Source organism: Gymnodraco acuticeps, unplaced genomic scaffold, assembly GCF_902827175.1.
Source record: "Gymnodraco acuticeps unplaced genomic scaffold, fGymAcu1.1, whole genome shotgun sequence".
NCBI lineage: Eukaryota > Metazoa > Chordata > Actinopteri > Perciformes > Bathydraconidae > Gymnodraco > Gymnodraco acuticeps.
The window spans coordinates 72,756-214,809 of NW_022990908.1; the positions used below are offsets into that span (position 1 = coordinate 72,756).

Below are 142,054 nucleotides of genomic sequence, written 5' to 3' on the forward strand. Positions count from 1 at the left end.
GGAGTCCATCTGCTGAGAGAGGAGCACAGAGAGAGCCACGGTCTGTTTCCCACACCCCGCATCATCCTCACATGTTCATCTAATCCCATTACAGATGACAGCTGATAGCATTTATGAGACAACTATTTGCCTGTAATTTATTTTGTGTAGTAGTGCTTGATTTGTGCCTAAAGGTTTGATTTTTGCAATATCTCATAAGTAAACCTAAAAATCAGGAGTGTTTGATATACAAACAAAACTATGACTCTAATATTTCAACAAAATGTAACAAGATATTTTAACCTATTCAGATTTCTGTTTAGTAAATGTATGCAAATCAGCACAACATTAACATAATGACTCTTTTGCATATTTAATTTAAACATAACATTTCAGGTAACTTGTAATACAAAACATTTATACTCATCTTAATTTACTATGTCAACCAGGGAAGTTTAATTGTGACATCTTTATATTGTAATTGTTGTTGTTGTTGTTATCCTTTTCAATCGTTTATTACACACTATGTATTCAGGTATTGTTTATATTGGTTATCATAAGTCAAATCAACGTTTTTTTAAATAGCAAAATAGGAAAAGTTTAAAGCTTAAAACTCCATAGCCTACTTCGCCTATATTCTTTGTTTTGTTTGTCTGCCAACACAATTGATAATGAATCAAAAACATGCTTAAAATAAAGATCCCAGACCAATACAAAAAAAACAACTAATTTAATTTAAATAATAAACGTATATTTATTGAGTTTGCTGTTCAGCCAGTTGTAAACATAGCAGGGTTATGCTGAACCTGTAGTTAGTGATGTTACGTATTGCGCCGAGGCTTCGGAGCGTGTGTCGAGTAATCCCCGAAGCTTTTTGTGAAGCATGTATCGAGGCTTGTATCGTTTTGGGCCAGTGACGTCATCGATGACAAACGAAGCCTCGCTGCCTGTCGATACCACGTGACTGCTTCACGAAGCGATTCAGATCGGTTGAACCCGGTTGAACCCGGTTGAACCACAGCGCTCATATTCCCCATGCCATGGATGCAGGGCCGCCCCTCCCTACAGGCCAATCACGCAGGCTGCATGGGGCCCCGCCTTGCGCAGGGGGCCCCGCCTTGCGCAGGGGGCCCCGCCCAGAGGGCCTCAGCTGCTGTGCGCAGTTCTCAGCTCAGTTCTCCGCACACCCCCCGCGAGAGAGAGGTGAAAAGGGGAGCACGTCTGTAACCCGACACCGTTGCAATGAATCGACATCTGACCAATCACGGCTTTGATACGGCCACTAGTGCAGGTGAAGAGATGTCGGGGAAAAGACAGTTTCAGTCTGGCGCAAGCAAGAGGGAAAAAAACTAAACATGAAGAAACTAGAGCACCACTCGAAGGTGGGTTATTGTATGAGTCAAATGTACAACTTGCGAATGTTGTATAAGTCAAATTGCCATATTAAAACATCAGCTGCAATTCACGGCATGAAGAAGGCAGTCTCTGCAGAGCATATAGGCTAATGGAGATGCAGTTATTTCCAGCATTCTTTATTTAACATTAATTCAAGTATGTTATGCCTTTTATCTGCTAATGTACAGGAGGAAGAGTGATACACTGTCTGTCTAGTTGGCTTACATAACAGTTAAAGTTTGCAGCCTAAAAAACATGGAGAATTTGTTCCCCTTTTATGTCAATTTGCACATTTCGTGGTGAAGCTCAGCCTCTCCCCTTAAGGCAAGGCAAGTTTATTTATATAGCACCTTTCAACACAAGGCAATTCAAGGTGCTTTACAAAAATGAAAGACATTCAGACAAAGGCATTTAAAAACAGTAAAAGATAATAAAAGAAACATTAAAAGAAAAAATACATGAATAAAAAGTAAACTTTTACTCCTAACAGTCATCATCATGTCAACCACAACACAGAGAAATACTGATAGAAATGTGTGTGTAGTTGTTGATACATTGCTGACAGAGGGAACTACGTTTGAATACAGATTTAAGTTTTTGAGCATGTCATAAGCATGTTTTTTCTTGACTATACTACAACTATATTATAATAAAAATAATATAGTATTTATATTATTGAATTGATTATGATTATTATTATTAGTAGAAGTAGTTTATTTGCATTCATTATATTTTAATCTTTTTGAGGCTAGTATTTGGCAGGAAATGCAGACGTATTCACCTGTAAACGCATACTGAACGACATACATGCACAACCATTTACCTCACTGTATACACAAGTAACTGTGTTGATAATAATAATAATAAACAGGAATTATATTTGCAAAGTAGCCTACTTTGTTTCCAAAAACAACTGTCCGTTGGGGGGGGGGGGCCTCATCTCACAATGTCGCTTGGGGCCCCAAGTTAGCCAGGGGCGGCCCTGCATGGATGTATAATAAGAACCATATTACCCCTCCTGTACCCGGGCCCGGTGACACGATGGAATTAAGAGAGCTCAGACCCTCACTTATATAGAGGTCAGAACATGTCATAAGTATAAATAGATACAAGCATAAATAAATGTAGGAATAAAAACATGAATAAATACAGGAATACATATGGTCCAGTGTTGTCAGGGAGATTCAGCGTGTGTGCTGTGGCTCAGCTGGAAAGCAGTTGACTCATGACGCAGGGTCCCTGGTTCAACGACTGAACAATACGTATTTTTTGTTGTTTATAAAAGCTACAGCGAAATGAGATAATGTAGTTAATAAATGTATTCTTTGGTTGTATTCCTTAGGCTTTTCAATCACAATCATTCAACTGGAATAAAAACAATATTGTTAACATGAAAATATGATATGATAATATTAATGTTGGTTGTTTAGAGTTATTCTAAGGCGTTACTCATTGGGAACTCGGTATGAGAAAGAGCACACTGTTGAGATGTCCAATCTGCCTGTTATACACACTTTGACCAACAGGGGGTTTATGTTCAAATGAAGCCCATGATGAAGCCTCATGATCACTACCTGTAGTCACGTTATCTCTCGCGATGATTCACACTGTTCTCGCAGTGTACTGTACTGCTCTGTTTGTTAATCCGTTAACGTAGCAACTGCCTGTTGTTGAACTGGACCGATATAAGCAGAAACAAGGTCAGCATACTGTCTGTCAACATATTACATATATTTTAAGATTTAAGTCAATGCCCACCTCCTCGTGCTGCAGCTATGGTTTTACTGCACGTTGTTTTTGGTTGATTTTAGCGAGTTACACTTGCACCCGTTAGTCGTAAAGGCAGGCTGCCAACACTCATGCATTGAGCATGAGAGTCACGCAATTAACCCATATCTCACGCACTCACGCCACACTTGCCTTTCCTCACGCTAAGTTTTCGTCCAAAATAAATGTATATACAAATAAAGTGAAGGAACAGCAAACCGAGCGGTCAACGAAATGATACGGTCTTCTGGCTTAGTTCAGTAAAGTTGGAACGATATTGGGAGATTCTGATTTCACGGATCAATAACTCATGAACAAAACGTTATTCAGACACAAATAACGTCTCCTAAGTACCGTGGTAAGGTTGACAACGAACTACAATCACATTTCGATATAAAAAAAAGCCAATACGCGCCGTCCTCCGAGCTGGACACATTACATTGGTCTCTATTTGCAGCCGGAGAAGAAACGAGTGCTCAGGGACCGTCTGCAAAGTGCAACTCAGAAAAAAGAGAATATAATAATATTCAATCACTATTATACAGCTTATTACTACCAAACTCACTACACACATCAATAGTCTCCTGTGTGTCATACTACAGCAAGGAGTTTGGAAGAATATGCTTTTGAATAATTTTGGGGAATATTTATAATGTAAATCTTCAATCTTATCATCTTAAATAACTTTACTATTATACAGTATATTTCTACCAAACTCACTATTTGCATTGTTGTTGTTAGCATCTGGTTAGCTTAACGGATATTAAAAGCTGTTTCTAAAACAAGGAAAGGGAGAACTCTGTCCTGTCAGACTGAGAGATATACAGCTCAGTGAGGTAAGGGACTCTCTGTTTAGATATATAACTTGTACACAGTTTGTACATGTTCAATACATTTGTAACACTGTACACAAAAAAATCTCACTCCAAGCTGAACTCAAATGTTGGCAGCCCTGGTAAAGGAGCGACTATTGAAGTGATTATGCTACTAATGATTTTCAAATCCAACACATCCTCACTCCCAGGTCGGCCTATGTTGACGTTATGTCAAGTCCCCTGTCGGCTTTTTCCAACGCAAGGGGGGGGGCCTTAGCGTCCATTTTCAACGCATGGGGGGGGGGCCCTTAGCGTCCATTTTCAGCTTTCCGGGATGTCCATATGCTTCTATGGACGCTCATGGAAGCACGGCGTTCGTTTGTGTCGACTGCCCTTAAAGGCAATGTGAGCGTCCATTCTCATTGGATAACGGAGAATTGTACACCCGGAAGTCCAAACGATAGCTGGGGATTCTGGGTAGTGTAGTGTCTTCTGCCATCCTTTACTCCGAAAAAATATTTGTTTCTCCGAATCGAAGGGGAAAAATACAAAAGCATTGCACACAATTTAAACCAATCAATGTTGTGTAATTAACAAGGATAATCTGGTGTTTTTTAGTCGATGAGTAGTGCAGATATCACTGTAAAATCAATCGACAGTAAGGGGAATACTTACTTCCGGGTGTACAATTCTCCGTTATCCAATGAGATTGGACGCTCACATTGCCTTTAAGGGCAGCCGACACAAACGAACGCCGTGCTTCCATGAGCGTCCATAGAAGCATATGGACATCTCGGAAAGCTGAAAATGGACGCTAAGGGCCCCCCCCTTGCGTTGAAAATGAACGCTAAGGCCCCCCCCCTTGCGTTGGAAAAAGCCGACAGGGGACTTGACATAACGTCAACATAGGCCGACCTAGGAGTGAGGATGTGTTGGCAAATCAAGCATGTAGCTTGAAGGGAAGATATAAATGCAACTCCTAGGGGTAGGCAACAGGCGGACCGCGGTCCGGATCCGGACCCAGACGCCGACCTATACGGACCCGGACCTATAATCAATACATTAATATGGGATTTTTCGGTGCCTCCCGCTTTTTTAACGCTGATATGGGTGACTTGTACCGAACCGAAGAGTTTTCATTTTGATGGGGGGGTCCGTCCGTCAGTCCGACTGACGGACAGCTTCTCACTTTAAAAAATAAGAAGAAATCTAGACCGCAAAAATAATTAAACAAGCGAGTAACTGTTTTTCCTGGCCAAGGACAGGTTCCTTGAACACAACACGAGCGTAACGTGTCTTCACGTGGTATATGTCTGGTCTGAAAGGAGTGCTGACAGAGAGCACCGGAAGCGTCTATCGTTATTCCAACCCAGTTTAGATTTTGCTTCCGTATTACGCAAGAACGTAGCTCTACGCGATAGCGTCATAGCCTTCTTCTTCGGCTGTTATTCTTCGGCTGTTATAGCGGTCGCAGCAGGATGAATAGTTGTTTTTTGTCTTTCCAAAGGATTTGTTGACTGAAAGTAAACGATCCTGTAATCAAAGCCATATCGAAGATTCCTGAGATTGTATTACTGGTGTTTTATCATCTATAAATAGCCTGTGTGTATTCTCAAATGTCGTTTTCAGGACAAACAAACGACGTTTTAAATATCTTATCTTATCAGCAGAATATTGAATATAACCTTGACTATTACTGTGCACTTCATTTATTTGACAGCATTATTTAATGATACTATTTTATATATATATATTTAATGATACTATTTTATATATACATTTATTCATATACACACACACTTATATGTACTCACACATGTATTTATTCATAAATATACACAGATGTATTCATTCATTTATACACACACAGCATTATTTAATGATACTGTTTTATATATATATATATACACACATTTATTCATTTATAAACATATAAACACACACTTATATGTACTCACACATGTATACACACAGATGTATTTCTACACTCTGGTACTTGTACCTTTACTCAAGTACAGTACAAGATCTTATCACTTCTTACACCTCTGGAAAGCACTTTTATGTAAAGGAATAAATTTTTATAAATGTCCCAACATTTCATTTTTATATTTTACAAACGTTTATATGTTATTAATGTCAAATGTTATATGTTGTATTATATAACAAAATAGACATTAAATAAAATATTAAATAGATACCTTTACATCCTAAACAGAAGGTCAAAACGTTAATATGTTACATGACAAACAAAAAAACGAAACATTATATAGGCTATATATACAGATGTTTGCTAATGTATCCCTCTTATACAGTGGCGTTTCTAGGTGTACAAAACTGGGGGGGCAGAAAGAGGTCGGGGGAGAGAGAGAGAGAGAGAGGGGGGGGACAGAGAGAGGGGGGGAGGAGAGAGAGAGGGGGGACAGAGAGAGGGGGGGGGGAGAGATTGAGGGGGGAGTGTCAAATTACATACTGAAGACCACAGGAGCAACACTGTGAGCGCATACATTTACGTACACAGCGTGGGGATGTCATAGTAATGCACCTTCATACATGGAGTAAAGGTCACCATCACAAAGTAATTCTTAACAATAACAACAACCGTAATGCTTTAGCATTAAAACACCATAGACTGTAAATATAAGGAAAACACAGACACTCATCATCGAGGTCACAATATCAATCGATCCAGCAGAGGCAAAACACAGAAGATCAACAAAATATATGACATAAATGAACTTACCAAAGCTGAAGGCTCACTTGAAAAGAAAAGCGGCACGGCGGTCCTTCCTCTGACAGAATGTGTCTATCACTTTGGGGATGAAGTCCTGTAGTTGCTGGATCAACTGGCTTTCAATTGAAAGCATGGCCAATGCGTTAAGTCGCGGCTGTCCCATGGTGTTGCGAGTGAAAGTCTTTATCCTTTTGAGGGTGGAAAAGTTCCTCTCTGACTCGGATGTCGTCATCGGAGTTGTCACTATTATTTTGACCAAAATAACAGTCTCAGCAAACGTTTCCTCCAAGTTGTTCTCGTGAATGGATTTCAACAGAGACAGGGCAGTGTTTCCAGTGTGAAGCTCACTGTGGCGGTAGAGCGTGGTCAGCTCAGACTTCAACTTCTCCTTGTTTCCCAACGCAGGCCACAGTTTCACGGCGCAGTCAAGCTCAGGTGTAGGAAATGACAGGACATGCTGTGGGAAGAATGATCTGTCAACAAGCTTTGCAGCGATCAAATGGTCACTCTGTGAGAACCTCTGTTCCACCTGTGAGATGACTGTGTCACAAGCCTTCTTCATCACCGGCGCTGTGCTGCTGACTCGTCGGCCTGGCTCGTCTGTTCCATCATGAGCAGTGGCATCAGTTTTCTGCCTCATTTTCTGAACATTTTCCTTGAAACGGCAGAGCGCGCTGTTGATCCCAGGTGCATCGATGCTTCGTTTTTGCAGAGTGTTGTATAGAACATCCACTTCTGGCATAAGCAACGAAAAAAACTCCAGGAGCTGCATAAATGCTCGGTCCCGCAGTTTCTTTGACAGGCCGTATGCCTCACTTATGGTGACCGCATCCCATCCTGGTTGTGCGCGTATATGCTTCATACACTGAAGTAGTGCATCTCGGGTCTCCCAAACCGCATTCACAGTTCTGCTTTTAAAGTTCCATCTCACAGCCGGTGGCCGTGGGATGCGTCTCTGTGTTGCCTCTGCAAGAGCTGCAACACGTTTTGGAGCACCGGAGAAAAAAGTGGAAAAAGCAGTTAGATCTGCAAAAAAACACCTTCAGGATGCTCATCCTTGCTGAACACAGTTGCTGCAGGGTCAGGTTCAGTTGGTGGGCGTAGCAGTGAACAAACTGAGCGTTTGGGTACGTCTCCTTCATCACCGTCTGTACCCCGCGCACGTTACCGCTCATGACGGCCGCCCCATCATAGGTCTGAGCGATTAGCTTTTCTTTCAGCTTCAGGGGTTCCAGAACAGCCTTGATGCTGTTAGAGAGACCTACACCAGTTTTGTCCTTTACTTCCACAAACTCCAAAAAACGCTCTGTAACTGTGAGGTCAGGCATAATGTATCGCAGCACAATCACCATTTGCGATTTACAGGAGACATCGGTTGTCTCGTCGGCCTGAACGGCAACAAATGATGTGTTGTCCACTTGCTTGGCTATTTCCTCCCTGTACACATCATACATGCAGTCCAAGAGTTCATTCTGTATGGTGCTTGATGTCCCTTTGAAAACAAGCTGAGCTTCGTAGTGCCGTTGAAGCCTGGAATCGCCCTCACACATTGTCTCGAAAATTGACCTGAATATCCCTGGATTCAGAGAGTCCGCCGACTCGTTGTGGCCCCCGCAGTGCTGTCTCACATTTCCCACACAGTTTAATACAGGTGATGATCCGACCAAGCACGTACCTGTTTTCTTCCACCTTCCTATTATGAGAATCAATGCCGCGTCTGTAGGCGCTGTCAATCTGAGCTGCAACATTCACCCTTCCAAGTAATCCCAATTTTACGGCATTTTCCAAATGACTGTTGCTGCTCTCATGCTTCATTGTCCTCTCCGAAAGATGCTTTAAGTCCTTGTAACCTGTCCTCGACCAAGTACCTTGATCTTCACCAAAAAGCAGGCAAGGAAAGCAAAAGAGGGAATTCTTCTGGATGCTCGCCGTTAGCCATTTCTTTTTAGCAAACCACTCAGCGTTAAACCCACGTTTAACTTTGCCCGCAGTCTGGACCATTTGGAAATCCGGTGGATGGTGGGCACCGAGGCGCTTTACCTCCAGTTTCTCTCCGAGACTAAGTGTCTCAAATGTGTGCTCCAGTAAATGGTCAACTTCATTCATTTTCTTTCAGTTTTTTACTTCTTTTAATCGCTGGTGATGTTAGCTATATGCTGCTCTCTCGTCTCCTCTTCAAACTACACGTGACGTTTCGCAGCACTGCACACGTGAGTACTTACAGCCAATCAATTCTGAATTATGTGAGATGACGTATGGTGGGGATGGGAGCACTATGCCCCTACGGTCATTATTTTTTTTGCCACACACATTAAATAGAAAAATACTCTGAGCATGCGCAGTGTAGTTTTTACAATCACCGTTCACTTAGACTGTGAGAGGGAGGGGCAGGATCGGGTTTTGTCCCACATGGCTCTAAACAGCTCAAAACGGCACTCTAGACACTAATTAGAAGAACACAGACTAAAACAGAAATGTACAGACGAATCAGATTATTAAACATGACCTTAAAATATATTTTATATGTTTTTTTATTTATTTTTTAGTATTTTTTTGTAATCATTATTTGTAATACTTTCTTCTGACACTAGGTGGGGCTGTCCCACTGCTCTTATATCCATCAGGAATTAATATTAAATGATGAATTAACATTACCTCAGCACTGCATAAGTGTGGTCGTTAGTCATATTGACAAAGAAGCACTATTATATTATTATAATTATAATTATAATTATGGGCGTTTAAAAGGACGGTATTTCGCTTGTCAGATTCATATTTGCCGCCCATAGAGATGTAACGCCAGGTTGCTATAACAGCCGAAGAAGAAGGCTATGACGCTATCGCGTAGAGCTACGTTCTTGCGTAATGCGGAAGCAAAATCTAAACTGGGTTGGAATAACGATAGACGCGCACCGGAACGCCGCTCCAGCCCTTCAAATATTGCAGTACCCATAAGGAGCCGTACACATGCCACAGTGTTTGCGTGGCTGTGTCTTTAGTTGTAAGCACAGTGGCGATCTGTTGTTGTTAGCATCTAGTTAGCTAGCTATGCTAACGAATTTAAAGAGCTTTTCTACAACCAGGTGGAAGAGAGCTCTCTCCTGAGAGGCTCAAATAACCTCAGCTCAGTGAGGTTAAGGCACACCTTGATATGATCATTATAGTTATTAATGAGACTAAATGAAAAACAGGTATAAAATACTATATGACAGTAGTAAAAAAGTTGTTAAAAATAACAAGAATACAGTTTAAAAGGGGAGTGATTTCTAAAATATCCCAAAAGAAAAATCTGCTTACAGTTCTGTTTCATAATGGGTGTTGAAAGATGTATCCATAGATCCATAATTTTACTCTCAAAGTGCACCAGATTGATGCTTTTAACTTCAATATTAAAAAAAAACATCTTCCCGGGGGGCATGCCCCCGGACCCCCCTAGAGGAGGTTAGCCCCCCCCCCCCCACTTAATCATGTTCACATGGATAGGAGACTAAATACATTTGCACACATCTTGTGTCCATATCTTTCTGTTTTGGTGGTCATGCCACAACCGTGCACGTATATGCATGCGCGAGTCATGGTAAGATATCTGGATTAAGAGGTTGCTTTTTCTTTGCACAGCATGAAAGAAAGGCCAAATGAATGGGCTGTGATTTTAGTTTTTTTTTAAAGCAGAGGTTGAGTTCAATAATTTGTACGACCCTCGGAGGATGTTGTAAAGATTGAAAGGAAAAAGGTTCCCCACACCTGCTGTAAATAATAATAAAAACTCTTGATTTATAACTTAACATCTCTGTCTCCTATTGATCTGAGTATATTATAAAGAATAGCCAGTTAATTGAAGCATTATAGCACAGGCCTTTGTCAGATGGTATATTACGCTGTTTTTTTTCTGCTTCGAATAGTTCTCTCTTTTTTCACCATACTGTACCTGTGTTTGCATCACTGTAACCAATGAGCACCTGCATGTGTATGAGAATGGCCCTGACACAATTTCAGCCCAGATTTACAAACTCCTGGCAGGACAACAAGCTCGAGCTCAATTCTCACACTGAATTTAAAAAAAGTGAGTGAGGAACTGCAATATAAGAGGGAAAGAAAGAGAAACTTTAAAACTGTTCAATTGTTATGATGTGTAAAGACTGATATTGTTCTATAATCGTCTGAAACTGTTAAGTCATGATGTGAAACGGTTAACAAAGAAAAAGACAAACTCAAGCTGCTGCTACACTTTATTTTATTTATCTAAAATTAAGCACTTTTAAGATGCACATATTTTCAAAAGCTATTTTATTTATTTTCTCTATTTTATTTTGAAATGCAGCCCGAGAGGAACATTACACATATCCACAGTATTTACTGTATATCTGTATAGTTCAATGTTAATTGACAATAAATATTGTTGTTTTTGAATTGTACTTTCTTTATTTGATTGGCAGTCAGTTGTTGATTACATGCAGACGTTGATAAAGCTACAGGCTACTTCAATATATCACACTAATTCATAAAGCAACTTAGACATTTTGAAGTTCCGGACCTTTGCATGGGGAGATTTTCTCTAACTGGACCTCGTTGAATTTTTGTTGAATACCCCTGTCCTAGACGGACTACATGGTTAGTTCTACTACTAAAGCTAATAACTTTTACTTTACTTACCTCTTTGAAGTTAGTTTTAGGTTGGATATTCGACAGACTGTCACTCCTCTTTTCCTACGACCACAGCCCTCACTTGTAACGATTTAGGGATCGTCAATAAATTACCACTCAAATAAAACAAAAACTAGAATAAATGTGGTACACCTTTCTGATTACTTATGTGACATGAGTTGATTTGACAACATATTTTTGAAAGAAGACCTTTTTTTCCATTTTATGTTACCCATTAAGTAATTTTACTACTAAACTGAACACGTTTTTTCTATTTTATTTATTATTTTCACTACAATGAAAAAAAGAGGCATGTCTTATTAGTTCAGTGCAGTAATAGTATGGTATCTTTACTGGTTTTTGTTTTCACTGTAGTGGGCAAGCGAGCATGGAGATACTAAAAATAACATTGCTTTACTCTAGCAGTAATTTATGATGGCCCCTAAATAAAACCCCAGTGTTAAGATATAGGGCTCAGTTACCCAGAGCCCTAGAGAGATAAGAGTTACGACACTCCCATAGACCTCCGTTGTAAAAAATGGCGGCGCCTACTTCCGGGGTATGGACATCGAAATAGTTCAAAAATATTGTCATTTGGGCGTTGGACCTCATTCACTTACATTACGGCGCGTCGATTAGTTCCAGAGGTAAGTTGCTGAAATATCGAACTCTTTTGAATTGTCAACTGTCTATATTGTATCAGAGGCCCTTTATGATGCTTATACTGGTCTTCATTTGTATATGCACAGCGTAATTATCTATATTTTATCTTGGTTGTTACAACCAATTTAGCTAGCATTGCCTGCTAGTTAGCTAGCGCGACTTCGTCAGCTTTGAAGGTAATATTTCAGTAATGAATCGCTAGCAGCTTATATATCAATGATGCTGGGTAACTAACAAGCAGGATTTAGATTGATTATGTGTTTTTATTGTTATTTTGGTTTTTATCCGCTGAACCTGACCGTGTCAGCCATCCTTAGTCGGCTTTTTTCTGTATGATATGACTTAACTGCTAGCACTAGTAGAAATGAGGTGGCGTTTGTGATAAATATTTCATTTAATATTTCATTGAATTTTGGGATATACTAACATTTCATTATCTGACATGTTGACTGTACTTTGTTTTTTTTGGTACTGTTCCGTGTTAACTCATCTGTACTGTACAACTAGCCTAGCGCTACTCATGCTTGATGGCATGCTAGGATAGATTCCTTTGTATTGTAATATACACACTAGTTCAGGGGTGGCCAACCAGTCAGAGGTTAAGAGCCACATGTTTTCTATGTTACTGCAAAGAGCCACATCAAACACACAGTCACTGATATTGTTTCAGTTTTTAGTTTTCTGGAGACAAGATTTCAACCACGTCACTGATGCATTTTTGTGGCATTGGGATATATATTTTTTAAATCCTCTGGAGCAGAGAGAGGAGCTGTGGATTATTGTTATTGATTAATCCATCAGTGTTTCTTAGGGTCAAAAACACTAAACCCAAAATTTAAGATGAAAGCGTTTAGTTTATTTAATAAAAGAGCACATGTTCAATGTGAAAAGTGACAGTAGTTATAGATTATTTGCAATTTGGTGCTATATATATATATTATTTTTTTTAAATTATATATATATATAACACCTTGAATTTCATGGGGGGCGCGGGGCTCCGTTGGCGGTATTATTGTGATTGGCTCTTGGGCCACATCAAAATTAGATGCCTGTCATCCTCTCATACTGACACCTGACACCACACATACACACGTAGGGAGAGCCGGAGCAATTTTATCCGAGCCCAAACAACTTTGAGCGGCCAAATTACGTCAGAATGATCAGCATTCAATACTTAACAGACCTACTAAATATCAGGTTTAACTGTCAGGAGTAGTGTTGTCACGATACCAACATTTTGGTTTCGATACCAAGTCAAGAATTGCGATTCCGATTCTTTTTCTTAAAAAAAGGGAAACAGTCTTAAATGTAATTGTGCTTTATTTCACACCAGAACCATAACCATAACACAAACTTTTAAACAATGAGAACAATAAATACAATAAAGGACAAGAATTCGTATTAAATCAAATTAATACATTTCTGACAGACAGGCCTCGTGGTGTCCGTAGGCTTGCCCTCACTGTCAGAGACATATCTAAAATACATCAAAATGTCGCTTCTGGCGTCTTTTTTGTCAACAAGCCGAGGCGCAGCAGCAGCTGCACTCCCACTTGCAGCCATGCTTCTCGTTTTCTCACATGCTCTGGCAGCTAGCGCGTGGCCGCGTGCACTAGAGAGGGGAGGGACTTAGAGCGTGCTTGAGAGGGAGGGACTACAGGCACCGCTGCAGTGCAGGGAGTGAAAGCAGAGCGCTGAACACACACGGCTCTTATTAAAACAGCGCTTTCTCACCGGAGTACTTTCCCCCGTCACTCTTAAAGTACCGATACTAATGAAACGGAGGAATCGTAACGTTTTTAACGGCAGGGTATACCTTTCAAGTATCGGTACACCGTGCAACACTAGTCAGGAGTCAGTGTCTCTCCCCCAAACTCACACATACAATTCGATATGAACTGAAGAGCCGCATGAAACTAGGCAAAGAGCCGCATGCGGCTCGAGAGCCGCGGGTTGGCCACCCCTGCACTAGTTTAATGATTGTTCTTCAAAGGTATTATTCAGTCTTAAACAAATAATAGCCTACTGAATAGGCTACTCTACAGCAGTGAATGAAGGATGAGCCTAAAACATGGTCATGCATCCAAAATGTTTATTTTTAACAAAATAAACACTTAAAAAAAAATAATTAGCACTTTTTTTTTTTCACCCACAGTGACAACGCGCAGAGCATATTGGAACTCTACAGGTGTTGGGACAGAGTTCCTCAGACGAATGGACGAAAATGTGTTTTCCAGGCAGTCTGAGTGAAGCGGCTTGTGAGAACAAATTTGTGCCCTTGTCTCAACAGGTTATGCTGGACCTCCAGGATTGTTGTTGTGGCCATCACCAGTCCTGTCTGGACTGGTTTCCAGCTGCCCTTGGGACCGATCTTCAGGCCCCGAAACAGATGGATGGAGTCCCGGAGGAAGCTGATGGCCTTATCATACTCCTCCATCTTGAAATGACTTAGGGCAGTAACAGTGTTGCGTGACGACATGAGGTCAAACTTTTTGGTGTCCAATGTTCAGTCACTGTATTGGTAGGCAACAATTTGTTTTGGCCAAAATGTGTTATTCACACTCCTGACTCCAGTTTGATGTGCTGCATTCTCCTCTGAGAGGTCATGGCTTGGAAGGTTTTATATTCTGTAGTGTCTCAACAGAACCTAATATGAATTGCTTTATTGTCTCGTCGCTGGATCACCTCCCCCTGGCAAAGTGGCCTCGTTATTGTTGACAAACCTGTTTTTGTTGCTGGTTCAACAGGAGCTTCTGTAAATAGTTTTGTAAATAGTTTGAATATTTATCATAGTAATAATTTTTAGTCTCCCACTCTCTCAATTTAATTTATCGTTTCTTTGCCCCACCATATGTTTTGTTGTCCAAGGGCACTAATTTGGTCTGTGTTGAAGATTGTTTTACACTTTAGATTAATCAAAATTGTGTTTTTTGGCTGAATTAATCTTTTTCTGTTGAACCCTAACCCTCTTTGTTCTCCTTCTCATTCATTTTACTTTGTTTTGTTCTAACACACATCCCACATCACATCACTTTTTCCATACACTGTTCTTAATACTTGTTCGTCCATTTTACTTTGTTCTTCCTGTTGTTCTTGTTCAAACACATATATCAATTGTTCATCCACTGTTGTGGTAAAATGATATTCATAGTCTTAACATGATCATGCTACCCATGCTAACATGAACACAAACGTTTCCCTCCAAAAATGTAAAACGTATCTAGTACAGGCATGAAAACGGGTCAGGGGTGAAAAAGGTGAGAAGGATATTATCCCTCTAGGGGGGTCCGGGGGCATGCTCCCCCAGAAGAACATTTTGAATATTCCATATTTTAAAGCATCAATCTGATGCATTTTGAGATGCATTTTTTTGCCAACCTGGGGAGAGCTGGAGAAACTTAACTTCAGCCATGAGTCAAAAATATTATGGCCTCCTTACTAAGTATTATCAGGGATGCAAACTCATCAGATATGGAAAAGGTGACAAGGACCCGAGCCCCCCGACCCCACGGAATATCGGCTTTAAAATGAGGAATAACAGAGGATTTTAGCAGTCAAAACAACTAAAGCAGCAGTGTTAATAATAACAGAAACGCTAAAGAGTCACATCTAATAGAAATATATAAAAGCATTTATTTTAATTGTGTAGCAGTCAGTTTATAATTTTGGCAGCACTGTTGAGCATTTTGAAAATCTATTGTCATGCCTCTGTGCAAGGCTTAGTCTTTCTATCTTTATGGCATCTGGTGTAAAGTAACTAAATTCATAAACTCAAGTACTATAGCCTACTTGGGTACAATTTTGAGATACTTGTACTTTATTTAAGTATTTCAATGTTTTGCTACTTTGTTCTTCTTCTCCTCTACAGTTCAGAGGTAAATTGTGTACTTTTACTCCACTACATTTATGTAATACCTTTAGTTACTTTGCAGATGTGGATGAATGATGTGAAATCTAATCAAGTGTTGAATCAGACTTTAGTTAAAACTGTCAATAAAAAGTATGCAATAATGCAATTACAGCTGAAAAAGTACTTGGGTGTGTGTTTTTTTTATATATATATATATATATATTTACCATTCAATAACGCAATCGCTGCTGTCTGTCTGTCCCATAGAAGAACATGACAGCGCAGCGCAACTATACTACGGACGTGACTGCCCTGGCAGTGACAGCAACATAGCCTGCTTGTGCTACCACACTTTCCCCTCAAAATATTGTTAAATAACGAAATTTATAAATAGTGCCAATCCATACAAAGTGTAACCACATCATGTAAATATGAAAGCAATCTTTAAAAAATAACAGCGTTGGTTTAATCTATGACTATTTTGACCATGTTTGTGCTGTTTTTGCCATAGAGAAGCATTGCAACGGAAGTGCGTTTTGAACTATCCCGGCATACATAAACCACGTGACCGGCTGGCGGCGACATCAAAGAGTGTCGTAACTCTTATCGCTCTAGGGCTCTGCAGTTACCATGCTGTAACTGCCTCAGTATGTGAAACTGAAGCAGGAGTTAACGTCTGTAGAGTATCCAACCTAAAACTAACTTCATCGCCGTTTGCACTTTGCACTCCAAAGGTCCGTTTTCTGCATTCACTGTGAGTTGAACCTGGTCAATCAGTTGTCAGAGCTTTGTTTTACAAACACACACACACTGTCATTTTCTATCCGAGTTTGGCTCATAAAAAAGGAAGAGGCTTCTAAAGTGTAAGGCTAAGTTGAATGACATAAACTACGGTGAGTCATACTCTGTCCTATATGTGTTTCTTATTGCCAGATTACTGGCTCAAAAGTTTCACCTTTATAAAAATGTTTATTTGTTTATCTGGTTATTGTTAGTATTATTATTATGAATTACTGCTTATCTTTCTTACAGTGCAGACGCTTTTCTGCTTGCTCCTGCCTCTGCTTACTTTTTATGCTGATTTTCCTATTCTTATTCTCTGAAAACTTCGAGCAGCGGCTCCTGGACATTAACTTATCACTGGGACAGTTCATCTTCGTAAATAGACGGAGGGTCTCAGCCATATTTCAACATTTTTACGACGACGTCAGTCTTACAATAGCGTGGCCTAGCAACAGCTAAAGCCTGGTAGGCTACTGCTATTTAGCTAGTTGGTAGCAAAATGCCTCCGTTCTCTACAGATGACTTCCAGAAACTTATACAGAAGATGGCTGTGTTGGAAATGAAAATGCAACGGTTGGAAGTTAACGTGGAAGTGAATGGACTATGTCGTGGGAATGACACGACTTTACCAGTGTTGCAAAATAATGGAGAAGGGTATACTAACTCACAGCTAGTTAGCAGCTACAAGGATTCCAAGGAACAGGAGGGCTGTGTACCGGGTAATAAATCTACAAGTGGTAGTCCTCCCTGGAACTCTCTGGGTGCAAAGCCTAACGGGCCGTCCACACAGCAGCTTTGACCAAATCTTGAAAATCCTGGAGCTGGGCGTGTCTGACAGCTTGAGGATTTCGCGACCAACAACCAATCACATGAATATCACATGAATATCCCGCCCCCGAAATACAAAGCAAAACAACCCGGTTCTTCTCCAGTGCTTCTCAAAGTGTGGTCCGCGGACCACTGGTGGTCCGTGAGCTCCCCCTAGTGGTCCGTGAGTATATTGGTAAAATGTCACATTTTTAATTAATTTAAGTTTTCCGCACTCTCGCGGGAATATCTCCGCAATGGAACGAGCTTAAGTTTCACTTTCGATTGCATGATATAACCCAGATAAACATCTTCATCACACATGTTGCCACTTGTTTGTAAAAATGTCTGGCGATTTGTAAAAAACGATGTGTTTTTGGATATTTGTGGAGTTAGGTGGTCTGCGAGTGTTTTTTTATTGGTTAAGTGGTCCTTGGTATGAAAAAGTTTGAGAAACACTGTTCTACACTATTGTCAAATAGGAAGGGCTATGATGAACATTTATTTTTTTTAACATTTTGAACATTTATGAGATTAATGTTTATGGTGCTATTTTATGCTACATTCCATGCGGGCTAATGATACTGTCTATGCTTGCTAGCAACGAAGTAAACTAGCAACGAAGTAAACTGGATAAAAAATCCCCAAACAAGCGAAAACCTACCAGTTTCACCCACTGTCTCTGGCACCTCCCTCCATGCCTGGTTCCTCCGGTTTGTATCCCGGTAAATAGTCTGGTCGTAAAGAACCGGGTGATTTGCTACCGTAATTTCTCGTTTGGAATATGAGGAAATGAACTGGTCTGTCTGGTTCTCCCTGCTTACACGCGGTTTGATTGGCTAGAGCTTGAACTGTCAGATTTGCATAAACGGATCTGATTGGCTGTCGCTTCCAGCTCAGTCTCAAAAGTTGAACATTGTTCAACTTTGGAATCCTGAACATCCTGGAAATCCTGGAAATCTTCGCCTCGCCCCCCCCACAATGCAATTCGGCGACAAGCGAGGGAAAGTGACGTCATCCCCATTCAAAGTCAATGGGCGGAGACGCGCTGGAAGCGGTGGACAAATCACCAAAAGCTGCTGTGTGGACGGGCCGTGAGAGTAAATCATTTCCATGGGATTTGGGAGGACGGATAACAGGCAGAGCCCAGAGCTCCGAAATCTGTGATGCGACCGGCTGGCCTGCATTGTTATCACCCAGGAAGAGCGCCCTCTTCAACCCCTATTCATACTAGGAAACAGCAGTGGACAGCTGCTAAAGGGAGAATTACAAACAATCCTCCTAAACCACCAAGTGTGCCAATCCAGAACAGATACGCTCCGCTGACCGAGAACCGGAGATCTGATGACCTGGATAACCTGTCCTCTTCACGCAGCAGGGTAAGGACCAATAGCTACTCTAAAAGTAAAAGGCTAGAGGGAAAGCTAACGACTGGGCCTGAACTCTGATTGTGGGTGACTCTGCTGTAAGAGATGTAAAAGGTCTGTGTAATAAGAACAACACCAAAGTACTCTGTTTTCCCAAGGATGTGGTCTCTGACTCGGCTGAGAAGATCCTGCATATTGGGGCTGAACATCCGACTGTGAAGAATGTGGTACTGCACATTGGAACAAATGATGTTGTGAAACAACAGTCAGAAGTGCTGAAAGAAGACTTTAAATGTTTGTTGGAAACTGCCAGCTCTCTAAATGCAGAGGTGTTCATCAGTGGCCCTCTACCGCCAGTCAGAAGAGGAGTGGAGAGATTCAGCAGATTGTTTGCACTGAACACCTGCCTTTCAACGGCCTGTACTGACCATTCTGTTCATTTTATTGACAATTTTAACTTTTTCTGGGATCGCAGACATCTTTTCAAGGCAAATGGAGTTTGCCTGAACAAGTCAGGAGTGAAATTGTTTATCTCTAACATATTCAACTGCCTGCGTCATCAATCTGTTCCCTCTGCCAAGGACAAGCGGCAAGAGGAATCAAAACAAGAGAAAGACACAACACATCACGCAGAAAACCCTGAAGAATTATCACTGCACCCGCCTGAGGAATGTTCTGATTATGGGAGACCTATGAGACAAATGGAGGAGTCTCCACTGCCCGTCACCCCCCCCCCCCCCCCCCCTGTCAACGCCTTTGAGGATACTCCGTTCACCCTTTCACCCTCGCCCACCCTCCTGGAGATCGATGAACACACAAAGGAGATACAGAGGGTTGGCACCGATTCCTTCCTGGAGTTCAAAGACCAAACGAAGGCAATACGCAGGGCTGGCACCATGTCCTTTACCCCCGCTCCTCAACGACGCCCACCAAAATCACCGCGGAGACGCGCACCATCTCCCCCGTCCTCATCACCGCGCCTACGTCAACCACCTCCCCCCCTGCCAGCATGTCCTCTACCCCCGCACCATCTCGCCCGTCTCCATCACCGTGCCTACGTCGACCACCTCCCCTCCCTTCGAGGGGGCATCTGCAGTCTCCGAAGCCTGATAAGGATGTGTGTGTGTACAAAACACAACAAACTCTTACTGATATGTGATGGGTCCAGGCTCAAGGGCGTATGGCACTCTCAACTCTTTCCAGGACATGTCGGGGCCCTGCCTGCCAGTAGCTTTGCCGATATCTGTGTTGATAGGTAATAGATTAAGAGCGGTGAATCATAGAAACAGGAAGCGCTCAAACGTTTGTGTGAGTGTATCTAATTTAGCAGTGATTCCATGTCAGCCACAGCTTGTTACAAAAAACATGACTGATAGTGTGTTTAACAAACTTAAACTAGCTTTATTAAATGTCAGGTCTTTGGCAGGAAAAACATTTTTAATCAATGATTTTATCACTGAGCACAATCTCGATTTTATGTTTTTAACAGAAACTTGGATTGAACAAAATAACAGTGCAGCTGTTCTTATCGAATCAACCCCTCCCAACTTTAGTTTTATGAGTCAGGAAAGAATGCATAAGAAAGGGGGTGGAGTTGCTATTCTGTTCAATGATTCCCTTCAATGCAGGAAGACATCGTATGGAAACTTTGATTCTTTTGAATATGTGGCCCTTCGGCTGAAATGCTCCTCTCGAGCTCTGTTCCTAAATATCTATAGACCACCCAAATACTGTGCAAGCTTTTTTGATGACTTTACTGAACTGCTTGTCTATAGTGTGTATTGACTTTGACCGTCTAGTCATTGTTGGTGATTTTAACATCCATGTTGACAACCCCCAGGACAGAGGGGCTAAATAACTGTTTTGTGTTCTTGATAGCTATGGACTGACTCAGCATGTGACGGAGCCCACGCACAATAAGGGGCACACTCTGGACTTAATTATCTCAAAGGGTGTGAATATCTCTAAGGTTGTGGTGACTGATGTTGCACTCTCTGACCATTCCTGTGTTTTCTTTGAGAGCTCTATTTCTGTTCACAAAAATGTTCAAAAAGAGGTAACCACAAAGCGATGTTTAACTGAAAATACTAGGGAAATGTTTACTCAGAATTTCTCTTCCACACTTGCCCCTGCCAACATCTCAGTAAATGAGCTAGTAGATCATTTTAATTCAAAAATTAAAAATGTTATAGATGCCATTGCTCCAACTAAGGTAAAGGAAGTGACTGGCAAGAAAATATCTCCATGGAGAAAGGCCATGAGCGTGAAAACAGAAAAAAGAGAATGTCGAAAAGCTAAACGCAGGTGGCGAAAAACAAAACTCCAGGTTCACTTTGAAATCTATAAAGAGAGACTTGGCCTTTATAATTTGGAATTGAAAAACGCACGACAATCGTTCTTCTCTGACATCATTACCAAAAACAAAAACAACGCACGTGCCTTGTTTGCTACTGTCGACAGACTAACTAACCCCCCAGTGTCAGTAGCCTCTGAATTGCTATCTACCAGGGCGTGCAATGATTTTGCCTCCTTTTTCACTGACAAAATTCAGAAAATCAGACAAGCAGTCAGTGCCTCTGCATCAGGAACAGCAAATGTGTTGTCCCTATCTCCACTTAACATCAATTCAGACATCATGACACAGTTCCATCAGATTAATGATAAAAACCTAGAGGACATTATTCAACTTCTGAAATCCTCCTCCTGCTGCCTTGATATTATTCCAACAGGATTTTTCAAAGATGTTTTGCCTTGCATGGCCTCAGATCTACTTCATACAGTAAACAAATCTCTTCACTCAGGTATTTTTCCACAGGCCCTGAAAACTGCAGTCATTAAACCGCTCTTAAAAAAGAATAATCTAGATGCTTCAGTAATGAACAATTACAGGCCCATATCAAACCTCCCATTTCTAGGTAAAATCATTGAAAAAGTTGTTTTTCAACAGTTGAGTAATTTCTTGCATTTAAATAACTGTTTTGATGTGTTCCAGTCAGGCTTTCGTCCAAACCACAGCACTGAGACTGCTCTTGTAAAGGTCTTTAATGACATCCACTTAAACACAGACAGTGGCAGAACTTCAGTGTTTAGTATTATTAGATCTCAGTGCTGTGTTTGACACTGTTGACCACAGCATATTACTAGACCGACTGGAAAACTGGGTGGGACTTTCGGAAACAGTTCTGAATTGGTTTGAATCCTACTTAAAGGACAGAAACAACTTTGTTTCTATAGGTAAATACACATCTGAGTTGACAAATATGACATGTGGGGTTCCTCAAGGCTCCATCTTGGGGCCTCTTCTCTTTAACATCTACATGCTACCACTGGCTCAGATAATGAAGAACAACAAAATAAGTTACCATAGCTATGCAGATGACACACAAATTTATGTGACAATTTCACCAGGAGACTATGCTCCAATTCAAACACTGAGTAAGTGCATTGAACAAATCAATGACTGGATGTGTCAGAACTTTCTCCAATTAAACAAAGATAAAACTGAGGTAATGGTTTTTGGAGCCAAGTCAGAACGTTTAAAAGTTAGTGCTGAGCTTCAGTCTGCAATGTTCAAAACAACAGATAAAGCCAGAAATCTAGGTGTAGTCATGGACTCTGACCTGAGTTTCAACAGTCACATTAAAACAGTTACTAAATCAGCCTACTATCACCTAAAGAATATATCTAGGATTAAAAGACTAATGTCACAGCAGGATTTGGAAAAACTTGTCCATGCTTTTATCTTCAGTAGACTCGACTACTGCAATGGTGTCTTCACAGGTCTCACTAAAAAATCTATTAGGAAGCTGCAGCTGATTCAGAACGCCGCTGCTCGAGTCCTCACTAACACTAAGAAAGTGGATCACATCACTCCTGTTCTGAAGTCTTTACACTGGCTTCCTGTGTGTCAAAGAATAGATTTCAAAATACTGCTGCTGGTTTATAAAGCACTGAATGGTTTAGGCCCAAAATACATTTCTGACCTCCTGCTAAATTATGAACCATCCAGATCTCTCAGGTCTTCAGGGACTGGTCAGCTTTCTGTCCCCAGAGTCAGAACTAAACATGGTAAAGCAGCGTTCAGTTATTATGCTCCAAATATCTGGAACAAACTCCCAGAAACCTGCAGGTCCGCTGCAACTCTGACTACTTTTAAATCCAGGCTGAAGACTTTTCTTTTTGTCGCTGCTTTTAATTGAACTATTCATATTTTAGACTGCACTGTAACTTTTATCCATGTACTTTTTTCTTTTAATGTTTAATTGACTGCCATGTATTTTTTTCTTTTAATGTTTATTTTATTAGCTTTTCTTTTTAATGACTGATTTTAAATGCCATTTTCTTAATCTCATTTTTTGTAAAGCACTTTGAATTGCCTTGTGTTGAAAAGTGCTATATAAATAAACTTGCCTTGCCTTGCCTTGCCTTGCCTTGCCTTGCCTTGCCTTGCCTTGCCTTGCCTTGCCTTGCCTTGCCTTGCCTTGCCTTGCCTTGCCTTGCCTTGCCTTGCCTTGCCTTGCCTTGCCTTGCCTTGCCTTGCCTTGCCTTGCCTTGCCTTGCCTTGCCTTGCCTTGCCTTGCCTTGCCTTACTGTATCTTATAAATTCCCATTTGTTCTAAGCAGGGAGGTTTCTTAATGTGTGCATAACTTGAATGTATTAAATCGATACATATATATTAAAAAGTGTGTGTCCCTCCAGGTTGTTGGAATCGCTGAACACCAGTAATGTCAGAGTTGAGTGGGAAGGTCCAGACCGTCCTGGGCCTGGTGGATCCGGACCAGCTGGGCCGCACAATGACCCACGAGCACCTGACCATGACCTTTGCGTGCTGCTACTTCCCCCCTCCTCAAGGCGACGAGGCGGTGGCGGAGAACCCGTTCCAGATGCAGCACATGCACTGGCTGAGGCAGAACCCCTACAGCTGCCACGAGAACCTGCTGCTGCAGCAGGAAGTCCCCGCCGTGAGGGACGAGCTGCTGGCCTACAGGAAGGCCGGCGGGGGAACTATCGTGGAGAACACGACCACAGGCATCGACCGGGACCTGCCCACCCTCAAGCAGCTCTCCAAGGACACAGGGGTCCACGTCATAGCAGGAGCAGGGTACTACGTGGACTGCACCCACACTGAGGCCACCAAGAGAATGAGTGTGGAGAAGGTGAGGCCCAGTCTGGTTATGGTAGCTGCCAATCTGCACGAAATCTGTCATTCAATCTGTCGAAAAACATCTATATTGTGGAAACTTAAAGAGATAAATAGTCCCCAAAGGCATAATTTGTTTATCAGTTACTCACCCAGTTCTAAATACACTCAGTGTTCACAACACACTTCAAACAGATACTAGTATCAGCCTGAATACATGTGTTTAGGAGTGCGCAGACGACTGGATAAATAGGACTTTTAATTATACTGCACTCGCTGCTAATTTGCTTCTAAAGGGATGTTTTGATATATTTTTGCTGTTTAAACACTGCCCCGATTTACATCAATGTATAATGAATCTCAGATTTTGGATTCTTTCTTCACAGAGAAGGCATGCAAGAAAAAACAAAATCTTTAAGAATGCAAGGTAACAGAGAGCGATTAATTGGTATAAGAATGGTCTTTTGTGGAGTGAAGTATTCCTTTTATCAGCGTTTTTTTTTTTACATGTGTGTCCTAAATTTGCCACTGGTACTGAATGCCTCAGTCATAAGACAGGAAGGACATCCTGCAACAATTTGTAGTGCTGACGAAATGTCCCCTATTCTCTCAGCACATTCTGTTATGTTCTTTTCCATCTCTGTATTGATTTGAACAGGTTTTACGGCCCGTCTAAACTACAGGCATAAAAAAATCTTGAAGCTGGGCGTGTCTGAGGCTTGCCGATTTCTCGCGACCAACAACCAATCAGGAATCTCCCGCCCGCCCCCGGCATACAAAGCAATAGCAATGTTAAAACAAAGTAAACTGGATATACAATCCCCAAACAGGCGAAAACCTACCAGTTTCACCCACTGTCTCTGCCACCTCCCCCGATGCCTCGCTCCTCCGGTTTGTATCCAGGTAGATGAACAGAGACTGATCATACAACACCGGGTGATTCACTACCGCTATAATGAATTTTCCCTCCATTTTTTTGAATATGAGGAAATGACCTGCGTAGTCTCTCCCAGCATACATGCGGTTTGATTGGCTGGCGCTTGTACTGTCAGATTTGCATACGCAGGATTTGATTGGCTGATGCCAAGCATCGAGCCTCAAAAGTTGAACATTGTTCAACTTTTGATGCCGATAGATGCTCGTGATGCTTGCAAAGCCATGCCATGCTCCCCACAATGCAGTTCGGCGAAGTTTAAAAATCTTCTACGTCACCCCATTCAAATGAATGGGCGAAGCGTTGAAAGCATTTTTCGATGCCTGTAGTGTAGACGGGCCGTTAGGAGCAGAGATGGGGTCGTTACTAAAAAAAAGCAATATATTACATATTACATATTACTTTTAAAAAAAAAAGTAATATAGTACACTACTTCGTTACTAGATAAAGTAACTCGTTACTTTACTCGTTACTTTACTCGCAGGGCCGGCCCGCCCCTACAGGCAGATCACGCAGACTGCGGCGCACCTACAGTGTGCGCGCCACAGTTTTGCCTCTGCGAGACTCCACTTGCACCCCCAATTACTATTGCATTAAGGAAGACATAACACACTTTTTATATGCTCTAAAATAGGCTACCAGCCTACCACAACAAGCTAACAGTCTGTGAAACGTAAATACACTAATTAATGAAACCAGTTCAAGACGCATTATTCTTATCATTCTTTATGAGCGCATAACGGTAAGGTATCTAATGACTTATTTAGTAGTCCATAACTTAGTAACAGAGATGGTCAAACTAAAGTGGTAGAGACATGGCAGAATTCCTACAATGAAGCGGGGCATTGAACTGTTCACCCGTGAGAGGGCGATCAACAAAAGAGAGCGAGCGGCCCCGTTGAGGGAGTTTACAGATGAAAAGACTCAGCCATGTTTATGCAGCACTGCACGTGGAGATGTGGTCTCGCAAATCGCGCAGATTACATAGGCCTACATGTATATACACCGATATAAACCTGCGGCGGAAACCCCTCTTGTCTGTCAGTGAGTGTGATTATTTTATAAAAGTAACGAAGTAACGCATGTCGGGGCAATGTTAGTAACTGTAGTGTGATTACTGAGTTATAAAAAAGTAACGCGCTACACTACTTCGTTACCGGCATACGTAATATTAGTACAGTAACGCGTCACTTTGTAACGCGTTACACCCAACTCTGGTTAGGAGTTATGCACTAAGAATCGGCATTACACATCACATGTCACTTGTTAGACGCTTTTATCCAAAGCGACCCACTGAGCCACAGCCTCCCTGCAATCTTCATATATGTTTAAATACTATCATTTAAATATGCTCTTTCCATGTGCATTACCCCTGTTAAAGGGACAGAATCAAGAAAAGAGTCATTTTAATGCACTAATACGTCAGTAAACAGGTTTTATTTCCTGCCGGTCAGCTCACAGACATCATCGTCAGCGAGGTGCTTCACGGCGCCGACGGTACTGACATCCGCTGCGGAGTGATCGGAGAGATCGGCACCGGCTGGCCCATCACTGAGAGTGAGAGGAAGGTGCTGAGGGCCACAGCTCACGCTCAGACACAGCTGGGCTGCCCCGTCATCATCCATCCCGGCAGGAACCCCGCGGCTCCGGCTGAAGTCCTGCGGATTCTCCAGGAGGCTGGTGGTGACATCAGTAAAACTGTCATGTCACACCTGGACAGGTTAGAGGTCCATAGAAAACAGTTAGGGGTTGTTGACAGTGTATTCAGTCTTTAAGATATAAACATTATTGAATTTAAAATCACAATTAGAATTTTCACTCAGTATTTCCTGTCCTACATAACTTTTGTTCCCAATACTAAACAAAATGCCGATTATTACATTTGAACATTTCCCAGAAAAACAGTTCCTGTTAACCGTCATAATACGATCCAGACGATTTCCTGATGGCATACATTGTGAAATTCAGTAAAGAAGCAGCTACAGGCTGCATATTTAAAGTGCTAACATCCAGTGCACATTCAGCTACTTTTTACCTCTACACTCATATCTAACTTTACTCTCCGTCACTGAAAAGCTTTGGACTTGGACACAGGATAAACGTTTGCTTTTAAATGTAGCATCTATCACTTTTGTTCCAGTAACCTTTTCGGCTCTTCCTGCAGGACTATATTTGATGATGGTGAACTGCTTGAGTTTGCGAAGCTTGGGAGTTACCTGGAGTACGATCTGTTTGGAACAGAGATGCTGGACTACCCCTACAACCTGGAGGTGGACATGCCCAGTGACAGCCAGAGAGTGAAGGCGTGAGTAACACAGAGCAGGGTTAAACTTTCAGACTTACATCGTGATGGTATTGTGACGAGAAGTGCCAAACGGGAACAAGTGTGGTCACATTGATAGGATCATGTTACATTTTAATTATACATTTATTCTTATTGATGTAACATTGTCTTGCACTATTTGATATGTTTTATTTGTTTTATGTCCTATATATATTAATGTTCCACTGTTGAAGGAGCCTGTGACCTAAGTCTTTCATTGCCATATCTACACTGTAGCTAATGTGCAAATGACATAAAGCCTTGAATGTTGAATTTAATCTATTTATCTATTCTATATCGCTACCATAGGCGGCGCGTGAGGCTCAGGTTTGGGAAGGCAACATAACTTTTTTTACCTGACGCTGTCCGCCTCCGGCGTCTATAGAAAAGAGATCAACTCAGTGTGCGGAGTTTAAATCTCTCAAGTCATATTACAGGATAAAGGAAATACAGTTTAAACTGCCGTATGCAGAGAAGACGCCGACGTGTCGCACTTATCATTCATATCACATCATCAATCTGATCATCGATCATATAATATCATAATATATCATATATTTCCTTATCTGAGTCAGCTTTTCCAGCCGTATCTGGCCGTGCAACACTCACAGTGTCACATACTGTATGCAGAAGTATTATTTTAAGCAACACATTATGTTGACGAAACACTCGAGTCAAATGTAATTAAAGTCAGATCCACTCGTGTCTTAGACGTGAACGCGCTCTCAGCTGGTGAGAGAAACCCTGGCTTGATTTACCGAGTTGATAACCAGCGTCGTAGGACCGCTTAGCGAGATCTCGTTTGTTAGTTTGTTGTTGTTAGTTTGTTGTTGTTAGTTTGTTTGTTACTCAAACATATCCAGGGTATGTTGAACTGGCTTCGTAGTACAGGGCACAGGTGGCTAGCAGCGCTAATGTCAAAGACACAGACATTATACATTATATTTGTATTTTACCAGGATGCAGTGACACACATATTTGGGAAGGCTTAGCCTTCCCTAGCCTACAGCACCCGCCGCCCCTGATCGCTACATTAGTGTATATCACTTAGAGAAACATTATATTCTACTCCATGAGGAGAGGAGACAGCGTCCTATAGTTTTAGAGACACTAATCTCCCACTACTGTGACGTCATGCGTCAACAGGAGTGATGAATGATTCGCCACATGTTAGCCCACACAAACAATAATGTTTAACACTAGAACCGCCAGAGGTCGCTGTATACCTAAAACCGCAAACGGGTAAAATGTACCCGCTATTGATTTTCAAGGTACAATGTTCTTTTATTTATCATACAGAACAGTGAGTTTTGATCGCACAGGGATGAAACTTATACCAATATAATCTGTGGACTCTCAGCTCTTCATTTGATATCGTTTGTGCAGATAGCATGAAGTATAACATATCGCTAAGAGTGCTGATTTAAACGCTTGGTGTTAGACTTGTGTTTTGTTTAGGTACAAATCTCTCTATCTCTCTATCTATCTATAACTATCTATCGATCCATCTGTAATGTTCTGTTCTATGAACATATAATTGTTTACATAAACAGACGACACGGACTACTTCTCTCATTCCGAGTGTCCATCTTTATTCAACTGGCACGTAACCTGCACACATGCATTACGTCCTCAACGTGAGCTCAGTCATCCAAGATCTTGTATTCTCCAAGATGTTACACTATCTATAACTATCTATCTGTCTATTTCTCTCTCTATTCATATATCAATATATCTATCTATCTATCTCTCTCAATCTATCTATCTATCTATAAGGAACCGCAGTAGATAAAAGGCGTTGCTATAGCAACACGTTATGTTTACGCTGCATTTTCTATGAGGTAAATATTACCCGCTGGCGGATATAGGTATAATGGCATTTTGGCGATTTTTTCAATCTGACTTCATATTGACAATTGTTAACAACTGAGGGTGCTACATAACACACTTTCAGGAAAAGTCACGGACTGGGAGACTTTAATATGTTATTGAAAAAAAGTTACATACAATCTAAAAACAGCTGCGGGTAAAATGTACCCGTTGGCGGTTCTAGTGTTAAGGTCCCTCATTTTGTTTCTTTCTCCACCCTCAGCTTGGAGTTACTCGTGAAGGAGGGCTACGGCGACAAGGTACTGGTCGCACACGACATCCACACCAAGAACCGTCTCACAAAGTACGGCGGCCACGGCTACTCTCACATCCTAAAGAATATTGTGCCGAAGATGCTGATGAGGGGGATCTCGCAGCACCAGGTGGACAAGATCCTCATCGACAACCCCAAACACTGGCTGACCTTCAAATAAGCAAGAAAAGGGAGAAAATCAGAGAGCAATTTGATTAAGCAATTTTGTATCTTCACGCCAATAAATCTCACAATGAAGTCTTACGGCCTGTCCACACACAGGCATGAAAAAAATCTTGAGAAATCTTGATGCTGGGCGTGTCTGAAGCATGGCGATTTTTTGCGACCAACAACCAATCACATGAATCTCCCGCCCCCGACATACAATGGCAATGTTAAAACGAAGTAAACTGGATATAAAATCCCCAAACAGGCGAAAACCTACCAGTTTCACCCACTGTCTCTGGCACCTCCCTCCATGCCTGGTTCCTCCGGTTTGTATCCCGTTAATAGTTCTGGTCGTAAAGAACCGGGTGATTTGCTACCGTAATTTCTCGTTTGGAATATGAAGAAATGAATTGCGGTCTGGCTCTCCCAGCTTACACGCGGTTTGATTGGCTAGCGCTTGTACTGGCGGGATTTGCATAAACGGGATTTGAAAGATTTTTTTCATGCCTGTGTGTGGACGGGCCGTTAGAATGAAGACAATGAGATGTTTGCAATAATCACAGTCCAAACTCTTGTTTAAATATGCTTTAAGACGCTAAAACCAATGTGTTGTTTGTGGATTAATTTGTCACCAGTGTCAACACTTATTGTCAAGCATTGTCTTTCGAATTGAAAAATTAACAGGCTGTTGTTTCATCCAGCGGAGAGGCTTTTTTTATATAAAGACCCTCATTAATTAAAACTTGATTTTATATTTGTGATCATATATTATTCACTTTTCTCGAAATAAAGCTTTAGAGGATCACAGTGCCTCATTAGCACTGTTTTAGTCCCATTTATGTCACCAAAAATCGAATTGTCTTGCAAACGCGAATGCAATCTAAAACAGATATTTTTTCTTTCTCTGGAGGAATTATCTACAGTTGTGCTCTCAATGTCAATGTTGTAGCAAAATGCAAAGATGTTTTTGGAGAATAAATAATGAGCGTGGCAGTAATCAGTATGCCGCTCTGCTCTCGATGCGGCTGTGTTAGATGAGTTGTCCTGTTGCCCCTCAGTGGGTGTCTGGGTGTCAATGGGAGGCTGACTGGATGAAGGACATGTTCTCCTCTCTTCTGGGAACAGGTGGCCTCACAGGGTGACTTCGCCACATGATCAATGGCATGATCGCCACAAGTGACTGTGCGCCGTGAAAAAACATCTAACTTTGATTAATCTTCAGAGAGGATTACAAAATGAGACAGAAGGTTTATTTTTGACATGATTTTGTACACATTAGTTGACAGTCTTATATGAACGGGCTTCACAATCGGCGGGCGGATCAATGAACATCAAGGAAACATTTCTGTCAATGTGACTAAGCACCAGACCATCCTGTTACCAGTTGTCATATTGAGACGAGTTAAAATGGTTATTTTGTCACAGTGCTTCAATTTGAGCACCAGGATGGCCCTTTACAGAAGAATTTCTATGCTGCGCAGAGTTCAAATGTCATCGTCTATAATCATGCATTACTACGGCTTTTAAAATGTTCACTCAAAATGCAACAACCAACAATTATTTTTGAAAAATAAAGCACACATGGACTAATAACAGTGTAAACAGAGTGGTGATTATGTGAGTATATATAATTAAGTGCTGAGGCCAATACATTGAACTTTCAGTCTACATTCACTCATGTTACCACGGCAGCATGTACAGTATGTTTTACAAATCAGGGTGCAATAGCGACACAATCAATCTCACAAGTGTACAATTCAACCCTGTATAATTTAATAGTGAGCTCTTTGCTGTTTCAAAGTACAGTTCTTTATTTATTTTTAAAATGACGTCCTCCACATCCTTCTGGACTTTTTTGCAGGATGTAAATGGTGAGCTCTGCCTCTAATAATCCAGCTGACAGTGATTTGAGCATGAGCGGTGAAGTAAGCTATGCAGAGCAGATCTTTACCCCCTGCAGAGCATCTGTCCAGTGTTTCAGTCAGCGTACAACATGAAGCCGGAAAAAGTGCTGTACTTGTTGTTGTTGCCCCCGTGCGCCTTTCCACCGTCCAGCTTGATGTAAATCTCGTCCCCGGGCTCAAGGTGCAGGACAACACTGTTGCTGGCGTAGTCGTAGTTCTGGTCGGCGTCCTGGGCGATGGCACTGGCTCTCACCTGAAAGGGAAACATTTCTGCTGATGAAACATGTCTTTATTTTAAAATCAGAACCGAGGACAGCTCCATCAGTGACGACATTTCAAATGTGGAACAACTTTACTGAAAGCATGTTTAAGTATCCGGAAAATGTGTTCTTTCAACCATGCGTAAAATGGAGAAACTACAGATTGGTTAATCAAATAATGTCTTTTCACCGTGTATTCAAAACACAGACTAAATAGTAAAGCTATAACAAATTGTAATATTGGTATTTTATTAAACCATAAAGTGTCTTACCAGGTTGTTTTTGCAGAGGTCAGCCCACATGCTGGTTCCATCTCCTCCTCGCATCAGCACATGGTAAACAAAAAAGTAAATCCCCGGTATTGAGCTGGTGAATTTCCCTGAAGAGGGGTCATAGTGGTTGCCCAGATTTGTGACTACGTCGTCAAATTTCAACACTTCATATCCCTCGTGCTGCTTCTTCAGTCCTGCATAAAACGCAATCTTTGGGATTGTGTTGTAAGTAGCAGCACTGATGGCTCCGTTAGGCTCGTTTAATCCAGGTGCTCCGGGTGGACCCGGTACCCCTCTAGTTCCGGGCGGACCAGCAGCTCCAGGGGGCCCGGGCACGCCAACAGGACCCCTCGGACCCATCCTCCCGACGCGCCCCGGCTCTCCTTGAGGACCTTGGATGAAAGTCGGAAGCGACTGAGCGAGTCGGTTCTCTTTGATGGTGTTGGTTGTCTTGGCTGTGTCCGTGGCCGCGGTCCCGTGGGAGTCGCACACCATTTGACAGGACCCCAGCATCTCGTAGCGGGCAGGTGTCCCGGCGGCGTTCACCACCACCGGGATCAGAACCACCAACACCAGCACCAGCGCGACACCACAAACACCAGTTGCGATCATCTGCACTCTGCGGATTCGCTGTGTTCTCCGGAGCTGATGGTCTTCCAGCCTGCTTGTTGACGATATTTTGCTGAGAGAATAATTTCACCTGCTCTCGTTTTATACCGCAACTGCTGGAGATAAAATAGTCCTTTAAATTTGTGTGCACATAAGTAACCATCCACAACTTTTACGCGCTGCAAAAACTCTCTAACCGATTCATCTCAACTCTCCCCCTGTGAGAAAAACAACAACAAAGACTAACAGGAAAAATGACACAATCTGCATTTAATTAGAAAGCCCAAAGTCAGCTGCTCAAGTTTCTGCCCTCCACGGTGCCACAGGAGAGAATAGGCTAGACATAAACCGTTACTGCTTCTGTGTTTGGAGAGTGAGGGGAGGGGTGGAGGTGATGGATGGGATAGAATCCATGCATTTCTTCAATCAAAAGAGAGGAAGGGAAACATATAAAAACATTGATGTAACTTTGAAGCTATGACACGTGACTGCTTTATTTTATGCATTTGTTTGTTGAGTCAGGAGTTAACCTTATCATTAAACAGGGTTTTAACACCACTTGTATATTGATTGCTGTAACGTTACATCCCACAACGTGTTATTAAAACTCAAACTAAAAGGTCTTCATCATAATTAGGCCCATTAAAGATACAAAAAAAGCTATACTCCTTTGGCACCTGGTCACACCTCAATGGCTCCCTGTGTCCAATTGATCACTTGGAGAAAATCTATAGAGCCACTGAAGGAAAGGAGGGAGTCTAGAAGCTGGCAGTGAAGGATGAATTCACCAAATATATTCTGATGAAATGACTGAATGAGGTGTTTAGAAGATAAATAGGACGAGATCACTTAATCAAGTAAAGATGGGAATTCAGAAGTTAAACATTAAATTGTTAGTTGTATTATGAGTCTAAATAACTCGTGTTTTAGATACATGTTTTTATTCATGTTAAACAGACTTTTTAATTATTTAGGAATGACCAAACCTTAATATGAATTTTTAATATTCAAAACAAAATGTCCTGTCAAAAGAAAGTGTTTGTTTCTTTAAGTTTGAGTCATGAAGGGCTAATTCTCGTGGAATAGGGCAGATGATGATGTGCTCATGAATTCAGAGGCTGTCACTCCAAGTCGATGGCTCCTCATGCCATGTGGAGAGATGGATGAACAGGAGGGAAAAACACGGATAACGTTGTTTGTTTGGGAGGAGCGAGGCTTTGATTGCAGCCCGAATGAGATTCTATGTCACAAATGCAACGGTTGAATCCAGGGGCGGACTGGGAGGAAAAAGTGGCCCGGGTATTCATTGACAGACAGGCCTACTTAATGCGCGGCATGTATCGGCCGGCTGGCGACGAAAGTATGTTTCTTAACAAAAAACCTTATGTATTTAATGTTATTTTGGACCATTATTCATATAGTAATCACATTACCTGAGCCCTTGCATTGCCTAGAGCAAAATAGTTACAGCATATATTTATTCATTTTAATGTTAACAGATCATTGATGCAATAACATTTGGACCCAATTTGCCTGCATGGAATAAAACATGGGCGTAGGAAGCATCCTCAATGTGGGTGAGACAATTTAATAGGGGGTGTGGGCAGGTGGTGGACCTCACCTCCTCTAGGGGGGTCCGGGGGCATGTTCCCCCGGGAAGATTTTTTTTTTTAAATGTTGAAGTTAAATGCATCAATCTGGTGCACTTTGAGAGCAAAATTATTTTTGCATTTCAACACGTTCTTCTCCACAGCCGCGCGACCTCTGAGTCAGACGTCACTTCCCCCTTTTCTATCCTACGGGTACAGCCACTCCCCCTGAACCCTATTTCCCTGCCAACCCCCCCCCCCCCCCCCCCTATGCAAGCCCCTCCATCTGAACCCAGGACTTGCTACAATACTGTATACTGTATACACAAACTATACAAAAACGCCTTTACGCTTTGGAGCTTGTTTATCCATCTGTAAGCAACTGCCAGCTAGGTCTCTCAGTCACTCACTCTGATCGTTCACTGCGCAGTGACAGCTGCTACGGGCCTGATGTGTGAAAGTGAAACTATCTGATATATAGAACATAGGTAGCCTATCAACACGCCTATCAAACACCCCTCCAGGGAGTGGGCCGGTAGGATTTTTTTTTTACATTTTCTTTTTGGCCCTCCGGCCCACGCACAGCACCGGCCCACCGGGAAAACTCCCGGTATTCCCAATGGCCAGTCCGCCCCTGGTTGAATTGTGATCTCAAAAAGTGGCATACAGAAATGTTTAGTTCAAATGGATGTTCATTTAAATTTTTTTTAAAAAGTTTGGTTTTTGTCACAGAATTATTATTTTTAAATCATTAAAATGTATTTGCTTGAGAGACAATGAGGCTAAATATTTAATTATGTACCATATCTGTATCTCTGGTTTCTCAAGATATGTATGAATACATATGACCCATCGTTTTTGGGTACTTTTGATAATATTTTTCCTCATCGAGGTTGTGAGCCATGAGTTGGTGGAGAGTGGAGACCAAAACAAAGCTAAAAGGATAATAAATGTTGGACTTACATTTATTTGGTGGCAAAATGACCGTACAAAAAAATAATTTGATCCCATTTCAAAAACTTTCATTTGTGGCTGAAACCAGAAAAACACTTTCTCGAATACACTCGCAGCAAGTATGTCTGTCAATCAATCTGCCACTTCGGTCCAAAGTAAAATATCTCAACAACTACTCACAAATTCACAAGACATTTTATCTTGGAACTAACATCTTATCATATTTATAATTTGTCCAATACTTAATGTTTAGTTACTAAACATTAAGTATTGGACAAATTATAAATATTCTCATTTATTATATTATATTCTCAAATTCTCATTTAGTACTAATGAGACAATATTAGCATAATGACATGATAAGCCAAGAGGATGATTATGGTAAACATTGTCTCTGCTGAACATCAGCATGTTACCTTTGTCATTGTGAGCGTGTTAACATCATGGGCATTGGTTAGCATTCTGAGTTGGTGCAGTTCATGTCAAATGAGAACAAATTCTGAAAGTTTGTAACAAAAAGACTGGAAATAACTAGGATGTCAGATATGAATACAAAAAGAAGCAATCTTCTAACAATTTTGAATTAAAAAAATGTATTTGAATTGTAACCAATATTTGCTTTGGTTGTTAATATATATTTTTCCTGTCTACATTTCCTGCTTTTCCTTTTGTTTAGTTTAATTCATTCATCTTTGGTACAGCTGACAATGGTCTGGGAGGGCACTGCCGTTGATTTAAAATATATTATAATTTCCAAAAGAGCACACGTTTTCTGTGGGATGGGTGTAAAGTGAGAAATAGAATAGTATATAAAGAATAGTAGACACACTCACACAAACAAAGTAGGACATACTGTGGCGGCTATGAGTCAGCGAGCACTTGTTAGTGGTCAGGCTCTCTCCCTCCAGTTGGCACGGGCCTCCAGTGACTCAGGGAGACTTGTCGACCGGGAGCCAAAGTGAACAGCAGTGTCAAAATCCACCAAAAGCTGTGGGAAGAAGACGAAACTTGTATTAGCTGTTCACAGTATCACAACAAATGAATCACAGTGCACATTTTCCATATCTGTTATTAAAAAAAACATATCCAAAGTTGACTTTCATCACTCTTTTCCAGCACAAGTCCTGAGTAGCTCACCGTGTTGAAGGATTCCTCCGGTGGTGAAGGGCTGACAGATTGTTTTGAGTCTCGACTTCATTTACAACCAGTCAGGCAGGAGTCCTGGGGGAGCCTGATGATTTTTTGACATCCGGACAAGCAGATGTTCAGAGGACATGAATAAAACATACAGCCCATCTGACCAGAGACCGAAGACTTTCAGAGTGTCTAATGGAATCTGAGGCGTGATTTTAATTCCTCTTTCTGATAAGTGTGATGCTGAATGAAATATGTATGATATTTATGTAGCCTGGCCTGGGTGGCTAAGTAGGGTTCAATTGTTTATCGCAATCAAAGCTGAGACAGGTTTGTCAGAGGAGGTTTGTGATGAATGGGAAGGGAAAGTGAATGGACCTCCCATTACCGGCCAGGAATACAAACAGAAATATTATGTGACTATTGACACCAAAGTGTTTAACAACAGCTAAAACAGCATGTGTGCCGGGCAGCGGATAAGTCCTTCAGTACTTTTCACACCTTCTGCTCTTTCAGAAATGAGTGTTCCTTTTTTCTTTTCCAACAGAATGAATAAGCGGGGCTCAACAGTTCAGCTCAGCGGGGGGGGGCAACAGAATGTGTTACCGCACCACCCACTCAAAGCCGGTCCTGTACTGTATTTAAGATGGAGAGGAGAGGCAATCAAAATAATCCAGGGCGGGACTTGAGTTTCATACTGGAGAGCAGCGATTCAAAATTCATTCAAAATCAAAGTCTTTGTGTTGTTTCATTTTATTATGCGTCTCCAGTCTACAGCCAAACAATACCTTTAAAACCTTTATTTTGATTTGTATTAATTTCCTTGTTTCACTGTGCTGCTGGTATTTAAAAGTGTGCGTTCATGTAGGCTACTCTCGGTGGATTTATGAAAAAATACACGTAAGGTCTTAAAATATTTTACAGTGAGATCTTCCCACCGGAGGGAAAACTAAGCCAAATAAAATCTAAAAAGGTTATTAAAAACTTCAAGCATTTCAGGTCACTCCTGTTGTGTGTAATATAAGTTTGTGTGCATGTAAATGGTCTGCAAATGCTAAAATCCCAAAGTTCCGCACAGAGGTAGTTTCTCTCCTACAAATTCCCCCCGCCTGAAACGCCTGGATTGTAGTCCTTTGTTTACATCTGCAACATAGTGACATCACTATGTAACACTCGTGTTTCTATTTTCTATCGATCCAACACATTGTACCTGATAGGTTAAGTGTCTGGACCCCTCTAAGCGGTTAACTTATCACAACATAGCCGGCCAGATAACCAATCAGAGCAGACTGGGCTCTGGTTTCAGTTGCAATAGGTGCTGCAGCACAGGCAGTATATGAGAAAGATGAAGATCTTTTTAAACAATAAAGCATGTAAACATGACACAGTAGAGGCACAAAAACAAATGTGAATCTGGAAATGAGCATAAATATGTCCTCTTTAAAACAAATGAATAATCTGACAACAATGTAAGAATATTTCACTTGTTTTCCATGCATGTTTCAGATATTACCTTTGCAATTTCCACACTGTAACATACAAATATCCTATAAAATACTACAGTAAAACAAATACCCAATAGATTATTCTGTACACTGAAAGCAATCTGAGGACTGGTTTATAAACCATGACATACTTAAAGGGTCAATTTGATATTGCAAAGTATAGAAAAACTTCAAACAGTCTTTTTTATGACTTTATATTTGTGAGGAACATAAAATGAAATAAGAAAATACTGTGGCTGTTTGGTGGTGTGTGTAACTGTCTCGCAGGAAATGCTCGCCCCCTGCAATCCAGGGCGGGTTTTATTTGCTCACAATAAAACGTTATGTATTGCAACCTGGAGAACAGGATTACAACAAAGGATTATAACAAAACCAAATCCCCTGTGCAACAAAAAAAACAAGTAGATTGATTTTCATCGAGATGTCAATCGATGAGCCGTTTCGTTCATGGTGTCACATTTTCTGCCGATGAGATTGAGCGGCAGTAAGGGGCTTAGTGGCAAATACAATCGAGCAGTGTAAACATACAGAGGGCCGCAAGAGGCAGATCAATGGCTCCAGTCTGGGATTGATTAATTACCCCAAGAAAGAGACTGAGGTGTAAGGGCACTGGAGAAACCTGATCAGAACAAGATTTATCACCAATCTCTGCATCATCTCTCCCTCCTCCTCACTCTTTGCTTCTTTTTCTTTTAAAGCTGCCCTTCTCCATTGACTTGAGTTTGTCATTTGAGATTGTGAATGACTTTTAAAAAGAATGGTAAACCTAGTCTTCATGTTATAAAGTGTTGGCTTACCATATAATCCTCTGAGTAATTCACTTGTATCAATTGAGCTTTATAACCCATAGAGTTTTAGAAATTAGGCACAAAAAAAATACATAACTACAAATTCATTTCTAATGTTGCAGTGCCATGAGGGAGTTCCTTAGCTTTAAGGTAATTACGGTTTAAAAGGTTAAGAATGAACTTTGACACTTCATTTTAGATTAAATCTTCACAGGCTACTCTGGGGGATATTAAGATAAGAAGATGAACGCCACTCTAGTATGTTAAATATAATTCTACAGCCCAAAGCTTAGCACAGGGGTGTCCAACTGCGGCCCGTGGTCCATTTTTAATTGGCTCGCAGCTAAATCTAAAAGTATAATTGAATATGACCCACTCATGAAACGTGTGCTTTTCTTATATTGTACTTCTTAAATGTACATCTTAAATGTACATGTTAAAGATAAGCCCACTTTTCAAATAAATTCATACAATTAAAGTTGAAACCAAAAGTCTTGGTTGTTTAAAAAAAGCCCAATAATTTATTTACATAACAAGCTTGAACTATACCCTTCCAATTGCCCCTTATTATAAGCAATCTCAGTTCTGTTTTAAGGAATGAGCTGCCAAATAATAAATTAAACCCTATGGAAAGCTGTGATTTTTTCTTTCTTAATGCATATTGAAGTATCAAGCAAAATGTACCTACATTTGAGTGCTTTTCTAATTTACAATATAACTTAAGAGGCAATATACCTCACCTCTAGTGAGCGGCCCAGCCCTTCGTATATTTTTCTGTATGTGGCCCTCAGTGAAAAAAGTTTGGACACCCATGACTTAGCACAAAGCCCGGAAACAGGTGAGAAGCGCTATATGCCTCGGTATGAAGGAACAGAATCACCATTTTAGCAACTCTCATGCAAAGAATAATAATAATAATAATAATAGCAATAATAATAGCCAGAAAGTGACAATTCACAACGGAATCAAATAAATAAATAAAAACGAAATGGCTGTTTTTTTAAAATCCCGAGACGTATTGCTGATCTCATACATCAGATTTTCTTTCAGAACAACAACGATCAATCACATGAGGCAGGAAGCTAACAATATTTCCCCCCCTCAGATCTGCAATCACACAACCACTCCAATCATTGTGTTCAACATAATGACAGCAACGTCAACCTGAAGTAGTGACTACACTTCATACCTTCAGAGAACATGCAGCTGTTGATTGGAGGTGCTCATGGTTCCTCTGACTCCTTTACATTTCCCAGAATGCATCAGATCCACTGTTGGCAGCATAATGCTCACATGCAGGACAAACCCAGAAACAGACCTGGACAATTTAGTCTTTCTTCAATTTCTTGGTAATCTTCATTGTTTGCTAAATCTGTGAGATTTTCTTCAATGACATCCACTTAAACACAGACAGTGGCAGATCTCAGTGGGGTGGGACTTTCGGAAACAGTTCTAAATTGGTTTGAATCCTACTTAACCGGGTGGGACTTTCGGAAACAGTTCTAAATTGGTTTGAATCCTACTTAAAGGACAGAAACAACTTTGTTTCTATAGGTAAATACAAATCTGAGTTGACAAATATGACATGTGGGGTACCTCAAGGCTCCATCTTGGGGCCTCTTCTCTTTAACATCTACATGCTACCACTGGCTCAGATAATGAAAAACAACAAAATAAGTTACCATAGCTATGCAGATGACACACAAATTTACATAACCATTTCACCAGGAGACTATTCTCCAGTTAAAACACTGAGTAAGTGCATTGAACAAATCAATGACTGGATGTGTCAAAACGTTCTCCAATTAAACAAAGATAAAACTGAGGTAATGGTTTTTGGAGCCAAGTCAGAACGTATAAAAGTTAGCGTTGAGCTTCAGTGTGCAATGTTCAAAACAACAGATAAAGCCACACATATAGGTGTAGTCATGGACTCTGACCTGAGTTTCAACAGTCACATTAAAACAGTTACTAAATCAGCCTACTATCACCTAAAGAATATATCTAAATTATGAACCATCCAGATCTCTCAGGTCTTCAGGGACTGGTCAGCCTTCTGTCCCCAGAGTCAGAACTAAACATGGAGAAGCAGCGTTCAGTTATTATGTTCCAAATATCTGGAACAAACTCCCAGAAACCTGCCGGTCCGCTGCAACTCTGACTACTTTTAAATCCAGGCTGAAGACTTATCTTTTTGTCGCAGCTTTTAATTTAAACTGAGCCGTTGTGTTCATCAGTAAAGAGGAACTTCTGTGTGAACTATTCATATCTTAAACTGCACTGTAACTTTTTATTCATGTATTTTTTCTTTTATTATCTTTCACTGTTTTTAAATGCCTTTGTCTGAATGTCTTTCATTTTTGTAAAGCACCTTGAATTGCCTTGTGTTGAAAGGTGCTATATAAATAAACTTGCCTTGCCTACAAAACAATGTGGAAATCAGAGATATCTTACCTGAAACTGCTCGGAAAAAGTCCTCCTGATATGATTAAACTCTTAATAAGAAAATCTAATCATGGTCAGAAACACAAATCCTCTAGCTTGCAGATTAAAAACGATCACGTTTTAGTCGGAAATGTGTTTACCCTGAAAATATGAGTTTTTGGCTGTTGAGAATTGGCATTTTAGTATGGTAAAATGTGATTGCTTTTTTTCACGAGCCAGAAATTATTCTTCAATCTTATCTGTAAATTAACATTGATCAGTTTGAAGAAAAATAACGAAAAGTTTAGATTTTGAAATTCTTTCCTGTGAGTCTTTTATGACATGTTCTGTGGCATCACCCTTCATTTCCATGCTAAATTCCAGCCAAAGGTATGACTTAAACCAGCTCAAAGACTCCTATGGTCGTCACTGTCCGCCCATACAGAAAGATTAACAATATAATTGTCAACTAGCCAACGCTGTACAGGTCAGTCATATGAATTTCATCATATAAGACTGCACATAGTGAATAAAGAGCGGTCATTCTTATAGCGCTGCTGCCTGATGCATGACTGTCCCTCTGCCACCCCTACATCTTCCCCCGAACTAATGATGACCTTTGATTCCCAAAAGATGTCAGGAAATGGGAGAAAAAAAACGCAAAGGCACCCAATTAATTTAGGGTGAAGAGGACTGGAACGTGTGAGCGCGTCATGCTGCTGGAGTGAACGGTGAGGAGCTCCAGGAAGAACACGGCTCGGTATAATTAGGATTCAGGAGGGCCATTGTCACTGATAATTAAAGCTGACAGCCACTGTGGAGTAGAGAGGAAGAGAGCAGGAAACATCTTCAAACTACATGCTTCACTTTAACACAATTTCTACATTTCAATCTCACACACCCTCACACATAACCTGCACTGCCATCCATCATTCCAACTACTTCATAAACTGCATACTAGGCAATAAAATAGAAGACAGATTAATAGAGACAATAAATGCAGCTGTTGGACACGTGTGGCAGCATTTTGAGACTCAAATCAAGATCAACAACATTATCAAAGGTGACAATTTCAGCACAGATGTGTATCTCAGAGATGTGTGTGTGAGGAGCAACTTCACTCTTTATTGTTTAAGTGGAATATGTCGATATTACTCGGCCAATTATGACTTCAGCCATTCCTAATGAGAAGGAATCCATAAATTTGGATCAGAACGCAATTATCTAGTCCAACAATGTCTCGCTTGCTAAAACATGTATCTATTTTTACGTGTATGTGAATACCTGAATGTGAGTGTGTATGCAGTATAATAACTTTTCCTTCAATTTGATTTCATTTTTTCTGTCAGATGCTTTAAAGCTGGACTCAACGATTCGGTAAGATTTATCAAATTCAGAGAATAACCCCTCATGGTCCGTCAGCAATCCATTTTGTGAGTGTGCTAAAAGACAAATACCTCTGAAAATAGAGAACCAACTAAGTTGCCTGGACAGAAACACACAACACTATAAATACTATAAGTGCAATGTCACTGTGGGACTAAATGGGTTTAAGGCATTTGATTGGTGGTGCAAGGTCAAAAGAGAAAGTACCTATTGGTGATGTTTTAAACTCTTAACACATGGGACAGCTCTTTCCAAAAACAACAAGACATTATAACAGCTGTTACATTTATTAAAACTACAAAATCACCTCTGAATCATCATGAAATAGCCATTTTTTTGCGTATTCTCCCTGTCAAGTACGTCCTGCAGGAATGTAAGATTATAGCCAGTTGTTCACATGAATGGTTTAAAAAGGCAGTCACCTTTTCCTTCATTTGTACCTATTTATATTAGCTTATTATTCACATTGACAGTCTATCGCTGAAATGCACAAATACACAGACCTTCAGTTCATAAATCCTTCAAAGTTGAAACCATATTTTTCATACCAAACTTTACACACGTTCTGAATTCATTCATTTCCAGTTTTTTCCCCAAACACAAAACAGTGGCTTGTTTACTGTGTGTGAAGTACCAGATGAGATATCTGTGGAGGCTGAAGTGTGTCATCACAGAGACCACAAGAGCTTACGTAGGAAAGGCACTAAATAGTGACAGATATATTCTGATTGGCCGAGTTCTTTTTGTTTTGTTTGGTGGATTTCGTCTCTAGTAAAAAGAGAAATGGACGAGGCCATTTAAGAATACTCCTCTGTGAATTTCTGGTGAAACTCCTTGACTTTGTTGAGCAGGATCTTCAGCTTGTCTGTCGATGGCAAGATGGTCATTCTAGGAAGGAATAGGAAAGGAAAGACAACATTAATATTTAAATGGATTTTCCAGAAACGCTTCAGAATCATCTTAGAAAAGTAATATTATGTCTCTTGTGTAAAGAATACTTTACACAAAGCCGTTTTTAGACATGGAAAATGTAACATTGATGGCATCAATCTGTTTAAGTGATGCCTTTGTGATATTCAGACATGGTTTTGACATTTTCGCCAATGTTTCTTGCAGTTTCATTCAAATATGACAGCATATTTACAGAAAGATGATGCGACGTTTAAACCATTCAGTCGTGTTTTAAATCTCTACTGACCTCTACATAAAAGTAACTCTCGGGTCCTCATTCAAACACAAGACCAACATATTCAATTCACATTTATTTTCCAACAAAGGAACAATTATAGATGCTTTGGGCGAGGCATTTTTGGTGTCAAGGAAAAGACGAGCTGAAATGATTATTTGATTAATCAATTGTCAGCAACCCTCAATTTGTGCTCGAGGGAACTGTTTATCACTTTTTTCTAACTGTTTTCAAGATCCAACAACACAGTTAGATTAAAAAATATTCTGCAGGTCGATTTGGATATAAATGTATTTTGCCGCACTTTAAGAGAAATATTCATATTCAAATAGATGTATAAATGCTTGAGTGTTCTTTACCTGAAATGGTACGTTCCATCCCTCTGCCCGAAGCCGCTTCCCGGCACGAGGCAGATCCCCGTCTCCTCCAGCAGCTTCATGCAGTAAAACATGTCTGCCTGCTGACCTTTGTCCTGACAGAGAGACAATATAAACATGTGAAGTTTAATATTCTGTTAGCATGATTTTGAAGAAGCAAGTATTTAGTCAGAAACCTCTGACGCAGTATAACTTTCATCCTTAAAGTATTGCACATACATTTTTTACATTATTCCCATTGAGGAGCCTCATTTAAACTTATTTTATTCTGCTACATTTTTTATTAATTCATAACTTAATATGAAAGATTTCCAATTTGCACAAAAAAAATCCATTTAAAGCAGAATTGGACCAAATGAAAGCATAAATTGCTCTATTGAGTATCTCTTTAGAATCAACAGAATGTTCTGAACTTCTAAGGAATCTGAATGAATTACACTTTGCTCATACTGCGCTTAATCTTTGTTTGATTCTAAAGCTTATGGCAACAGAACCATTCATGTGTAACTCAGGTACGGAGCACAGGTGCCCTTGAGAGCTAAAGAAATGATTTCTTTGGCAGCACAAAAGCGTTCTGAAGGTTGAAACAAATAGAGATGTGTACTAATTTATGTTACAATTAGGCTTTGCTTTTATAAAACCTTTTAAAAACCTTAAGTGTTGCAGCCTTACAACTTTAAGAGGGTTGGGATCAAGAACAAGCTTAATGGACAGAAGCTCTATTTGAACTGCACATGGTAATGTTGAGTGTTGCTAACAGGATGGTACTTTCTGAAGTGCTGTTGTATGAGGTTCTTATTCATAGTCAGTAGATGACGGTCGGTACACCCCTAGTTTGGAGAAATGGACAGGTGAACTAGCATGGAAGCAAAGCATTGTGGGCTGCTGGGGACTTGGAGGTAGCAGCAAAACATGATTACTCATCTAAAAGATAGGCCCACCTAAAACATTGGCAATATCAGTTTAAGTGTACACAATATTTGGAATATTTTGACTTCTTTACCTTGCCATCAGACAAGAAACAAAAGGAAAAAGCTGGCTCCTGTTAGACCTGTAATATCTCTGCAATAACACTGCCTGTAAACAACATGCTATGCAATACACACATGTGCAATACACCAGCTATGTTGGTCACCTAAAAATACACTGCTACTTACCTTTTTTACCAGGGTGTACTTATCTGTTTTTACTTTTAATAATGTGTGCCTACTTTTATTATATAATAGGTAAGTGTATTCTTTTTATTTTAATCTGTGCTGTAGTTTAGCTGTTGTAATGCCGTAAATGTCACTGTTGCAGGACAAATAAAGGAATTCTAAATATACCAAACGTTTAAACTAATTGTTTCAACTGATGTTTTGCTGCTGTCCTCATCCACAGCAGTACAGTGGCTAGCTTCTATGCCAGTCAGGGACGTGCACAGGTACGGGCCGTTTGGCCTTTTCGGCTGACCTGCCCCTCTGGAGAGAGCGAGAGTTTGTTTTTCTTTTTTCTGTTGTGGCCGAATCAACATGATAAGCCCACAATCAGTATTGTAGCGTCTCGCTGCGGGAAGCACACTTTGTCAGCGCTGTCATCTGCCGGTGCGTTAAAGACCACCTCAGTGTCGGATTTTGAAACATGATTTTGAGTTGTCTCGTGGCAGTTAGGGACAAACCAGGGGACTTAACTTCCTCTTGAGACCGTCGGTTATTTACAAAAAAACACCTAAATATAGCGTATGCCTACTTGTTATTGTGCTTCTGTCTTTTCATCTGTAAACTCCCTCAACGGGCCGCTCGCTCGCTTTTCTTCATCGCCCTCTCACGGGTGAACAGTTCACTGTCCCGCTTCATTGTAGGAATTCTGCCATGTCTCTGCCTCTTTAGTTTGACCATCTCTGTTATTAAGTTATGGAATACTAAATAAATAAGTAATTAGATACCTTACCGTTACTGCGCTCATAAAGAATGATAAGAATAAGAATAATGCGTATTGAACTGGTTTAATGAATTAGGGCTTCTAACTAATTACCTTAAATAAACTCACTATTTTATCAGTATGTCTGGACTGCAGTTACAATGGTCAAACTACATTAAAACAGAATTGTCCCCATCGTGTCTTTAATAGTTACTAACATTAGATATTTTAATGAGATATGGACCGCAAAACAAAACATGTCCCTGGTTTTCATTTTTAAAATCAAGTCACCAAAAAAACAATGCTACAATTGATGAGCTGTACCCTGACCTTATCCTCTGTACGGCTAATCAGATTCCCAGTGGCTCATCAGCCCTCCCTGAAATTCCTACTGAGCAGTAGGACAGAATTGAAAGCACAAGCTATTGGAAATCATTTCTTCCCTTTAACAGGGGGGTTGATGCTCTGTTTACTGAACCTGGTTAAAGCATCGTGTACGACAGGGCTATTCAATTAGTTTGGAATGGGGGCCGGTTGATGAAAATGATCCAAAGCAAGGGGCCGGGAAAAAGATGGCTTGAAATATGAGCAATCATATTAAGAGCTTCAGATACAGTAAATACTACAACAGCATAGTGGAGTGCATATTGTGTTTAATTCAATCAAACATAGCCCCAAGGCCTTTATAGATCTAAATGGCAAGTCCAGAACTCAGTAGGCCTACATGTGAAGCTAATTTAACCATCAACATCATTTCATTTCATTTAGGTGAAATTATCTAATCATTCACGCAGAGATGCAATAAATGACAGGAGTTGTCACTACAGCAGCTAGTAGGTGGGTTCGAAACCCGAGGCCGCCGAAGTTTTCAGACTTTCCCTCTATCTCTCAATTTAACACCCTTTCTGGAATTGCCGCCGCCAATTGAATAGCTCTGGTGTACGAGATGTAGGTATTGTGTAGTGTTCGAGGTCATGGAGAGAAATAATGGATGAAGTAAATGAAATGAGAAGTACAAGACAAGTGGCAGTGGTGTGTACAACACAACATGCATTTGCTCCTTGTCAATGTCATTTCCTTGAAGCAGTGATTCAGTTAAATCCAGTTAATTGAAGCGTTTATAAAAGGAGCTTAAGGACTGACCGTGGCCTCCTTGATGGCCTTTTCAGGGATGGAGATGCTAGGGAAGGAGTACATAGCGCCCTGCACAGGGTTGCAGCTGATCCCCTTCACTGTGTTGAGAACCTGCTCTGTAAGCTTGGCCTTCTCCGCTAAGACACTTAAGGTCGCGCTGCGCTCCTGGATGAGGGAGAGAGGGGAGAAAGATGGTTAGAAAAGAGAGATGTATCTACAGTTAGCAAATGCTCAATGTGTAATTCAAGGGAATGACTATACTAAAACAGATGTCCTCTTGTAGCAGTTCCTTGTGTTGTTAACAAAGTATGGAAACAAATGTTTAGATACAGAGAAATGTGTGTAGTGTTTACAAAATAAGCAATTCTAAAAGGAGTGTTGCAAGTGTAAACAAAGATGATGTAAATGCTATGAGCGCAATAATTAAACTTCTTACACTCAGGGTTAGGGTTTCAGACAGTAACAAGTACATGTGTAAAGTGCCTTATTCTAAAAGTCTGGTAGCTATAAACTCAACTAAAGCAAAATATCATTGTTTTTAAATGTGTGTTAAAATGTGTGAAAGAGAAACTGTAATACAGCCAATTAGAGGAATACAAAAAATGGATCACTCGGGTAAATCTATAATCAATAGCAGTGAACTGTGTTGCAAGGACAACGTATGACAGTACCGGTGTCAGTGTATTGATAATGTTCCTGAAGAGAGCATGTCACAATGAGACGTAGACTCTGTACCTTGATAAACTTGTCATACGAGGGCTCCCCGATCTGCGGGGGGTTGACCACCAGGTCCATCAGAGCCTGTCCAGGAACAGGAGGACACAGACGGACGGACACCAGCTTAGTGAGCTGAGCCCTCACCTCCTCGTCCAGGTTGATGATCTCCATGTAGCCTCCACGGAAGCCGCACCTAGGAGGAAAACATAAAGGTGTGATACAGAAATGAGGTAACAGTCCAAACTAACTAAAGAGAAAAATGCTTTAAGTCTTGTAGCATGCAACTGGAAAGAATGCAGAAGAACTGACATTAACAGCCATTTCTAAATCCAGGATACAAATATTTCTACATTCATGTGCCTGTTTTTGAGCGACCATGTTTTAACAATGGTCTAATACTTTTAATCCAATTACCTTCCGTTTTACAGAACTTTTTAAATGTACTTTGCGCTGTCCTTTAATCCTATTTTATGTATGGGTCTTTGTGTTTTTATGTATGTAAAGCAAACTGAATTGACCCTGTGAAATACAAGTAAACAAATACAAAAATAGAGCATGTTACAGTAAATACATAATCATTTGTTATTTTTACAAGATAAGAAAGATTGATCCCAGAATGTAGTACAGTAAAATGGACTTACTCTCCCATGTAACACTTGGAGGTGGAGTGAAAAGATGCCAGTTCCACTATATCCGAGTACTCTGGCCCCATGTTGAACAGAACCTTCTTGAAGGAGTGGAACTCGCAACCCTCAGCGTACACATTGTCCTGGTACACCTGGAAGATAAAGTCAGAAGGACAGCTGTCACAGGGCTCAGAAAACATTAGAGCAGGCAGGTGTTAAAGGAGATGCAGAGAGACAGTACCTCATCGGCCATGAGGAAGAGGCGCTCCTTTGCAGCAAATCGGATTACATCCTCAATGCACTGTCTGCTCTGAACCTGACCTGTGAGTGAGAGAGGAGGCTCATTAAGGAGAGGGGTTTGAAAGGAGGGTCAGCCAGGAAGTTACAGCCTCTTGTTGCCATCTAGTGGCTCTTATTGAAGCAGTGCATGGAGAGTTGGGTTATGGAGATACGTAGGAGGATCATCATGAGTTCACCTCATGCAGAAAGGATCTGATTTTAGGTTACTTAATTCACTGGCATTCTGGTGGCCCTAGTGCAGCGGTTCTCAAACTGTGGTCCGCGGACCAGGGTACTGCAGGTGGTCCGTGGAAAAAAGCTAAATAAAATCCACTTTTTATTATCAAGGATTTTCGGGGACCACCTCATATGTGACTTGCTGTATCGAAATCAGTCGCATTGACCCGAAGACACATTTGAGTTATATACACTGTTGGAAAGAGGAGATTTATAGCTTTCTAATGATATCAGGATTGTTTTTGTACTCCAAATATTAAGCAAAATATGCAGAGTCGCTGTAAGGGGGTGAAAAGTTAGGACGATTCTAAGGGCCCGTGACTGACAGGGGCTCAACTTTTTTAGAATATTAAGAAACAAATGTTTAAGAAACCTTTCATCATTCATCAATAATGAACATTAATAGAACGTTATATTGATGATGTACTCACTAAACATATGATTCATTTAACTTATTTTCTTCCAAAAGTTAATTACCCAAAGCCTCTGTACACCCCCCTCTATTTACATGTAATGGTTTGGTCCTGCCTCCAACCGCGGTGCTGCACTTTCTAGCAGAGAGTGAGAGCATGTGAGCAAGGATGCTAGTACTTACGTGTGTACCATGTCTTAATGACTAACAAAGTCAGGCTTTCAAACAAGAAAAGAAAGGAGAGAAAGACAAGAGAGAGGGACTAAAGGGCGACAGTATGTCACCCAGTTCTTCAAAAGAAAAGGTGGGTGTGGTCCATGAGCATACTTGCCAAGTTGCCAACCTTGAGACCTCAGAAATCAGCATTTCAAAACAGGGGGGGGGGGTACCTGTCATCTTCCCTTTACAAGCTTCAAAAATGTATTTATCGGTTGATTTTGGAAATAAAAGTTTCATAATCTGAAAGCCAATACTTAGTTTATTTAAAATATAACAAAACACCCGAACAACTATTTTTTTACGCAAATCCACGTTTATTTTCAAATGAGCCGTTGCGACTTCCGACTGATTATTACCTTAATGTACACGTTTATATTCATTTATTTTATATTCAGTGTTCTCTGATTGTATGCTACAGGTAGGCTGTCATTTTATTAAGTTCCTTTGATATTGTAAACTTTGTGTTATGCGTCTCTTTCCTGCAATATCGGATGTTGAAAGAGCTGAAGCTGCAGTTCATGTTCGCTGACGCAGCTGTTGTGTTCTATGATTGTATGCTACATATTTTAATATCTGGTCAAGGACCAAAAGAAAGAAAGAAGTTGTCCGCCGTCCTCTTTGAGAAACATACACAACGCAGACAGACACCGGTCACACGTGCGACAAAAGTATCAGATAGGCTTCAATTTACTTTTGATTGTCTATAATTAACTATAAAAAAATATCGGCGTTTTAACACTACGTTTATATATGTACTTATTTTTACGGTTTGCATACGAGGTGGTCCGCGAAAATCCTTGATAATAAATAGTGGTCCGCATAACCTAAAAGTTTGAGAACCCCTGCCCTAGTGGTTAAGGACACTTACCATATAGCCTTAACAACTTTAAGCAGATTCAAGCAAAACAATTATATTTCATTTTGTTTTTGCATAGCCCTTTCAGCCCCATGTATTTTGTCTCTTTCTCTGTAAATGTTTCAAAAAGGTCCCAAAAATGATCAATAAAAGCATTTTAATCTACAAACTACATTAGAGATAATAAGTGGTTGCTAAATGATCCCAAAAAGAAAAATAATTGTGACTTAGTTAATAGGTTTACAACACCATCTTGTGGTCTTTTTTGGCACATTTATTTTAATCAAACTACCTATTTCCAAGGTAAAAGAGGTCATATTTAACTGCTAAAACGTTTCAAATGAAGAATATTATTGTTATATTGTATGGTTTATCTCCTAAAACCAACAACTTGATTATCAACTTGCTGAACAACAGAATTCAATGTGTGAAAATGCTTGAATTTACTAATAATCACGTCGAACAAAACAATGAAAGGTCTCTTTACCGGTGGGGTTTCCAGGGTTGATGACGCAGAGGGCTCGGGGGTTGCAGTGACGGCGGGCTTCATCCAGGGAGCGCTGCAGCTCGCTGAGGTCCATACTCCAGCACTTTTCCTCATTAAGGTAATAGTTGACCTGCACGGCGGCCAGTTCAGCCAGCGCAGCCGAGTACAGCGGATACTGAGGAATGGAGATCATGACCCCCGTACGGGTCTCACCTTCGCCACACACCAGGAGCTTCAGCATGGTCTAAAAGTGCAGGATATGAAAATATATGTCAGCTGTATATTTTAGAATTGTAAGTACAAGGTAGCTTTGTCTGCATGACCCTTTTCTAGGCGTAAAACAACGGTAGAAAAAGGTCTGAAAAGAAGCAGGTGCCCCAGCTGGTGGTCATTTGCATCTGTGTTTTGTCATTAAAAATCTCTTTGCTTTTATAACAAATTTAAAAACACATACTGCAATACTACTTATTCACTTTTGTAAACCTTTCAGGACAAAAAAGGAAACTATTTGCTATTAAAAACACCCTTCTGAAACTCCTAGACACAAAGCTCTTAGATAACCTATGACAAGGGGTTGTGAGTATGTGATTACTTGGCAAGCCAGTAATGTTTGAGCATCAGTGACCTAATTGCAGCACTTTTTGTGCACACATAAGCATTTATTCTCCTGTGATGTGTCCTTTAAAAAGAGTGAACCAACTCATGAAGGGTTCACTCTAGAATATTTGTTTAATTTGTTCAATGTTGTGAATAAATTCCCCACAAAATGACTGAGAAATTAGGGAGGTTTGAGCTTACAAACATACACAATCGAAAGTACAATTGAGACACAAAGTCTCATTAAAAGATGAGACATGTTTAGTACCACAATGCCGTCGCTGGCCCCTGTGGTGAGAAAAATGTTGTCTGGGTCGCAGGGCACACCGCCATCTCTTCGCTCAATGTAGCGAGCCACATCCTGCCGCACTGACTCTATGCCCTGACTGGCACTGTAGGAACCTGAGGGAGATTTAAATGGAGACAAAACAACTTAAAGCTTTAACATAACAAAGCTAATCCCACATAATTAAACCCACATACAAAGAGAAAGGTGATAATTGGGGATGTATAAAGAGCTTGTGCTTATGTAAGAAACCAACGCACCCATACTGTTCCCTCCACAGGACTGCAGAATGCGTCGTGCTCTACTTTTAGCATCCTCTGGGAATGAGCTGTCATTCAGCAGTTCAGGGTAGGAGCACAGCGCCAAGACCTTGAAACAAAAGGGAGGTGTGAGGATAAAGAAGGGGCATTCTGCAAAACACGCACAGATTAATGCACAAGACATGAAAAATATATTTGACCAACTTCGCTGAGTAAGCATAACATATTTTTCATAGAAACTGAGAAGTCAGAGGGGAGGTATTAAATGCAGACTGGAGGTTGGGGGTGAGGATTAGGTGCAGACCTGTCTGAAGAAGGTGATTGGCTGCTGGCCCATAGCATGCGCGTCACCAATGTTGGCCTTGATGACCTCAACAAAGGGCTTCTTCATTCCCTGCATGGCACAAACACAACATGGGGAAATGATTATACATCTGGAAAAAGTTTGACCAATCACAACATTTATTACTTTGTACACAAACAACTATAGAATTATCATTTCAGAGATTTAAAGTTAATAAACATGAGAAGAGGCTGAACAACCTTGGCCCTGCGCCCACATACAGAGACTTGAACGCCTACATACGTTTCCATAAATATTCATGCCATAAGAGGCTGCAGCTGCTGAGAGCACAGGCGGTTAACACTTTGAGAGACGGAATAGATGGCATTGTTGGTTTGTTTGAAGCAGTGAAGTAATAAGAAAGAGTGAAATAAATATCCATGAGCTCAAATTAAATTAACCCTAAACAACTATTGGCAATATCAACCCTTCTGTATCATTTCGCAAATGTTAGAATTTTAGAAGCCTTTTCGAGGACATTAAGAGGTTCAATAGATGACAACATGCCTTTTAACCGACCATTAGATTAGCAGAAACAAAGCGTACACAGGCTAAATCAAATGTACAAGCTTACAGCACATTTTATACACACTATATTTATCAGACAATAGCACGAAAAAAAGTTAGAAGTTATAGTTGAAATTTGGTCAAAATTCTTTGTTGTTTTCTTTAGGAGTGAGTGTGTTCATTTGTACGAACATTTGTTGCGCAATCGTGTCATTTATTCATTAATGTCCCGTAAATAATTAATTGTAATGAATACTCACAAAAGTGAATATACTGTTAGGCGTCAAAGATTCATTTTTATCCCTTACTTATTTATTTTCTTCTCACACACACACACACACACACGTGCATTTGCAACAGCCTTGATCCAGATAGCACTGTATGTGTACACACGGGAACAAAGTTTGATCTGTGCACTTGCTTATCACACTGATACCATTAACCTTCTGACACATAAAGACTGAGGCTTACAGTGCAGTTGCCTTTAACCTCCTAAGTGACTTTAGACTGGAAAGGAACAGTATGTATTACAGCAAAGCAGTAAACAACGGCAACAACAACTACAATAATACATCCCCAAGTAAAGGTATCAATTTACTGTCTCCCAAGCCAATAATATGTTTCTGAAAGATAATCTCCCAAGCAGCTGAGACAACTGACGGACAGAAATGCAGTTAGCCTCGTGCACAAACACAAGCACCCACACGATGTTAATAACAGATGTTCAGAACAGCGTGACCCTGCAGAAAAATACATAAGCAGAACCTCACACTGACAACCTGCAGAAATCAAAACAGCATGTTTATTGTACGTGTCCAATGGAGTGCAGATTTTAGGAGGATACAGAGTCTGGCTCTCCCATTGGTCGCACATTAGAGGCGTCTCTCAGTCCGGACCAATAACATTGTATGGAGAGAATAACACCCCTAGGTCAACCGCCCCGATGGGGATGTTTTAGAAACACACTGACCTCTGACCGTAAAAACTGTCTCCAAAAGGCCAGTTGTTCTCCACCGTAGATAAAACATCCCAGCAAACAATGCAGAAGGTTAAAACGGTGCTTTTTAAGTACAGCACAGGAAGTATTTATTTTTACTCCAAAGGCTTTCCAAGAAAAGCTTTTCATTAATGACAAACAGTGAAAGTCATTGTGAAAAAGGATGTGACTTAGGCTGTTAGATGTATATTTTAATGAGGAGCTAGGATAGACACTCACATAGCATTTGCAAATACACTCAATATTCAAATTAAATATTTGAAATGCAAATATGGAAAACGTTTTTAGAGTTCTGCTTTTTGCATTCATTGAAAATATGTAGAGAGAATTTAACAAAAACAAGCCTTGTGCGTTTACTGTCTGTCCCCATAGCAACGCTCGGATAAAGATCCCCATTCACTATTATCTAACAGCTCATTAGAACAAACAAAGACCACAATGTAATAACTTCACCAGGAGCCTTTATGTGTGCTCTTGTTAACTGGTAGAGCAAGTTGGCTCAAAGTATGACCCGTTTCTATTCACTGTGCTGTAAATCGGATACTATGGGGAAAAACACAAGAACAGGCTGCATTTGTAGTGTATTAAAAAAAAACAAAGAGATCAGTTCCGAAGAACAAGGTGTGTAGGAAACTGGAGTTGGGTATCTGTGTCTGATTAATCCACGGATAAAGGCGAGAATGCATTATTGTGACCCATTTCCCAAAGAAATGCATCCCCATCCAAACCGCAAGGGAGGGGTTTATAAAATGAAGAGGAATGTGTTTTGGACAAAACATCAGCATTGAAAGTTGTTAGAAAAATATCACTCGTCACCGGCTTGATCTTCAATATTAGGATACATGTCTTTATTATCCTTGCAAGAATGGAAGTAGTCATCACATAAACCAGGTTGCATGGGACAAACAAGTAACTTTAGTAGAGCCCTTCATATGCTTATATACAAGAGAGGGTGTTACAGTCAACAAGATGGGAGAATACTGGTTCAAAGCAGTATTCTGACATTAGTTCAGATTAGCTAAGGCCTGCGTAAGCCATACACATGAGTCATATGTCTATCTCTTGAGCGACTGTGCCATCATGCCAATCTTAGGAACATAGCTATCATAATTTCAACAGTGTCTCATGAGCGTCATCCATGTGGTCATACATCCGGCTATGTACACAGCTACGTCTAAATGATGGGAGCGTTTTAAAATGATTACTGGCAGCGGGACAATCTTCAGAGAACAGAGACATTTCAGTGCTTCCCCTATCCTAGTGGGAAATACAAATGTTTACCATCTAAATCAAACTCTTGTACAGGAGGACAAAAATAAATATACCATTAAGAGAGAGAGGATCAACTTCAGATAAGTATTGACCTATAGTCAAAACACTCCCTAGTGGCTCTTTCACCTGTGGAACAACCTTTTCAAAATACTCGTTCCTTTCCTGAGCAAAGCACTCAAGAGGACTGTTTTCACACCAGACTGAACTCAGTACACTAAGCGCTGGTTGCCACATCACCATAAACTGTGTGAGAGGAAGGGATGAAAAATAATACAATAACAAGCCTGTATTTATAATGGATGTTTGTTTTCCAGCTCTTAAGATAACCAGTACCATATCTGATTGCTTAGCAAAATTGACACTTTACCATTGAGGACTGTAAGAGGTCAAGTGAGGCAACATATGATATATTTGCATCACATGTAGGTCAGACAGATATCAAAACAGGATCTGGTTTAGTCTATGGAATTTCACCTCCCACAGAGTCACTTCATAAACAACTGTGGTTCAGACAGGTCTTAAAACAAGGTTAGCCATTAACATGATACTAACCAAACTACAGATTTGCTAACATGATCAGCCTCCTCAGGAACTACTGACTAACTAATGGACTTTCATAAGACGTTGTGTAGGCAAGTGGCACAGCATTTGATAACAGTTTTCTTTTGAGGTAAAGTTTAGTAATAGTGAGAGTGTAAACAGGAATTGAAGTCTACTGGTTTCATTTTTACAAAACCATTCATCAGCAGGACATTTGCTGACTCTCTTTAAAGTGAAAACTGTGAAACTGAATCAAATCTACCATTTTTAAAAAGGATTTTCTTGAATTCAGGAATTCAAATGAGTCAAGTCAAGTTCTAACTGATATGATTAATAGTCTTAAATGAGTCTTTTGTTTTAAATACAGCAACACAAAAACAACTTAACTTATTTTGATGATATGTTCTGGACACAATGCACTGGTCTTGTTGCCACATTCTATTTAATAGAAGGATGGGTTGATGTAATGAAAGACAGCTATAACAACATGTTTGGAGTGAGTTTTAAATACAAAGAGCAGATATTGTCCATAGAGATCAGACAGCGTGGACAAACCTCAGAGAGCTCCCTCTCCAGCTCCAGAGCCCGCTGCACGATGGGGCCCCGCACGGCGTACTCCACTTTCTTCACCGTGGGGTTCATGTTGTCGATGGTCAACACCTTGGCCCGGGGTGACACTCCATTCTCGGACATTTTCTCTTTGGGGAGCCCACGCCGCGTCGCGCTCAGACTCGACAAAGCTCTGCCGGGAGAGGAGGACGACAGAGGGGGAGAGGTGAGTGAGCAGACCCTGGGGCCAGCCCCGGCTAACAATTCGTTTCGCCCCCGGCTCAAAAGCCGCACGTTTCGGGGTGACAGCAGCTGCATTCGTGTGGCTGACATTTGTTTAGTCACGGCCTTCTTTCACAAGTTGGGGAACTTGTAAAGCCTCTACGGTGCACAGCGAATTGCACCACGGCGGTCACTTCTCTCGAGAGAAGTGAAATCAAAAGTTGTGACACCACAGAGCTCCTAAAAATGACTAAGCGCCCAGAGCTTTGGACCTTGAGCCTACAAAGAAGGCTGTCTCTAAAGACAATGGCTGCTTCCACAAACTGACTGCTTCTCCCTCCGAAATTATTGGGGTATGAATCCTGCACACATGGCAACACACAGCCAGACCGACTGTATCCCTCCCTCTTGTGCGGCCCGTTATCCCACCCCCCTCTCCTCCGTTATCTTACGCACCGTGAGGCTGTCACTAAGGCTGTGTTCTCCGGTTACCGAGCTGAAACAGTTGAGGGCTTCAGACGAGGGTCGTGGGGATATCGCCAGTTTGTCCCGGGCTCCCTGACTGCACTGAGCCTCTTTTTGTTCTGGGAGCTCCATGCTGTTTGGGTGGAGACTTTTTAAGCTTCTTTGTAAACAAAACAATAACGAATGCTCCTCCTATCTCTACTACTACACCCCACTTACATTTCTGGTTGAATGCTAATTCGTTTGACAAAATATAATTGTGCAATCAGAATAATTAGAAAATGCTCAAATTCACAGGATCACACATTTTCCTTTGTACTGGGATGTTACAAATGACACTCGGTATAAAACTCTGGGCCTTCACACCTACAAGTGTGACTTCAAAAAGTTTCAAACATCATCAGTGCAGGTATGAACAACAGACAGCACGGCAACTATCATTACATGACGTATTCATGAAATTATTGTTTTGTTTATAGCCACTATAATTTCAGCGTTAAGTGGTTGGGAATACATATCGTTTTGTTAACTCACACAAGACAACGGTTGTAGGTATGACTTATAGAATGGACTTCTTGTAACATGCTTTTAATAGTTTTTCTTCTTAAAGTTAAATTCACATATTTACCCCAGTACAGTCTGTGCCAAGAACATTTCAGAGGACAAAAAACATTATAAAAGTGTTTACTTTCATAGGTGAGTAGTTTAAATTGAAAGGCTTATTAACCATTGAACTGTCTGAGGAATTGCTTGTTTTTTTTGTCAAGTAGTTTATTTCGAATTCTACAGTCCGACAATTTTGTTGTGAAGAAATCATCAAATACAAGCCAAACATTTTCATTATCACATTAGTAAAAGGAACATTGTGAATAGATCATTCAAGACCCACTGTATATAACAAACATATTCAAACTACAACATTGTTGAGCCAGAATGATTCAGAATGTCTACAAAGCATTAGTAACATTTAACCATGATGCTCAAATACAGTCAAATGTTACTGAAAATGTTGGTATTCAATAAATCTAACAAGTAATTCTGAAAAGGGCCTTTCAGTCAGTGAAGTTAGACACAATGTGCAACAGTGACTTATTTCCTGGATGTAGAACAAAGCAGTTAACTTTGGTTGGACAATTTCCATTGTTTTCGAATAATGCCAGCTTTAAATACCCGAGTAGTTAAATGAAAATAACCAGTGATAACCTTTTCTACTGTTTATCTTTAACCAGTAGTGTGCTTATGATAGTCTTTACAAAATATGGACAGATGGAGGCACATTTTGGCAGCAATCAATAGGGTTAAATAAGAAAATCTAAATAGCAGCAGCTGGTTCACATTTAAGTATTATTTTAGTCACATGGACAATCAAGATGTGCTAACAATTTCAATAATTCTATTAAAATCCAGTGGCACCAACAATATCAGAGAGAGTCTGTGTGGCCACTGTACGCAATGCAAAGGTGGGCACTGACAGTGGGGCGAGCAGAAAGAGCTGGTGCTGCGGAGTCTGAAGGCCATAGCTTTTGCACTCTTCTGTAACTAGATAGCACTGCAGTGGCTGGTGGGAGAATCCAAGGACAAAGTCATCAGTGTTGGCCCTCTGAGCCCTCTCCTCAGGGGACACACACAAAGTCTCCTCCTGGTTGAAGTAACGTGTGGTGCTGAAGATGTAGAAGAGCTTCAGTATCTCCCAGCAGCGGGCCTTGGAGGGTAAAGGAGGGTCACCCAGTGGACGATTAGTGGAAGTCCGCACACAGGAGACTGAGCGACGTGTTTCACGGTTAATCAGAAGTAGTGCCAGCACATCAGGGCGCAAGGATACAGATCTTGGTAAACTGTGTTCTCCAACAGCCAAGCAGTCTCTCAGGGTCTCCACAAGAGGTGTCCAGAAACGACCCACCATCCCACTCTCAGCGCTGTGCAGGGAAGGCGTTGGGCCGCACAGCACGCACACATCTGCCCCAGGTAGCAGCTGGAAGCGAAGCAGACGGTGGGCAACAGTGGGGCTGCCTTGAGGAAGGAAAACTGGGTAATCACAAGAGGCTGATCCAGAGGCAGAGAGGGACCGTATCAAAGCCGAGAGCAGCACAACCTCCGGTGGAGCCAGACGCCACCATTTCTCAGTTGCTGCAGCTATCCGCCCATGGACGATGAGGCAGCCAAATTCACTGTCTGCAGCCTGAGTGAAGCCATCCAGGGCCTCTTGAAGAAGAGTGGGGTTTGGAGGCAGCAGTGAATCCGCACAGTGTGTCAGGTTACCCAGGATGCCCTCTTGCCTGTCCTCCAACAGTTGATCAATGAGGCTGAAACAGGACCGCAAGTCCCTCTTCAGTCTCTCAACATTTCTGACATTAGTCAGTTCATCCTGCCCCAACACCAGCACCATGCAGCTCCATACATTCTCCAGGAGCCGCTGTAAACGCACCTCGTCCTCTTTGCTGTCACCTGCACCATCTTGTCCACCTCCACTCACGACAATGAGCATCATACTGTCCTGGAAAACTCTCCATACTACTTTACCCCCGCCTTCAGTCTCACAGCTGGACAACACTACTCCGTGGCCAGCCCCAAACATGTGGACACCATTCAGGGAGCCGATGACAGAGAAGGGCAGCTGCTTGGAGGCTCCTCTTGTGAAGAGAGGAACCCCACTGCTGGCTGTGAGGCAGAGGAGCTGTGTGGATCCATGCTGGAGCATCATCATGCTAACTGTTGCTCGCTCTTGTGTCGTTTTCAACTGCAGCAGATTTTTTAAATTAATTTAAGGTCTTCATTGAGTTGATTGTTGACTAAATCTGATACAAATACGATTCTAGCGTCACATCAGTGAGCACCTTGTTAGCATCACGTAACGTTAAACAATTTCCTGCAACTGGCTAACACCGGTACAAACAACGGCAAGACAAGATATATTATACAAGTCTAAACATATTCTCCGTAGAACAACCATTTCCTTTTGTTAGCTAACGGTATTTTACGACTTAACATGCTAGGTTAACAAAGTAAATTACCGTCGTTTCCACAGTAACGCCGTCCCATGATTCATTCTTCACGATTGAGAGGGCGGCTTAATACTGCTGGTCGAGCTGCAGTTGGGATTTAAGAGACCTGGTTTACCGCCGAAGGAGCGGGACTTGAGCACCGACCCGGGATCAGTGCCCGGCGTCCATGGAAGTGCCAATGGATCTGAATACCGTTAGTTCACTTCTCGCGAGAGTAAAAACCAACAGCTCTGGGTTGATCAGAGGCTCAAGCAACATGACGCTTGATGTTTCCTCTTGATTTTGACTCAGAGTAGAAAAAAAGCACAGGTGTTACTAATCCCAATAATTATTCAATTTAAACGATAATGAGTAACCAGCATGCACACAATTAGGAGCCTGAAACTGAATCAGATAAATTAAATGTTGACATCCTTAAATCTATTATTTACACCTTCATCTGTAACAAGTAGAAACGTATTTTTTGAAAATGACCTATGGAGTATTTTTAACAAGTAGAGACATCCACCTCAGGTCATAATCCCCTTCAACACATTTGTGTTGCCAAGCAGTGGCTCACAAACTGGTCCAGCAGATTGGCCCAAAAATATATATATATATTTGTGTTTTCTGTTCTTTGTCTTGTATTGAAATAGATGTATGTTTCATCATCTGAAAATCAGATGCTTTTTATTATTATCTCAAAAACACATACTGTATAAATACTGTACTTCTGACATATGGTAGATAGTTACGTTTGTTATACAATGTTGTAAAATAATTTGTAGCGTAGCAAAAAACAGAAAATGCCAACCAATACAACATGGAGTAGTAAAGAATGTTTTTTTATTCATTAAATACAAAAAAGTCCAGAACAGTGATGACTAAAATAGAACAATAGAAAAGGCACAATTATTTACTGAAAAATCACACTGTGCCATGAAAAATAAAACTGTCTCCTTTCTTCTACTGTGGCTGAAAATAGATGGTCATCTTCCTGACATGATTCCAATGTGTTCTACACTCGAGAGAGAGAGAGAGAGAGAGAGAGAGAGATCCCGTGGCAGTATAATGGCTTGGCATGAGGAGCAGTGTTGAGGTCAACTTTTCCCTGTAGCATCAAAATGAAGGCCTGCAAGACAAGAAAATAAAAGCCACAAAAATAAAATGATTAGGCTTATGATTTGAATCAATGAAAAATTATCAAAAATATTGCAGATAAATGTAATGCATCGTTTAAATCTATCAATGATAGGACTTAATGTATTGTACTATAATACACTGCTGCATATTTTGTATATCTTATATTATGTAAATGCAATATTATGAATTACTACTGATTAATAAAAGGTCCATCTATCTATCTAATTACTACCAAACATCATACTAAAACAAATTGTTTTTGGAAAGATATAGCATGTTTCATAATTTTGAAGAGTGAGCATAGATAGCAAAGAAGTGAATTAGGCTTGAGATGTCTTGGAAGTTTTTGTGAATATTTAGATAGTTATTCCAAACTCAACAAATGTAGTGACATTTTCAAGCTAACCACAGTTTGTTTGCTTTTTGTAATGAGAGGAAACCACTTAGATGTATCGATCAACAATTAAATGCTTCTATTATAGTGAATGTTAGTTTATTCTATCCAATACATCCACTTCTCATTAGACCTTTTCAGAAATGACACCACCTACTTGTGCTGTATTTATGGGTGTGTGACTGATTCCAAATGTCAACAGCGTGCCAGACTCACCATGAATGCAGTGGTTTCACAAGAAGGAGCAGACCTTCTGTGGCCTGAAAGGGTTGGTGCTGGAGGACACACCGGTGAGCAGAGGGTCCTGCAGGGCGTTCTGCATGCAAAACTGTTGAAGGTCTGCAGCTGCCTGGGAGACCTGGTGACAAAAGAGGAACACAAGTTTGAAAAAAATAAAAATCACCCTGGCCTGGTGATCATCAGGGAAGAGGGTATTTGAAGAATAACCAATAGTAGAGAAGAAAACGGAATATCTAGACCTCTGACACTCAGGTTTTAACCATTTTGTGTTGCAACCATGTAAAGATATCTACAAAACAAGCATTCATCGGGTGAAACTAGTGAATGTATCAATGCCTTTGAATTGTGCGAAAAGAAAGGGGTTAAAGAAGGTTATTCATCAGGTTGATTGTTAAGTTGCTACAGTTTCACTTGGATGCAAGTTTACAACATGGATCTTGTCATCCTAAAATGAAAAAACAGATGCTAAATGTGATCAATTCGACATTTTTCTCCTCTTTGTCAAATGCCGATTAATTATCAAAAACTTCCCTTCAATCCAAGCAACGCCCTGCTACGCCTGTTGACTAGCGGCTAGCTTAGCTGTTAGCATAAACTAGCCGTTGTTAGCCGATTGGGCTAACGGTGGAGATCGCCCCCCTCAGTTATTTGCCAGAAAAATAATAAATACACAAATTACCTTCACTCTGTTTATGCTCGCTTCGAAACGGAGCTGCTGTACGACTTTCTTCATGGCCACAAGATTAGAGGAACCCGACATTTTCGGTGTTTTTTGTGAAAAATAAACGGTATGCTGTGGGTGGGATTCTTGGCTTGATGCTGAGAGACAAAAGCAAAGATGATGACATCCGGATTCCGGTTGTTGAAACTTGTGACTGCAACTCCTATTTGATCCCACTAGCGGGCGCCACAATAAAGACAGAATTTAAGCTTTCATAAAAATATCTTTATTGTGCTGTTACACCAGCAACACCCACCATTATCATTCTTGTGTCAATAAATGCGCCATTTCAAATCATAATTATACATTTAAAATATGAAAACAAAGTTAATTTGAACAACTAAACATAATTTGTTAATTTGAATTGAATATAATTAACATATTACAAAAAATATGTTCAAATCCCTACTTGGTAAATAACATCCTTTGAATATAGCTTAAAATCTGAATTGTCAGTGTTGAATTGTTTGTGAAGTAAATAAATGAACAATGGCAGAATCATTAAAGTGCTTTCTTGTTTGATGAGATTTAGTGAATGATCTGTCTAAGTCCATACAAAGCGACGTGGCAAAGAAGCTGCAAAAAAAAAGGAGTGTTCATCAGTTGTGATTGGATTCAGCCATGACTTGATGCTTAGGTTCATTGCGAAATTAGATATACACACTTGTTTTAAAAAGGCACTGAAAGTGTTTCAAGTGAGGCTGTTCTCATCTCCACCCAAAGAGAAGATACTCAAGTCTCCACATCGAATTCTGTTTGATTTGACCCGAAAATCTCCATCTTCAATAGTGCTGGACTCTGGCCAGCATCCTCGTTTTGAATGTCTGGAGGAACTACAATGTAAAAACAAAACAATTAATATTAGGCATGTCAGTAACACGGCACAAACTCAACCAGGATCGGGGTCTGAGCCAGCATTCATAGTAAAATAACACTAAAATGTAATTCCAGAAGCATGCCGAGAAAAGAAAGACAAAGTACAAATAATAGTAATTAAGTGACTGAATAATACCTGCTGTCTGGTATCAGGCGGAGTGTGCGGTAAAGTTCGGTTGTGGATGGCACAGTGGCACTTTGTGTAGGTTTAGGAGTGGAGAAAGCGGCGTAGGTTGATGATTTGGCCGGCGGAGATTTGGTGGAAGACATTCTCATCTCTGGCTCACTTCCTGCAATGCAGCGGATATTCAAATACACGTATTCGTACCGTCACTGGTGTCAGTATGCAATCGAAATGCATCTTTTCTCTTAAAAGAGAAAACATTGAAAGTCAAATATGTTGTACAACAACAAATGTTGTATACTCGTTGCCATCCTCATAGCTATGAAAGGAATGTTATGTTACATTGCACCTTAAAAATACAGCTTCAATATCATTTTGATGCAAAGGTGACTAGCAATAGGTAGAATGTTGCCTTTGTTAGTCCCACTCCCTGAACCCATGTTCTTGCATTATGCAAATATGGTTAGCAAGTGAAGTGGGAGAAGTCCACTGGGCTCTACAGCAACAAAAGTATATTTTAGAGAAACTAGATCATATTTTACTTAGAAAATGTGTTCTTGTGAAACCTTTACTTGTTGCTGAAGCAATGCTATCAGCCAACTGCTGCTGACAGAAGCTGCTGTCAGACAATTAGCAGAATTGGAAAATGTACAAAATCTTACATTATGTTGCTTTCACTACAGATTTGTATTACTGACTTACTTATTGATAATGCACTTTGACCATCAGACGAGGAACATCTCCTACGGTCCGTAAATGGAGTCATGTTCAAAAATTGGTTCTTGAGCCAAGAGGCACGGTCCTCCTCAAAGGCCTTTTTCTGTAGAGTAAAAAACGTTTTTAAAAAAGGAAGGTACTACAATAACAACGCCCACGATAAATGTTAAATAAGATTATGGTGCAACATCGAAAGACTTGAGTACCTCTCGCCCCAGGCGAATAGCAGCGTCTGTGAAGTTCTTCCTCTCCCTCTCAAAGTTTCTCTTCTGATCCTCAAAGAGCCTCCACTCCTCTTTGAGACGCTCCTTCTCCTCCAGTGTGTAGCAGTCATTAAGAAGAGCTGCTGTCTCATCATCAAAGGATGTGTGGAGTTGTTGCTGAATGGGCACAAACAGACAATTTGATAACAAAAGTATTCTTAAGAACTTCAAAATAATAATAATAATACAAAAAGCTGTAAAAATGCAATTGTATCTGACATTTCTGCAAAACATTGCACTCATATTGATATTGGTTTGAAATGTTAAACCTTTACAGACCTGCTGACCATCTTATATAAAAAAGCAGAACTGACCTGGAGGAGCTGTTGCTGTGCATGAATGAACTCTTTGCACTGCTGCACTTCACGCCTCATCCTTTCCATCTCATCCTCGTGGGTCTCCCTTTGTACCACCTCTTTATTGGACTCCATCTGATTCTGCACTTTGGAGGCTGGGAAAACAAATAAACCAAGAGTTGATACAATTACATTTCCATCCACGCGTATTGTAGTTACTTTTGCCATACTTCAGGTGTGTGACAGTGGTGCCTGCATGTACCTTGGCTGTCCAACTTTTCCATGTGGTTCCTCAGTTTCCTCCACTGCTGGCGGATGCTGTTGGTGAGCTGCTCCCTGGCCTGCTCACACGATTGGTCCAGAGTTTCCCTGCTAGAATCCCCCACCTTCTCCTCCCCATCAGATTCAGCCTGAGCAAAAACAGTGGAACAGATCTTTTCAAAAAGCAAGGACCTCATCTCATTAAATCTGACGCATATGCTCAAATGGTATTTACTAAATATATGTTTGTGCATTACAGGCTTCGTACAGCTTTTAAGGAAAAAATGCAAGGACACCTAAATCAGAATTTTGAAGCCGTTATCACCACATCTTAACTGTAACTCTAATATGTGAAAAATAATGTTTACAGAATTCCCTTATAACTACAGCAAAGTATATTTGGCACTTATTATTAACCAGCTGTTCATTTTGATGTGACAACAAATATGACGACATGATTGTAACATTTCAGCTATTAAAATAATTTTGGTTTCCTTTATCCGTTATTGTATACATGGAACACCAGATCACCAATTTCCAAACGTTCAAGACTTTGTTTGAACCCTGGCTTTGGTACTAGGAGAAAATAACAATACCTGGTCCCGACTGTCATCTCTGCTAGGGCGTGGACTCAGGATATGGATCATCTCCTTCTTCATCTGCTGGAGGACTTTCTTAAGCTCAGCGTTCTCCAGCATCAAGGACCTCTGACTCACCTCGTAGTCATTGAGCAAGGACTTGTACATCTCACCCTCATGGCTGCAGAGAGCGATTTATCAATTCAGTTATCTGTATGATACATTCTGCAAATATGGTCAACAACAACTGACTGGAGAGTCCTCATGATACCTTGCTGTTGTTTTTGTGGTCTTCCAGTGGCTCCTTTTTCCATCCGACCGTCCCACACTATTCAGAACATCCATAGCTAGAGGGAAAAATAGGAAGAATATGAATAACTTGATCTGAAATTCCCAATTATAATAAATCTTTGCTGAAGACTAGCATATTCACCTAGTTTCTTATCCTTTCTGTCGACCAGTAGCTGGTTGAGGCGTTCCTTGATCTTTGCAGTTTCCCTCTCTTTCCTCTTGGCATCATGACTGTACTGAGAGGCCCGGCTGGCTATGATGCTCTGGAGCTTCTGAACCTGTGCAGGGTGATCCCATAATGAGTTAGGCAAGCTCATGCATAGCATTTGCAAATAAAAGTGTTGGTCATAATATAATTAAGTACAATTATACCTCATCTTTTTCAGTTTTTAAGCAGCTCTGCAAAGTCTTGATTTTGAGTTGGAGCTGCCTCTCTGTCTCATGGAGACCCGATTTCTCCCTTATGGACAGTTCCAACTGATCCTGGAAAGACGTATAACTTTTATTATAAGCACAATTAAGGTGCTAATGTTTAGCATAAGAAATTAGTTTAGGATTAAAGAGTTGATTCTCAAAATTGCATGTACCGTCTAAGGACTTAATAACACTAATAGAACAAGAAAATCCATATATTTTGGGCCACATATTTAGTGAAAGGGCTGTACCACTTATCTTTTTATTTTCAATCAATCAATCAATCAATGTTTATTTATATAGCCCAATATCACAAATGTTACATTTGTCTCAGTGGACTTTACATTCAAAGCTTCTATCAAACTTTAAATAAAGCTTTGGATATCATCCTATTATATAATGTCATTACCAAAAAAATATCCAATTTAGATTGTATATATGTTTTTACAAAATCTTCAATTCTAACAATATGATTTTATAAATACATGTGGAAGACGAAACTAAGTAAAACTTTTGTTTTGGAAATGCTCAACAAACAGAATTGAACAGAATATGTTTTGAATCTATGTATTTTTTCAATAAATCAGACCAATTATATGTTTAGCCTAGCAAGCGAGCCAACTGTTGAGTTAGGGAAGACGAAACACAAATGTTGGTTTCTTTTCTGACATCTAGTGGTCCAACACTGACCTTACAGACTCAGATTAGTGTCCTGACACAAAGTGAATTAAAACAAGTCGCTTTCTTGTGTTGAGAGAAACAGCACCGAGAGGCCACCCTGTCATACATGCCTTGAGTCTGGAATTGTTCATCTGAATGTGGTCCAAGTTGCTGGATGTCTTCAGCTGGTCTTTCTCCAGCTCTTCTAAATTGCACATATTGCGTCGGTGAATCGTCATGATCTCATACATGGCATTTAGAGCTGACACTGTGTTTATGGTAGCTCCCCCTGGTGAGCTGGCCTCAATGCGTGTAGAGCAGAGGCCCAGTGAGTCAAGCTCCTGTGAAACAAAGGAATTGTTTGTGTCACCATTTAATTGGATAATCTTTACAGAAATTGAAAGTTTTTCAAATAATGTATGGCAATAATAAGAATGTAGCAGGGCATTCGTGTACCTGATTGATGTATGAAATGCACTGAGGCATATTATCCTCAGTGCAAAAGGCACTTATCACATTGTAGGAGCTTCTGGACAGGGGCAAGGAAGACACGAGGTTGTTCTGTCTCGAGGGCGACATTGTCACATGTGATATGCTGGAGATCTCATAGTTTCCTAAAAAATAGAGCAAGTCCCATTATATCCACAGTACATTTCACACCGAGAGGCTTGGACTAGTTTGCAGTTCTAAAATGAGAACAACATTTGGGTCACCTCTAGCAGATTCCAAAAACAAGAATAGCTAATGAGCCACTCTATTCTTGTCATATTCCACCAAAGACATCCCAACATTATCAGAGAAACGTACCCATAGAAGTCCCTATTGGCACAGTTGTCCACCACTCTCCCATATCACCGACACATCGGCACACAGGGATGCAAGCTCATGAGTTACCAAACGGCAGACGGATTAGCAGTCAGGCGTGGATCAGAGGCACTGGAACTGAGCCCTGAAATAGAGCAGCAAGTCATGAGATGGACCAGCAACAGATAATCTGGGTTGCTGCTGCAACCACACAGGATTAACTGACCAATTTTTGCCAGTGGGGGTTTAGGCCCTCCTAGTGGTCACTGCCAACTAAATTGCAGGGTAGTAAGAAGATCTCAGCATAAACCAGATATTTACAGAGATAAAAATAAGGGAATCCATAGCACACAGGCTAAATAAGAGAAGGCTTCTGTTGCGTATGTGCCTTCAGGACAATAATGTTGAAACAAGCTGAACCAGTTATCTCCACAGGCTACTCCCACACCTTTATGATGCACTGAAATGTACCAAGTTATAGGGCCATGGGCTATAGTGTACTTTGTGTTGATTAACAAAAAGGAGTCATGTAATGCAACAGTCAAAGCTTGGGGGAGCAACATGTTGGTGAGGTCAATAAAAACTACCAGTCAATAAGAGTGTCTGCTCGTTGTGTCAATGTGCATCACAGCAAAACTCAATTCAATGTTGTTATCTAACAAGAACACATATGCACACTATCTAAAGCTACACAAACTGAGGCGGAGATAAAGTATTCTCCAGCTAAATATAGTAGGTTTACCTTTACTTTACATAAAAGTTAAAAGCATTGGTGTAATGTATTGAAGTACACTTACTCAAGTAATGTACGTTGGTACGAGTGTACAGTACTTGTACTTCTACAAGTATTTCCATGTCGTCATGCTACTTAATACTTGTACTCCACTACATTTTGGAAGCCAATATTTAACTTTTTACTCTACTACATGTATTCAACGAAATTAGTTACTAATTACTTAAAATATTCAGATTGTAAACTTTGCTAATACAAAATATATAAATAAATACATAAAGTATAATATCTAATGATGGAGATATCGAGCAGCAGTTTACAAAGTAATTAAATTAACTCCACATTTACCAGCTGTGAGGAACACATTAATGCATTAAAAAAAACATACTTACTTTAAGTACATTTTGATGCCAATACCTTTGTACTTTTACTTAAGTAAGATTTGAAATGCAGGACTTGTAACAGAGTATTTTTACACTGTAGTGAAATTTCTACTATTACTTAAGTAAAACATCTGAGGACTTCTTACACCTCTGGTTAAAGTTGTCTTCATACATTAACGTGGACAGTAAGGTTAACTTACTAGCAGTTAAATTGGCTAAAGTTAGACACGTTAAATTACCAGGTAACTTAGCTAATGTGCTAACGTTAATGCCTTGTGTTTTCATGACAAGGTGACATATTAACATCAACTTGAACGTTTAAGTAATGTTAGTTGATTAGTATACGTCAGCTTAACTCACACGTCAAGATGTATAACATGAATGTAATGTTAACTTAACAAACTGACTGCTGTCGTAGCTTTTTGCTAACCTGGATAATAGCTGCATGCTAAGTTAAAATACTCACGGGAGCGGCGTGAAGTGGGTCAACTAAATCCGACACCTGCCAAGTTTAGTAAGGTTTTCGAAACGAACAAAATGCTCCTTTAACGAAAGACCAGAACCCCCCGTCCTGAGTTCACTCGTCACCTTGTCGCCAGCAAAAACAAGACCAGATCTCACCTGTTTCAGTGTGAACGGAGCATGCAGAGAGATGCCAGTACGCTGCTGCTGCTTCTGTGTGTTTTTTTAAAGTCTATTCCTGCGCTGCCTTCACACCAATCGGCCCTGTTATTGGAGGCAGCGTTGTTAAGCAACCAGTAACTGAGCCGTGCATTGGATATGAACACATGCAGAGGACGATTATGCAAATGAGAAAAGCTGTCAGGTGGCACTCCTATGGCAGCAGGAGGTAAATGCCATCTATACCTGCTGGATCTCATTTTTAGGTCATTTTCCTTTTCTTATACCCAGTTGCCATTGTTTGAATTTATACGACGCTTTTCTTTGGTATTATCATCATTATAATTTGTATTTCACATGTTATTCATGGAGCAGACTGCAATATACCTATACTCAAAATATTTGCACATCTGCACACAAACTAGCTCTCATCCACTTTCCGTAACAACAATAGGCCTATGTTTTTTTGTATTAATCATTATAAGTACTTGGCAATAGTATACTGCATGTAGTTTCTTTTTTTTATATCCAGATCACGTTTAAAAAACCGTTTTGTATCTTAACGTATAATAGTTTCAATAGTTTTTATTACATTGTTTCGTTGTTATCTTTATATAATCTTTAACTGTGTTCATGATACACCATGTACAGTACACCAAGGCAAATTCCTCGTATATGCAAACCTACTTGGCAATAAACCTGTTGTGATTGTGTGATTCTGATTTTGATATATATATTTCTTTACTTTGATGCACTTCTAGCCTACTTTGCTTGAATAATTCAATTGTTGTTAGTATGAAAATATTGTCAAATATAGGCAAGTACAGTTTCATAATGTAGATATAAATATAATGAGTCAGAATCCACTTAATTGCGAAACAAGATTTATTTTACTATAATCCACAAAAAATACACAGTAGCAATCCAAAAAAATGTACCAAGTTATAATAGTTGTGGGTGCACACTCATAATGAAATTACAGTTTGGTGACATTACTGGTCATGTAAGCACTTTCCTTTTTAATGATTAGCAATTCAAGTAAACAGGTCAAAGACATTGTACTTTGGTCAGAAGAAATTCTCGCATTCTCCTCATGCATCATAGGCTATAATCAAATCCTCCATGCGGACGGACTCTAGACTTTTTCCCTATACTTATTATTTTAGTCGAGTCTTGGAAAAGGTGAAAGCCACCATCTTCGCACTTCAGCCAAAGCAGTAGCATGGGGAGAGGCAGCAGGCAGCCGACTCTTCCTCAGTCTGGTATCTTCCAGACTCAGGCTGGTCCCTGCACTCTGCTATGAAGACCTGAAGCTGGGACACTGGCACCTTTTCTTGCTGGGAATGCTGGAAAAGTGCAAAGACAAATCAAAACAAGTCTCAAAAAACATTTCTCTACAGAAAGATGAGAGAATATTTATCAGAAAAGTGACTCAGACTGACCTTGATTGTCTCGTAGGTGTCAGTGATGAGAGCGATGAACAGGCTGAGCACCATGTATACGAAGAGGGAGATGAAGGAGTAGAGGTAAATTCTGCTGAAAAGCCACACCATGTAGCCGGCCTCGTTCCTCAAATGTAGGAATGTGGAGTACATATCGTCCCCGTTGATGAGAGAGAAGAGGCACTCTGTCACCTTGCTCAGTGTTCGAAACTGAAAAAAAATGTTTATCATATTTCAGTGTCACCAGAAGAGCTCCCAGATGCATGAGGGGTTTGATTAGGTCAGTTTGACACCTTTAAAAGATTGATTATGATTATAATTTATATACTTTGTCATGGTAAGGCCCAAGGACGATCCAGCCACAGAAACAGTACCCGAGGTAGATCATGGCCGCACAACAGCAGAATCGAATCACATTTGGGAACGCTCCCCTTAGGGTCAAGATTAATACCTAGGAAGGAATAAAGAAGTGTTTAGTTACTTAAGATATGCATTTGCTACTTTAACTTAATTGTCTGATGAATCATCGAGAAACCAAAAAGCATTTCAAGTGCTTACATTATATTTCTTGAAGAAACCAAGGTAACGAATCACGCCGACCCAGACGAGCAGTGTGGCTGTTCCCAACAAGATACTGCACACGTCATAGTTTGTCAGGTACTGCAAGAGAAAAGAAAGAAAATATATGTATCAAAGAAGTACAAGTTATAGGCTGATACTCTTAACCCATTGCCTTTATGCCCAGTCCAAATTCCAAACAGTGAACCTGTAAATAAAGCAAATAAAGTACAATAAACAACAAACCTTTGTTTGTATTCCAATTTTGAGCCCTGACCCAGCGATGGTTAGTATGTCACTGACAATGATGAGGATGTACCAGCCATTCACAAACTCCATGCGGTCTGACCAAGAGACACTTTTATTGTAGTATGCTTGGAAGAATGTGTTGAACTCCTGCATGAGAGAAAATTATCATATTGTAAGAACAAACCAGGATCTAAACATGATGGCTGAAGTGCTATATTTTTTTATGGAATTATTTAAGTGTGTCCTTTTCTTTGATGACGGGGGGGGCTGACTCTTAAATAAAAAAAAAAAATACTGACCCAGACCTTGACACAACAATAATAGGCAATTTTCAATTCTCGCAATGCAACACCCTCAAAAAGTCCTTGATAAGAAAATGACATTAATATTTCTTAGTGACATTTTCTGTACCAAGACTGAATAAACACACAATTACTGAATAAAAAGGTGAATCCTTTATTTATTTAAGTTTTAAAGGCTGTTGGGCAATCGCATTTGAAAATATTAAGTCTTGAAAATCTGGAATGTGTCTATTCATTAACAAGCATGTGTGTGCTTATAAGTGTATAATTATAAATAACAAGCCCCACAAACCCCTTGAAAAAGACATGACCTCAGCGTCTAACTAAAGTCCTGTTTGCTGGTTTATTATATAATTATTAAACCAGTCATGTATTACTTTTTGGATGACATGATGGCTAAACTGCAGTTTTAGCTGAATATAGCTAAATCCTGGACATGTATCAGTGATGATGGTAATAATTGACGTGTGCCTCATAAACGTACAAACTGGAGTTGGAGACCATTGATGACAGAGCGCGTGCAGAGGATGAGAGAGAGGAAGCAGGCGAGGATGACCACAGAATCAAACGACAGGAGGAGGTAATCATTCTTACCAGCTAGAAACCAGAGAACATACTGAGTAAGATCATACTGGTGTCAAAGGTTACAGAATAATATCAATGCTCCCCTTCATGGCCATTTATTTCTTTGGCTGGGTCATAATAAATCAAATGCTTGAATAAAATGTGATATTTTGGAAAACGTACAAGTGCCTTCCACATTCCAGTCTCTGCATTCATAAATTCTTACATCGTTTTCAACATCAACCTTTATCTTGCCACTGTGTGCACGGTTGTCAAACTTGATCTGTATAAAAAAAGATTTCTCATTTAAGTGGCATGTTAAAAATACATCATGTATGCCAAGTGAAATGTCCTAAATGATCAGATAAATGAGTGGTATTTTTCCGTCATTGTCACCAACCATTATATTGAAGTCATAACAGTCCGGTAGCTCGTGGTGCCGCACAGTCTGCAGGTTGATTGTTTTCAGAGTAAGGTAGATGTTCACAGATAGCAGCCTGGACACACAAACATATTAGCAGGCAGTACTCTCATCACCTGCCATGAAATAAGCTTCCTTAGTTTAGTCACCTTTTAAAATCTATAGAGAAGTTTAAATGTGCACCCAAACCACTGCCATCAAACGCCTGCACAGGATATATGGAAATACAATCTGTGAGGAGGAAATACAGGCGATACATTTCAAAAGCAGTTAGACTTCAGTGAATATTTCAACAGAGGAATACATCAGCCTGAATACAATACTTCCTCTTTCTGGAGTCACAAGTAAATCCACATTGTGATTATTTTCCATTCATGGTATGAATCAGATTCCATAAACACAGCAAACAATATACAACTCATGGTAGCTTTTAGACATAAATACAAGTTCCACAGCTATTTATGTCTCCATTTTATGATTTAATTGTTGTTGTTTTTTTATTTATATGGATTGTTTTGTGCTTTTGTACCTTTATCAATATGAGGATCAATGTCAAAGGTCTCAGTTTCTGGATCGATGCTGCTGTATCTGTAAAATTCTTGGCAGACAGACAGAGGAGTGTACTGGCCATCAACACTCTCGTATGCCAGATTACCAACAGTCAGGTTTTGGAGATTGATATACTGAAAGAAAATGCAGAAAGAAGAGTGAAGCACACATTTTCACACAGGAAATTCCCATTTGATATAAGTGTCAAATGTCAGTACCCCGTTAATAATGTAGTAGATGTGATCATACACATCTTCTTTTGTGTACAGTGCATAGCTCCCCAACCGTTGATCTTGGTATCCTTTTAGAAACAGATGTTTGAATGTCATCAGATTTTCATCTTTGAAGGTGACCATCATTTCGTTACTCAGGCCGAAAGAGACCAACTGAAGCAGAGAAGGAAAAAAACACACATTTGAGACAAAAACATATTGATAACTCATGCTCATTCATGCCTAATGACAAAACAAACTATCACAACATTCTAGTACCTGGGCTGTGATGATTGCAATTTTGAATACTTGTAACATGAGTTTCCATGGCTTGCGGCCTCTGGCTGTGTATTTCTCACAGGGGTTCATGAAGAAGTACTTGAGACTCCGTCTGAAGTCCTCCACCACCTTGGACTGCAGGGTCCGGGGGGGAGCGCTGCTGCAGTGTCCGTTCAGCCTCCTCTCCTCTGACCTCGAGGCCAACAGCGGCTCTGATTCATCCATCATTCTCAAGTACAGTACACAATTGTACTGCTTTTGAGAGTTTTTTTTATTTTTTTTAATTGAATACAGCTGCAAACAAATTCACACTCACTGCAAACATACATTTACTTAGGCCAACAACATTTATATCCTGTCTCATGAAATATAAGTGCAAAGTTCACATTCCAGTCTATCTAGTGATGTATATCTAACTGGTTCTCCTGCATGTGTTGCTCCTCTCAGTCTGTTAACTCTCTTTTAAATCTCAGTCTTGGGTGCAAACTTATTGTGCTAAAATAGGATATAATGTTCTATACACATGCAGAAAAGGGTTTTTAAACATTCATAATGTTTAACCATGATCAACAATGACTTATTATCACAGACTGGCACGCAACAGCAAAATGCAGCAGGCAACACATGCCGACATTTTTAGTACAACAAATTACTTTAAATACTATTTATATATGATGCAGGTCTCCCTTGTAAAAGAGATCCGTGATCTCAAGGGACCTATCTGTCTAAATAAAGGAGAAGAAAAAAAAAAAAAATATATATATATATTACTAAATACTATACTATTAAATGAAAACTGAAACAATCATGAAACCCATCAAAAATGAATAAAAGTCAAAGACACATACATTGAAACTATTATAATGTAATTATAAAACACTTACTGAGATAAATGTGAAGGACAGATAGTAAACCTTTTAAGAAAAAGTAAATATATAATAATAAATGAATTACCTGCCGTGCACCAGCGTGCCAGAGTGACTGGTTTTAAAAATCCAGGTTTATGCGCTGTCTACGAAGATCAGTGCAGTCACACCAGCCTTCACCACAAAGACATGGCATGTCATTCCTCTGCGTCATTTGAAGCGTTCCAGTTTTTCCATAACAATTACAGAATCACTGCTCACGCACCATACTGTCTGTAGGCTTCTCTGAGGAATTAATATTGTATTGTCTTTTTTTGCAGACCAACTACAAATCAAATAGGCCAAAGGTCTTAAAGTGCCCTCACAATTTCATATGAAATCAGCAAATCAACTATATTTTATTTTCCCCCTGAGCCACCACACGGTAACAAATAAAGAAAGAAAACACGAGTTGTACGCATAAAGAAAACCTTTAGTATGCAATAGATTATAGTACACGACCAGTTAAGACAATTGGGACAATGTTTTTTTCATGTTTTGTGATTCAAGACTGTAGTGACAAAAATGTAAAACAACTTGTCGACTTAATGCTGCACAGGAGGAACTGGAAATCATCATTTCGGGCTACAGTGCTGTCAAAGGCAGAATCAGAGCGGCTCATTAAGTGGAGCATCATTCCAGTGTGTAAAACAGTCTTACTGCACATAAACTGTAGCTGCCATGCATTCACACCAAACATCAGGAAATCGCACCTTTGATATAATAAGAGTAGAAAAGGAGAGTCCATTTTTCATAGCTCATGATGTGAGAATCATTACTTGCTGCTGTATATACCTTATATATATATATATATATATATATATGAGTTTAAAGCATGAGTATCGAAAATTGCGAAGTACTAAAAGCTGGAATCAAGGCTTTACTTAAATTGTTCGTTACTTATTTTTTTAACAGTTTAAAAAACATAATTGTCCATTTTAACCTGCATTTATTTTCTTGTACACCTGTTTTTATTCAAAGCACATTTAACAAGTGTGTCTTCTTTAGTTAAATAAGAAAAAGGGTTTTGTAAATATTATTAGAACTATGGTTTTATTTTGGCCTTGTATTAAAACTAAGGTAATGATTGGCACCAGTATCAAAGCATTTCAAACAATACTTGAGCTGATTGGTATAGTAGTAGTATTTCCCATGTACAGCAATTTCTGCCTAATCAAAGACATCACACCAAAAACAGCAATTTGGATACTAGATTAAGTAACTGAGGATTCTGTTGGTTTGTCCCTTTTACTGCATAAGAGTGTCTTATAGAGATGTGAAATTAAAAGATGCTCCCCCTGTGTGATGTTGGAGTAAGAGAGCGCGATCGGAGAGGCTGGAAGTTTGGGTCCCCCCCGGTACTGGTGCATCCCGGCACTCCGGCATCTATGTTAGAGGGGGATTCAACTGTGACATCATCCGGCAGCGGAGGAGCTCCGGGGTCTCCAGGCCGCGGGAGGATGGAGGAGGCTCTGGAGGAAACTACCCCGACGCTAGCACCAACACTAGAGGACAAATAGTCCCCTTTCTGTATTGATGGGAGGTTAAGTGAGCCTGGTAAGCCTGAAATAGAAGGGCTTCGTTCTCCGTCTGGGTGCAAGAGCATTGTGGAGTTATTGGAAAACGTCGGGAGAAGGCTGCTGGTTGTGTTTGGAGAGCTGAGGCTGCTGTCAGTCGGGGAACTGGAAGCCACTGCTGTGCATCAAAGGATTAAAAACAGACAAAGTTAAAGCATCAAGAACATATTAGATTTAAAAAGGTACACACCAGATTTAATTGGTCTACTAACCTCTCAGAGACTCGATCTTCTCGTTTTTGGCCTTTTGCACCTCATCTGTGATTTTGGTGATGATAAAGTTTTGTGAGCGTGAATCTCTTATGGAGTCAACCAAGGCATCAAGACCTCGGGGGTGCTCTGCCAGCATGTCCAACATCATGGCCGTCCTCTTGGTCTGGGTGGTCCTACAGCTGACCTCCTCCGCATCGTCTCGGGTCAGGATCCTGCGGGAGCGCAGGAAGTCGAGGTGGCGTTCGGCTCGGATCTTTTCGCAGAGGTAGTGCCGCATTCTGATCAGCACCTGGAGGAAAAAAGGGAACAGAGTGAGGACTGAGCGGTACAGGCCCTAACCAGGAGGATAAATGGTATGAATAGGGAAGGCAGGAAAATATGCAGGTTCTTCCCCCACCAACGACTGGTAGAATTTCTCTTGCAGGTGGTCTAAAATAAATGGCACATATTAATAGTTGTCTATCGCTGTGTTAGCTTCTGGTCGTGCTTTTGATGAGTCAGACTGAGCGACCCTGTCAGTATTTAGAAACAAATGTACTCAAACTCCAACCTGTGTGTCCATGATGTTGTTGTTGGCCTACGAGTGGTACAACGTAACATTTTACAGCACATGTTTGTACTTTTCGCGTATTTCCATTTAATGCTACTTTTTACTACTTCACTTCATTTTAAAAAGGTAAATATTATACTTTTTACTCCACTTTGTGTTCGAAGCTTAAGTTAACAACTCATAAAGTTTGATATATATTATATATAGATATATTATTAAGAAGGTTAAGCAATCAGCAAAACACTGCTGCAATAACAAAGTGATGAACACATTGATTCTTAGTATCCTATTGATGCTAATAATGTTGTACTTTCACTAAACATTCAAATGCAGGGCTTTTACTTGTAACATTTTAATTATTGCTAATAAAACAAACAAATGCCCTACTTATCAACCCTAGAGAAGTGAGTGTTGCAGTGGGCACAGTGAAGGTGCGGTGGGGTATTTCCTCATATGAAGGCCTTTAACGCCAAACAAGGCACAAATAAAGTGCCAGCATAGAGTGTATCGATAGGTTTTTTCCACATAACTGAACGTATCAGAATAATTATTTATTGGTAACCATGATTTGGCTGATGTAACCTACTCACGTCTTTTTTAATCTCTGCCATTTCCTCTTCAGTGAGGTGAGGAACGTCCATCCCTCTGACCCGCAAAGTGACAATCCAGGTGTTTCGGTTGACAAATGACGACTAAGATAAGTTAACAAGATAGTAATAATGAAACTAACTACATCGACAAGTCAACCGTACGCGTTAACAAATGTGGCTCTTCATTATTTCTCGTTAACAAGTGGCGTGTCGTTTGGCCATTCAACTTTTATTTTTCGGAAAATCCCCGGACTTCCTGATTCTGTGGAGGTTTACGTCGACACCAGAAGAGAAGTACACTCAGAAAACCTGTTTCACACTAAGAGCTGAATTAGTTAGGTATATTTCAAAATGTGTAGAATGTATAAAAAACGTAAATTCAAATGCTGAATTAAGCTATTATTATCTTGTACACGTTCTTTGTTTTGATTCGTGTTGATTACGTGCGAGAGAGATTAAATGTTTATAAAGGTGAAGTGCAGTTCCGGTGTAGTCCACTAGGCTTCGCTGTTATCTTGTTATACATCCATGGGTTACTTACAACAAGTGGTGGAGGAAGTAATAGTGCACTGTTTAATACTCAATACTGTATATAGTTAATACTATGATACAAGTAAAAGTCCTGAGTTACCTAAGTAATCGTATGTAAGTATAAACAGATACAGTTATTTGGGTATAGTTAAAATAATATAGGCTACTCAATGTCCCCTGTGACTGTAGACTATAATATCATTAGATTATTTTTAGCAATCCATTTATATAAACAGGATTTTGCTGTTGTAGTTGGAGCTCAATTTCAACTATTTCGCATTGGATTGCAATTTACCATAATTTGATTATGCATCAATCTACTGATTATTGTTCCAATTAATTGACTTTGTTTCGTTTGTAAAACTCTGAAATTAGTGGGAAATGCTGTCACTATTAACCAGAGTCTCAACAAGGTTTATTTTTGTCCAACCAACAGTACAAAGCTTACTGAGATATATTACATACCTCAATATATATAATTCAGGATGCAGTACTACTGTCTTAAAATATTCCCATTTAATGCTATTTGTCAACTACAGGCAGGGGCGGCGGGTGCTGTAGGCTAGGGAAGGCTAAGCCTTCCCAAATATTTGTGTAACTGCATCCTGGTAAAATAAAAATATGATGTCTTTGACATTAGCGCTGCTATGCAGCCACCTGTGCCCTGTACCACGAAGCCAGTTCAACATACCCTGGATATGCTTGAGTTCTCTTAACTAACCCTAACAAACGAGATCTCGCTAAACGGTCCTAAGGCGCTGGTTATCAACTCGGTAAATCAAGCCAGGGTTTCTCTCTCCAGCTGAGACCGCGTTCACGTGAAAGGGGCGGGGTTAGCTACATTTGACCAATCACAAACAGGGACAAGTGTACTGACAGCGCAACATCATACTTCATTAATGAAAAGTAAACTAATATTAGACAAATATGAACTTTAAACATCCATGATGACTTAAACATATAATCCAGGATACAAGCCACATAGTTGCACCTGCAAGGAGAATACAGAACAACTCGTTAAAAAATAAACTAGTGTTTGAAAGCGTACAACAGTTTTATGATACTGCCCCATCTAAAACACGAGGGGATCTGACTTTATTACATTTGAGTTGAGTGTTTCGTCAACTTAATGTGTTGCTTAAAATAATACGTCTGCATACAGTATATGTGACAATGTAACTAAGTGTTGCACGGCCAGATACGGCTCGAGAAGCTGACTCAGATAAGGAAATATTGTGATATCGATGATCTGATTGATGATGTGATGTCAGTGTGATATGAATGATAAGTGCGACACGTCGGCGTCTTCTCTGCATACGGCAGTTTAAACTGCATTTCCTTTTTCCTGTAATATGACTTGATAGATTTAAACTCCGCACACGGAGCTCTGATCGGTCAGCAGGCGGTGCTTTCACTGAGTTGATCTCTTTTCTATAGACGCCGGAGGCGGGCAGCGTAAGATGGAAAAAAAAGTTATTAAGCCTTCCCAAACCTGAGCCTCACGCGCCGCCTATGACCAGGGCCGCCCCTGGCTAACTTGGGGCCCCAAGCGACATTGTGAGATGAGCCCCCCCCCCCAACCGACAGGAGTGAACTTTTTTTTTTGGAAACAAAGTAGGCTACTTTGCAAATATAATTCCTGTTTATTATTATTATCAACGGTTACTTTTTTATACAGTGAGGTAAATGGTAAATGTGCATGTATGTCGTTCAGTATGGGTTTACAGGTGAATTTTGCATTTCCTGCCAAATACTAGCCTCAAAAAGATAAAAACATAATTAATGCAAATAAACTACTTCTACTAATAATGATAATCATAAACAATTCAATAATAAAAATACTATATTGTTTTATTATAATATAGTTGTATAGTCAAGACAAAACATGCTTATGACATGCTCAAAAACTGATATTTCTTAAATATGTAGTCTAGTTCCCTCTGTCAGCAATGTATCAACAACTACACACACATTTCTATCAGTATTTCTCTGTGTTGTGGTTGACATGATGATGACTGTTAGGAGTTAAGGGGAGAGGCTGAGCATCACCATGAAATGTGCAAATTGACATAAAAATGAATAAAAGGGGAAAAAATGCTCCATGTTTTTTAGGCTGTAAACTTTAACTGTTATGTAAGCCAAGTAGAGAGACATTGTATCTCTCTTCCTCCTGTACATTAGCAGATAAAATGCATAACATAATGAATGAATGGTAAATAAAGAATGCTGGAAATAACTGCATCTCCATTAGCCTATATGCTCTGCAGAGACTGCCTTCTTCATGTCGTGAATTGCAGCTGATGTTTTAAGATGGCAATTGGCAATTTGACTTATACAACATTCGTAAGTTGTACATTTGACTCATACAATAACCCACCTTCGAGTGATGCGCTAGTTTCTTCATGTTTTTTTTTTGCGCCGGACTGAAACTGTCTTTTCACCGACATCTCTTCACCTGCACTAGTGGCCGTATCAAAGCCGTGATTGGTCAGATGTCGATTAATTGCAACGGTGTCGGGTTACAAACGTGCTCCTCCTGTCACCTCTCACGGCCCGTCCACACAGCGGCGTGTGCCGCACTCTGACTCTCGCGGGGGGTGCGCGGAGAACTGAGCGGAGAACTGCGCACAGCAGCTGAGGCCCTCTGGGCGGGGCCCCCTGCGCAAGGCGGGGCCCCATGCAGCCTGCGTGATTGGCCTGTAGGGAGGGGCGGCCCTGCCTATGACTACAGGTACTTTGGAGATGTTGCCCAAATACATATGAAATAGTTGCCATATATGTCCCATTAATTATTTATTTTAGTTTACATAGTTATTAAAGCTGTATTTGCTTTGTTAATATACTGTTAGGATCTGTCTGTGTTGGTGTTTTTCTTGTCTTTTTATATCTTTGGGTTTCCTGTTTTATTTTGTAAAGTGTTCACCCCCGTTTCCTGCCTGCCTGTTTGCTTTCTGTCTGTTTCCCTCCCTGATTACCCGATTGTGTTCACCTGGTGCCTCTGTGTTTTCTCCTCCCTCCTCACCTGTCTCGTGTTTATGTGATTAGTCCTGGGTGTATTTAAGTTCTGGGTTTTCTGTCTCTCTTTGTCGGGTTGTCTTGTGTTTTGAGTAAACTGCGGTGAGTGTTCTGTTCTGGCTCTGAATATTGTAGCCTTAAAATAAAGGAATTATTTTGTCACTTAAATCTGCATTTGGGTCCTGCTTCCTGCACACCGCAACATATACACCGTAAAATCATCTCTTCTAGCCACCAGTCTCAGCCTGGCAACTGTACTTTTTTATGCAGTGGTGAAAGAAGTAACCACTTAAAGGTCCTGCACACAGGCACACTAACACAGGTGTTTTCATTTATTGTGCATTAATAGACTCTTTAAAAAAACTGTATTGGCATGTACAGCTTGACCAACAACTCCCCCCCCCCTCTCCCCTTGTTAAAGCAGGATCATTCACACTCATTTTAACTTCCAATGTCAGGTCATTTATTTAAAAGAACCGCATCATGTAATGCAACAGATCATATGTTTTGTTTCCAAAATCTGAATCTACAAAGTAAAACAGTAACTGCAACTACCTCAAACGTGTACATATGTAAATGCAGGTCACTTACCATCATGTCATTTATTACAGCTGTCATCCAGTTCTGCATCATTAAATGTATTTTTTATAGACTTGTATTACTTTCTTCTTACAACCAAAGTTGGAAGATCATGGCATAAGAGGACATGAAATACTAGAAAGATAGATACAATCTAACAATAAGAAGCAACTGTAAACTGTCATAGGGGATAGGTAGGGAAGGCGTGAATCAAAGCATAAAGTGCATGAGAAGCACCAACATAACAGCCAATTAGGCATGAAATAAATTGCTAAACAAGATTTTCACCCCCCTCTAATCACACTATGCCACAAACGGTTTGAGGACGGTTGCTCCCTGAGGAGATTGTTGTCAGGCTTGTTTTGTCATGTCCTGCAATCCAATGTACTGTATTGCTGGCAAACACCAAATAGAAAGCTGTGCTAACTGTACATCAGGGGATGACTTTCTGTTGCATGCCCGAAGGTATTTCTGTGTGGCAATAGGGATTTAAAATACAGGACAAATACAGGCTCCCATTATGATGTGGCTGCTGTTCTTTCCCAACAATGTCTGGAGGAGAATTACAGCAGAAAGATTCCCTTTAAATGTCAGGTGTTAAAAGGTCAAACTGTATTTGATTAAGCCTATTTCTGCCAAAAAAAATGGAATGGCAACAATGCATCCACAGATACTGACAATACATGCCCACTTTTCCCGGAAAAGCTTTGTCATATCGTTCCTGTTAAACAGCAGAGGGTTAGCCTGGAAATAATGATGAACCAGCTGTTAGAGATTCAGACGTACCCAGTGTACAGACTTGTGTGGGGCATCTGTGAATGAGAAACAAAGAAAGGGAAGGTCATTTATGAAATGACGTAATGAACAGAATTTGCAATCATATCTGCAAATCCTCACAGACATTTCCGTCTGTCGCACGGTGAATGACCGCTCTCACAGCATGGCCAAAATAAACTTGTCTCAGTCCAATTGTGGTTTTACACTGAGTAGCACTGGACATGTATTACTGCCTTTCCGCTCTCTGTTGCCAATGTTTTTGCCACACAGAATATGAATCCCACATTTTGTCTGTTTTTCTCTTTCTTGCATTTAAGCATGAAATTACACTTTTTTCTGTTCTCCATGCCGTCCCGTATCTGCCCACCCACCTTTCCCTTAAAGGTCATCTTTAAAAAGGGTCTAGAGATAAAATAACTAAATAAAGAACTTAACTATGAAGTGATTTCATTTCAGTTGGATGCTGCAGTATCAACTATCACAAGAAATAAGTGGGTGAAGAAGATAAAAGTCTTGCAGACAGGATAATCAGGATAATCTCTTGCATAACATTTCTTATAAAGCAGCTGAATCCGGTTTTACGGTTACAATGGATTAACACAGGAAATTGGCATCAAGATGAAAGAAAATGCTCCTAATATGGACTTATTATTAAGACTGTTTGAGGGAATAGTTTAGCATTTTAGGAAACATGCTTATGTAAAAGCTTTAGATGGCCGGAGGAGATTAGCTCGCTAAGCATAAAGACTAGAAAAAAGGGGAAACTGCCAGTGTGACTCAAAATCTAAAATATCTCCACCACTTCCTCTTAAACTCAGTAATTTCCAAGATGTATCTTTGATTGACCCATACGAAAACATAAATGCAAAAACAAAGTTGTGATTGATATAACAGCGGCACGCACACATACATTTTTCGTGTTGACTTAATATGGGTGGCTAAAATCAGACAAAAATGATTTAATTTCCCAAAATGTCAATTTATGCCTTAAACTTTTAGTTTGTCTGGCAGCAGCTAAACAAACCTTGCCTTGCATACATTGCCCTGAGCATGGCACCAAGTCTTTGCCAACTCACCCTGATCTCTGACTTGTCCTTGGGAGTCATTTTAGTTTTATAACATTTCAGACTCATCCACATGCTGCTCTGTGAGGTTGGGACATGGATGTTTGACAGGTTGAGTCAGAACTCCTCCAGCTGCATTATACAGTGGGGCAAAAAGTATTTAGTCAGCCACCAATTGTGCAAGTTCTCCCACTTAAAAAGATGAGGCCTGTAATTTTCATCCTAGGTACACTTCAACTATGAGAGACAGAATGGGGGGAAGAATCTAGGAAATCACATTGTAGGATTTTTAATGAATTAATTGGTAAATTCCTCGGTAAAATAAGTATTTGGTCACCTACAAACAAACAAGATTTCTGGCTCTCACAGACCTGTAACTTCTTCTTTAAGAGCCTCCACTGTCCTCCACTCGTTAACTGTATTAGGAGGCGTGTGGCGTAGTGGGTTGTCCGTAGGTGTTCGGATCAGGGGGTCACAGGTTCAAACCCCACTGCAGTCAGCATGTCGTTGTGTCCCTGGGCAAGACACTTCACCCCAAATTGCTCCTGTGGGGATTGCCCACAGTATTGAGTAAGTCGCTTTGGATAAAAGCGTCTAACAAGTAACATGTAATGTAATGTAATGTATTAATGGCACCTGTTTGAACTCGTTATCAGTATAAAAGACACCTGTCCACAACCTCAAACAGTCACACTCCAAACTCCACTATGGCCAAGACCAAAGAGCTGTCAAAGGACACCAGAAACAAAATTGTAGACCTGCACCAGGCTGGGAAGACTGAATCTGCAATAGGTAAGCAGCTTGGTGTGAAGAAATCAACTGTGGGAGCAATTATTAGAAAATGGAAGACATACAAGACCACTGATAATCTCCCTCGATCTGGGGCTCCACGCAAGATCTCACCCCGTGGGGTCAAAATGATCACAAGAACGGTGAGCAAAAATCCCAGAACCACACAGGGAGACCTAGTCAATGACCTGCAGAGAGCTGGGACCAAAGTAACAAAGGCTACCATCAGTAACACAATACGCCACCAGGGACTCAAATCCTGCAGTGCCAGACGTGTCGCCCTGCTTAAGCCAGTACATGTCCAGGCCCGTCTGAAGTTTGCTAGAGAGCATTTAGATGATCCAGAAGAGGATTGGGAGAATGTCATATGGTCAGATGAAACCAAAATAGAACTTTTTGGTAAAAACTCAACTAGACGTGTTTGGAGGAGAAAGAATGCTGAGTTGCATCCAAAGAACACCATACCTACTGTGAAACATGGGGGTGGAAACATCATGCTTTGGGGCTGTTTTTCTGCAAAGGGACCAGGTCGACTGATCCGTGTAAAGGAAAGAGTGAATGGGGACATGTATCGTGATATTTTGAGTGACAACCTCCTTCCATCAGCAAGGGCATTGAAGATGAAACGTGGCTGGGTCTTTCAGCATGACAATGATCCCAAACACACCGCCCGGGCAACGAAGGAGTGGCTTCGTAAGAAGCGTTTCAAGGTCCTGGAGTGGCCTAGCCAGTCTCCAGATCTCAACCCCATAGAACATCTTTGGAGGGAGTTGAAAGTCTGTGTTGCCCAGCGACAGCCCCAAAACATCACTGCTCTAGAGGAGATCTGCATGGAGGAATGGGCCAAAATACCAGCAACAATGTGTGAAAACCTTGTGAAGACTTACAGAAAACGTTTGACCTCTGTCATTGCCAACAAAGGGTATATAACAAAGTATTGAGATGAACTTTTGTTATTGACCAAATACTTATTTTCCACCATAATTTGCAAATAAATTCTTTAAAAATCAGACAATGTGATTTTCTGGATTTTTTTGTCTTCTAATTTTGTCTCTCATAGTTGAGGTATACCTAGGATGACAATTATAGGCCTCTCATCTTTATAAGTGGGAGAACTTGCACAATTGGTGGCTAACTAAATACTTTTTTGCCCCACTGTATGTCCGATATGTTCCTCTTACCTAACATGGTTCTGCGAATTATTTATATTACAGCTTAAAAGTTTCCACCCTCAAATACAACAGTTTTCAAGCGTCTGTGAATGCACCAAGCTGGTCCTTTTTCGCGCTTCATCTGCTGCATTGACGCTGATTCAAACTGGCCCTTGTAACCTCTGTTAGATAAGAGGGGAGTCTGTGCCCGTCTGACAGCGTCTTGTTCCCACAGGTTATAATGAAAGGAAGGGCACTCTTCCCTGATAACTTGCATTGTTCTTTGATGTGGATAGAAGAGGATGCTTTTTATCCTGGCAGCTATTTCAAAGAAGTCTTTAAAGTTCATCCTGACTGGAATTTTGCTTCAGGCATTTCTTCTTTCTTTCTTCTCCTTTTTTTGGTGTGTTTCTCATTCAGAGAACAAAGGATTCCTACGGGTTTAAACATTCCACGAGGCTCTTGTGTCCTTTTTTTTCTTTTTTAAATATTTACGCCAGACAAACTCTAATCCATCCACGTCCTTATTGGTGACTGAAGAGAATTTCATCTGTGACTCTTAACACTAGTTGTGAGGTTAGAGAATACAAACACCGATCACAGACAACGTGCAGCAGTCTAAACACTTGCTCCCACCAAGATAGAAATCCAATTGGTCATAGAAATATGTAGCTTTCCTTCAATATTTATGTCCAAACTTGTGGTGCCCCGATGTTGAATCCCTTGTGGGGCTTTGCTCCCATGCATGAGGCTGATATTTCTGGGAAAGTATTCTTTTTGTCCTTTGCTTAACCATATGACACCAGTACACTTTGTTCCTTTCTTTATACTTTCTTTACGCAAGTACAGTCTCATACCTGACAGAAAAGTTCGAACAAAACCAGCGATACATCAATAAACACAATCTAAAAAACAAAAACAGAATTAGATCACTTTAACATACCACATATTTAAAATAATTACACATACAATGTCCAGTTAAAATGTATTTTAAGTTAAGTGCATAGCAGAAAACAATATGATGCATTGCTTGAAATAATTATCTATTTCCAATTCAGAAAAAGTAGAAGGCCACTTGTATTTATAGTGTTTTGTCACATAGAAATAATGATTTCAGGAACTGGTTTACCTCATGGCAGAAGAGTAACTTCATGATTACAGAACAGATATAAAGAAATGATAATAACATGGTTACTTTGGAGAGGAAGCCCTGAAATAATGGAGGATACACTGGGTGGTTCTTGGCTCACCGAGAGGAGGGGGGGGGGGGTGTCATATGGGAGGACTCATGGGGAAGCATTCCTCTCATAGTTTCTGGACACCTCTTCAGCCCGTGCACACGTCAGATCTGCTCCGAGGGTATAAAAGGAGATGTGGACTTGAAAAGAAGGAGAGCAACCACTCACTGCCAGGTCTGGTGTTTTATAGACAGATTTCTTAACTCAGGAAAGTTACATTCCTCTTCTGAAGATGTTGAAATACTTTGTTATTGTGATCCTCTGCGTCAAACTGGTGAGGAAATAATTACTTTTCATTCAAAATCTTAGCTGTTAAAAGAGGACCAGATTTGGAGCAACGTTTTAATCAGAAATGTTTCCTCTCAGGTGTCAGCCTTGTGCCCGAAGGACTGCCGGTGTCCTGCTGACTCCCCCAGATGTGCAGCAGGAGTCATGCTGGATGGCTGTGGATGCTGTAAAGTCTGTGCACGTCAGCTCTTTGAAGACTGCAGCGAGTCACAGCCATGTGACCACACCAAGGGACTGGAGTGCAACTTTGGAGCAGGATATGGCTCTGCTAAGGGCATCTGTCGAGGTACTTTAATGATTTCCTTTTCTTTTCTTTTTGTGAATTCACCCACTGTGTCTTTTTACTCTTCTTATTTAAAACCCTATCTTGTTTCTAGCCAAATCAGATGGAAGAACATGCGAGTACAACAACAAGATTTACCAGAACGGGGAAATATTCCGTCCAAACTGCAAACACCAGTGCACTTGCATGGACGGAGCAGTTGGATGTGTCTCACTCTGCCCTCACCAGCTCACGCTGCCCAAACTGGGCTGTGCCAAGCCCCAGAGGGTGAAGGTTCAGGGTCGGTGCTGTGAACAACTCGCCTGCCACGGGGAGGCAAAGACAGAGAGCGGTTTTGGGAACAAACACAGTAAAAAGCACAGCAAAGACGGACGGTTTGAGGACGACCTTAACAAGAAGAATGAGCTGGCTCCTGTGTGGAAAGGAGAATCTAATTCTTTACCTGGTGAGCACTTTACACAATATCCTTCTATAGTGGTGATGCTAAAGGAAATGTTTGTGCAGGAGATTTTCTTTTTATTAAACAATTGCACATGACAATAATAAGCAAAGTGCAACATTCTCAAACTAAGGGGCAACCAGAAGATGATGAAAAAATACATTGAAATAACATACATTATAATGATTTTCTGTAGTTTAGTTGCCTTTACAGTTTGTCTGTGCTTTTACTGTGCAGTTCAACATCTTTGTTAAAAGAACCTGTACAAATAGGCCTTAGTTTGTAACCTTACTTTTTTTTTGTTATGTCTACAGTTTAGCAAGAACTATCAAAAGATGTATATAAACAAAGCTTTTCCTCACATTTACTTGAGATTTCTGCCTTTAAACTCTTCTTTAAATCTGACTTTTTCCCTCTTTGCAGGTTTTGAGAGCCTCCCAATGGGCCACATGTTATCCAGAAGAGTCAAATGTGTGTCTCAGACCTCAACTTGGTCTCCCTGCTCCAAATCCTGCGGCACTGGAGAGTCCAGCAGGATGACCAACAACAACTCAGAGTGCCGAGTGGTGAAAGAGACTCGGAACTGTGAAGTCCGCCTATGCAACCAAATGACCTTTACAGGATCAAAGGTACATTCATTTTCCTAATTTTAAGAATGATTCAATATGATGTCACTTTGTACTCTTAGCATGACTTTTTGAATGAGATCTTAAATGTAAATTAACATTTTCAAATGCTTTTGATTTCCTCCAACAGAAAGAGAAGTGTAATCACATAGAGAAGGCCAGCCGTCCGGTTAGACTGTCCCACACAGGCTGCCGTAGTCTGAAGAAGTTCCAGCCGAGGTTCTGTGGGTTCTGCTCAGACGGCCGGTGCTGCAGGCCGGACCGGACCCAGACCATATCCGTCCTCTTCAGATGCAGAAACAAGGAGATCACCAGCAGGATGGTGACGAAGATCGAGTCCTGCAAGTGTGACCTGAACTGCTCCGGCAACAAAGGAAAGACATCTCGCTACAAACTGTATAATGATATCCGCAAACTGAACATGTAAAGAGTTAAGTATGAAAGAAAAGTGTTGGACAGTAGAAACATTTGCACTTTGTGGTTGAAGAGGAGACATTTTTTATCAGTATTTTTTCAGATTTTGCTTCATGACAATGGAGCCTTGTGGTTTGCTTCTTTTTTGAAGCCGTTTTGTAAAATAAATCTTACTATTAAATGTAAATAAAATGTTATTGACTTTTATTTTATACACAGACTGTACATATGTTATCCAACCTTGACAAGACATGTTACAACATTGAAATGACATAAAGGCAGCTACTAAATCAAAGTCACTACACATATGTCACCATGTGCCTGTTGATTTACTGTGCTTGTCCATTTTATTTATAAGGGTTATTGTTGCATACATCTCATACTGCTTAATGTATTGTTATATCATATCATGGGACATGGTTTGATTCTATTTTTCTGGCATTTTCTACGCTCACTTGCCTAAAGGGTTAAATATCGCTGAAGGCTGGAATAAACTGTACTTTATGCAGGTTTGACCAATTAACTAGAATGTTGTCAATGCACATTTTTATATTTTTACAAATAAAAACATAAAACACTGCAGTATTCAAATGTAATCTTTTTTTGGGGGGGGGTGAAAGAAAATCATTTGGTGCATACAATCATCTGAAAAGACATTCTCAGGGGTCTGTTGTAAGAAAATAGGAAATGAGTTCTACTGTTTCAGCTGCATCTGGCTGACCCACATGCTACTGAAAAGATAAAGGAATGAGTGTAATGTGAACTTCAGAGGGGTTCCCTGATGTCGGACAGATGGTGAGCACAAGCTGCAGGATATTGTTTTAAGAAAAAGTTATAGAGAATAATCTAAACTATTTATATTGCACATGCAGAACGGAGGAACATCTTCACATAATGCTGATTTGTAAAATGTGTTGCTGTTAATATTGATTTCTTTCATGATTAGAATGATGAAAACAAACATTGATCTGACGTTGCTTCATTTGATATAAACAGGGATGTTGAATGTGAATTCTCCATCCAACAAAGAAAACTGTTATCTGCAACAGTAAGGCCTCTGTTTGTTTTTGATAATTGGTCCAGCTAAAAAGAAGAAGAACAGGGTCTAATTTGAGCATATTAAGCACATAAGCTCAGGGTGTGTCCGTCATGGTGCTGAATCATGATTCCAAACAGCCACGTGCAAGACTTTTTTTCCATCAAACAATAAGGGGATATCAAATTCCCAAAGTGCGATCAATGCAACTTTGTAAAGCGGCAAGACTAAGAGAGCGGGAATAATGAGAGGATACAACGAGAACTGACGCACACAGAGATTAAGTGATTTTGATCCCCTGACGGAGAACTCAACAATAGAGCTTTGTATTTGAGAAATGAGAGGAGAACTGCTCACTAGGTCGAACACAGTACGTCCACTCTAAGAACACATCAGAGCCTCTTACTACAGATACAGTACGGGGCCAAAAGCAATACCAGCAGAGCAAGAAGATGAAGTACAATATAAGACAAACAGTTTTTGAAAGCAAGTAAATCCTGCTCCTGAAGAGACCTCATGGGTGCTTATGCCTCATTTATATGAAAACCATCACAAAGGCAGGAGAGCAAAGCAGCAACCAAGCGGTTTGGAAACATCCAGTGTTGCATGTTTCTTAGTAATTATATTTACAGGCCCGAAGGCACGATCATCACAACTGACAGCTTAACTATTGATTTTCTGCATTATTCATTCTTTCACACACATACGGGTATTGGGCCGTGCGCGACACCGTACTTCCGGTATGCACCGTTTTACGCGAGGTGCAAGCAGCCGTACACCGTCTAGGTATTGCTATGCTTCCTGTACTGAATATCATAGGCTATTGCCTGAATCAATATCTAGTCAACTCTAAAATACCACATATATGCATTGGCATGATAATAATATTGTGACAAGTGGGGTATTCACCTGGTGTTTCCAGAAATTAGACGTAGATGCAGCCAACATCGACGAAAGCCTCTGTCTGGCAATCCGACAACCCACACAGCTCTAGTTTACGCTGGTAACGACCTAGAGCACACCCCTCAAGTCCAGAGATGTAATCCGAAGACATGCAGCGATTTCTTCGGTCGTTAATTCAGAAAAAAAACCTAGTGCGCTCTGCCTGGCAACTTAAGCTAGCTGTTTATATTTGCACTTCCAGGATAGTTGCACCTCCATGAAAATGGCGTATTTATATATATATATGGCGCGTGTTGGATTGTGGGTAGCTCGTGACGTCACTGTGTGTGAAAGAATCGGCACATAAAGGCACTCAATACGCACCACATAATTATTTTCTATAATTACTGTTTTGTGCAGCATCAGAAAGATAAATAAGCATTCAGCCAGGGCTCCAAATGTCCAGGCATGAGTCAAAGCTGTGGAATATTTCATGAAAACAAGGTGTATTCTACCACACATGAAGTTGGCAGGCCTATATTCAACATTACATTTAGTTTTCAAATGTTAATACTAGTTTTGGTTAACAGTTGCTTATAGAGTGAGATGTAAACAACAAAACAATATTGGTCTGGAACTATTTACACAAAGATAGACCTCGTCTTGCAATTGTCCAAGAACATTTTATGTTGAATATAATTAAAAAGTGACCAAGGTAAGACTAATGCACAGTGCATTGTGGGTAAAATGAAACACTTGACAGAAGTGAAAAGATTGTTCAACAAAACACCCCCACCTTGTGGCCCATTACTGTTATACAGCTTTTATTTTGGATTCATTATTTCAGTCTATACATATCAGAAATTGTGAAGCAATTGTGGCTTTTAGTTACTCCAAGCCCTACCTCACATCTTAATATTGCTTGTTTTATTAATCCAACAGTCCAAAACCCCAAGGTATTTCATTTAAAATCATAAACACAGAAAAGCAGCACATGTCTGTTACCAACTCACAACTCTTTAAACATCTGTGGCTACTTTGAGTAACTCTAAATAAATCTGTCAATAATATCCACACAACATTTTTTGGAACTGACTCGTCCAATGGGAATAGGATACAGAAGCACCATGAGTTCATATTCATACAATGTCATGTCTTTTGAGCTAAAAGCTGATACAGAAACTCCCAGTCCCTAGAATTGTCCCTGATTTCTGGAAGGAAATTGTTCAAGATTGTCAGCTAATTGTAGAAGTAAATATTTTAAAAAGTATTGCCTTCAATCACCTTTTTCAAAAAAGAATGTATAAATATTATAGTACACAAATTAAATAAATAAAAATGATAAATGCAAGCAAATAAATCCTTAATCATTTTAGAAAATATGCTGACTCAAAACATGATGATTGCAGTCCCTCGTCAAACATGGTCTGGTACGAGTTTTTGAGGAAATCTACGTAATTCTGAATGCTCTGCTTGTGGCTCTCTGATTGGTCCAGGCTGAGCTGCAGGTCCTTCAGACGAACCTCAAACCGTTTCTCTGCCTGAAGATAAAGAAACAGACACTCATAGTCACTCGACAAAAACCCATCAGAGGTAGTATCAAGTCAGAATTCAGTATTATATGAGCGTGAGTGCTCCGAAAAAGCACTCACAGTGAGCTTGCTCTGGCGTATATTCCTCAGCTCGTTATCTCTTCTGCTCTTCTCGGATTCCAGCTCCAGGATTTTGGCCTGAAGCGTCTCTTCTCTGGAGACAGCCTGGTCTTTTACCTTATTGACCTGGACAAGTGAAAAACATTTAGATTATCATCACTGTCTCTGTGCCAGGTTACAGTTATGTCAAACTGATTGTTATATATCAGCAAGCACAGAAAATATAGACAATTCAGGAACTAGATATACAGGCTCTAGTGTGCCGTATCATATCAGTAAAATAACGTAGATGCTAGGGCTGTCCCGAATACCATTTTCCGGGCTCCGGATATTCGGTAGTAATCAGCAGCGAATATTCGAATATTCGGCCCGCGCAGGGGTAATGTATAATCTTTTTGAAAAATAGAGATCGCACATCAGTCCTGTGTACAGATCAGTTCGATAAAGTCATGCCTAAAGAGCGACATTTTACACGATAAATACGGGTTTAAATAACTGCATTTACCACGGAAGGCGAGTAGCAGCTACAGTAAACCTTCTCTTACTCTGGCATCTTGTGGCAACTCCTGTTGAGCAGCGGCAGATGCCTCGGCAAGTTGTGGCATCGGTGGCATATGCCGGAAGTACTTGCCACAGATGCCACGGAGTAGTGGCCTCTGTGGCATATGCCGGAAGTACTTGCCACTGCCTGCAGATGCCACGAAATGAGCCAGGCCCTACTGAATTGAAACCCGAATAGTACTCCAACGAACGAATATTGGGATATTCGGGTACAGCCCTAGTAGATGCCAATAAATAGTTTACCATAAAATAATCATTTTAAAGCTTTAAACTGCTTGTATGGTTAAACATTCAAAATGGAACATCAGGGGTAAGACACTTAATAGGACAACCACTAAATGCTTTCTTTTTCTTCAGTGATTTTTGTGTTGTCGATCTTCCTCATCTGTTGTACCTGCAGCCTGACGTCTGACAGGGCATTCTCCAGCTGCCGGCTGATGGCCTGGCTCTCTGAGGAGCGCTGGTCCAGCTGCCGGCTGCTGTAGCTCAGACCCTCCTCCTGAGCTGCCAGCCTCCTCACCAGCTCCAGGTTCTCCTGCTGCAGCTTGTCCATCTTCCTGCAAACACATTAAATCATTAACTTTCCTCAATCTATACTAATGAGACACGAACATTTGAAATGAGGCTTTCCCAATATCGATTACTGCGGCCAAATTAGCCCACGATGACAGTATTATCCCGATATTTCTAGAAAATAGAAATTGTAAATACAAATGTTATGATCCGTCAAATTCATCTTTGTTTAATGTGCTATAACTGTACTAGTGTAAATCTTTTTAAAATATGTTGGACAATATAAAAGTATACATGTATTTTAAACACAATATCAATTCCATATTAAAAAAAGAAAAAAAACACTGTTATCGACAAAAACTGTATATTGTGATACTCCTATTTTTTATTTACATGAGAGGATGTCTTACTTTTGGAGGGAATTCACCGTCTCTTGCAGTTGTAAATTGGCATCAACAATGGACTCCTTCATCTCCACAGAGGATGTCAGTAATTGTGTCTGACTCTCCATCTGTAAACGCAAAATATAGAGTTCAGATTCACTTGACTGGAGCAGAAAAGAGGGTTTGAGATAACATGCAAAACTGCACAAGAGGCAACCTTTCAAACACTGAATGTTTGCAGACACCAATCCATCATTGCTGATAGATAGAAACATGTAGGGGATTTAGAAGGACTCACACAGCACAAAGCACTCTCAAATTGATACGTACAGTAGGTAGGGATGATTGCAACCAGAGGGTATTAAAACACACAAAAAACAAAACGCACAGCAGGACCAGAGAACAGGATGCATCATGGGGTTGCTCTACCGTACACTAATCAGATGTATGGATGTATACATTCTGACCACCACAGCTCACGTTGCACACCTTAACCTGCAGTTGTCTAACGGACTCTGACTGTTCTGAGCACTTCCTCTCCGAGCGTCGCAGGTTCTCCTGGCACTCGAAGAGACTCTGCTCGGCTGCGCTCAGTAACTCGGGGTAACGCTCCAGTTTGTCCACGCGCCCCTGCAGCTCCTGCCTCACCTCCAGAGGGAGTGTGGGGAACACACAAAACATTAGCCTAGTAATTCAACAAACCTTGTAGGCGGTCGCACTTAAAGCACAAGCAGAATTTGCTGAGATTTATCTTTTGACTGAGCTCTCGCAGTTGTTAGTTGAAGTGCTTTGAAGCGCAACATTACTAGAGAAAGTTTACTAATTAGAAAGTCCAGGGGCAACAAATGTTACACATCAAAAGAAACATTTAACAGCCTGCTACAGCCATTCAAGAGGAGAGGAGAAAGTGCTACAGGGCTGAAATACAAACAAAAATATGTGTGTTGTTAAAATGTGTTAATAAAAAAACAAAAGGAAAAATGATTAGTCTTCCTAAATATTATACATATTGTTCGATAAACATAAGGTTTTGTGTAACATTCTAATCTAAATGTATATGGAGAGGCGGGAGTTTACCTTCTTTACTTCTGTATCTTTTCCATCTTGTGTCTTCTCTGTATCGTTTATAAGGTTTGCATATTGTATCCTCAGTTCATCTAACTCTGCTTGGAGCTCTGAGACCTAGAACAAATAGAGCAGAGAGCGGTGTGAACAAACCTGTCGGCCTCTTGTCAACTAATAACTGAAAACTAGTATTTTATTGATGAATCACTCATTCAGGTATATCAACAGACTACATTAGTGACTAAAATGTCGGTATGACGTCTTTCTTGTAAATAGCCTTTTTAACACAAATGGAAAACTGTTTGGAAACCACAAAACACTTCTAATTTCACGAAGAAGAAAAGGTAAAGTTCCCCCCCTGTGTTCCCTGGTCAGATGGGTAATGATGTTTCCCCAGCATTCATAATCTACAGAAATATATATAGCTAAAACCACTTGCAATGTGGATTTAAGTTGTACAATGTTTGCTGCAAATGGAGTGTTTGAGATCATTATCTTTTTTTAAATGTATTTAAAGAACAAAAATGGATAAGTTGATGTCACCTGAGATTGGCACTGTGCGGCTTGATGTTTGCTCTCCTGAGACAACAGCTTCTCCTCTATCAAGGCGGACTCACACTCAGCCAGCTGCTGCTCCATCTTAGCAACAGATACCTGCAGTTACATCAACATTACATTAGGTTGATGGACAAACAAATAAATAGAAACAATGAATGAAGGTTTTTAAAGTTTCACAATCGTGCACAGAGGACAGACCAAATAGATCAATGTGACAGATTGATAGCTTCCCGCAGGAAATATAACTTTAACAGTAAGGCAAGGCAAGTTTATTTATAGCACCTTTCAACACAAGGCAATTCAAAGTGCCTTCAAAGTGAACACCAGTAGAAACAGTCTTTTAGTAATGATTCTCAATTGCTAGCTGTTTTGAAACGTGTACCTTGAGTGTTGTATTATTGATGTGTAGGTCTCCGTTTTCAGCGCTGAGTTTTTCAACACGTTGCATCACAGTTTCATTCGCTGCAGTGAGATCCTCCTTGTCCATCCGCAGCCTTGCTGTCATGTCCTTAACTTTGCTTTTTTTGAAAGTACACATTATCAATCCATTATTTAAATGTGTAGATGTGTGTATTGATTTACACTATAAAAGAGACTGACCTTTTCAAGACCTCTATTTGAACTACAAGTTTGTCTCTCTCATCTGACTCCTGCTCTTTCTGCTGTCTCCTGGAGTCTCTTTCTAAACGGGCCTTGGCTATCTGAGCATCCTGTATGCCGAACGAGAAAAAGAAAGTCAAAGCAAGATTATAAACGGTGACAATGTATAGAAAATACTAGGGATGTAACGATACCAAAAACTCACGGTACGATAATATCGCGATAAAAAGTCCACGGTACGATATTTATCGCGATATTGAAAAATAAAGAAAAAAAATGTGAATCTTTTTTTTTACTTGAATTTGTTTTCTTTATTAAATAATAAATCTGATTCGTACAGCATTTTAGTAGGATAGTAGTATTTTAAAGTGTCAACAATATAATAATCAGACCTTTCAATAGAATAAATCAAGTTTCACTTTAGTTTTTCAAGTAACTCAACTCTAACTCACTCACGGCCCGTCCACAGCTTCGACAGCTTCAAAAACGGTTTCCAACGCGTCTGCCCATTCACTGGGGTGACGTCACTTTTCGCCGAACTGCATTGTGGGAAGCAGAGCGGAGCTTTCCTGGCGTTTTCAGGCTGCAAAAGTTGAGCAATGTTCAACTTTTGTAGCTTCTGAAGCTTTCGGTGGAAGCGTCAGCCAATCAAATCATATGCCAGTACAAGCTCTAGCCAATCAAACCGCTGCTTGTGTGTCAGGGGCGGGAGATTCATGTGATTGGTTGTTGGTCGAGCTTCAGACACGCCCAGCTCCAAGCTTTTTTTGAAGCTGTAGTGTGGACGGGCCGTCACTCACTCAGCATCATCAAGGTTATCTTTTAGGAATATGAGCATGTCCACATTTCCAGGTAGAAGCTGGGATGTTTGGGCGTTTACAATATCCCCTGCTGTGGAAACAACTCTCTTGCTTGGTACTGATGTTGCTGGGACAGAGAGATATGCTTTGGCCATGGGTGACAGCAGTGGGTCAAACTATGCATTGTCTCTCCACCACTTCAAAAACAATACAGTTTTTGCCAAGAAGGTGAGGCTTATTGACAGGGCGAGATATAAATATACTGTTGGTACTTGTCAATGTCTCTAGGTATGTACATGTAGCCCTGTAAATACGATGTCCTTTTGTGTTATCTGTAGTTTTATGTTCATGTTGTAACCTACTTGCTGCCATGTTGGACAGGTCTCCCTTGAAAAAGAGATCGATGATCTCAATGGGAACGTCTGGTTAACAAAGGTTTACACATTTTTTTTTTTTTAAATATTTAAAAAAAAAATTGCGATAGATTTTGTCAGTCTCACGACAGTATTAAGACATTTATTTACCGTGATATCGCGATATATCGTTACATCCCTAGAAAATACTATTTTAGTTTTGATTTTTGTACCTTTTCACGCATCTGTGTATAGCATTTCTCAATAGCGGCTTCAAATCTCTCAGCTCTCTGCTTCTGTGCCCGGCAGGCTTTCTTTAGAGAGTCTTTGTCCTTTGCTGCCTTCTCACTCAAAGATGGGATGGAAGCTTTCAGATCATCAATCTCCATCTTTTGCTCGGTCATGGTTCTCTCCACAGTCTGGAAAAGACAGCATGCTCATAAGGAAAGGCTACAATATTTCACCTTTTATTATGTTAAACCTGAGAGCAGTGAGGGTGTGTACCCGGAGCTGCACAGTCAGACGGTTGTTCTCAGCTTCCTTGTTGCGCAGCTGCCCCTGCAGGTGAGCCCGAGTCGCCTCCACAGACTTGTTCACTTGAACTGCACTCTTTATGTTCTCCTGTGAAGGCCAGTATAAACAGTCTTTTACAATTCATGCACTCTGCCTCCTTTGCATTTTTAGAGTCTGCAACCACGTCTGAAAAAATCTGTTTACCTGGTCTTCTCGGCGCAGATTCATCATGTCTTCTATTTTTCTTTCTGTCTCACTCAAGTGTCTTTTTAAATGCTTTGGGAGAAAAATGACATCATTAAGCAAATGATTTTAGACAGGAATGTCCCCACTTTGAGAGTTATTATGCTATATTAGTAGGGATGGGTATTGTTAAGGTTTTAATGGTACTACTACTTTTATCGATACCGCTTATCGATCCGGTCCTTTAACGGTACTTGAACAAAAAACAAGTATCACCTCATTTTCACTCTCAGCCTGTGTGATCCTCTTCAACAGGATGTCAGTTTTTTTGTCCGCATCAATTCGATAAGCCTGAATGTAAAGGCACAAAATATAACTATTAGGAAAATGAAAAACACATTTTGACATTTTTCTAAGAAATGTGTGTTCAAGTTAATTTAATTGATAAAAACCAGAACTTCACATATAAAACCAATGACATAACTACCCAGGGCAAAACACAAGTTGCAAGTATTGTAACCAACCTCTGCATCTTGGAGCTGTTTCAGTTTCTGTCGGACAGACTTATTTATTCTTCTAAAATTCTCCAACTTCTCGAGCAAAAGTCCTCTTTGCCTTGTTATTCTGTGCTTATCAATGGCAGACTGTTTTGAATCCTTAAAGTGCAAGAGAAAAATAAATTAGAATAGAGGGCAGTGTAAGGGTTTTCAACATGGAGGGCCCATGTTAGAACAGGATTTGGTTTATGCAAAATTGCAACCAACATACGGAAAATTCATCTTCCATGGCGTCTTTAAAAGACACAAGTTGTATGGCAGCAGAGTTAGCAGCTGCTTCTGCGTCCATCAGTGTTTTCAGGAAGGGACTTTTTCCATCGGCAGAGTCTCCAAAACTAAACCAAACAAAGAAAAAGTGATTGTTAGTAGATGCAAAAGGACGACAGATGGGCAGTTGAAATGTAAGTTGACACAGGGAAATGTTTTCAGAATAGTTTTGTCACAACTCAAGTAGTTTAAAGTTAGAGTGAGTTTACATATGATGAATGACCTGTTTATGATCCGTTTTTGGGATTATCCATTTATGACTATGTACACACTATGATAATAACTAGGGTAATCCTCATAGTGAATTTCACATGTAAAATAACACATTTATGAGGTTTTTCAAGCTTATGAACAGATTGGGAATATGGTGTTTACATGAGCACGGGAAATCAAGTTACAAACTAGTAACCTTCTTACTGTTTACTGGAGTTGAATAAGCCTCATCAATTGATTATTCATGCACGTGTAAAAGCAGTACACATGTGACATAATCTACACATCAAAACCAGTGGAACAGAACAGTAAGGCTGTGGCTGCTAGTGAATGGATGGTTTGTTTCACACATTGGGACTGTATGTAATCACATGCAATCATAGGACCTCACCAGTTGATGTCCGCCTCTGGGGTTCTTGTGTGGGAACTGTTGCATGTCTTGCTTCTTCCCCCCAGCTCACGAGAGATAGCTAGATCTCCACAGCTCAGAGTGCCATCATCCCTGGTAGAGCTGAAACCAAGGGGGGGACTATGGAGTTCATCCTCTGGAGACATGCCTCTTACTACTGAGAGAATAATACACTGTGTAAGTTACTTTGAAAATCCAGATGAGGGCAGCAAGTTAGTTCACACAAACAACACATTTAAAATGTGCTTATTTACACTGTTTACTCTCTGGATTGCAAAGTATTATGAAGGACAGTGACTGAGAGTATGTTGTCAAGCTGACTAAGCCTCCTCCATAGCAACATACAGTTAGTGGCTTCTTAGCTTCACATCACGTTATGCGTTATACTAACGACAGCAACGATGTGTTAATTCTACCAAGTAGAGACACAGACATTAACAACATGTATAATATATTTAAACGTTAGTAAATTCTTAAGAAATAGAGCCACTAATAATGTAAATAGTACCTACGCGTTTGCCTTATGTCGGTTGTGGTTGTTAACAACGCTACTCCAAACTGAAGAGCCCTCTAACAGGATTGATTCTGATTGGTTAGTGCTGAGGCAACGTAATGACGTAGCCTCTTTTGCTTGCTCCTGATTTGTTCTCAAGCAGGAAAATGGGTGGGACTACATTTGATTAAAGTAGTGTATAGCCAATGAGCAAAGAGACTTGTTGAAACCATAGAAACGAAAAGGAAGTTTACTGCCACGGAATATCAACCATCTTCTGGTAACATCAAGTTACCAAGATTATTAACATGTTGTACCTTTTGTTGCGTGAAACTCAAAACCAACCATAACACTGATTAGATATATACTGATAGTTAAACGGAACGTTATTTTACTTAAGTTGGTTTCGTAATATAGCATTGTCAGAGCTTCTTCAGTTCAGTCGGAGTTAGCTGTGCAGCTAACTCTAATGCTCGGCGGCTGGAAATGTTTAAAGCAAAAGTTCTCTTTATTGGTCCCAATGAGGTACGTTGAAGATGTTTCCCTACTGTAACGTAGCCGATTTGTAGTGTCAAATGTGGATAGGTAACTCCATGGATAGGCGTACATATTGTATGCTTGCATATACCTGGGCCTCTGTGTATGGGTTGTAAATGTACCCAGCTTGTCTGCGTTTGTTTATGTTACTTGAGAAGTCTGCAAAGGTTAATCATAATCAGTGATTACTAGTGTCTGTAATGGCTGTAACTTCAATTACAATTTTAAGGCAATCATTCTTGTACAGCATCTCCATTATCTTGCTTTGTACTTTCACTACATTTCAGAGGAAATGTTCTTTTAAATTCACTGTATTTATATGAGAGCTATAGTATTAATCTGTTCAATTTTCTTGAATGAATTATTTATATTCTTACATTTTATGTATAGGCACATCTATGCATTTCCTACTGTAACATTAAAATTACTATTAGGAAACCCTTTTTCTGCAAAACAATATACATTCAAAATGTACTGTAGGAAAAAGCAGAGGTGTCACTGAAACTTAAACAATGACTTAATACATTGTAAGGGCTAGTATGCCAAGATAGTCCTACAACTGTAACATGTAAACAAAATGCATCTATTGTTTTAGGTATCACCTGTGTTGATTGTAGCTAATATAATTTTTTTATGTGTCTGTTTTTTCAGAGTGGGAAAACGGTTATTGCAAATTTTCTCTCAGACACAGCAGATGTTGGAGGTGAATACAGACCGACACAAGGAGTAAGGTACAAACACTGTCTCAACTTTACCGTGGTACACCAATTACCCAAGGAAGTGGAAAACATGATCTGACAGAATATTACGAGTGTCATTTTATAAATGTAGTCTAAAATGTATTACCTTCATTGTTGGATGATGAAGGGTATATCCTATCTTTTTAGCTTTGACTGTAATTATCTTCTGACTTTAGAAAACATATTGCAGCTGTACTCTGCTGTTACTGTTAACAAGTATCTCTGACTGTTCAAAGGATACTGGAATTTGAATCACAAGCTGAAGGCAGTCACGACAATGACAAATGTGATGTTGAACTTTGGGACTGTTCAGGAGATTTTAAGTAAGTTAAATATCAAACTCTTTCAATGGCTAAAGGCTTTAATATCCCCATTCCATCTGGCAACACATACTTCAAATTGCTTTTCATAATTGCTTTTAATAATGTATTAATATATTCTCTTCACAGATTGGAGACATGCTGGCCTGCAATAATAAAGGACTCCAGCGGTGTAGTGATCATTTTTAATCCTAATGTCCCAAGTCACCTAAAGGAAATAGAGACGTGGTACTCGATGTTCATCTCCTCTCAGAGCTTGCAGGAAAGCCAGTGTTTACTCATTGCTCACCACAAGCCCGGCAGCGCGGTGGAAGATGGACGGCTCCCTTTAGGTATTTCCACTGCTGGCCTGCCACAGCTGTTGTAGGAGTTATTGTAATGACTATTCCTGTGCTAATATGTTCATTCTTTTCAATGCAGCCTCACATTTAGGCCGACTGCCGCTTATCCACTCCAACCTGGAGGAGGAGCCTGAGGATGTGAAGCAAGCTTTCTGCAAATACTTAGGAAGTGTTGTGAAAACAATGTCGGAGAGTCGAGAACGAGAGGAGATGTCCATCATTACATAGCAGCAAAATCATAAAATATGCTGCTTGATTAGATATTTAGTTGAATCGGCAATCTTCGTTAAAGTGTAAGATATACAAACAATTTAAATTTTAAATAATATATCTTGGCTGTCAGGAAATGGCATGAAATCCTCCACAACACCATGTAAATACTTTCCTACAGTTAGTTGATTTCGTCCATTCTGTTGACTTATTTGTTGTGTTTTGTGAATAAATAAATGTTTCAATACATTTTTTAAGACAGCAAATATCTGACTTTAGACATTGTTTATTTGAACATTTTGTGCAATGTGTTGAGAATGTGACAATTAGAAGTGCAATGGGAGAAAGGGCAGTTCACTCTTTAGACATCGTATCCAACAATGCCTCCTTTGCCAATGCACTCTCCAATGTAGAACCACATCAGCACCTCAGTGGCCACGAGTCCATTCCTTAGGGAATCCTACAAAACAAAACAAATGTATTTTACTCAAGTAAATAGCTTTGACAGTTCAAGATATGGGAAATGTTATATGGTATTTTGCCACGGTCTGACAATGTTACATGAAAGAAAAATTGTGGAGTCCAAAATGTATTAATCCCTTCAGATGCATTCCAGCAGTCACAATACACATTTCATTACGCTTGTTTATAAAGTTTGACATCCCCTGACAGTCTTTGACACAAACACCTTGTTGGTCCACTCATTTTCCATTGAACCAACTGCAATGGCATGTAAACCTCCAACACTGCTAGTTTACTAATGTGGCCCACAATGTTTACTTCTATTGTCTTGTACAATTTTCCAGTCAATTCTATTACTCAGTAGATGAACTCAACCATACTGTACAACTGGTGTATACAACACACTGATGACTGGGCATCGGAGCCAAATGGCTAACTTTGTTTGTATCTGGCATGAACAACTTCAGCCTCATGCAGATAGATGTACTCCCTTCTGGAAAATAACGGAGTGTCTACAGTGTGCAGTCAATTTAAATTGGCATTTTCAATGTTCTTATTTTGGAAAAATGCTTCTGGTTGCTTCAATTTTGCATTAAGTGATTAAACAAATAAGTTCCGGCAATATGTCATGTTTAATAATCTGACTTCCAGAGTCTGAAGTTGAATATTCAAACAGCTTTCATTGTCTGTCCAACATTCCAAAACTAAAATATATTCATTTCATTATCATATAAAATAGAGAAAGTAGTAAAATGTCCAACCTCAGCTAGTGTTCGGCATCATATTAGTTTTCCCAGTGGATATTAGTAATTGTATGTTGCTTGACTGAATGATAAATTGACAAATCTCAAGCTGCAAAGATAAACCGTTTAGCAGAAAAATAATCAGCAACTATTTTTGTAATTGTTCATGCATTTCTCCATTTTACGTCATATTAAAACAGAATATATTAATGGTTTGAATGAAAAACACAGCATTTAAAGACCTTACCTTGGACACTAAGAAAATGGGAAAACATGTGCTCACTATTTTCTGACATTTCATTGGCGAAATTATTTATGTATTAATCAAGAAAAATGTTGAGGCCCTTTTGTTTAAGCACTTAATGACTTCAGAGATAGCTGTCCTGGGCCTTAATACCTTTATGTTCCCTTACAAACAAAAAAGGTGACAACCATAGACTGTTTAGGGGACAACACATCAATGCAGGCTGTCATTTTTAGAATTAACTGCTATTAATCCAGGCAGGTACACCCTTTTCTAGAATCAAGCCAACAAAAAAATACATTATCATTTTAAAAACAAAATGTACACAAAAATAAATACAACGCAAGTAAGTGTCACACTTGTACAGACTCACCTTTACAGTGGTCTGTCCCAGGCGTCCTGCCTTGTAGCTCTTGAGGATGGCGGATGCCTGCTCGATGGCTTTGGGGATCTCAGCAGGGGTCGGGGGGACGAGCTCCACCCGGGCATAGTACCAGAATTTAGCCAGTCGGGGTTTGGAGTAGGTGAAAACCCCTGAAAGAGATACAAACACACTCAGAATCAGGTTTATTGCCAAGTTGGTTAACGCACACAAGGAATATGTTAAAGTGTATAATGGTGCATTCATAAACACAGTAAGGGGAAATAAGATGTACAAAATACAGCAAATATAGAACTATTTTAAACACATTTTATAAACAACTTTTTTGTTGTTGTGCAGTTTTAAAAGTCGTGGACATTGTGTTAAGAAATACCATTAGCTATCTTTATAAAAAAGGAGCAGCAAAGTCAAAAGTCACTGAACCATTTCACCTTTCTCTATATAACTATATACAGCAACAATAAAATTAAAATAAACAGGTTTTCTAGGACAACCTGCTGCAGAGGTGGATTCGCATTGACACCTGAGCATACTAAAGGTCACACAGAAGGTGTGCTAACAAGCTGGGACAACGTGACCGAGCTGCTGCTGCTGCTGCTAAACGGTTCACTCCACCGACACCGTTTATAATTGCGAGAGTAAATGTAACTTACCACCGACTACAGCTGGTACTTTTGCAACGAGTTTCTGTACTGCCTGAGCCATATTGACCAGAGTGTGCCAAAAACACCAGAGGAAGAAGGACGTAGGAAGAAGAAAAGTGGCATCAAAAGGCTTCCGGGTTGCTGATTTCAAAATAAAATGCGATAAGGTGCAAACCTGGGGAAATGCAATTTTTTCTAAGTAAAAATGCTTGAAATCAATTGGTTCTAAAACATTTAATTTTACAAATCACATTGTTGGTTTTTGCTGATTTCTTTATTGTGAATCTACCAATAGGACACCGGAACACAAACTTGATCATCACGCCAATGAAAAACAGGCCCACAGAGGCAATGCAAGTAGTGCTGCGTACCTGGACTCACATTCAGGTTCAGGTCCGGACTCAAGTCCAGAGGTTCAGGTTCAGGTCCGGACTTATAAGTCCGGACCTGAACCCATGGCTTGTGTCAAGTTGTGTGAGTAACTAAAGTGAACTTATTGTGAGCTAATTATCAATTGAAAATAAACTCATAATCAACTCAAATTCAAACTCGTCAGGTGTATTGTGCTCCCTTCCAACTTGTGTCTACATTTCTCTACAAAGTACAAATGTAAAAAAAACACTTTTTGCCAATTAGTCTAAAAATTACTTATGACAGCAACTACAGTGAACTACTACAAAGTTCAAACATTTATTTCATTTACCAAACTAAAGTAACCAAACAGTCCCTGAGCTGACTGAGCCTAAATCCCTAAAACTTTTCTGAATGGTAGAGAGTGTAGAGTAGACTATAGGCCTACGCATTACACTGTTACACACCTACTATACAGTATACACTGTAGTGACTGACTGTACAGTCAGAGTGTACTGTACTGTGTCTGTACACCATGTCTTTTCTACAACTCTACATGTGTACATTATACAGTACATACTACATACATACTGTTAGAAATTCAAATCAATGTTGATATGGCGTAATTTGAATTAAATACACTATTTAATTTAAATCAGTTTTATTCTGAAAAAAACGAAAGTTCACACTATTAACTTAATACTTTTATTCTGAAAATTCTTCACTTCCGGTTAGCATTAGCATGTGGCGAAATGCTACGTTTTCAAACCGTGAATCGAAGGTAAAATGACATGTGATGTTGTACACTGAGCACACTGGGATTAGCACTCATTTATTGACGCTGAATAACGTTTATCAGGGAATGTTTAAATAACCACAGACACCAACCTGGGTTGACGGGAGATGAGGAGAGCGCCTCCTTTTGCAATTTCATTTGTACACCACCGCATCTTTTGTGTAATTAAATGCTGTTAACTTGTATAAGCTTCCCTTGACTCTTTTCAGTCTCTCCTGCCTTCAGGGAGGTTTTAGATGGTTTAAAACAAAAAGGAGAATATACGTAAGTGCTAGTTTTTTTGCGAGTCCAAGTACCGGTTCCCGACGTTCCGGTTTTAACCGGACTTGAACCGAAACTTTTTACAAGTCCAGTACCGGTTCGGCGTACCGGTCCGGTACGCAGCACTAAATGCAAGTATAGCCTACCTAAGACAAATAATTGCATTCTAGTAGTATTTTACATTATGACAAAACGAATGAATATGGAATTTTCTATTTAAAGATATTTCGATCAGTCAAAAGTCAAAGTCAACTTTATTGTCAATCTTTCAGTTTGTGTGTAGGCTACAGACAGAGAGATCGAAATACCGTTTCCCACAATCCAGAATATAACAATCAAAATATGTATAAAATATGTATATCCTATACATAATCAATAGACACATTGACAGACACAGTAAGTGTTGAGTGGCTTACAAACATTAATGATTTCAAACAAAGGTTTCCCATTGTTTTTGATGTGCAGAGGAAACAGCTTTACAATGTACATTTAAGAACTAATTTAAGGTTTTTTGAATAACTTATTTGTTAATACACTCTAACATGGCTCAGTCTATATTGTAATTTGTTTATTTCAATACAAAACTGCCATGTGGATTTCACGATCCTGAAAATGGCTTCACAAAATGAGTTGTTAAAGGATCTGTAATTGTGTGAATGTTGGAAAAATAAATCAATAAATGCAAAGACATGAGTGTGTGTTAGTGTGCATCACATGGATGACTAAATCATTGCTCAATGACCTCTGACTCAGCCTGCAGCCCACATAAACAAAAAAATTACTTACCGTGTAATGAACACATGTAGTCTAGACCTGCATTTCCCAAGCAAAAAAGCCATCTTTTTCATTTTCAGTTTTGGCGAACATTTGTATTTACTGGGTACCTGTAAATATCCTACATGTAATGATTGCATTTGAGTCAAATGTCAAAAGCGGACATAAAAAGTTTGCAGCTAGCTATGACTTTTGAGATATTTTCACCCCATTTTACAATCATGATGCAGATTAGAAACATGACAGTGAGCAGTTTGCCTGCTGTAGAGAAGTTCAGTGCAATTAAACTTTCAAAGGATAAATCACTAGAGGGTGCTCTCTAGTAAGTTACAACTCTGAATAGGGTTAGAAAGACACAAAACAGGAAACTGTCTTTGCTCTTTTGGTTGACTCTTTAATTACTTTGTGCTTTTTATGTTTAGCATAATAATAATTTCCCACTCATGCTGCACAGACTCACATTGTTTTCAACCCACATAACTTTATTTTGAGCTCAACTCAAATTGCCACAGTTTCCAAAAATAACAAATCTGTCAGCTTCAATTATATGTAAACCTCATCAAAAGAGGAAATCACGAAAAGGCCTAAAGAATTTTTCATTTCAAGTAGCTGTGAAAATGTCACCTTGGATTTCCTTGAGCAGGCCTATGTGACAGGCAGCTATGTGATATTGTCACAGCCTGGAAACATGTTGAGCTAACTTTGAGGCTATTAAAGAGTCGCCTGAGGTAGTGTATTTAGAAAAGTGCCAGCAGGCAGTTGGCTTATACCTTGAAGCGGGGAAAACACCTATAGCCTACCAGCATTCAGGCATGTTGTATAATTAATTAATTGTTTTACTTTAGAGGTAATCATTCAAATCATTTTTTTCCCACATTACCATAGTAAGATAAATTAAATTAAAGATTAAGGAAGTATTGCAAAACACAAGAAACATCAATTAAATAAGCAAAATACAATAAAAATAAGAATGAAATCATATTAAAAATAAGTCCAATATATCTGGATAAAAATGTGTGCAGTTTCAAAGCAACTTTGTACATAGAGCCAATATTTTGTTTTTATCAAAAAAGGCCACCTAATCGTGACATATGTAGTCAACACAGTATAAAGGACTACAATTCCCACGACGCCAACCTCTAAAGAGACGTTTTTAAGCCTTTAAGATACCGTTTAAGTTACATTTAAAGTAACAGAGAAACTATATACATAGAAAGAAAGAAAGGTTTTCTATTATTTTATTTGAGTTTTACCTCTTTTGTTTGATTTGTTTTGACTATTGTAACGGCCAGTTTTCTTTGTTGAATCATGTGAAAATACAATATTTTATTTTGAGTGAACGGTTGCAACCATGGTTGCAACACATCACCGGAGGCCAAGCAAGTCATCAAAACGTAAATACAACAAATCTTATTGAAGGAAACGCGTTAAAAATGTCTGTAAAAGGCGTCGAAGTGGCTTGGATAGAAAGCAAGGAAGGAAGCCACGACAGAGAGCTCGTGTTCCTTCTCAAGTCTTTATGCTAAGACAAATTTATCCTAAATCTATTACATTTAGCACTGCGCCAGAGTTCAACATCACACAATTGAACGTGCAGAAAAAAACAAGTGAACGTATTCAACATTGTTTAGACCCCACAGACTCACACAATGTGTTTTGGTGAGTAACAGAGAATATAAACATAATTTATGTTTGTTTACAAGAACCCTCTACAGGTCATCTTTAATGCACAGACCTGAGATTGGTCTTCCATCCCAGCTCTGGCAAGAAAGCAAATAACGCTTTGTTAAGTTAAATTAGGAGCAGAATACATTATGAAGGCAGAAGAATAAAACTGTGATGACTTTATACGTCCTGGTTTCAGCTGACCCTGCATTAGGGAAATTAACTTAATTTATTTTATAAAAGATAAGAAACCAATTTTACAGAGCATTGACGTCAGAGACTTTGTGCCCTTCAGATATTCCCGGGCCGTGACCCTAGACCAGTGGTTCCCAAACTTTTTGTGCCCAAGGCACACCAAAGGACAAGTAAAAATCTCAAGGCACACCTATTGTGCAAAATAGCCCTTATAACACGTGTTATCACTCATATCATGTAAAATATCTGTAAATGTGCATAATTATTTACTAATGCCAAATAAAATGTGACAAAGACAACTATATTACTCATAATATTTATTAACGAAATATTTCAGAACTTATTTTGAAACTTTGTCAAATTAGGCTTCATCAAAGCAGCAACACACTCATTTAAACCAGACAGGTCACAACATTAAAAATGAGGCAAAGGAAACTCAGCAGAAATTCAGCACAGAGAACTGTCAATGCAAGGAAGCTGCACTGTGGTCCTGAACTACAAATTATAAATGTAACATTTCAGCATTGAAACATGTGCTATTGTAAATATTTTTGCCGACTTACAAATTAGTGAGATACATGTGCCTGTCGAGGCGCACAGAATTTTGTAATCCTTGGTGGCACTGAGGAGAGGGCCATTCGCAAGTCCTGTTCAACAGAGAGCCGTGACCTCCTGTTGTTCTTCATGTAAATCAGAGTAGAGAACGCCAACTCCAGAGATGGGGTCGTTACTAAAAAATTTTAATATATTACATATTACTTTTTAAAAAAAAAGTTATAGGCCTATATTACACTACTTCGTTACTATCTACATAAAGTAACTCGTTACTTTCCTTGCAGGTGGCGGTAGTGTGTATTTGTCATTCAAAACAGCCAACAACCGGCAGACAGAGAAGAAGAACAGACTACGTGATATAAACAAACAACAAATAGCGTGTGCGGTAGCTTCACCTTAGCATGTGTTCTTTGCAGGTGCTTGTTGAGGTTTGACCACGTGGTGTTTACAGCAGTGGATAACAGCTTCTGGCCTGGACACAGTTTGCACCTCACCGTCACATTCCTGTCTATTCTTCGGACGAACTCAAAAATAATGGGCATACCTCCACCCCTCGAAAGTTATCACTGACTCAGCCATGTTTATGCAGCACTGCACGTGGAGATGTGGACGCGCAAGTCGCGCAGATTACGTACATATAAAGCTACAAAGTACTGATAGTAAATTAAAAAATAATTATTTGTGCGTATATTGCAATAATAACGTATGGTTGTCACAAAATCCCACGGCACACCAGTGTGCCGCGGCACACCGTTTGGGAACCACTGCCCTAGACAATCATTCAGTGGTGACGTGTTAGTTTTACAGTAAATACAGAAGGACTGTGTGCGTCACAGAAACAAACTGAGACAGTGAGGGGCTATACAAAGACAAACAGGATGACAACAACAGGGAGAAAAGGAGGCTGCAGTAAGTAAATCTTGCCTTTCATGGACTATAAACGCTCTTACATGCATATGAGATTAAAACAAAATGACATCACCGCCTCAGCCTTGGCAATAATCACAGACATGCACACATTTTGGTGATAGAGCATACATACAGTAATCAGCCTTATTCCTCCAGAGTTTGGAGACCGATTAGGACATCATCCAGTTCTGTGTCTGAATCTGTGGGGGACTGTCAAGTGTAATGCCAAGAGTAAAGCGATGAAGCCATTTGTTTAAATCTCACATGTAGCTCCTTCAGAACCGAGGCGATGCATTCATTATCCTTCCTCTTTCTGTTCTTTAATTACCATCTTAATCCTAATCAGCACTCTTGGGCTCCTCTGTTTGTGACTGTCTATTTTCTTCTATCTGGCTCTCTTCAGAACTGGTATTTTGTATCTAGATACCGAGTTTTTGTAGATAATTCATTAGAAACATGCTGCAGTGCCAGTCCAGCTTTAATACGAATTGATCTCATGTGCGCTGTGATTACATTTTGCCTTCCCGTTTGAACATCTTATCTGTGGTCATGCAGCCATAGAAAAGAGGATTATTGTGTATTTGCCTTTTGGATAAAGTAACAGTATTAAACCCTAAATGCACCAAAAAACACCACCTGAGTCCCCACCTGTATTTGTGATCTGCCCACCGCCCACCCAGAACATTGTAATGTACAAACAGGGTCCCTGACTTTGTTTTGCGTCAAGAAAAATCAATTTTTATTATTATAAATTTCTCTTGAAGCCTTAAAGCTGCTTAAATCAATATGTTTTTATTAAAAAGGATCAACATTTTTTCCTTATTGTTATTTCAAAATGATGTTGTTGCTATCTCTACTCAGGAGCTTCCTCTCACCTGCAAACCAACAGATTTTTAGAGGGACAACGTTTCCTGACTTCCATGTAATGATTTCATCCTGACGTGGGTTTGCTGTCCTGGCTCCAAGATGGTGGAATGAGCTCCCCATTGACATCAGGACGGCAGATAGCTTGCACATCTTCCGGCGCAAACTGAAAACTCATCTCTTTCGACTCCACTTCGAGCGTTAGAACTATTAACGAAGCACTTTTATACTAATAAAGGACTGGCTTACCTAAAGCCAGTTGAGTAGCACTTGAAATGTTTGGCTCTATGAATCCTGATGTACTTATATGATTCTGTTTTCTTCAAGGTTGTGTCTTCCTGGTCGAATGTACTTATTGTAAGTCGCTTTGGACAAAAGCGTCAGCTAAATGCAATGTAATGTAATGAATGTTTCAAACCTACATTAAAATGGTCAGTGAATAGTACCTAGAGAACAGAGAACACATTTGTTGTTAGTGTAAGCCTAGTGCAGGGGCCAATTATAGACGATATACAGTGTGATCTCTACTCTGACCCTTACTTATAGCCCGAGGCTCCAGGTGAGACATCAATGAAATGAAGCCTCTCCACCAGAGCCTTTCTCAGAGGCAGGGGCGCCGTAAGGGGGTGAAAAGTTAGGACGATTCTAAGGGCCCGTGACTGACAGGGGCCCCAAAATGTTTAGAACATTAAGAAAAAAAACGTAAGTAACCTTTCATCAATCCTCAATAATTAACATTAATAGAACGTTATATTGATAAATTACTCACTAAACTTACGATTCATTTAACTTATTTTCTTCCAAAAGTTAATTACCCAAAGCCTCTGTACACCCCCTTCTATTTACATGTAATGGTTTGGTCCTGCCTCCAAACGCGGTGCAGCACCGGCACTTGCAGAGAGTGAAAGCATGTGAGGAGGGATGCTAGTACTTAGCCTACATACATGTGTTGTACCATGTCTCAACGACCAACAAAGTCAGGCTCTAAGAGAAGAGAAAGGAGAGAAAGACAAGAGAGAGGGACTAAAGGGCGACAGTATGTCACCCAGTTTTTCACAAGAAAAGGTGGGTGTGGTCCATGAGTGGTGGAAATTAGTCTGTTAGCTAATGTTTTTTTATTTACTAAGCTGACATTAAGTAGCCTACTGTTAATATCTTTACAGAAAATGCAGAGGTCTTTCATTTCACTGCTCTTTTAGCTGACATTTAAAGGTATGGTAGGTAATTCACTTCAGAAACACTTTTTGTTATATTCCATGGAATGCTCTTAACATCCCGATAGCATTGAATATCTTAAGTGCTTTGACAACAAATACATACAAAAATGTCATCTGTGGAAGCCGTGGTACTGTAAAAAGCACGACCAATCATCTGAGCCGGCCCAGCTAAAATAACTGGATGGCCTAACTGCCTGTCAGCCTTCCATCTGTGCACAAGCTTATCTCATTGGTCATGTGCGCGTTTGTGTGTGTTGGAGGAGGGGCTCTGTAAGGAACTCTGAAGGAAGGGGCAGATTTTTTTCGGTTGTGTACTTTCAAATTCTAGCGCACTCGAGCTGGTTTCTCCATTCTTACCTACCTACCTTTAATAAATGCAGGCACATTTTTAGCGCCTATTCATACTAAATCAGTTGTCCCTCCCCCTGGTGCCAGGACCAACAGATCCATCTCTAAGCTCAGCAGCCCTGTCCCCCCATAAGGCTGAACCTGAACCAGCTTTTCTCCCAACTGAAGGAGGTGAGCAGCATTGTGTTGAATGACATGCCACTTAACATATCTGCAGGGAGACTGGAATACAAAATATATATATAACAAAAAGCTAACATCTAATTTAAATTATACATTTCAAACAGTATTTTCCCACATAGCCAATGATGATATAAAACAAAAAACTGCTTTTAGTCTATTTAGGATGATGGACAGTTTGAATCATTGAGTGATCAGTCTGTATTAGGTAAACAAAATGTTAATCACCAACATTTTGGTTATGATATTAATACTAATGTTATTATATTAAAGCAGGGGTGGGGAACCTCCGGCCCCCGGGCCATATATGGACCGCTAGACCATTTGGTACGGCCCTCGAGGTAATTTATAAACAAAGTGGCCTGTGCCTGGTGGTGGGGCCCAATGTGATATATTTTCATGGGGCCCAAAATCCCTGGCGGCGCCCCTGCTCAGAGGAGCTCAGTGCTGCAGAACGCTCTTGGAATCATTATTACTTTAATAGTGGAGAGTGCAAGTTGATGCAGTGGTTGAGTTAAGTCTAGATATTTATTACAGTTAAATGGACTAAAGCGTGGAAGCTGTAAACAACCATGACCCACATGGTGACTAACTCCGATTCAGTCCATACCTTTTGGCCCAAGACGTCTCTCTTATAAAACAATCTCTTGTGTTTGTCGAAGATACGTTTTTTTTAAATCAGACTACCTGTTGAGACGTGCTCAAGATAATACATCTTTAAAGCTTTTCTCTCCTCAGAGCTAAAACGTGAATTATATTCATCACGGGCTTTTTCCATCCTTTTGAGCAGCTCATCAAAATACTGTATAATGTATGATACTGCTTCACAGATGATTCACTCCCCGTTATGTTTAATGTGTCAAGAGAAAATTATGATTTATATTCTCTGCGGCCAAAAAAAAACGAAAAGCCACATCCCATCAAACACCCCTGGTTTGATTCAGGACTAACTACAAATAAATACTTTATGTAACAATATGAAATGCAGTCATTGAAATGAGGCAGACTGTTCAAAATGCGTCTCTTCCCACTATTTTGCTCTGCTTTACTTCTTTTGAACATTCAAGTTTTGGTATACTTGTTTCAATCACTCGCAACCAACGTCATTGTTTGTGTTGCATTTAAGCATCTTGCATGTCGTCCAGCAGGTGAGTAATGAAGCTTTAGGATGGCTTTTTGGAGGAATAATTGTTTCATTTAAGCCTCAAACTTAACACTTCAGATATGTATCCAAATGTCTTGCTGCTGCACAATGTTTGGGACAATATTGCCTTTTTATAAAGAGTTTATTTTGTGATAATTGCTTTACTTCACTGTCCCTTAAATCAGTGTTTCTTATTGGTGCGCGATATGACAGATATTGTCAGTGCTTGGTAATACTGATGAGTTACGATGTTGTTGATCCTGTTGTTTGTTTCAGGGTGTTGCTCTCCCTTTGATTTGCCAATTGGTGATGTCATGCCGTCTGCTGCGAACAACCAATGTGCACAATGTGTGTCTAACTAAAATGAAAGCAGTCTCTGAATTTATGGATGTCCATCCTTTACATTTCCCGACAACTGTTCATTGAATCAACTTCACAGTAGGCTGTTTTACTGAGATCTACAATTACTTATGTTTAAGTAGTGTGTTATGTAAAGTAGTGAATTGAGATAAGACCCCTATTTACTGTTACTCTGTTAAAGGTATTTTCTAGTGGTGCACGATAATTATCGGCCCGATATTAGGAATTATGACGTCATCCCGATAAACCCGATAACAGTATTAATAATCTCCCGATAATATACAATATATTTTTTGGGTAAAAAAAAAGAAAAAAATACTGCGGTGTGGGTGGATTGGGATGAGGGGCGCTTGTTTTTACTCGGCTCCTCCCGTTTCGCCAGTACTGTGGTATTAGTGGTTTAGGAAGAGGGGAGTTTTTCACAAATCCAGCGCTCCCTAACTGCCTGGCTGTGACGTAAATGGTGTGCGGCCGTGAAGCCAGGACAGTAAACAAACATGTCGCCAGTAGTATGGGACTATTTCAAAGTTTCAGAGTTAGATAGTTCGCTTGCTATTTGTATTAACAAATGCAATGCAGAAGTTCCACGAGGAGGGAAAAAGGCAACGAGCTATAATACTTCCAACCTGATTAGTCACCTGAAACATCGCCATCGCTACGATGGTGTGTTAAAAGCGTACGAAGACGCCTGCGCTGCTAAACTAGCGGCGAATCCAAAGCCAGCTGCAAAGGCACCGGGGCTTTTACCTATCGACGAGGCTTTTGAAAAAGGCAAGACGTTTGCCAGAGACGACCCCAGGGCTAAAACGATCTCTAACTTTATAGAAATGATGGCGCTTGACGAGAATCAAAACTGTTCTTGGCTTTGTTTTGTTCATAGTAGTAATGCTCATGTCATTTGCTCACTACTAGTCTTTTTTTTACCACCAGGTGTGCAAAAACTACAGGTACATTTAATATATATTATATTATTATCGGTATCGGTATCGGTATCGGTCTTGAGAAGCAGGAAGTTATCGGTATCGGTTTCAAAAACCCAATATCGTGCATCCCTAGTATTTCCCCGTGGTAGTTGCAGGTTTGAGTCTTATTGTTTTAGTGTCATAACATGGCTCTTCGGCCATAACAAAAACAGGAAAGGACACAGTGCATGAGGGTCTATTAATATAATAATGCAAACTTATAAAGAAAGATTTACCAATATGAGGTGTGTAAGTCAGTGACATCAGTAGTGTTGATGTGAATTTGTGAGCATAATGTATTGCAAGGTGCAAAAACCAATGACAAAGGCCAAACAGGTAGCTGCTCTCTGGCAAAAGAGATAGCGAGCAGCTCTGGATCAGGGCTTTTAACATCGGGAGCGCAACAACCATGTGTTTTCAATCAGGCACTCTCATGATTATGAAGGGCAGACCATCTATTTCTATTTATTTTTGTTTTTTTTAGACTGGGGCAGATCATATAAGATTTGTTTCTTCTCCCTGCTCCTTTTCGCTCAATGGTGTGTTTGTAGAGAAATGTTTTGTTGGCAATTATTGTACATTGGGTTTTACGTTTTAATGTTTCTTTTATTATCTTTTATTGTTTTGAAATGCCTTTGTCTGAATGTCTTTCATTTTTGTAGAGCACCTTGAATTGCCTTGTGTTGAAAGGTGCTATATAAATAAACTTGCCTTGCCTTACGTACCATGAGCGGGACAATAAAAAATGAAATGAGATGATGATCCGTGTTAAGACAAGAAGGAAATCAGGTAACAACTATTAGACCTGAGAAGTTAGGCAGGGGTCGTCACGTTGGTATAGTCTGAAATTGGGGTACTTTTACAGAAACGTACACAAACATGGGATACTTATTTCCACCACCCTCACTCACTTGCTGCTAACAGCTGCTTTATTTTATACAGCCTTCATCCTTCCCTCATGGTTAAAACACTTAGCCTTATCAATCTGTATTTATTTTGTGCTAAGCTTGGCATTTGCTTGTGGATGATCATGAAGTCAAGCAAAATGTTTTCCATTAAACACAAGCTTGACTATATCTATTAGCTTTCATTCTAAGATATCAGTAGTATAACAAACAAGCAAAACTTACAAAGGTCACTCAACTAACAGACCTAAGAAGACAAAACGTCTCGCATACAGATCCACTCAGGTCAGAGAGCACAGCCATGAGCTTTCTCTGAGTTTTGAGAAGCATACTTTGCACACTGGAGCCAATTAAAGTGCCTCAAATTGCCCTCAGACTGTGTGTTGTTTATCTCAGCTCAACACTCATTAAAAATATTTCAAAATACCAGGAATACTAGATCTTATCTACAAATCTCATTCGTTTTGTGTCTAGCTATTTAATTTGGATCTTTTGCTTTAATTTTCACATTCAAATATTGTCTGCATAATGGAACCTGTACACCGATATGGCATCATTTGACATCGTGCGTCTTTACAGATTTGTCACATCTAAAAACAGACATTGAACATTTTATATTCGACAGTATGAACCAGTTTAATCACATGTGAGGAATAGTTTCTATAAATCAGTAAAGATTTACGGGCGGAAATGTGTGTGAGTCTCCTCTAATGAATGTAAGTTGAAACCTCATGCTGGGTTTGGCTTTGAGGCTGTCACAAACAAGCTTGACAAACACTTTTAAATGATTTATTGTTGTATTGAACACAGATTGCACTTGCGACACACACACACACACACACACACACACACACACACACACACACACACACACACACAGCTGATGCAGTGGTTTCTCTCACATTGGAAAGATGATCCGTTGTCACGCGAACCGGCTTCTCCTTTCAGCATTACAGCTGCGTTGTTACTGTAGCGAGAAAAACTAATGGTGCACTAATGATACGGAGCCTTTTGTATGTAGCTGGTATTTATTAACACTTCCACTGGGTAATCTGTATGTACCTATGAACAAATTAAGGATATCTATGTGTGGTGTTTGTGTGAATGCGGATGGTTTTTGCACCCATGGGCAAAATGTGAAGATTTTGTGTGCTGATACAAAAAGCAAAAACAGATATGACTCATGGCTCAAGAAAAATCACGCAACTCATTGTGGTTAACTTAAGCACATATTTATTTCCTTTACAGTACTTTTGGTAATATATTCTTGTAATCAGGAATAAACTCATTAACAGGATTAATTGAAGAAGGGGCAGTTTCCGGCACTAAGTGATGCTAATTGCAAAGAAGCTCTTGCATAATGATTAGACATTTATAAATAATGAAAACAAAAGGACTCAGTCAGTACAGGTTGGAACAATGCTCTGGCGTTGTTCATAGACACTGATGTGGTGCATCATTTCTTGATGAGCAAATGCATTTGCCTGCCACAAACAATGAAGGAGTGACGATAGCAGAGATAAACATATCGTACTTACTAAAGAAAAATAAAACCTATTTATCTAGATTAGATGTAGTTTGAATATAAGTGGAATATACCACCCAGCACTGAATATTCAAGCAGTTGTTTTTCCAAGCTGAATACGGGCTGAAGTTAGTATCCTCCATATTTAACTTTGACATGCTCTGAGGTAAACGGCAATACAAAGTGATAGGAGGCTAAAAGAAACTCTAAAGCACAGAGTCTGAAATTAAATTGAGTTTGTTTGCAATAACTGTCATCAGCAAGATATTATGAGCATGAAACAGCAGTAGAAAACATTTTTCACCAAGACAAGGTAAGCACTGTAAAAGTGCAGTCCATTAACAATCACAATGGCTTCAATGACACCCTAATGAGTCTTACTGGAACCTTTCTGCCGCCCGGCGTAGAGAGTACAACTGGAAAAACTCTGCTCCTGTGATCTTCTAGTAATACACAACCAACAGAAGCAGATTTCCTCCATCACAAGCGTCACAGTGAGAAGTTCAGACAGGATTTGTGGCTACGTTTATGTGCGTCCTGTGCTTCCTCATCTCTGAAGAATGTCCTTGATGGGACTTTGTGGAAAAAGTCTAAAGAACATTCTGAGCAGTAAAGAAATAATGGCACCCTCAGTTTAAGAAACTACTATTAAAGGAACAGATGCAAACACTCGACTTTACAGTGCTAAGGCAAACATAGACACATACACATTTTTGGTGTACATTATGTAACCCTCAATAGTTATCAAATCCTTTGCGGTTTCTAGAAGGCCTAACTCTGGTTCCTGCTGAACTGAGCCAGTGTTTGTTTAACATCAAACTGTTATCAGCTCAGTAGGCACAGGAGATTGAGCCCAGGCACCGTCTCCCCCCCACCACAAGGGGAAGCAAAAACCAGATATACTGCAGACTATAAGGACGTCTGGACATAACAAAACCCAGACACTATCTCACTTACCTCAACAGCCAGTATCCCTAAAATGCATTACATTCATCTTCTAAATGTGTTAACTGTGCTTTTTAGTACATTTAGTGAACCAGAACTTTGAATCATCGAAATAACACAACCATTGTCAACACCACATTTGATATTCAATACACTACTGTACAGGAGAAGGCTGAAATATAAAGCACACATTTGCAATACACTCAAAAACAGATGCCACTGTAGCTACTATACCAATATTGCAAATAATACACAATTTTTTTTTTCCACTAATTCTGCTTTTGCATTCATATTCATTTGAATTATTTGGCTCATGTTATTTGATAATGTTTTTCATAATCATTGTTGCGCTGTAAAGCTTGCAAACATTACAAATAAAACAGCATAGTAAGACAATATTGTGTTACATACAAAAAGGTAAAAAAAGCAGAAGTATGATTATAACGTTGAATGAAAGGAACATTAAAAAGAAATATAAAACATGAAATCAGCAATTTGGTTTAAGACCTAATGAATATAACCTCTTAATTGGGAAACACTTAAGGGGGTCCTTAACACAAAACTACACCCACACACTTGCTGTTAGCAGCATTGTTTGCTCAATCACCACGGGCATTTACCAAAGTCTCTTTTTTCCCTACATACCAAACATGGGTAACTGCCTGCACACACACATGGATACACACAATCAGTGCTCTGCTTTCACGACCACCCGGACAGTAAATGAGTGAAGGAATCACAATTACATCGCTACTTGTTTTCCTGATGGGACATTTCCCGTACTTCCTTCCTGAATGAGTCCTTCCTGCCCTACCTCCTTCTCTTACACATCTCTCTTTATCAGGATTCTCGTCTTCTTATTCTTCTCTCAGCGTGGACGCTGTTTTTCCAACGTCTGCTGTCGAGAAAAGACACAAGGGGATGTTTAGGGAATAAATAAAGCATCTTTTGAGCCTTTGAGCCTTGTTGCTAAGAAATACAATACAATGTGTCACAAACAATACGTATGTCTCTTATACAGGAAGTATAAACCTAACCTGTTTGCACTGTTTCTTTCTGTTTTTCTGTTTTATTGTGTTGCACTGTTGGACGAGCCTGTTACCTAAGATTTTCATCGTCATAACTACACTGTTGCTATGTACGTATGACTAATAAAATCGTTGAACCTATAACGGTTCTCATTATTGGTGAGAATGGCGTGGGAATTTCAATCACAAATCCAATGTTCTATTTTCCCTTCCATGAAAAGATGCTGCTTACAATTCTCTTTATTGGATTGTAGTAGTGTATTATTTTTAGAAAAAGCCTTTATTTTCATGGTTACAGCTGTAATAATGGTGGTAGTTAAAAGCTGGAAATGCTTGTGAGGAGCGGAACTTAGCCACTGTGAACACAGGCTTCAACTGAACTGTTCACGGAGCAAGCTAAGTCCTGCCCCTCCATCAAACTCTGGACAAACACATACTGAAAGCATCTGGAGGATTTCAGGAGTGCTTTTGATAAGTGTGATTATTCGTTTTCTTTCTGAGAGTCAGATGAAAATATTGATACCACTCACATGTGGGCATGGTAAGCATTAAGCTACATCAACAGCCACTTAGCTTAACTGAGCTTAGCAGCTAGCCTACCTCTTTAAGTAGCAAAACATGTCTCTCAGAACAAAAAACAATGAGTCTGTGATATGGGAAGGTATTCATAAGAAGACCTAGCTGTTAATACATACCAAAAATACTCTTAAGAAATAATGCATCAAACCCAAAATGTTAAACTAAGTCTGAATTCAAATTTTTCTCAAAAACATTAAGAAAAGGATTCAGATTTCTTGCAGGGCAGCCTTCAGGTGTTGGAGACTGGTGTGGGTTTCAGCTGTAGCTGGTTGGAAATCCCTGGCAATGTGATTTACATGACATCACAACCAAATCACTCTGCCAGGAATCCCTCCAGCTAAACCAACAATTCGGTATGTTTGGCAGGACGAGAAGGAGGATTAGGGGAAGGGGAAGAAGAGGGCAGTGAGAGAAAGACGAGCAGAAATACAGACAATTATTCATGTTGTGCTGAAAGAAGGTTACAGGTGAGGGCAAAAGAGAAAGGGTGCTGGCTGCAGTTGTCTATCTGGGCACACATCAGCGTGGCAAAGCACATTTAGTCCATCATCACTTTGTAATTATGAGAAACTCTCTCACACACACACTCTAAATGTTACGATATGCACACACACACACACCACACATGCTTGTGAGCAGAGTTTTCTTTCATTGATGCCTGGACAAACAACATTTGATGTCCCTAGGCTGTCATTAATAGTTAGTACGTAGGCAGGTGTGTTTGTTTGTGAGTGATTGGTCAAGCTCGTAGAAATCCATCCGTTTTCCATCAGTTTGCTTACTGATGGAAAACCTGCACTTAAAGCAGACTTGTTTGGAAACGTTGAGAAATGGGATGATGAAGTTTACATGAAAAACGTCCTTACCGTAGTAATACCAGGTATCTGTACCACATTCACTATGTTCTGTAGTCCTGCATACCACAATAGGCCTACTTATACTTGCCCCAATACAGATAAGTAATATAATAAATAAGATGTTACTGAATATGTGAATTCTTATACTTTTGGTCTGAAATACAAACCTGATAGAAAGCGGCTGGCTTGCTCAAACAGACCAAGGTAACGGGAACTGTTAGGTCAACGTGACGTCAAATGACAATTCACCTGAGTTGATTGGAAGGTTATTGAGATCACATGTTGCGCAGGGTGTGGGTTTGGGTAATCAAGAAAAGAAAGCAGCTTGTTTCCCCTCTTGGCCAATCAGTGTGAAACGGAGTCTTTGTTTAGGGCTCAAGACACGTAGATAATTGTACACCCCATTCTGTTCCTTACTCGAATGCACTCCTCATTTCAGCTGATAGTCAGCCAGAGTCTCTGGACTATAGACCTTTTTGAGACTTATTTGATCGCCTAGCTTTTTTGATTGAGCCTTTGTAAGCCTAGAAAAAAGAACACATTTCTAGGTCTCATAGGTTACCTGCATCGTGGCAAATGTATGGAATATATTGGGATTCACTGATGCGTAAGCTGTTTAGCAGCTGGTCTCTTAAAATGATTATACCCTTAACCACTATCTTTATAACCCAGTCCTTTCTTGTATATAGAGATAGATTTCCCCCATTTTTTTCACACAATGCAGAATAATTGGTTGCAAAATGCTTCTTTTCACAAAGTATTTGAGCTGCCAGTAAAACAGGAGAAGCAGTTAAGCAGCAGCAACATCGAAAAGGCATCTTATATTCTGTATTAAACTCAAATGATGATTCACATTTAAGAAAGCAGTTCTAAGACCTTCACAGGTTTTGAAACAAGCGGTCATTATTGCGTTATTATACTTAACTGTAAGTAAAATAACGACCACCGCCTCCTTACAATGAAAGGACACATGTGATTTCACTACCAGGAAACACTGTTGACATGCTGCGTCCCAGAATCAGGAGCAAAGGGGAGCATGTGGCTGGCTTTTGCAAATATTTATCTTAACTCAGCGTTTGATAAAACAGAAAATATGAGCAACCAATCCAGAATAAACAAAAGACTTCCTCTCCCGCTGACACTGATATTCTCAGTGACATGTTTCTGTTGCTGCTAGTCATAGCTTTCGAAATTGATAATGCAGATTTATTTAATTATAGAGAGACTTTGCTTTAACCTACGTAAAGGGCTAAATGGGTGGTTTTGTAGGTCTTTGGGAAGAGTTCTCTGAAGACTCATCTTGAAACAAACCAATGCATTAAATGCAAAAATAAAACAAGCTTAACAGGTATATAATGGCAACCAACATAATCAAAAAAGTAATTGTGTTATTATTGGTGCAGTTATTATTGTGCCTTCATCACATGATTAAGTGACTTTTCTCGAAATTCCTATCGTGGAACAAATCCGTCTCCTTCCCTCCATCTGTCCCTTTTGGTTTTAGTGCTGCAGTAGTTCTCGACTACCTCAAACTTTTTTGTGCTCTGGCACGTTTATTTGGATTCACACCTGGCTGAAAACATAGCCTTAAGCTAGTATGTTTCAGGGCTCGACTTTGACAGCCATTCACACAAACTCAATTGCTGGGTGCTGTCTGCCTGTCTGCATCCCTGTTCCCATCTCCCTTGCACCCTCTCCATTTCTAACCGCCAATCTAAAGTGGTATTTCTGGATAGGGATGTGCACTAATGCAGTACCAGTGTGCTAATGTAGTACCACTCTACCGCATTAATGCTGGAAACCTGCACACATTGAGCCTGTACTTCCATCTGCAGGATTTTTTGGGACACCCACACCAAAACAAAGCGAAAGTACATCAATTTATAAGCTGGGAAAAATAAAAGTAACCCTTATTTTAACCCCAAAGGGTCGATCACATGTTTCCAGAAAGTCACATGACAGTATTAAAATAAAGTCTTACATTTCAGCTTGTCGCTGCCCCCCAGCTTTGGCTGTTTGACAGCTAAATGAGCAACAATTGGACTGGCGGAGCTCCAGACCGCCCAAGCCACTCAATAACATCAGGAAGTACATTCATGACTAATACCCTCCACTCACTCTTTTCTGTTCTCTCTCATTTTCCATCCTTCACTCTCCACGCTACACATAAGAATGAAGGCACAACTTTGTCCATCCCAACCGCTGAAAAAGTTATAGAAGGTGATGAAGAATAGTCTAAAGGGACTAAATTAGGGTCTTACGTTTAATCTTCAACTCATGACAGATTTGATTTACTTGAAGACAGAAAACCACTTTGAATCAGGCTTCAGAGCTTTAACAAAGGCAATCCCATGAAATTTAGAATCATTCTTCTGAGACCGTAAAAGGAAATCCACAGAAGCCACCATCAGCCACTGCATCCGAAATATCCCCTCACCTTAAATCCCTCAAAAACATGGAGATTGCAACAGCACCTGAAGTGTGTCTGCTTGGCTATCTCAGCAGAAAATAATAACTGAATCCCTATCGGAAAGTGCTGGCATGTGCTTTTGAATGACAGTTATAAAGTTTGCAGAAAATTGCTCTCGGTATGTTTGAAACTGTGATGGCTCCGATTTAAAAGACACCCAAACATCACCAGCTGCCTCCTGAAACTGGGAATGCATTACCCCGACACTCCACACAAAGATTGGCCTCATATATGGGAGCCCATAACAATCTCTACTCCTCCTCAGCTTACCTTTTCCCTCTCTAAAGCTAACGCCCATGGTCCTTCTCTTGTGATTACCCCGTGATTTTACAGCCTCAGCTGTGCAGTATTTTGGCTAGACACTTTTCTTGGGTCTAGGCCAAGGAGTGGACACACATGATTGGTCAGGGTCTGTCTAGGGATTACACATGGTTGGTTTATCCTAGTTTGACCTGCGGGAATGTGCTAAAAAAATTAATCTGTTTGTTCAGATCGCCACTTTGCTAATATTCACATTCAAAGGTTTGGATGAGGTTTTGTAAGATGATCTTTCGTCAACATCTAAAGCTTCCCTCCAGCGCTGATGGTTAATCAGTGAGTCAGTCAGTCAGTGCAGACAAAGCACTGCGTTTTCGTGAACCTAAGGCAGGGTTTTCCAAGTGGACAAGTTGGCTTTGTGCCCGAGACATAAAGAGAGGACAAACTGATAGGCAGGAAGAGGGGGAGAGTGGGCAGAGAGGCAGACACAGGAAGAGAGAATAGAGGGAAGTCAGAGTGAGAAGACATGACGTATGAGCAGACCGTAGCAGCTGCAGAGGCCGAGAGATTTGACTTCAGATAGCCTTCAGTTACTTTTCCGAAAGGATTATCCATGAATTCTCCAATAAAGTTAATAATAAAAATCCCATTCTGTGCATATCAGTCAAAGACTCCAGCATTACTTCTACATCATGTTCATAATAGTTCCCAACCTTTTTGTCAAATGAACATCCCCCGACGTGCCAAATGAACTCAATTAGTTTTTAATGGACCCCATTTTGTTCCAACCATTAAAGCTTTTCAACAATTTATTCATCATTTCTTGAAGCCGTCGTTAAATTATATAATCATTTTATTCTCCATTTTCACCAAGTTAAAACTTTAACCAACTTAAGTCCTGATATAATACATATTAATTTTCAGTATTTTAACTCTATAAATGCCAACAAATAATAATAATAATTTGAATACACACTCAATTAATAAACTACTTTTCAATATTTTCAATGTATCCTCTGGCAACTGCATAAGTACCTCTAGTCACAGCTGTACACTACAGCATGGTGTCTTAAATACACAAATTAAACTATTGTATGTCATTTGACTGTTTCTGACTATCTTACTGACCATTTCAGACGAATAAACGGCTCCAAACATTTTCTTTGATCTTTAAGAAAGAAAACTTCACTGTGTAATTAAAATTCAACATTATGAGACTAACTTTTTCTGACGTGTACACTTCAAATGGCACACAATGATTCAATAATAAAATACATGGACTCTGCTGGAATCTTTTGACAATTGAATCAGAAAATGTCCAAAAAAAGCTAGACCTTTTTTTCCGTGATAAAGGCTTAATGGTCAGCATATGTGCAAAACCAAATGCAAAGGCCTAAAAATAAGCCTGATTACATTTGCCTGTGAATTAAATCAAAAAAACAATTTAGTTGAGGTTTGGCCAGTGCAGCCAAATCACTTCTGCAGAAACTCCTTTCCCACTAAATTATAGACCAACGGATCTGGATGCAAACCAGTCCTTAAGGAGCCCTTAACTTTATTTACTTCTCAACATGGTTCCAGACGGACATAGGCCTTTTCAGCTTTTAAAGGTGCCTCTGCGGACTGAGCATCTGGCACTGGAAGACCAAATTAATGCTTTGGGTGCTTGAAACCGAACAGACCCTTTGAACACGATGAAGTCTTATACATTAGCAGAAGGGGTAAAACTAAATGTATTAAACAGCAGAGTTGGTTTCTTAGCTCATATATATTCTATCATATACATGACTTGTATTCGTGAACAAAACTCAAACTGTTGTTTTTCATGTCCTTCAAGGTTGTGTATTCGGTAGTTACAGTGTGTTAGCTGATCAGAAGATGACAAAATAAAAATTCTTCATAGTTGTTAACAGGACTGACCTTAAAAGAATGGACGGAATACCTATTCATTTTCAATGTGAAATACGCACACAATTTACAAAGACACAATTAGTAGCCTTCAGCTTGCAGTGAGCGTGCAACCCACTTTGACGCAAACTCAAGATGAGAGCGACCTTGAGCCAAGCAGCAGCAGCAATCATACTTTCCCACACATAAATGAAGGTAAAGGGGGTTTATGGGGCTCGGGAAAATACAATAAAAGCCTTTCTGTGAATGAGGCCATCTGTGGAACTTTAGAAGAACTTCCTGTAAACAAGACTGAGGAGAACAAATCCTCTCACACTCGTCCAACATGCACTGCCGCCTTTTTAAGCCTTTCATCTTTGTTCCCCCCCCCCCCCCCCCCCCCCCCCCCCCCCCCCCCCCCCTCCCCTCGCTTTGCTTTTTGCACTTTTAGCTTTCTTTCTCTAAACTCCTCCTTTGTTTCCTCGCAGTCCAATCGTTGTCTTTAGGGCATGATGTAAGTGTACTTCTTCTATTTTTTCAGCATAAAGTTTTTACTTTTTATGATTGCAAATTAAAGAAATTACTAATAATTAATCCTATATGAAAAGTAAAACATTTAAACTACTTTTTAAACCATTTTTATCAAGATGTGACAGATTTAATTATGTTATAAATACGAATTAACTGTGAGTGACTTTTATTTAAATACAATTGTAAATCTGGATTCCTTCCTCATTGTTATCCATGTGAATTATTGTTGGATTGATGTAATGTAAATCTTCTTGTCTAAACATCCCACTAATTCCAACATTTTTTAAAGCTGGTGTTTATAAACACTGTGAAACAGCCTCATGACATACTTGATTTGTGAGCGCGCTCTCCAGTTTCCACTGAAAATATCAGCCTCAATAAAAATGTAATCAGCAAGGCCTGGACACTCTCAGTACAACTCTATGATGTGTTGGAGTTTATAAGAACTAAAGCTGATGTAAAGCAGTCGTACACCATGCTGTGGACAAATTGCATGAAAACTGCTATTTTGTCGAAAAGAAAGTATGAATAAATATGCAGCTCGAAACATAAATAGTACATTTTTAGCGTTTAAACGTTTACAGTAGTGCAATTCAGTTCAAGCTATGATCAATTGTACTATTCCGTCAGTGAAATAATAAAGCAGAAATTCCCCAAGTGTGTAAAAGTGAACAGACAATAGATACGTCACTTTACAAAGTATTTTCAATTCAAATAAAATGGGTCCCGCTGGCATGCAGCAGCTCCTTCCAGTCCTTTGTTCAGTACTGTAGTATGTAGTACTCAACACAATATACCTGTGACGTATAAACTGATTATAAACTGGTTAGTTTGGTGTGTTTTGCTTATATTTTCTGGACAGCATCGGTTGAATTTTTCCACACTAGTAAAGGCAACTGGGCAGCGGTGAATGGGGGGAGTCCATTGTGTGCGTGTTTACGTGTGTAATGCTTAAGTGATGTCAGGTGGACTTCCTTCATCTGTGCCAATTTTAAACGTATGGCGAGAGGAAAGAAGACTGAGCGAGAATGAAAAGGAGAGAAAGCGAGAGAGGAGAAGCCACATGGCCGGAGTTTCCTATTGGGTTTGACCAAATTACATTGGAAAAATACTGTCAATCCAGTTAAAGTCACAGTTAAACATGAGCAAGCCGAACAGTGAACATCAAACGCAGCAGCTTCTGATGAAAACTGATTTGTTTATTAATGAAGAAAGAAGAGGGTGGCCAAAGTAAAGAATACATAACTGCCATAAGTACGGACAATTGAAAAGATACAAGGTAGCAGGGCCTGAAATACGTTCTCAGTTTGAATGGATGAGCCACTTTTATGAACATTTAACCACAACATTTAAGTGGCCTTAACATTCTGAGAGAAGAGCAAACCAAAGCGTGCCACGTACACCATGGATCCAATTAATATTCACTTATCTAGTCAAAAACATCATGCAAATTGGCCTCGCTGATACACTTCTTCATTTAGTGCTAGTCGAAGTGCATATCAGGACACAAACTAGATAGACCAAGCAGCATGAAGCGGTAAACACAATCATATTTATTAGAAATATAATAAATTCTAATTCTGGAAAACTGCTGTTTGTTAAAGCTTGAATTTATATAATATCGTTTTATAATCGTAGTCACACGCACACATTTCCTTATGAAATGATCAACCAACAAACAAAAGAAAGTAACTGAATAAATATGCAGACATATTAAGGTTTACGAGCAATTTATCACCTCTGAATTAATTCACTTGAAAAATCATAATTTTTGTATTTATTAGAAACTTGTGAGGGAGTTTGTTGCTTCAGTACTGCAATATCCATTTGTAAACGTTGTGCAACTACACCACTAAACAAAGCACACGCATATTTGAAATTCTTTAAATAGTGTCATAAATCTATCTGTAGTGTTTCATTTTCCCAACAGCCACCACATACAAACTTCACTCACCTCTGAAACTTTACTGAAGCAGAAAAACTCACACATGTCTGTAAGTAGATACGGTTAGAGAAAAAAGAAAAACCTGATGCCTCTACACGCTGAAACTGAAAAGATCCAAAAGGTTACGTACATGCTGCCTGCAAAAGCCTCCGAACTCAAGTCCAAGCGCAAACTCTGCTCCGAGCGTTGCTTTGCTCCACCTCCTCCAAACTCCTCTTTAAGTTGAAGGGTGTGGACTGACTCAAAGCTATGACTATTGTGTCCACATCATTCACACAAGTTGAAAACCACACCCAGTGAGACACACACACACACACACACACACACACACACACACACACACACACACACACACACACACACACACACACACACACACACACACACACACACACACACACACACACACACACACACACACACACACACACACACACACACACACACACACAGAGAGAGCAGAAAAGGAAACACTGAAGTGTTCCTTAAATAACAAGGGAGGAGGAGTGAGGAAACTTCTGGTTTCGGGGGTCACCCAGATCCTTGAAATAACCAGGCAGTAGGCTGTGTTATGAAAAGAAAATAATGATGCCGAGAAGTGGTCGTTTCAGGATGTTTATGTTATTTGGCAGAAGCTCTGTACTTTTTAAGATGGAGGTAGGCGTACGGTGGGCCCTGACGTTAAACATCGGATTACCGAGATAAAAGGGATTAGTTTGTGTGCGTGTTTGTGTGTGTTCGTGCCTCCACACGCTCCTCTGTGTCTGCACGTTCGCCGTGTACATTTGCGAACATGTGCATACGCTCATGTGTGAGTAGGCTGCGGCCTATAGTTTGGGCTGCCTGTGCCTCCACGCTGATGGCTTGCAGCTGCCATCTCTTTCCTGTCTGAGTGGGTATACAATCCTTGCTATAATGCAGTAATCATACAGTATGCCTACATCTGTTTGGTGTTAACCAAACACGTGCGATCCCAGAGCAATTCTTCTGCCGCTTCCATTTATTTGATCCAACTTTATTATAACATAACATAGGGCCCTTTTGGTATAGCCGTTTTTGTCCAAAAGGGGGTTCCACAATGTTTTGAGTGCAAAGTATGGCTTGAGGGGACTCAAACTCCTGTTCGGGGCTGCCTTTTAACCTTGGTTAAATAGGATAGTTTCACACATCTTTGGTTCAAAGTCATCAAAACTCCCATGGGACAGATCCATAGAAAAGTATTCCATCTGTTTAAAACGAGTTCTGTTTAAATGGACTCAAAATATAAACCCTAGAGCAGGGGTGTCAAACTCAAGGCCCGGGGGCCAAATCCGGCCCGCGACTTCATTTCATGTGGCCCCACAAGAGCTTGCAAAGAATATATTGTGTTTATTATACGTACATGCCGCTTTACAGAAGCACATTGCCCATAAACTACATGTCCCACAATGCATCTCAAATTTGACTTTTTTCTCGGAATTTTACATTTTTTTCCAAAATGTTACTTTTTTTTTTTTTCAGAATTTGGCTTTTCTTTTTAAATCATTTTGTAACATGCGCACTGAAGAGACTTGCAATTGTTTTCCCTAGACTTCTGCTTTCAGACATAGTTAATTATGAAGTTATTACCCTATCCGATAATAAACCAATGCAGAGGCAATAATGTAATATAATACATTATTTTATATATATTAAATATTTATATATTTATTCTTATGTAGTCTTATAAAACTGGCCCTTTGAGTGCAACCATGATGCTAATGTGGCCCGAGTTGAAATTGAATTGGGCACCCCTGCCATAGAGCATACATTTGGCAGTGTTTTATAGTTTTTTATAGCCATCAAATCACAGACCTCAACCAACAATGTGTCACTCTGTCTCTTGATACTTTCTGATTTCTCCTGACTGTCTGTGGGAAGCGTTCCTGCTGAGGACATGTAGAAAATACAAATTGGGTCTTGAAATTATTTTCAGGGGAGGATTAATGCACATTTGGAGTGGTGTATGTGAGACTGACTCAAATGTAACAATGATTATTGTAAAGAAGTAATGTGTTACTTATGTCACAGCTCATTTAAATGTGTTTTTAAGCTTATGGACAAACATGGAGCTCTATTGTTAAGGGATACGTTCCTGCATCTTTTCTAGCCTTAATTCAAAATAAATGAAAATAACGTATAAACTAAACTTAAGGTGAAATACTTACATTCTTATATAATATAATATAATATTATACAACTTTATTCTTAACTTCTCATTTTCTTTCAGACCTAACAAGGAATACAGGCAACTTTGTAACTAAGGTGTGAAAACAAACAACTCCTTTCCTAAACTCATTTGTATTTATTTTTCAAGGATTTCCTCTGGATGATGTTAACAAAGCAATTGTTGCAAAGTTCATACAAGTTCATACTCCTCAGCATTTGAGGAGTAATCATTCATAAAAATTGCCATTGAAACCAGCGGTGGTGTTTGGAAAAGAGCCGAGCCGGACGATGTTTGTCCATTAGTTTCTATTTATGGCCAAATATTATGTTGCTAGGGAACAGCCAGCTCTATGAAACTTATCAAATGAACATTAACAGTTCGTTGAGCGGCAGCAGCACATATGCCAAATCTCATAATTTCCCCTCTTAGAGAGCTTGTGACACGTCGACACACAAAGACATGTTCCAGAGAAAGATGCAGAAGCCGACCTCCATCAGCGATACCGAAGCCACACAAACTCCAGTAAATGGTGTTTATTCGTCTGCCTGGGGTAATTTACTGTGGCTAAATGGATGCTGAAGTATTGACAAAGCCTTTCCAAGTAGCCATATAAAGTGTTATCTCACAAAAGAAGGCTCTAAACACAAAGTATAAAAAAGTCTTATTTGGTCTGGCAGGTTACCAAGACGGCAAGTGAAAACAAAGGCCGCCTACGCACGCACACACACTATCAGTGACAAGAGAAAAAAGGACTTCCAGACAGGCAATCCCAGCAGAACACTTTCACCTGTGCTGCACATGAGTATGGAAGAGCAAGCTTTTTATTTCCTTTGATATTTTCATTAAACGTTTCCTTGCAGATTCACACAGTTGCACATGATTGCTTCAACTGATGCTTTTGAGGAAGCATGAACACTACACTGTGTGTGCGTGTGTGTGTGTGTGTGTGTGTGTGTGTGTGTGTGTGTGTGTGTGTGTGTGTGTGTGTGTGTGTGTGTGTGTGTGTGTGTGCGTGTGTGTGTGTGTGTGTGTGTCATCCCAGAGTGACCCCACCCTACGTAGGCGGTTGATTTGGCGGGCCGGGACTATTTGGCCTCTGTCAGTCTGCCGGTCCCGACTGAACTGCTCACATAACTAGCCTCTTTGTTCCTGATGTCGCTCCTCTCAGAGGAAGAGAAGGGATCCCATCGCTGCCTCTCGCGCTCTTTCCTGTCTCTTCTCTGTTGCTCTGTGTCCGCCATGAATGAACCCAATCTATAAAATACTATAATGATGGCTGCCTGTCCCTGGAGGAGTTATACACATGCTGCAATAGCGTCTTTTTTATATGAAATCAAGCGGCCTCTGGGTATCACAATATTACAATTTGAAAATCATGTGCATCATCTGTGTTGCAAAAGAAAGAAAATGTCTGACTAGTATAATGTGGAGGGAAAGCCTCCTTTTTTTATTATCTTGTTGGTATTTCCTTTTGTCTTTACTTCCTGGTGCACATTACCAAGTGAAAGTGTGCTTGTGTGTTTGAAGTTGTTTGGCAACAAATGTGTGCGTCAAGTTACAGTTATGCCAAAGAAAGTGTTATGTAGGAAAATCAGTATTTGGAATGTGTGTAGTGCCATATCTGTTTAAAACCACTAATGATGTTTTACATTAAATTACAAGATACAATAAACAACTTCAGTATTAAGCATCATATACCATTTTACAATTCTTGATCAGTGGGAAAGTGAAACTGTAACGTGGATTCTCAACCTTTTTGCCCATTAGATCATTTCTTTATTGACAATTTTCTGTTCAGTGAGCAGGGTGTTTTCACGAGTGAAATGTACGCTGCAATTTGTTAAACTTTTAAATGTTATTGCCATGATCTGCCCTGTTCCTGGGTTATATTTTTTTCTTGATCATTTCATTTATTCAGTTTAGCATTTCCTGTTTTATCTCATTACTCACCTCTAATTTCAGATCATTTGCCTACCTGCCTTTGTGTGTTTTCCCGCCAGTTTCAGTTGTCGTCCCGCCCTGATTAGTACCACCTGTTCCTCGTTAGCCCTGCAGTCACCTGACCCTCGTTACCACCCTTACTTTTCTTCCCTATGATTGCATCGTGATCTTTGGAAACCTCTGCTCACTTTTGGACCGAGCTTCTCTAACCTTGCTTTAAGTAAATACCTCTGTTCTTTCAGAGTGTTTTTAGCCCTGCATTTGATTTGACTGTTTGTTTGTAGAGTCCCATGACTACAAACCTTACGTCTTTCATTACCCCGAGAAGAAAACTCATAGACATTTTATGCGATTTATAATCAGCCAAGCTGCAGTATAGTTTTAAAGCTTGACCTCATGTGTCCTTTAACAACTTGTTGTTAATATACACATACTCTGAATCCTTAAATGACCCGGGCCTTGCACAACAATCGAATAACAAAGTTTAGTTCAGAACACGAGGAGAAATCCCTCATCACATTTTTTAATTAGGTTATTAGCACAAGATCACACTATTTGCTATACACACACTTCAACAACTTCCTTCAGGGCACTTTACAGCTCTGAAATGCCCAGTTCATTTCCAGATCAGTACTTCAGACAGTGACTAAAAGCCTCTTAGCAAGAGAGTTACTGCACCTACAAATGTTAGATCAAGGAAACGCCGAGCATACAAAGAAACTGCTGCCTTGCACCTTAAATGACTCCTTTAAAAAACACCCCTGTAATAAATAATACAATTATAATGTGATTAATTCTTGCATTACAAGATGGGGCTGATTAAGGCTAGCATGACTACATTTTGACTACAGTCAAGCCAACGAAGCACAAAAACATTACGACAAACTGCAGAACAGGTGTGGTCTTCATTACTCGAAACATGAGAGATGTCTCTTTTGAGAAGTGAAGTTGAGAAACAGCTCAAAGGATTTACATGACTGAGTAAATGTTATTCAAGAAAATAACTAGCAAAATGAGTGTAACATAAAATCATTATCTTTATGCCTTCAGGCTGATCACGTTTATTAATACAATTAATAACAAGTGAAAGTTTGTGAGCAAAGTTAATGACAGCGCTGGAAAGTAACTAAGTACATCTACTCATGCACTGTACTTAAGTACAACTTTGAGATTACTCATCTTGAGTATTTCCATTTTATTCTACTTTGTACTATTCCACGACAATTCAGAAGTAGTGTACTTTTACTCCACTACATGTATTTAATACCTTTAGTTACTTTGCAGTGTTGGATTAATGATGTGAAATCTGATCACAGTAATTCAAACTGGCTGCACCTTTACCAGCTTTGATAAACACTTTACTGCGTCAATAATTATAATCAAAACATAATTATAATATATATTATTCTGTAATGGACCAATACGCAAGATTAAAACTTTTACTTCTGGTACTTTAAGAATACTTTTGTACTTTTACTTGAATAACATTTTGAATGCAGGACTTTTACTTTTAACAGAGTATTCCTGCACTCTGTTCTTTTTACTCAAGTACAAGATCTGAGTACTTCTCCCACCTCAAGCAATATTTGAGTAATCTGATGTAGATCCAAGGTGAACACAGTAGTAGTTGCTAAAGAAAAAAGAAAGAAAAAACATTAAACATATAAAAGTAAAATCCATGATGGCTTGGTCGATTTCACTTCATACGGTATGAATTGTATTGTTTTGCGGGGTTCTTTCTTACGAATGGATCAGTTACATATTGTTTGACAAACCGTGTGCATTTCACTTGTAGGCCTACTCATGTCATATCATGCCTTTTAATTAAGATGTAACAGGGAAAACTGCAAAGCATGTCAGCCATAGGTCATAAACCAATGTTTATGACCTGTCGATTGAACAATGCAGGCGTTAACCCTTCCTCATCCAAAAACAACCTTGATTTCAAGTGGGATAACCTGCAGTGTGAGTTAAAACAGTTGAATGGAACTGCACAATTACTTACTGTATTTCGCTTTTTACTATTTCCACTAAATATCTGAGCCACATTTTCCACTCGTCATCTAGTTTAAAGGATACATGTATTGCGTAAGTGTAAACATTGTTTTGGTCTTCTTTTTGCTCAACACTAAGATCGCGTGGCAGCTGCAGTCATGCTACAGAGGCCTTATGTGTCTAAATCGTCCTGCTTCAGCTCGGCACCATCTGCTTCTGGCAAATGAAACTGTTTTCAATGTGTCAATTCATCAAATAAACGTTGGTGCAGTAAAAAAACATGAAGAGAGCAACAACAAGCTGCTGTGGGTGTAGAATGGCTCCAGTTCATTCTGTTCCTAGTTATGAATCTGCTCTGCTCATGAGCTGACGTCCTCTTCTTTGAAGTGTATTCCGAGAAAAGAGGATAAAGACCAGAGTTGCTGGCTAGCAGGGAGATCAAGTAAGTGTGCGGCCATGTGGGCCCCTTAATTTCTCTTTAATGCCTACCATTAGGTTTAAAGCCTGAGTGGCCCGCTAGCAGCTTTCCTGCAGCAAACATCATTTAAATGAAATGTTTACCGCAGCGGCTACCAGCTCCCAAAGTTCGATATGTAAAAAAATACATATCCAGTTTTCTCCTAATTGTCACCTCTGTGGCCATCTGCAATTCACTCAAACAAAAGTGGAAAGCTTGTTTTTTCCTCTGGATTTACAGCCCTATTTGCAATACCTTCACACCCGGATACTGAAATAATACGTAAGAGAAAATCTCAAAGGACTCTATAAACATTGCTGCTGGTAGTATAGAAAAGTTAATAAATCATCACGATCAGGCCTGCACATTGAAATTCATAAGCACACTGAAATTCTGGCAGCATACTCACTAAAAGAATGTGGCCATTTTATTTGATCTGTGTTCTTGTGCCAGGGAACATTAAGCTGTCCCAGTATTTAATGATACGTGAATTGGCAAGGCAGAAAGGTCAAATGTAAAATGAATGACTTAAAGGCAAACTGGCAATATGGAAACACTTAAACAGAGTGTGCTCCATTAGTCCAACACTGTTTGTACAACCGCTGAGTGGAGACAGCAACGTGTCACTGAACACATTTTAGGGAGGCAAATTATCTTTGTCACCTGAATTGGACTGCATCTAAAAAAACGAAAAACATTTAAAAATATTCAACATCAGGGCAGTGAAGTGAATACATTTGAAAACAAGTATTTATGTTAACTAGCAGACCATGATACAAGGGTTGAGTTGCATTCAGGTGCTCTTTTTCGGTGCAGATGTTAGAAGAGTATAGACAAAATAAAAACACATTAAAAAAGTACATTGTTCAACATTTAATAATAATATAAAAATAGACTAAATGTGGGAGGGTTCTTTCAGTTTCTTTAGTTATCTCATTAAATAGTGTCCACAAACTTTAGATGTTTGTCACATTAACGGTTAAACGCACAATCATTTTTAGAGTCAGTTCAGCAGAGGAGAGAGACCACAGGGTACCGGAGGTGGGATTGTGGAAGTCGTAGACGTGTTGATCGACCTTAATAATGGTTTCCTGTTTGAAAGGAAGTTATAATTTCACTGGCAGTCATCGCAGAAATCTGACTGCCAGTGGATTGTATATTTTTCTAGCAGTATGGTTTGGCTCTTAACGGTAAAGTCCACAAAGAGTATGTGGGTACATCAGCCAAACGGCTCGCTGCGAGGGGGACCCAAGTTCCCATCAGCAAAAACACGTGGGTTTGCTATCCTGGCTCCAAAATGGTGGAATCAAATCAAATCAAATCAAATTTTATTTCTCTAGCACATTTAAAAATGATTTTCGGTCGAGCCAAAGGGCTGCACATGCAGATAATAAATAACACATTCCTACCGATGTAAACAGAATTAATGAGCTCCCCATTGACATCAGGACAGCAGATAGCTTGCACATCTTCCGGCGCAGACTGAAAATTCATCTCTTTCGACTCCACTTCGAGCGATAGAATTACTAACAAAGAACTATTAACAAAGCACTTATATACTAATAAAGGACTGGCTTATCTAAAGCCAGTTGAGTAGCACTTGAAATGTTTGGCTCTATGAAACCTGATGTACTTTATGATTCTGTTTTCTTCAAGGTTGTATATTCCTGGTCGAATGTACTTATTGTAAGTTGCTTTGGATAAAAGCTTCAGCTAAATGCAATGTAATGTAATGTGTTTGTGTTTTCAGGTTGCTGTAAGAATGAAGTGCAGATTTATGACATTATCCACAGATAGATTTGCTCTGTATGGAAACTGCAGAGGGTCTGGGAGAGAGCCAGTAATTGTTTAGAGATATTGCGAGTTGGGTCTCTCAGAATTTCATTGGCAACAGAAGCCATTCAGGCTCTAAACGTTTTTGGGGACAAGAATGATGACAGATGTTTTGAAGCAGGCTGCCACGATGTGCACTGATGCAAGGACATATTGAAGTGATCTGCCCAGACAGGTGAGAACTTCTCAACAGTGCTTGGATAGAGCTGGAGAAATTCAATCTGGTTCAGCAGCTTTTCTAGTCATTTGTATTTCTTAAGTATTTGGAAATCGGTTTCACGGTGGTAAGGATGTGAGCGAAAGGTGAGAGGGTCATCGCTGGGTACGACGTAAGACCCGGTAGAGAGGAAGAGTGAAGGTGTTATAGAAACATTTTGATCAGGATTTGGAAAGGAGCATAAGATACATGTATACATCCTTACTTTAAAAAAAATCTGGAATAAAACATTGTATGTCTGAGAGAGAGGCTTCAGCTTTACTTTCTGGTTATGGTATGCATTATGTGACTCATTGCAGTCATCCAGGTTGTCGCTGGTTGTCATGGAGTTTTTTAAATAAACTGAGTTTTTGCAGTCTCTCTCAAAAGTCATGACGTATTTTAAATATATAAATATTTACTTTTTTGCGTCTATTTAATTGTTTGCTATACAGTTTGTTTGGTGTGTCTGTAAGACTTCCTCCAGAATAGAAGATCCTATTTTAACAACCACAAGTTTGTTTTAATCAAAGGTGTTGAGAGTTGCTTGGCACGTCTTCTGCTATCATAATCATTTTCCTGTGGTTACAAAAAAAGGGGAAATATTGCACAATGTATGATGTATTGCCTTTTAGGATTGTATGCCTTTATGGCATGGACACTATATTTGTTATATTATGGGAATATTGTGAATGCACTTTGAAAGTCATTCAAAAAAGACAAATCACAATTCAGAGACTCTCATTAAATGGCGTGCAGTATAAACATAATGCTCTATTTGTGTATATTTGAAATGTATTCATTTTAGCCTCAAAGTATTTAAGTGGAGATGTTCTCACGCAAGACTTAAATTGATTTATTCGTTCCTAGCCAGTCATTTGAAACAAAGGGCAGTGACGCAGAGAGACAAGTTTAAACAATACGCTGATGACTCTCCGCTATCAACCTGTAATTGACCTGAGCCACACCCGATACGACTGTGACCGATCCCTATCACTCCACTGACGAGAGGAATGTGGTGGAAATCTTAACGTTATGAGTCACATCATAGATTCATGTCAAACTAAAAATCATTATGTGAACAAGCAGCAGCGTTTTGGGTCAGCGACTCACAAATTAGAAACATTCACCCTTTTCTTTTGTTTGTATTACCCTCATTGTAATTTTCGACAAGCATCAGGTTACAGATCTCAATGCGACTTATACTCTTAAAGATGTTCAACCAAACTAAAGCACATCAGGTCCGAATCATGCCTCTTTAACTTCACAAGCGTATTTGAGAAATATCACAATGTGGTCTGGATGACATAGACTTGCCCTTCATGATTATTTACCCTTGTTAATTTATGAAGACATACAGGTTTAGATTAAAACATCTCACTTGCATCTAAAGGGCTTTTTAATCATCATAACGTTTACTTATGTCACTCTTTGATCACAGTTTGAATATGTTATGTGTCAGCCATGGAAAGATGGATTTGTAATTGCCTCTTGAAGTAACATGATGGATTACGTCCATGTCGTGATTAAAACATGATGGATTGCTCTGAAGTCACATGTTGGTTAGTTTCACCCCTTTGTCTATGTTATCCAGATGTACAGCATAGTCTTTGATTTTTAATACAACCAGCTGAGACATGCATTCACGGGTAATGCATCTGAGGGGAAGACTTTGACAGATCTGCCATTTTAGTTTGGAGTAATGCTCACCTGAGAGCCGAACTTGAAGAGACTCGACTTCCACAGAGAATCTTTCCCCTCCTATATCTTTAATGTGATGTTCATCTTCACGAGAAAGGGTTTCAGCTCAGTTTGACTTTATTGCTTCTGCTAGCTTGTGAAGAGTCCCTAACACACGGATGGATGTGTAACCGTCGGTTATGTGTTGATAATGAAAATGTGACACATGGATATCTTTGAATTTCGATTTATTCTGACACTGAAACAATTCTAAAGTTAAACATCCATGTTCGATATTTAAAAGATGCCATTTTAAGCACTTCTCTAAGCTTGCAGCATTTAGCTGTTTAAGTCAATCTGCATCACCTTCAGTCATCCATGTTGCAATCAAAATCATGTCAATGTGCATTAATACCTTGATATTTAAAAAGTCACAGCGACCTCTCCAACATGAGAATAGTAAAATGGGAGAGAAATAATTGTACACATACATTTCACGCTCACACCCAGCCATACATTTAAGGCTGTTATCCTTCTCCAACCCTCTTCAATACAACGTCTTTGAAGCGGCCCAACTTCTGGGTTAGAAACCACTGAACCAAACTGTATTTAAAGTAGTTAAAATGATGTCTAGCTAGGAAAAAGCTAGAATATTCAAATGTGTTATTGCATCAGTATTAACAAGTTCATTGGATAAGTAATTAAGTCGATTTCGCAAGTACATTTATGTCTTTAGTTTTGGTAAAAAAAAATGTTAAATAGATTTGTTGGAGGACTTTAACATTGTTTTAATTGAATCCACAACTACATTATTATTGTAGTTCATCCATTTGTCATGTTTTATTAAAAAGTGTATTCATAACAAGTTGGTGGCTTTTCCAGCAAGGGAATTCTTTAGTGTACCTATACTGGATGATGGAGGAACATTTATTATTGTAAAACTGAAGAACTGCGAGAGAACAACTCATGCTTAAAGTTTGTAAAAACCCTGGGAAAGTTGCAATTCATGAAGATTAACTCATTCTTTAAATCAATTACTGTTACGACTGAATAAACGGATTTGAACTCAAATGCACGACTCACACAGGTTTTAACAAAAAAAGGTTTATTCAAACCAAAGCTCAACTACAGTGGTATCAAAACAAAGTCACTCTTAATGAGGAAACACACTAACAAAACAAAATCACTTCAATGAGGGAAAACACTAGGAGCATGAATAACAAAATACTCAGACAAGACGTGGCTCAAAGCTCTGCTTGGGATTATTCCTGGCATGATACACTGGTAGACTGTCACAAGACACGAAACGAACTGGCACAGGACAAAGGGAGACGAGGACAATAAATACACCAGGTAATGGGGAACAGGTGTAAACAATCAGGGGCGGGGTCGACAATCACAGGAGTGGGAGACACACAAGGAAGGGAGGTCAGAGTATCTGAAACGAGAGGGAAGGTTACTATTCAAAAATAAAGGGGAAAATCACAAGACAAAGACAAAAACACTTAACTAAACATCATTTGCGAGAGATGACAATTACTTATGAGGATGGTGAAAGTTCCACTGTTTGGCCGATCTTGGTTTTTAAATGGCAGCACACCAGAGCATACTATATTAAGATATTTCTGATGGAAACCAAAGTCTGTGCCAGAGTTCCCGTTAGAATATTTTTTCGCCGGTCAACATGTCCGTTAAAGTTTAAATCTTCCGGACAAAATGAGAAAAGTGCCGGTCAAAGGTCTTTGTTATTTATTGAGCTTTAAACAAATTGATATGATTCAATATTAAACTAATTATAGTAGATTAACTACATTATTCAAAAGTGTACAGTAATTTATAATAACACGGGAATAATAAACGGAGCGCTCTCTCCCTCTCCTGACAGCCCGTCAGTATCATGCAGCTCGCGGATCCAGTAATGAGTGACCCGACAGTAAAACTAAACATATCTATAACTAGTTTAGGAAGTTTGAGAGGTGATTAAAATAGCTAGGCCTATGTGTGATATTCTAACCTGAAGTGTGTGTTTTGTCCGCTCAGCACTGCATGTGATCATGCAGAGCTGCGTGTCGACTCGTCAGCAGCAGCTGATCTCTCTCTCCCGTCAGATTAGACTTCACTCGCGTTTATGTCCATATCGATCAGATCCAGCTAGTTCTAGCTAATGATATGACTACCTGCTTATTAAAAGACACCTAAACAATAAGTGTCGCTATGCAACCGGGTGAGGCCGCAAAGTATAGCGCAGCATTAATGCATTTGTTTACATGCCCACCGGAACCCCGAGACATTACCATCAGATCAACGCACAATCAACCCATACAGGACATCTCTTTCTCCACATTAAGTGTTAGACATTAGAATTGACTCTTCTTGTCTGTCACATACTCTTTTGTCTGTCACATAAGTGGCGCAACTGAAGCGGTAAAGGGAAATTATTTTGAACGGACACTTTGACCGGAGAGATTTAGATTTGCCGGTCTTCAGCATATTTTACCGGTCGTAGTCCGGTAATTACCGGCTAACGGGAACTCTGGTCTGTGCCAGTTCTCAAATTCCACTAATCTAAAACACGGTTGTCTAAGTCTTTTTAAGCCAAAACAGTTTCATCCCCGCCAAAACTCTGGAAACAAAATCATAAAAACCAGGACAAAATGATAGGATGTTGAGTAAACAATGATAACCCATGCTACATCTTACTGTACACGCCTGTTGCCATGTGAGTGTGTGTATGTGTGTTCAAGTGTGTATTTCTGTCTTGTTTTGGTTTAAAGGTGATTTTCTCGTAATTGCAAACATATTGTTCCAACCTTGACGTTAAATTGCTACTGGAAAATCACTTGAGGCGCACCTGAATCCTTTGTGTGTGACTGCTGGGAACACACTCGTAGCGGGCTCTGTTGTGTGTGAGCCATGTGCTGGGGGATATCTGTTGGCATCTGGCTCGTATTTCCTTTCTCCATGTCACAGGCGCAAAGGCTTTAAGCATGAGTCACAGCCCTCAGACCTCCGGGCATCCAGGCTCGCCTCTAAAGACACACTACATGATCATTGAAAATGTCACAACCATTTTTCAGAATTACAGTGACAAGGACTCAGACACAACATTTAAAAAAGTCATATTTTAACACCACTTTGTTATTCACCTACACCACATGTTAACAATTAGGCATTCCACTTTCAAGAATTTGTCATTGTAGCTTCTGTTCCAGAGCTTTATTTCTTAGAATCACAACGTATTTCTCTCAATTTCTTTCTTTCTTTCAACCTTTATTTATCCAGATAAATCCCATTGAGATCCTTGAACTCTTTTACAAGGGAGACCTGCTCAAGTAGGTTCCACATGAAACATAAAAACATTAACAGAACAACAAAAGGACATCTTACATCATCATCACAGGGATTACAATTTACATAACTATCCACATGTACAGGTACCAACAGCTTCCGATTGAGTAGCATCCAACCGAGCTTTAAAAACATTTAGTGGCACCAGATTGCTCAGTTTCCATTTCAGTTGCAGACTATTCCAAGACAGTGGCGCTGCACATCTAAAAGCTGTCTTCCCTAAGACAGTCCTAGCAGTTGGCACATTTAATAAAACCACAGCATGCGATCTCAGGCAGTAGCCACTTACAATTCGCCGTGAGATCAGGGAGCAGATATAGGATGGAAGTTTCCCTAACATGGCTTTGTAAATAAAAATG

At 39.8% G+C, this 142,054-nt stretch overlaps 12 protein-coding genes across 27 annotated transcripts; 3 read left to right on the forward strand and 9 right to left on the reverse strand.

Annotated features, from left to right (window-relative positions):
• Positions 1–2,963: 2,963 nt before the first annotated feature.
• Positions 2,964–29,515, forward strand: pter (phosphotriesterase related). 3 transcript variants are annotated; one of them, XM_034233873.1, is made up of 5 exons: positions 2,964–3,074; positions 23,501–23,958; positions 26,331–26,596; positions 27,041–27,181; positions 29,292–29,515. In XM_034233873.1, the coding sequence occupies exons 2-5, from the start codon at positions 23,527–23,529 to the stop codon at positions 29,500–29,502; spliced, it is 1,050 nt and encodes a 349-aa protein (XP_034089764.1). In that variant the 5' UTR covers positions 2,964–3,074; positions 23,501–23,526; the 3' UTR covers positions 29,503–29,515. The 3 variants fall into 3 exon arrangements, with proteins under 3 accessions (XP_034089764.1, XP_034089765.1, XP_034089763.1); XM_034233874.1 differs by lacking the exon at positions 2,964–3,074 and adding an exon at positions 16,470–16,598; XM_034233872.1 differs by lacking the exon at positions 2,964–3,074 and adding an exon at positions 16,602–16,737.
• A 1,205-nt stretch (positions 29,516–30,720) lies between these two features.
• On the reverse strand, positions 30,721–32,911 carry c1ql3b (complement component 1, q subcomponent-like 3b). The gene is made up of 2 exons (XM_034233875.1): positions 31,926–32,911; positions 30,721–31,646 (listed from the first exon to the last, which is right to left on the reverse strand). Exons 1-2 carry the CDS (start codon positions 32,535–32,537, stop codon positions 31,467–31,469), a joined length of 792 nt encoding a protein of 263 aa, XP_034089766.1. The 5' UTR covers positions 32,538–32,911; the 3' UTR covers positions 30,721–31,466.
• Positions 32,912–42,585: 9,674 nt separating this feature from the next.
• gpt2l (glutamic pyruvate transaminase (alanine aminotransferase) 2, like) lies at positions 42,586–59,964 on the reverse strand. 3 transcript variants are annotated; one of them, XM_034233859.1, is made up of 12 exons: positions 59,793–59,964; positions 56,101–56,287; positions 52,191–52,280; positions 51,887–51,995; positions 51,609–51,742; positions 50,744–50,987; positions 48,495–48,574; positions 48,269–48,405; positions 47,646–47,820; positions 46,920–47,075; positions 43,860–43,972; positions 42,924–43,202 (listed from the first exon to the last, which is right to left on the reverse strand). In XM_034233859.1, the coding sequence occupies exons 1-12, from the start codon at positions 59,825–59,827 to the stop codon at positions 43,112–43,114; spliced, it is 1,551 nt and encodes a 516-aa protein (XP_034089750.1). In that variant the 5' UTR covers positions 59,828–59,964; the 3' UTR covers positions 42,924–43,111. The 3 variants fall into 3 exon arrangements, with proteins under 3 accessions (XP_034089749.1, XP_034089750.1, XP_034089752.1); XM_034233861.1 differs by lacking the exon at positions 59,793–59,964 and adding an exon at positions 56,773–56,983; XM_034233858.1 differs by lacking the exon at positions 59,793–59,964 and having other exon boundaries at positions 42,586–43,202; positions 56,101–56,732.
• LOC117557879 (CCN family member 1-like) lies at positions 47,717–89,470 on the forward strand. Of its 6 annotated transcripts, none has more exons than XM_034233867.1 (6): positions 47,717–47,839; positions 73,940–74,091; positions 87,202–87,409; positions 87,501–87,851; positions 88,269–88,474; positions 88,602–89,470. In XM_034233867.1, the coding sequence occupies exons 3-6, from the start codon at positions 87,268–87,270 to the stop codon at positions 88,896–88,898; spliced, it is 996 nt and encodes a 331-aa protein (XP_034089758.1). In that variant the 5' UTR covers positions 47,717–47,839; positions 73,940–74,091; positions 87,202–87,267; the 3' UTR covers positions 88,899–89,470. The 6 variants fall into 6 exon arrangements, with proteins under 6 accessions (XP_034089758.1, XP_034089756.1, XP_034089757.1 ...); XM_034233865.1 differs by having other exon boundaries at positions 47,726–47,857; XM_034233866.1 differs by lacking the exon at positions 73,940–74,091 and having other exon boundaries at positions 47,731–47,857.
• Positions 57,532–59,873, reverse strand: fuz (fuzzy planar cell polarity protein). Its single transcript, XM_034233862.1, has 2 exons — positions 59,793–59,873; positions 57,532–59,518 (listed from the first exon to the last, which is right to left on the reverse strand). Exon 2 carries the CDS (start codon positions 59,483–59,485, stop codon positions 58,178–58,180), a length of 1,308 nt encoding a protein of 435 aa, XP_034089753.1. The 5' UTR covers positions 59,486–59,518; positions 59,793–59,873; the 3' UTR covers positions 57,532–58,177.
• LOC117557882 (guanine nucleotide-binding protein G(I)/G(S)/G(O) subunit gamma-5-like) lies at positions 60,587–62,386 on the reverse strand. Its single transcript, XM_034233871.1, has 3 exons — positions 62,219–62,386; positions 61,516–61,657; positions 60,587–60,894 (listed from the first exon to the last, which is right to left on the reverse strand). Exons 1-2 carry the CDS (start codon positions 62,297–62,299, stop codon positions 61,532–61,534), a joined length of 207 nt encoding a protein of 68 aa, XP_034089762.1. The 5' UTR covers positions 62,300–62,386; the 3' UTR covers positions 60,587–60,894; positions 61,516–61,531.
• ssx2ipa (synovial sarcoma, X breakpoint 2 interacting protein a) lies at positions 62,464–69,395 on the reverse strand. 4 transcript variants are annotated; one of them, XM_034233855.1, is made up of 15 exons: positions 69,127–69,334; positions 67,548–67,689; positions 67,197–67,354; positions 66,872–67,081; positions 66,039–66,149; positions 65,809–65,944; positions 65,647–65,722; positions 65,394–65,556; positions 64,799–64,946; positions 64,555–64,691; positions 64,184–64,357; positions 63,963–64,080; positions 63,273–63,426; positions 62,925–63,093; positions 62,464–62,836 (listed from the first exon to the last, which is right to left on the reverse strand). In XM_034233855.1, the coding sequence occupies exons 2-14, from the start codon at positions 67,588–67,590 to the stop codon at positions 62,952–62,954; spliced, it is 1,770 nt and encodes a 589-aa protein (XP_034089746.1). In that variant the 5' UTR covers positions 67,591–67,689; positions 69,127–69,334; the 3' UTR covers positions 62,464–62,836; positions 62,925–62,951. The 4 variants fall into 4 exon arrangements, with proteins under 4 accessions (XP_034089746.1, XP_034089745.1, XP_034089744.1 ...); XM_034233854.1 differs by having other exon boundaries at positions 62,464–63,093; XM_034233853.1 differs by lacking the exon at positions 62,464–62,836 and having other exon boundaries at positions 69,282–69,395.
• Positions 70,149–74,910, reverse strand: mcoln3a (mucolipin 3a). Its single transcript, XM_034233857.1, has 13 exons — positions 74,812–74,910; positions 73,858–74,151; positions 73,585–73,752; positions 73,347–73,500; positions 72,967–73,048; positions 72,797–72,893; positions 72,580–72,679; positions 72,317–72,429; positions 71,528–71,677; positions 71,282–71,383; positions 71,052–71,174; positions 70,724–70,933; positions 70,149–70,627 (listed from the first exon to the last, which is right to left on the reverse strand). The coding sequence occupies exons 2-13, from the start codon at positions 74,083–74,085 to the stop codon at positions 70,487–70,489; spliced, it is 1,668 nt and encodes a 555-aa protein (XP_034089748.1). The 5' UTR covers positions 74,086–74,151; positions 74,812–74,910; the 3' UTR covers positions 70,149–70,486.
• Positions 75,178–78,002, reverse strand: bcl10 (BCL10 immune signaling adaptor). 2 transcript variants are annotated; one of them, XM_034233870.1, is made up of 3 exons: positions 77,692–78,002; positions 76,552–76,840; positions 75,178–76,454 (listed from the first exon to the last, which is right to left on the reverse strand). In XM_034233870.1, exons 1-3 carry the CDS (start codon positions 77,740–77,742, stop codon positions 76,045–76,047), a joined length of 750 nt encoding a protein of 249 aa, XP_034089761.1. In that variant the 5' UTR covers positions 77,743–78,002; the 3' UTR covers positions 75,178–76,044. The 2 variants fall into 2 exon arrangements, with proteins under 2 accessions (XP_034089761.1, XP_034089760.1); XM_034233869.1 differs by having other exon boundaries at positions 75,178–76,457; positions 77,692–77,992.
• Positions 89,471–91,600: 2,130 nt separating the features above from the next.
• On the reverse strand, positions 91,601–99,994 carry LOC117557888 (outer dense fiber protein 2-like). Of its 3 annotated transcripts, none has more exons than XM_034233881.1 (17): positions 99,939–99,994; positions 99,413–99,587; positions 98,753–98,876; positions 98,509–98,640; positions 98,261–98,335; positions 98,006–98,077; positions 97,793–97,909; positions 97,522–97,707; positions 96,136–96,245; positions 95,918–96,053; positions 95,521–95,631; positions 94,990–95,094; positions 94,402–94,560; positions 93,940–94,040; positions 93,411–93,573; positions 92,456–92,581; positions 91,601–92,344 (listed from the first exon to the last, which is right to left on the reverse strand). In XM_034233881.1, the coding sequence occupies exons 2-17, from the start codon at positions 99,574–99,576 to the stop codon at positions 92,171–92,173; spliced, it is 2,055 nt and encodes a 684-aa protein (XP_034089772.1). In that variant the 5' UTR covers positions 99,577–99,587; positions 99,939–99,994; the 3' UTR covers positions 91,601–92,170. The 3 variants fall into 3 exon arrangements, with proteins under 3 accessions (XP_034089772.1, XP_034089770.1, XP_034089773.1); XM_034233879.1 differs by having other exon boundaries at positions 99,943–99,993; XM_034233882.1 differs by having other exon boundaries at positions 99,413–99,584; positions 99,943–99,971.
• Positions 99,995–100,161: 167 nt separating this feature from the next.
• ift22 (intraflagellar transport 22 homolog (Chlamydomonas)) lies at positions 100,162–102,337 on the forward strand. The gene is made up of 5 exons (XM_034233833.1): positions 100,162–100,448; positions 101,112–101,191; positions 101,437–101,523; positions 101,650–101,852; positions 101,941–102,337. Exons 1-5 carry the CDS (start codon positions 100,410–100,412, stop codon positions 102,087–102,089), a joined length of 558 nt encoding a protein of 185 aa, XP_034089724.1. The 5' UTR covers positions 100,162–100,409; the 3' UTR covers positions 102,090–102,337.
• Positions 102,321–104,678, reverse strand: LOC117557860 (ATP synthase subunit g, mitochondrial-like). The gene is made up of 3 exons (XM_034233834.1): positions 104,556–104,678; positions 103,894–104,054; positions 102,321–102,531 (listed from the first exon to the last, which is right to left on the reverse strand). Exons 1-3 carry the CDS (start codon positions 104,605–104,607, stop codon positions 102,433–102,435), a joined length of 312 nt encoding a protein of 103 aa, XP_034089725.1. The 5' UTR covers positions 104,608–104,678; the 3' UTR covers positions 102,321–102,432.
• Between the last annotated feature and the right edge of the window lie 37,376 nt (positions 104,679–142,054).

Bases quoted from the DNA above. Each gene is read 5' to 3' on its own strand.
- pter (XM_034233873.1), top strand. From the start codon at position 23,527: ATGTCAGAGTTGAGTGGGAAGGTCCAGACCGTCCTGGGCCTGGTGGAT. The intron at 26,597-27,040 runs GTTAGAGGTCCA...CTCTTCCTGCAG, and splicing joins GTCATGTCACACCTGGACAG to GACTATATTTGATGATGGTG. The intron at 27,182-29,291 runs GTGAGTAACACA...CTCCACCCTCAG, and splicing joins GACAGCCAGAGAGTGAAGGC to CTTGGAGTTACTCGTGAAGG.
- c1ql3b (XM_034233875.1), bottom strand. From the start codon at position 32,537: ATGATCGCAACTGGTGTTTGTGGTGTCGCGCTGGTGCTGGTGTTGGTG. The intron at 31,647-31,925 runs GTAAGACACTTT...TTTCCCTTTCAG, and splicing joins ACCTCTGCAAAAACAACCTG to GTGAGAGCCAGTGCCATCGC.
- gpt2l (XM_034233858.1), bottom strand. From the start codon at position 56,427: ATGTCAGCCACACGAATGCAGCTGCTGTCACCCCGAAACGTGCGGCTT. The intron at 51,996-52,190 runs GTCTGCACCTAA...TTTTGTTTCAAG, and splicing joins CAATCACCTTCTTCAGACAG to GTCTTGGCGCTGTGCTCCTA. The intron at 47,076-47,645 runs GTACAGAGTCTA...TCCCTCATCCAG, and splicing joins CGTATGACAAGTTTATCAAG to GAGCGCAGCGCGACCTTAAG.
- fuz (XM_034233862.1), bottom strand. From the start codon at position 59,485: ATGATGATGCTCCAGCATGGATCCACACAGCTCCTCTGCCTCACAGCC.
- LOC117557882 (XM_034233871.1), bottom strand. From the start codon at position 62,299: ATGTCGGGTTCCTCTAATCTTGTGGCCATGAAGAAAGTCGTACAGCAG. The intron at 61,658-62,218 runs GTAATTTGTGTA...TTTTGTCACCAG, and splicing joins CGAGCATAAACAGAGTGAAG to GTCTCCCAGGCAGCTGCAGA.
- ssx2ipa (XM_034233855.1), bottom strand. From the start codon at position 67,590: ATGGGAGAGTGGTGGACAACTGTGCCAATAGGGACTTCTATGG. The intron at 66,150-66,871 runs GCATGTATGACA...ACGTCTTTCCAG, and splicing joins TGAACAATTCCAGACTCAAG to GATCAGTTGGAACTGTCCAT. The intron at 64,358-64,554 runs GTCAGTTCTGCT...GTGCCCATTCAG, and splicing joins CACAGCAACAGCTCCTCCAG to CAACAACTCCACACATCCTT.
- mcoln3a (XM_034233857.1), bottom strand. From the start codon at position 74,085: ATGATGGATGAATCAGAGCCGCTGTTGGCCTCGAGGTCAGAGGAGAGG. The intron at 73,753-73,857 runs GTACTAGAATGT...TCTCTGCTTCAG, and splicing joins TTGCAATCATCACAGCCCAG to TTGGTCTCTTTCGGCCTGAG. The intron at 72,430-72,579 runs GTACGTTTTCCA...TCTGGTTTCTAG, and splicing joins CTGGAATGTGGAAGGCACTT to CTGGTAAGAATGATTACCTC.
- bcl10 (XM_034233869.1), bottom strand. From the start codon at position 77,742: ATGGACGTTCCTCACCTCACTGAAGAGGAAATGGCAGAGATTAAAAAA. The intron at 76,841-77,691 runs GTGAGTAGGTTA...TTTTTCCTCCAG, and splicing joins TGGCAGAGATTAAAAAAGAC to GTGCTGATCAGAATGCGGCA. The intron at 76,458-76,551 runs GTTAGTAGACCA...TTTGATGCACAG, and splicing joins GAAGATCGAGTCTCTGAGAG to CAGTGGCTTCCAGTTCCCCG.
- LOC117557879 (XM_034233863.1), top strand. From the start codon at position 87,068: ATGTTGAAATACTTTGTTATTGTGATCCTCTGCGTCAAACTG. The intron at 87,110-87,201 runs GTGAGGAAATAA...GTTTCCTCTCAG, and splicing joins TGATCCTCTGCGTCAAACTG to GTGTCAGCCTTGTGCCCGAA. The intron at 88,475-88,601 runs GTACATTCATTT...TTCCTCCAACAG, and splicing joins TGACCTTTACAGGATCAAAG to AAAGAGAAGTGTAATCACAT.
- LOC117557888 (XM_034233881.1), bottom strand. From the start codon at position 99,576: ATGTCTCCAGAGGATGAACTCCATAGTCCCCCCCTTGGTTTCAGCTCT. The intron at 97,910-98,005 runs GTAAACAGATTT...TGGCCTTCACAG, and splicing joins ATCTGCGCCGAGAAGACCAG to GAGAACATAAAGAGTGCAGT. The intron at 95,095-95,520 runs GTGACATCAACT...TATTTGTTCTAG, and splicing joins CCGCACAGTGCCAATCTCAG to GTCTCAGAGCTCCAAGCAGA.
- ift22 (XM_034233833.1), top strand. From the start codon at position 100,410: ATGTTTAAAGCAAAAGTTCTCTTTATTGGTCCCAATGAG. The intron at 101,524-101,649 runs GTAAGTTAAATA...TTCTCTTCACAG, and splicing joins GACTGTTCAGGAGATTTTAA to ATTGGAGACATGCTGGCCTG. The intron at 101,853-101,940 runs GTATTTCCACTG...TTTTCAATGCAG, and splicing joins AGATGGACGGCTCCCTTTAG to CCTCACATTTAGGCCGACTG.
- LOC117557860 (XM_034233834.1), bottom strand. From the start codon at position 104,607: ATGGCTCAGGCAGTACAGAAACTCGTTGCAAAAGTACCAGCTGTAGTC. The intron at 104,055-104,555 runs GTAAGTTACATT...TATCTCTTTCAG, and splicing joins AGTACCAGCTGTAGTCGGTG to GGGTTTTCACCTACTCCAAA. The intron at 102,532-103,893 runs GTGAGTCTGTAC...TTTGTTTTGTAG, and splicing joins TGGGACAGACCACTGTAAAG to GATTCCCTAAGGAATGGACT.